The sequence below is a fragment of the Somniosus microcephalus genome, chromosome 1 (genome assembly GCF_052327205.1).
Source record: "Somniosus microcephalus isolate GS21.2 chromosome 1, FLI_Smic_1.0, whole genome shotgun sequence".
In the NCBI taxonomy this organism is placed as follows: Eukaryota; Metazoa; Chordata; class Chondrichthyes; order Squaliformes; family Somniosidae; genus Somniosus; species Somniosus microcephalus.
Genome location: NC_140987.1, coordinates 422,024,315 through 422,168,493, shown reverse-complemented (window position 1 = coordinate 422,168,493; position 144,179 = coordinate 422,024,315). Strand labels below are relative to the sequence as shown.

Sequence of the window (144,179 nt, the reverse complement as noted above, 5' to 3'; positions counted from 1 at the left end):
CAGTGCTGCGCCCGGATGCTAGGGGATTTGCGCCCCATTAGCGCCCCCCCGGGGGCGCTAATGAGAGGCACAAACCAATCCAATTTTTCCACCCAAGAGCTCAAATCCAGGAAGAACAGGATGCAGGAACACTGTTTCTTCCTGTTGTATTGTGACATACTCTTCCTTAATTATTTTCCTTCTTCAAGACTTTTCCTTTCCTGTTTCTGTTGCCTGCAACAAGAAATTGCTGAACAATTAATGTCGGGGGGGGCCATGTCTGGTCCTGGATGGTTATAAAGCAGCATGTTTGAGGACTGCTAACACACATGCATCGTGCCAAGCCTGTCACAATACCCACAGTAAATGTTTTAGGTCAGTGGCAGATTTATATAAGTGTGATTGTATTAAAAACCTGCTGCAGTAACTGTCTGAGACCTAACTGAGAGTTAATTAATTCACCCTTGCTGTTGATAACAATTAGGCTTCTTTTAGATTTAAGGTAGAAATTATCACTGCAGCCACTATTTGTAAATGGGCTATAAAATAAAACCGTCAGCTGAATATATGGTGATTTAATGCTACAGTAGTGAGACAAGGCTAGGCCAGCCAATTCAGGCATGTTCAGTCACCATGGCAACAGCATCCGAAGCAAACCACCCTGGGGAGCATTTAATCATTTGCACTGATCCCATTGCATGGTAGCTGCAGGTGTTGCTAACATTTTACAAAATAACACTGTTCAACTAATATTGAACAAGTGATCTTTTTTCAAAGCCTGATTAAAGGCATATTGAAACCTTGCAATGACCATATCCTTCTTTACTTATTGTGCATTAAATACCTCTCCCCTATTAATATTTTTTGTCAAATAATACATTTGAGATCTATTTCTAAGTTACAAAATAGATAGCCATGCATGTAGGTGCCAGGTTTGTTCACTCCAGGGAAGGGAGGGGTAAAAGCACCCTGGGTTTCAATTCCCGATCACTGTCCAGTGGCGCCTTTACGAAATGACATGTGTACATATCAGGTAAATACAGTTGAATAGCATGTCACTAGGCTCACGCATGAGGAAAGACCACTTCCACAAGTTACTGGAGGCTATCTGATGTCCTTGGACCTGTAATCCAGTAAGAATTAACACCTTCAGAAGGCGGAGGGGGTGGGCGGTTGGGCGGCTGGGGAACAGTGCAAAAAAAGTCTTTTAAAGTATTGCCTTGTAATGGCAGGTCACATCATCACACCCGTTATTTTTGCACGTTGATATTTTGATGAAAAGATTAATATTGTTCTTTCCCAAAGCTGTTTTTTTCTCTCCGCCTACCAGAAGTTGGCTTCCAGTGTCTATGCTATTCTGGATCACGACTGGTGATACTCAATCTGCAGTTGATTGGATTTGATGTTTCACACTTTATTACATTGGTATTTATACCGCTGGATTAATAAATGATGAGTATATATTGATCTATACCCTAACCATTGCTGAGCCAGCTAGCTCCACATCATGCAAAGGACAAGAACCGATTAAAAATTCTGAAGAGCTAACACCGTTTGCTTTTAAATGTAGCTGTGTGACACTGCTGGACTTTATATTTTTAATACCTACATTATACTCACATTTTTGATGATTTTCAACTTTGGAGCAATTTATAATTGACATATTTATCACAGTATTATTCTATTGCTTTTTTCTCTCCTTAAATAATGTGTTGATATTATAATAAAGATCTATTGTGATTCTGAAATGCATCTAGAAACACAGGAGCATAGGAACAGGAGTAGGCCATTCAGCCCCTCATGGCTGATCTGTACCTCAACTCTATTTATCTGCCTTTGCTCCATATTCCTTGACAGCATTGCTTTTTTTTAAAATTCATTCACGGGATGTGGGCATCGCTGGCAAAACCATCATTTATTGCCCATCCCTAATTGCCCTTGAGAAGGTGGTGGTGAGCCACCTTCTTGAACTGCTGCAGTCCATGTGGTGATGGTACTCCCACAGTGCTGTTAGGTAGGGTGTTCCAGGGTTTTGACCCAGCGACGATGAAGGAACAGCGATATATTTCCAGTCAGGATGGTGTGTTACTTAGAGGGGTACTTGCAGATGGTGGTGTTCCCATGCAGCTGCTGCCCTTGTCCTTCTAGGTGGTAGATGTTGCAGGTTTGGGAGGTGCTGTCAAAGAAGCTGCAGTGCATCTTTAGATGGTACACACTGCAGCCACTGGTGGAGGGAGTGAATGTTTAAGCTGGTGAATGGGGCGCCAATCAAGTGGGCTGCTTTACCCTCGATGATTTCGAGCTTCTTGAGTGTTGTTGGAGCTAACTCATCCAGGCAAGTGGAGAGTATTCCATCACACTCCTGACTTGTGCCTTGTAGATGGTGGAAAGGCTTTGGGGAGTCAGGAGGAGAATACCCAGCCTCTGACCTGCTCTTGTAGCCATAGTATTTATGTGGCTTGTCCAGTTAAGTTTCTGGTCAATAGTGACCCCCAGGATGTTGATGCTGGGGGATTCGATGATGGTAATGCCATTGAATGCCAAAGGGCAGTGGTTAGACTCTGTTGTTGATGGTCATTGCCTGGCACTTGTGTGGCACGAATTTTACTTGTCTCTTATCAATCCAAGACTGAATATTGTCCCAGTCTTGCTGCATTCGGGCACGGACTGCTTCATTATCTGAGGAGTTGCAAATGGAACTGAACACTGTGTAATCATTCACGAACATCCCCACTTCTGGCCTTATGATGGAGGGAAGGTCATTGATGAAGCAGTTGAAGATGATTGGGCCTAGGACACTGTTCTGAGGAACTCCTGCAGCGATGTCCTGGGGCTGAGCTGATTGGCCGCCAAGAACCACAACCATCTTCCTTTGTGTTAGGTATGAAACCAGCCAGTGGAGAGTTTTCCCACTGATTCCCATTGACTTCAGTTTTACTGGGGCTCCTTGATGCCACACTCGGTCAAATAATGCCTTGATGTCAAGGGCAGTCACTCTCACCTCACCTCTGGATTTCAGCTCTTTTGTCCATGTTTGGACCAAGGCTGTAATGAGGTCTGGAGCCGAGTGGTCCTGGTGGAACCCAAACTGAGGATCGGTGAGCAGGTTATTGGTGAGTAAGTGCCGCTTGATCGCACTGTCGATGACACCTTCTATCATTTTGCTGATGATTAACAGTAGGTTGATGGGGCGGTAATTGCCCAGACTGGATTTGTCCTGCTTTTTGTGGACAGGACATATTAGGCAATTTTCCACTTTTTGTTGTAGCTGTACTGGAACAACTTGGCTAGAGGCATGGATAGTTCTGAAGCACATGTCTTCAGCACTATGGCTGGTATGTTGTCAGGATCTATAGCCTTTGCTGTATCCAGTGGCTGAAGACTGGCTTCTGTGATGGCGGGGACCTCAGGAGGAGGCCGAGATGGATCATCCACTCAGCATATCTGGCTGAAGATGGTTGCAAACGCCTTAGCCTTGTCTTTTGCACTCATGTGCTGGACACCGCCATCATTGAAGATCGGGGTGTTCATGGAGCCTCCTCCTCCCGTTAGTTGTTCAATTGTCCACCACCATTGACAAATGGATGTGGCAGGCTGCAGAGCTTTGACCTGATATGTTGGTTGCTTCTTTTAAGCAGGGTCAAAAACCAGGGGGCACAGATTTAAAGTAATTGGTGGAAGGTTTAGAGGGGATTTGAGGGGAAATGTTTTCACCCAGAGGGTTGTGGGGGTCTGGAACTCACTGCCTGAAAGGGTGGTAGATGCAGGAACCCTAACCACATTTAAAATGTACTTGGATGTGCACTTGGGATGCTGTAACCTGCAGGGCTATGGACCAAGAGTTGGGAAGTGGGATTAGGCGGGATAGCTCTTTGTTGGCCAGCGTGGACACAATGGGCCGAAATGGCCTCCTTCTGTGCTGTAAATTTCTATGATTCTAAGAGAAAACTAGTTAAATATTTGAAGAAAAGAAAGATTCAAGTCCATGAGGAGAGACTGGGATTAGGTCTGGATTGCTCTAGCAAAGAGCTGACACAGTTATGATGGGCCAAATGGCCTCCTCTGTGCGATAGACGTCTATGGTACTATGGTTGTATGAGGTCAACAGAGATTACTTAATTCTCATAAGTCCAGTGCATCATTGACTGCATCTATTTCGCTGTGCATGCTCCTTCTCACAATGCTGCTGCTTTCATGAATCATAAGGAATAACACTCTATAAATATTCAACTATAATGGTGTGTTATAACCAGTAGCACAGCGTAAAGATCTGTGCCTGCTTTCTCGGCAGCTGCCATGCTACTCTCATATTGCATCAGTCAACCATTCCCCTCTGTGTGACCCTGCGTAGCAAGTTAAAGCCTAGCTCCTTGAAGACAAAGGCTTTCCCTTGCACACTTGACTTATGACACTCTTAGGAACTAACACTCAGCAGTGTAACTCCCTTACAATCGGATCCATACTGATTTACTCTAGTGCTTCTATGAGGTGCTCCCCCAGTGGCTGAAAGATGGGAGCCGGTAGGCTGCTTTGGCTCAATCAAAGGCTTATGCTTGGCAGCTCAGGAGTTCAGGTCTGAGAGGGCCCAACTGCAGACTGGAACAACTTGGCGCCTGCCGGCTGCTGGGACAGTCTGACCCAGCTTGCTTTCTGGCATTGAGGCAAGTATTGGTTAAGTGGTCGCAAGGGTGCAATCTCATTTTTCTGTTCTTATTTTAACTTTACATTTATTTCAACCTAATGCACTTTATTCTATTTATTCTAACCTATTTTCTTTTTGTAAAAAAAAGTTTGAATACTTTTCTTGCTATTTTTCTGTGTCGCCTTGTTGATTTTGGGGGCAGGAACATGATCCAAGTAATTTGCCTCAGATTGTTTGAAAACCACGTCCAAAGTCAGCTTTCAGCCACTCTAGTACCACAGATCTAATGTTGTCTTTGGTTTTTATGCTAATAATTATCTAGGACCAGGTAATTTCTCGGCACATTTTTTATACATCACAACGGGAAGGATTGCAATGGGATGAGATATTCACACCCAAAGTGCCGGATTGCGCCCGGGGGAAATAATTTGCATATGACCCAGTAAGAGGTAACAAGGAAGGGAGGAACAAGCTCAGATGGTACACAGTCCTAAGAACATACAAAAGCACAGAATGAGAAAAGACCATTTGACACGTACACTGAACCGCTGTGTATTTCAAGGATGTTGTGTTTTGATTAACTATCTAATCTTATATCTTTCGTTATACATCCTGGACAAGTTGCTTTCCTTGGCTTGAGATTTTCATGGCCCACGCAGCTCAGGAAGGATAATATTCCACAAAGCATCCGATTATCTCTATCTGGTAATATCTTTATAACCCTCAATCCTTCTGCTAACCTGATATGCTTCCAGTTCTATTTTACAGGTATTAAATGATACAGCAATATCTGTTTTACCTGGGAGCTCAATCTAAAGTCATACGTTCACAAATTCTACATTCATATTTACATAGATGATTAAGCTACATCTCCATCACAGCAGAATCTTTAGGTGAATGCCCTATCATACTACTACTAATTGTTTTGCCAAATGCTGCAGTCTCAAGAAGAATCAAGATAATGCCACTCTCAGGAATGTCCCAAGAGGCTGCACTGGAGGGTACTGAGATTTTGATTTGTGTTGATCGCTCATGTGGCGAGCTACTGATTTCAATCTGTTGTCTTTGGATTTTATGCTAATAATCTCCTTGGATTTCGCATCACTGGCCTCTCCCATAAGGAGACCCCTTATACCCAATGAAGCAGAGCGTACCTTTACCTTTACCTGCCCAATATCTAGGTAGCGAGTCCCAGGGGTTGACCAGAGAGTACTGTATTCCAGTTTACTGGATCTTCTCATCTTCAGTAGGTGGAAGAATATACACTATTAGATGTGATTCAGGTTATAAACCAACAGACACATTTATTTAACATTAAACAGTAAATGAACAGTACGTAGTACAAAGAGTGTATTTTCAATAGTTACAAACTTTACTTTCTCCTCCAAATAGCGAAACAACAGATGTTTCTCTTGCGCTATCTCTCAACATACAGTTGCTCACTTCTTACATGTCAATGTTACCACTGAGCCTCTGAACAACTTCGCACCTGTTGGTGAGCAAAGTGCAGCCAGACAAATATTAGCCTCCAATTGGAAGCTCCTGCCCACCAAGCTGTCCATCAAACAGACTTCACAGAACCATTTATTCTGTCCTTCTCAAAGACCCAACTCATGTCCTTACCCCAGACACAGCTGTCATTCAAACCTACCCTGTGGGTCTGATAGCTGTTACAGGACTAGTAATCCAGAGAACATGAGTTAAAATCCCACCATGGCAGTTTGAGAATTTAATTCAGTTTGAAAATTCTGTAAATAATGAGCAGGTTTCAGTAAAAAGAGACCATAATGTGGTCTTAAAAACCCAATGTGTTTGACTTTTAACTGCTTTCTGAATCAGTCCAGCAAGCCACTCAGTTGTATCAAACCGCTACAAAGAATGGACTGCAGCGATTCAAGAAGGTGGCCCGCCACCACCTTTTCAGGGTGACTAGGGATGGGCAATAAATGCCGGCCTTGCCAGAAACACACACACCCCGAGAATGAATTTTTTATAAAAGCCCAACAGATCCCCGGGATTTCAATGTCCCATCCAATTTGAATCATCTGTGATTCCTGGAAATTAACACATTTGTCCAGCCAGCTAGTTGACAAATTGAGACCAATGATTTTGCATTCAACAGACATTGGTGTATTAATCCCCTTGTGTTCAACAAGAACAAGTTACAGATGCAGATTTTTTGGATACTAAGAGAACCAAGGGATAGACTGAAACCTGGGATGGCAGGAATGACGTATGAGGAGAGATTGGGTCGATTGGGCTTATACTCGCTGGAGTTTAGAAGAATGAGAGGGGATCTCATTGAAACTTATAAAATTGTAACAGGACTAAGACTAGATGCAGGAAGGATGTTCCCGATGGCGGGGGAGTCCAGAACCAGGAGTCACAGTCTAAGGATAAGGGGTAAGCCATTTAGGACAGAGATGAGGAGGAATTTCTTCACCCAGAGAGTGGTGAACCTGTGGAATTCTCTACCACAGAAGGCAGTTGAGGCCAATTCATTCATTAAATATATTCAAGAAGGAGTTAGATATATTTCTTAAGGCTAAAGGGATCAAGGGATATGGCGAGAAAGCAGGGACAGGGTACTGAGTTTGGATGATCAGCCACAATCTCATTGAATGGCAGAGCAGGCTCGAGGGGCCGAATGGCCTACTCCTGCTCCTATCTTCTATGTTTCTATGTTTCTATATGGAGATACGGTGGGAAAGTGGAGTTGAGGTCGAAGATCAGCTATGATTTTATTGAATGGCGGAGCAGGCGCGAAGGGCTGAATGGCCTACTCCTGCTCCTATTTCTTATGTTCTTATTTTCTTATATTAATGCTATTGACACACCAGACTGTAACATGTATTCTCTGAAAAGTCAGCGGGCAGTATCCAATTTTAACTCAGTGAGTAACGTGGGCCAAGCAAGAGGAATACAGTAATGCACCAGAAACAGTACTTCATTTTTGTCACACCCTTATTATAGTGTTACTATTTTGTTGTCAAAAGTTACAATCTCATGGAGCAGCAAAAAAGCGACACTCTCAAGAGTGCTCCATGAGGCTGTACTGCAGGGTGCTGAGACTTTGGTTTACATTGATAATTCCTCACATGATGAGCTCCTGATTCAAATGTGTCACAGTGGGGAACTTCTGGGTGGTTCTTTGACTTGTTTTATGCATTTTAGCATGGCCCAGCCTCTTAATAACATTCCCTTGCTTTCTGTTATAGGAGAGCAAGAAGAGAGGGAACATTGCTGATCCTTAATAACAACAGAAAACGCCGGCCAGGCAACATCCGTGGAGAGAGAAACAGAGTTAACATTTCAGGTCGAAACCCTTCTTCAGAACTGAGAAAAAAAGGCCAGTTTGGGGGCTGGGAAATGGGGGAGGGGATGAAAGAACAAAAGGGGAGGTCTGGGAGGTGAAGAGACATTAAGAAATATTCAAGGCGAGATGAGATAGTAATAGGACAGGTAAAGAGACAAAAGATGGCTCTAGATGAAGTGTGAAATACGCTGGCAGAATGAGAGACAGCTGCCATGTGGGAGAGAAAAAAAGGAAAAGGCACAAACCAAAGGTGTGGATAAAAAATATATAAAAATATAATAGGGGCCGAGGTTATGATCTGAAATTGTTGAACTCGATATTGAGTCCAGAAAGCTGTAAAGTGCCTAATTGGAAGATGAGGTGCTGTTCTCTCGAGCTTACGCTGAGCTTATTACTATCTCGTCTCGTATTGAATATCTCTTAATGTCTCTTCACCTCCCAGACCTTCCCTTTTCTTCTTTCATCCCCTCCCCCATTTCCCAGCCCCCAAACTGGCCTTTTAATCTTTTTCATTTCCTGCCCCTTTTTTTTTCTCAGTTCTGAAGAAGGGTTTCGACCTGAAACGTTAACTCTGTTTCTCTCTCCGCGGATGTTGCCTGGCCTGCTGAGTTTTTCCAGCATTTTCTGTTGTTATTTCGGATTTCCAGCATCCGCAGTATTTTGCTATCGTATTGCTGATTCTTATCTCTGGAAACCGCCCTCACTAGGTTGTGAGGTTTGAAAACAAATCAAACAGCATGGCCCGGAATGTGCGGTCCCAATGACGGCGTATGTTTAGCGAATTCTGGGTTTCCGCATGTGCTGCGCATGCACGATAACCCAGAACTTGCGATCTGTTAAAGTACGCTTTGACAGATCTACCGAACCGACTGAGAAATCACTTTCGCTGGCGTAGAGCTGGGTTATTTGCCCAGTAAATGCCCACAAAACTCTTTTGCCAGCATAAGGGTTCATATAAATCTTAAATTAAAAAGTTAAAAATTAAAAATGATGCACGAACATCTAAAATTAGTTAATGCAAATATTGGCCCAGATTAAAATGTTTAAAATTATTTTTCAAAAAATTACATTTTTATTGTATTTGGTGTAATTAAGAGACTTTTAATTATATTTGAAAATGAGAACATTTATTTTTATTAGTGTTGTCTAAATTGTTTAATTATTTGGGGATTCCATGGCATGTCATTAGGGGATTCCGTTCGGAAATGACTGCAATTGAATCCTCCTTTCTCATTGGAGGACCTGGCCCACGTGAATTGCCTGCGTCCCTGTGATCCATGGTCCTTTACGCAGGCGTACGCTTGGTGGCCCAGGACCCGAACTCTCCGTAGCTGTGAAGCCAGGAGGTAAGTTCAGAACTATTTCGCGGGTCAATGGCGTACTCCGGAGGTACGCCTTCGACCGCAAATTCAGGGCCCATGTAAATTGAGAGCCTCAGACAATGAGGAGATTGACCCCAAGTGACTCAAGTGGCTTATTTTGAGATCCACAGGGGTCAATTTTAAATTGTTTCGCCTGGCGTTAACAGAGGCTTCAAAGTGGGTTTGGTAGGCTTAGCACCACGTTAACCCCAATGATGCAGTCAGCACCATTTTGAAAGGGGCCTACCACTGAATGCCTGGAGCACTTGCCTTTTTCTGGCAGTTGGCCCATTTCAATGTGCAAATCAGGATCCTAGGGCCACGATTACCATTTTAGATTGGAAATGGTTGGAATGTGCCTTTCCAACTCGCCGAACCTGTCAAACAGGCAGTCATACCCATCGGCCCAATGCGAGCAAGATCAGTTTCCGCAATTGTGACCCTCCCCCCCACTTAACTTTCTACCAGCTGGGTCAATCCCATATTGGTAGGCTTCAATCCGCCGAGCTGCATTGGGGATGGAGTGCCTGTTAGGCACTCCGCCAGCATTGACCCAATGTTAATGAGGACGCAGCTCAAAATCACTGCCACTTCTTCACTTTGAGGTGCAGGCGACTGGTTGTCGCCCCGCCAGTCGCTTTCCCAATGCTCGATATCGACCTCACTGTCCTATTATCACATCTGAGGAGAAAAGGGATTGTAACAAAGAAAACATAGAAGAGAGGAGAGGACAGGCATTTCTAGCACGATAAGTCCAAATGACAGGACATCCATGAAAGCGCTGACAGAAATTCAAGGACATATTAGCCACAGGGGTCAGAAATTGCTTTCTGAGACTAAAATCCTTCTGAGATTGCGTGATAACAAATGTTAATGATTTCTTCCATTGTATAAATCATAGCAGATTCTTATTTAGCCAATATGTTAATGATTTATGAACAGACGGTATGAAGAATTACTTTAAATGTGACATATAGCACACATGTTCAACACATGTATAAAATGGTAGCTGGCTTACTTTAGTCAGTTTCACCCCCCCCCACCCCCAGTAATTGATTTACATGCTGTTTCAGTCATTGTCTGCTATTGCGTGCATCAGGATTTAATTCAACATTGAAAAATATGGGCTTGTGGTAAGTAAGATAAAAGTAACTTTGCTGCCAATAGAATTGTACATCTGTAAATGGTAAACACATGGCAGCATTGCTGCAGACTACATGAATAGGTTGATGTAGTCTGTAAACTGTTGAAATATTTTTCATATTTTCCTTCATACTTTGTTTATAAATTCCATTTTAAGTACAGCACATAAATATAATCAGTTTATGACAGCAGTGACACACATCTCCACTAACAATGTTGACCATAATCCATTCATATACTTGCATTTATATAGCACCTAATGCCAAAATGTTTCAAATCACTTCACACAAATAATTACATTGAAATAGGTTATCTAAGTATACTGGACCTGTAGTTTTACTAAGGTAAAGATGTTGCATATTCAAATGGGGTGTGGACCCACATTCAATCTTATTTACTAAACTATGTAGAACTGCATAATGATACCTTGCTAAGAACTGAAATACAATAACTTTAATGTCTTGAGATTTACCTACAACTACTATATGTTCCATATGTGCAATTTCTATTTTTTTCCTAATTTTTCATGGATGCTAACAGCCCTCTGATACTTTTGTCAAAGTGACATTCTTCATATGTGAGTTTAGATGATGAATGTCATTCCTTTCCATTTTCCCCTCTTGCCTTGTCTGACCCAGTAAGTCACAAAACTTTTTCCAACACTGAGTTGCAATAAGTAGGGTCTTGGTATTGGATAGATAGATTTTTGGACTCTGGGGGAATCAAGGGACATGGGCATAGTGCAGGAAAGTGGAGTTGAGGTAGAAGATCAGCCATGATCTTATTGAATGGCGAAGCAGGCTTGAGGGGCCGTATGGCCTACTCCTGCTCCAATTTCTTATGTTCTTATGAACTGACAGCCTTGGTCAACTCCTTCCATTGCCTCTGAGCAGCTCTGTTTGGGGGCCTGTCTCACCCCATGCTGAACAGAGTGGTTTTATTTCATCCTTCAACAGTTCCTTCTGGTAATCTAAGGACTTTCTGCTCTCCTGCAGACCTTACAGACATTATTTTCCCAGTATCTTTCTTCTGTGCTTCTCAGCCATTTATTTGAATGATTACCTTTTTAAGCTGCCGCAGGCCTTTAAGTCCTGCAGCAGTGTACTAGTTTCCGCCACCCCACTCCCCACAATGAGCAAGTTCCAAATAAGCGGTGGACCTGGGTGTGGAGCGAGGAGCACGGTGACTATAAAGGAGCAGCGAGCAGCGAGGCCCGACCAGAGCGGCGGACCTGGATGTAGAGCGAGGAGTGCGGCGACTATAAAGGAGCAGCGAGCAGTGAGGCCCGACCAGAGCGGCGGACCTAGGTGTAGAGCGAGGAGCGCGGCGACTATAAAGGAGCAGCGAGCAGCGAGGCCCGACCAGAGCGGCGAGCCTGGGTGTGGAGCGAGGAGCGTGGCGACTATAAAGGAGCAGCGAGCAGCGAGGCCCGACCAGAGCGGCGGGCCTAGGTGTGGAGCAAGGAGCGTGGCGACTATAAAGGAGCAGCGAGCAGCGAGGCCCGACCAGAGCGGCGAGCCTGGGTGTGGAGCGAGGAGCACGGCGACTATAAAGGAGCAGCGAGCACCGACCAGAGCGGCGGGCCTAGGTGTGGAGCGAGGAGCGCGGCGATTATAAAGGAGCAGTGAGCAGCGAGGCTTACCAATTCAGCAGCGGGAGAGAGGTAAAAAGTAATCAAAGTGTAATGTCACCAGAAAGCAGGTAAGTGATTGGTTGGTGAGTATTTCTCTCTTCTTTAAACTTAAACTCTGTGGTTTATAGTTACTAAGGTCTCTCTGGTGTAGCGGGGACTGTTGGTAAACCATTTAACTGTAGTGTAATTAGTGGGATTGATTAATTTAATTTAAATTCAATTAATTAAAGGGTAAGTCATGGCAGGACAGCCTGGCCACGTGGTTTGCTCCTTCTGCGATATGTGGGAACTCAGGGACACTTCTGTGTCCCTAACAACTACGTGTGCAGGAAGTGCATCCAGCTGCAGCTACTGACAGGCCGCATTGCGGCACTGGAGCTGTGATTGGATGCATACTGGAGTGTTCGCGATGCTCAGGACGTCGTGAATAGCACGTTTACGGAGTTGGACACACCGCATGTAGAGGTTGGACAGGCAGAAAGGGAATGGGTGACCAACAGGCAGAGTACTAGGTGCAGGCAGGTAGTGCAGTGGTCCCCTGTGGACACCCCCTCTCAAACAGATACACCACTTTGAGTGCTGTTGGGGGGGATGGCTTATCAGAGGAAAACAGCAGCAGCCAACTTCCTGGCACCAGGGGTGGCTCTGCTGCACAGGACGGGAGGAAAAAGAGGGGTAGAGCTATAGTAATAGGGGATTCTATTGTAAGGGAATAGATAGGCGTTTCTGCGGCCGCAAACGAGACTCCAGGATGGTGTGTTGCCTCCCTGGTGCAAGGATCAAGGATGTCTCAGAGCGGCTGCAGAACATCTTGGAAGAGGAGGGTGAACAGCCAGTTGTCAAGGTGCATGTAGGCACCAACGATATAGGTAAAAAGTGGGATGAGGTCCTAAAAGCGAAATATAGGGAGTTAGGAGGTAAATTAAAAAATAGGACCTCAAAGGTAGTAATCTCAGGATTGCTACCAGTGCCACGTGCTAGTCAGAGTAGAAATAGAAGGATATTTCAGATGAATACGTGGCTAGAGGAATGGTGCAACGGGGAGGGATTCAAGTTCCTGGGACAGTGGAACCGGTTCTGGGGGAGGTGGGATCAGTTCAAACCGGACGGTTTGCACCTGGGCAGGGCTGGAAATGATGTCCTAGGGGTAGTGTTTGCTAGTGCTCTGGGGGAGGGTTTAAACTAAAATGGCAGGGGGTTGGGAACCTGAGCAGGGAGACAGAGGAAAGGGAAACAAGGATAAAAGCAAAAGATAGGAAGGAGAAAAACAAAAGTGACAGTCAGAGAAATCAACAGTTTAAATCAAACGTGGCCACAGTAAATAATAATTCTAATAGGTCTAAGAGCGTTAAAAAAACAAGCCTGAAGGCTTTGTGTCTTAATGCGAGGAGCATTCGTAATAAGGTGGATGAATTGGCTGCGCAAATAGAGGTAAATGAATATGATTTGGTTGGGATTACGGAAACATGGCTCAAGAATGGCCAAGGCTGGGAACTCTACATCCAGGGGTATTCGATATTCAGGAAAGATAGGCAAAAAGGAAAGGGAGGTGGGGTAGCATTACTGGTTAAAGAAGGGATTAACACAATTGTATGGAAGGATATTAGCTCTGATGATGTGGAATCTGTATGGGTAGAATTGAGAAATACTAAGGGGCAGAAAACATTAGTGGGAGTGGTATATAGACCTCCAAAGAGTAAGGCGGAGGTTGGGGATAGCATTAAAAGGGAAATTAAGGAAGCGTGCAATAAGGGCACAGCAGTCATCATGGGTGACTTTAATCTACATATAGATTGGGCTAACCAAATTAGTAACAATACTGTGGAGGAGGAATTCCTGGAGTGTTTACGGGATGATTTCCTGGACCAATATGTCGAGGAACCAATCAGACACCAGGCCAGCTTAGACTGGGTATCATGTAATGAGAAAGGATTAATTAGCAATCTTGTTGTACGAGACCCCTTGGGTCGGAGCGATCATAATATGATCGAATTCTTCATTAAGATGGAGAATGAAGTAGTTGACTCAGAGACTAGGGTCCAAATTTAAATAAAGGAAACTATGATGGTCTGAGGCACGAGTTGGGTAGGATTGATTGGGGAATGTCACTCAAAGGGTTGACGGTGGATAGGCAATGGCAAACATTCAAAGACCGAATGGATGAACTACAGAATTTGTTCATCCCAGATTGGCATAAAAATAAAACAAAAAAGGTGACTCAACCATGGCTAACAAGGGAAATTAGGGATAGCATAAGCTCCAAGGAGAGGACATATAAATTGGCCAGAAAAAGCAATAATCCTGAGGATTGGGAGCAGTTTAGGATTCAACAAAGGAGGACAAAGGGATTAATTAAGAAGGGGAAAATAGAATATGAGAGCAAGCTTGTAGGGAACATAAAACTGACTGTAAACGCTTTTATAGATATGTGAAGAGAAAAAGATTGGTGAAGTCAAGCGTAGGTCCCTTGCAGTCAGAATCAGGGGAATTTATAATGGGGAACAAAGAAATGGCAGACCAACTAAATACATATTTTGGTTCTGTCTTCACAAAGGAGGACACAAATAAACTCCCGGAGATGCCGGGGAACATAGGGTCTGATGAAAGGGTGGAACTGAAAGAAATCAGTATTTGTAGGGAAATGGTGTTAGGAAAATTGATGGGACTGAAGGCCGATAAATCCCCAGGGCCTGATAATCTACATCCTAGGGTACTTAAGGAAGTGGCCCTAGAAATAGTAGATGCATTGCTGGTCATCTTCCAGAACTCGATAGACTCTGGAACAGTACCCATGGATTGGAGGGTAGCTAATGTTACCCCACTATTCTAAAAAGGTGGTAGAGAAAAAGCAGGGAATTATAGACCGGTAAGCCTGACATCGGTAGTGGGGAAAATGCTAGAGTCCATTATAAAAGATGTAATAGCAGAGCACTTGGAAAGCAGCAACAGGACTGGACAAAGTCAACATGGATTTACAAAAGGTAAATCATGCTTGACTAATCTACTTGAATTTTTTGAGGATGTAACTGGTAAAATAGATAAGGGAGAACCAGTGGATGTGGTGTATTTGTACTTTCAGAAGGCTTTCGATAAGGTCCCGCATAAGAGATTAGCGTGCCAAATTAAGGCACATGGAATTGGGGGCAAGATATTGACTTGGATAGAGAACTGGTTGGCGGATAGAAAGCAAAGAGTTGGAATAAACGGGTCGTTTTCCGAGTGGCAGGCAGTGACTAGTGGGGTACCGCAAGGATCGGTCCTGGGACCCCAGCTGTTCACAATATATATTAATGATCTGGACGAGGGAATTGGATGTAATATCTCCAAATTTGCAGACGACACAAAGCTGGGTGGGAGGGTATGCTGTGAGGAGGATGTCGTGAAACTCCAGTACGATTTGGACAGGTTGGGTGATTGGGCAGAAACATGGCAAATGAACTATAATGTGGATAAATGTGAGGTTATCCACTTTGGTGGCAAAAACAGGAAGGCAGATTATTATTTGAATGGCAATAGATTGGGAGAAGGGGAAGTGCAAAGAGACCTGGGTGTTCTTGTGCACCAGTCGCTGAAGGTAAGCATGCAGGTGCAGCAGGCAGTTAAGAAGGCAACTGGTATGTTGGCCTTCGTAGCAAGAGGGTTCGAGTACAGGAACAAGGATGTCTTGCTGCAGTTGTACAGGGCCTTGGTGAGACCACACCTTGAGTATTGTGTGCAGTTTTGGTCGCCTTATCTGAGGAAGGACATTCTTGCCCTGGAAGGAGTGCAGCGAAGATTCACCAGGCTGATACCTGGGATGGCAGGAATGACGTATGAGGAGAGATTGTGTCGATTGGGCTTATACTCACTGGAGTTTAGAAGATTGAGAGGGGATCTCATCGAAACCTATAAAATTCTGTCAGGCCTGGACAGACTAGGTGCAGGAAGGATGTTTCCGATGGCCGGGGGGTCCAGAACCAGGGGTCATAGTATAAGGATAAGGGGTAAGCCATTTAGGACTGAGATGAGGAGGAATTTCTTCACCCAGAGAGTGGTGAACCTGTGGAATTCTCTGCCACAGAGGGCGGTGGAGGCCAGTTCATTAAATATATTCAAGAAGGAGTTGGATATATTTCTTAAGGCTAAAGGGATCAAGGGATATGGGGAGAAGGCAGGGACAGGGTACTGAGTTTGGATGATCAGCCATGATCTCATTGAATGGCGGAGCAGGCTCGAGGGGCCGAATGGCCTACTCCTGCTCCTATCTTCTATGTTTCTATGTTTCTAAATTGCATTCCTGATATCCAGAGCTCACCTCAATTACTTAAGTGACGCTGACCCTGGGAATTGTGTCAGGATCAGCCCACTTCACATTGAGTAGGGGTGAATCACTCAAAAGCGTTCCCAAACCTCCCGCTTTGTGTGGGAGTCCTTCTAGATCGGGCTGTTGCTGGCTACTGAGGAGAAACGGCCCTTGTATGCGCAGTTCATGCATGCATAGTACCCTGGCTGTCATGGTTTGCAGCCAATCCACGTTGTCTGGGCCCCGCTGGTCTCCCTGCTATTCAGAACGCACTGCTTCATTACCAGTTGTGAGGATGACGCCATCAGGGCTGACGAACATTGCCTGGTAACTCGGAGAGTCCTGATTATGGAGAGAGAGAGAGAGCAACACAAACTAGTGGGGAGAAGGCGGGAGGGAGGGGGAGGGAGAGAGAGCAACACAAACTGGGTTGGGGGGAGGGAGAGAGAGCAACACAAACTGGGGGGGGAGGGAGAGAGAGCAATACAAACTGGGGGGGGGAGGGAGAGAGAGCAATACAAACTGGGGGAGAGGGAGAGAGAGCAACACAAGCTGGAGGGGGAGGGAGAGAGAGCAACACAAACTGGAGGGGGAGGGAGAGAGAGCAACACAAACTGGGGGGGGAGGGAGAGAGAGCAATACAAACTGGGGGAGAGGGAGAGAGAGCAACACAAGCTGGAGGGGGAGGGAGAGAGAGCAACACAAACTGGAGGAGAGGGAGAGAGAGCAACACAAACTGGAGGGGGAGGGAGAGAGAGCAACACAAACTGGAGGGGGAGGGAGAGAGAGCAACACAAACTGGGGGGGGAGGGAGAGAGAGCAACACAAGCTGGAGGGGGAGGGAGAGAGAGCAACACAAACTGGAGGGGGAGGGAGAGAGAGCAACACAAACTGGAGGAGGGAGGAAGAAACATACTGGAGGGAGGGAGAAACAAACTGGAGGAAGAGAGAGCTCGTCAGCCTGTGATGTGCTCTCTTGTATAACGTGTTTTATTACAGTAGCCAGGCAGCTTTGGTGCTTCTCCCTGAGGGCTGAATCTCACCTCCCTGAAGCTGGGCTTCCGCGGTGGAGTGTTTGAGTCTGTGAATTGAATTAGGTTTGTTTTTTGTTTTATTTATTATTTTTATAACTTGCTGTGTGTTGTAAAAAATCATAAAATTGTTCCAATACTTTGGAAGTTATTTAAATTGATTGTTTTTTTTCTTGAATCAGTGGAATTTACTTGGTGTTTCTCATTCTACTCGGGGTTTGATGATGCTAAGGCCGGGATTTTGCTGGCACTCAGGGGGCAGGTTTGGAGGCGGGACATCTGGCAAAATTGCAAAGATTGACAGTGACTCCAATCATTCTTCCCAAGTGTCGGATCCCCGATTTGCGCATGGACCTGACACCTAGCGGCGGGAAGAGGACTATAGCCACTTAACTGCCTGTTAAAGGTTGTTAACAGGCAGTTAACTGGCTCTTTTTCAATTTTGACACTTCTACTTTGGGCTTCCCGACATCCGGACACCACGCCAGGCAAGTGTGGCATGTTGTGAGTCTGCTGTAATGTTTCTGCATTGATGACAGCTGTAATGTGGTGTGAAGGATCTAATGGTGCACTGGTGAGTTTCAGAGGTAAGAAAATGTTGGGAAATGCATTTTAAATGCACTTAGACTTTTCTGTAGGTAACAAGTTTTGAATTGGCTGTCTCATCCCACCTCATTGGGAGAACCTCTCTCACCAGTGACAGATCGCTTCTGTAACCTCACCTGCAGCTGCCATCTGTTCTAGCCTAAGGAGGGTGTCATTGGAGAGGCTGGGTGCAAGAGCTCACCTTTGTACAGTGATTGTCAGTGTTTGCAGCACCTCAATGCTGTCAAACACTGAAAAATCAGATGTCAAAAAACAAATTGTGCATGGTCCCTTTAAGAAAACCGGCATCATCAAATTACGTCATCTGACCGGTTTCGTCTTAATTGGCCGGCAGGGCGGGCTTAACAAGGCCAATTGACATAAAATCACGTCTGTGGGCCGGATGTAGTTGGGGCGGGACTGGAACCCGGAAGCCACCTGACCCGCATCGATCGAGAAAATCGCGGCCGAAGACACTCAACTAAGTAAATGCAATAACATTTGCAAACAGTGGGCAAATGTCATGTGATCAAACATCACATGAGCAGTGTCACGTGATCGAATGTCATGTGATGAAATGGCACATGATCAAATCTCCAGGAATAGTCAAACTAGAATTGGCAACCCGACACAACACTCTACTTCCAGTTGACATTTACCCAAGTGGTAAATCTAGGCTATTGCCTTCGGAGGTCGAGGGAAGAAAAGAGAAAGAAAATTAGAGAACAAATACTGCTGTTGTAAATAATTATTTACCAAGTTTAAAAATGAGCTATATTAGGATCAGCAAACAGGGCAATGCCAGATGTTATTATCATTCACTTCCAGACTAAAGCTGACCTCTCTGTTTGTGCACGTTCTGTTAGTTAAATAAAAGCATTATGCTTTCTTAACTGAAGATCACCCTTATTTCCTATGTTTTAAGCCCTTGAACTAATCTGGGTATGAATGCACAATTATTGTATAGAAATTGCTGGAAGATTTGATCTCTATAGCAACTGTCAAATTATCTATACAACAGTGATGCTTACACGTCAAAACATCACAACTGAACCACAGAGTAAACGTTCTAGATTTTTCAAGCCTCATACAAAATCAGCTACAATATTTAAGCTTGTGATAACCATTCCATCCATTTTAAATTTTCAAAATGCAGAATATTGGCAGGAGAAAGTGGAGAGAGGATAGGATAGTCCCATCCATATGCATTTGGACATGCTAGACAGGCACAGAGTTGTGCCATCTGCTGCTGGATGACTACAGACAACATCTGGAATAGGGATGGCTATATTTGCAAAGGGTAGTGCCTTCATCATTTTCCTGTTGGAAAGCAAGCATCAACTGCATGGGGTATAGAACTTTCACCAGGTGGCAGGATTCCCTCAAGTGAAAGGGGAGTTGATTATGGCACCCACATGGGTATTAGGGCTTCTTAAATCGGCACCATGTTTACATGAACAGAAATAGTTGCATTTAATTAATGTTTAGGTGGCATTTGATTATAAAGACATAATTACGACCACCAATGGACATTATCCAGGAAGCAGCCATGATGCCTTCATTATGTTGCATGGAGCCTGCACTTCAAAAAAAAAAAGAAACATTGAGGTTTGACTTTTAAGAGATGATGGATCTTGAATCCCACTGAGGAATTCCTGAAGAGCAGAGAACCATGGCTCGTTGAAAGCCTGAGCACTTGTTTTCTGTTCCTCAGTTCCCACCACCACCTGAGAGAAAAGTGTGCAGCTTTGGCAGACTTTGACAGTGTGCATAACGCTTTAAATGATCTGCTTCCTGTGGGAGTTATGTTCCCAACTTAGGTTTGCACCTTGTTTGATGGGCCCCACAAGATATATGTGCACACTTACCTTTGCCATCCTACTGATACCAGCAAACCTCTTCCTCATCTGCAGCCAGGTATGAGAGACCTGGGAGACAGCATTGGCACAGTCAGGTACTCCTTCTTTACATTTTCCACACTCCTTTTGTGCATTTCCTGCAGCAGGACATCCAACTCGTCGGCATTAAAGAAAGCATATCGCCATTTTCCTGCCACCACTACAACTTCCCCTTTAATGGAAGTTCCAGCTCTTGAGGATCTGCTACCTCGCATCCCAGCCAAGTGCTTTGGTGTAAAAACAGAAAATGCTGGAGACACTCAGTAGGTCAGGCAGCATCTGTGAAGAGAGAAACAGAGTTACCGTTTCAGGTCGATGACCTTTCGTCAGAACTGGAAAAAAGCAGGAAATGGAACAGATTTTAAAGCAAGTTTAGGGGCTGGGAAATGGGGGAGGGGATGAAAGAACAAAAGGGAAGGTCTGTGATAGGATAGAAGGCAGGAGAGGTTAAGAAACATTAAGAGATATTCAAGGCAAAAGGAGATGGTAATGGGACAGGTTAAGAAACAAAGGATGGCTCTAGATGGGAGTGTGAATTGCACTGGCAGAATGAAAGACAGCTGCCATGTGGGAGAGAAGAAAAAAAGGCACAAACAAAAAAGTGTGGATAAAAAATATATAAATGATAGAGGCCGAGGTTATGATCTGAAATTGTTTAACTCTATGTTGAGTCCAGAGGGTTGTAAAGTGCCTAATCGGAAGATGAGGTGTTGTTCCTCGAGCTTACGCTGAGCTTCTGTGGAACAATACAAGAGGCCGAGGACGGTGAGGTCTGAGTGGGAGTGAAGTGGAGAATTAAAGTGACAGGCGACCGGAAGCTCGGGGTCCCCCTTACGGACTGAACGGAGGTGTTCCGCAAAGCGGTCACCCAATCTGTGTTTGGTCTCCCCAATGTAGAGGAGACCACATCATGAGCAGCGAATACAGTATACTAGATTGCAAGAAGTACAAGTAAATCGCTGTTTCACCTGGAAGGGGGGTTTGGGGCCCTGGACAGTGGGAAGGGGAGAGGTATAAGGGCAGGTGTTGCATCTCCTGTGCTTGCATGGGAAGGTGCCGGGCGAAGGGGAAGGGGTGCTGGGGGTGATAGAGGAGTGGACTAGGGTGTCTCGGAGGGAGTGGTCCCTACGGAATGCTGCAAGGGGAGGTGAGAGGAAGGTGCGTTTGGTGGTGGGATCACGCTGGAGGTGGTGGAAATGGCGGAGGATGATCCGTTGAATGTGGAGGCCGGTGGGGTGAAAGGTGAAAACAAGGGGAACTCTATCGTGGTTCCGGGAGGGAGGGGCAGGGGTGAGGGCAGAAGTGCGGGAGATAGAACGGACCCGGTCGAGGGCCGTGTCAACCATTGTAGAGGGGAATCCTCAGTTGAGGAAAAAGGAAGACATGTCGGAAGCACTGGTATGGAAGGTGGCATCGTCAGAGCAGATGCGGCGGAGACAGAGAAACTGGGAGAATGGAATAGTGTCCTTACAGGAGGTGGGGTGGGAGGAAGTGTAGTCCAGGTAGCTGTGGGAGTCAGTGGGCTTGTAGTGAATGTTTGTCAATAACCTATCCCCAGAGATGGAGTCGGAGAAGTCGAGGAAGGGAAGGGAAAAGTCGGAGATGGACCATGTGAGGGTGAGGGAAGGGTGGAAATTGGAAGCAAAGTGAATGAAATTATCTAGTTCAGGGCGAGAGCAGGAAACGGCACCGATACTGTCATACTGTCCAGGGCCCCAAACACTCCTTCCAAGTGAAACAGCGATTTACTTGTACTTCTTCCAATTTAGTATACTGCATTCACTGCTCACGATGTGGTCTCATCTACATTGGGGAGACCAAACGCAAATTGGGTGACCGCTTTGCGGAACACCTCCGTTCAGTCCGTAAGGGGGACCCTGAGCTTCCAGTCTCCTGTCACTTTAATTCACCGCTCCATTCCCACTCAGACCTCACCGTCCTCAGCCTCTTGCATTGTTCCACGGAAGCTCAGCGTAAGCTCGAGGAACAGCACCTCATCTTTCGATTAGGCACTTTACAGCCCTGTGAACTCAACATAGAGTTCAAGAATTTGAGATCATAACCTCAGCCCCTATCACATATATGTTTTTTATCCACACTTTTTGTTTGTGCCTTTTTTTCTTCCCTCCCACATGGCAGCTGTCTTTCATTCTGCCAGCGCAATTCACACTTCATCGAGAACCATCCTTTGTTTCTTAACCTATCCCATTACCATCTCCTTTTGCCTTGAATATCTCTTAATACCTCTTTACTTCTCCTGCCTTCCATTTTGTTCTTTCATCCCCTCCCGCATTTCTCAGCTCCTAAACTTGCTTTATAATCTGTTCCATTTCCTGCTTTTTTCCAGTTCTGACGAAAGGTCATCGACCTGAAATGTTAACTCTGTTTCTCTCTTCACAGATGCTGCCTGACCTGCTGAGTGTCTGCAGCATTTTCTGTTTTTATTTCAGATTTCCAGCATCTGCAGTATTTTCTTTTTGTACAAATGCTTTGGTGGACAAGTTCTCTGGGCAAGCTTTTCATATGCCAGTAGCCTATTCACATTAGTGAGAGGAACGATCTCTGTTACAAAATTGAACATGGCCTACCTCTGAATGTAAGTGACCTTTCAACTTGGGCCAACTCAATCCCATTTTTCCATTCTCACAAAACTGAGATTGATAACTCAGCTTAACAGCAATGTGTGAGCAGTATGTAAACTTTCACTTACTTGGTCAAAACTATCACACAAATATTCAGATGGAGTCCTGCCCCATTAATAACATCCATAGGCAAATGGAGAACCCAAAGGACTGATTCAATGCCATTGTTTCCATGGTTGGGACTACTATTATTGTGGGGAAAATGGTTTGAGCTGGTTTGTCAATGATAATAAGAAAATGGCGGACATGTTGAATAATTACTTTGCGTTAGTATTAGCAGTAGAAGAGGATAGTATGCCAGAAATTCCAAGGAAACTAATAATGAATCAGGGACAGGGACTCAATAAAATTAACGTAAGTAAAATAACAGTAATGAAGAAAATAATGCCACCAAGAGTAGTGACAAATCCCCAGGACAAGATGGTTTCCATCCCAGGACTTTAAAGGAAGCAGGTGCACACATTACAGATGCCCTAACTATAGTCTTCCAAAGTTCTCTCGATTCAGGAACTGTTCCTTCAGATTGGAAAATTGCACGTCACTCTGCTATTTAAAAATGGTGAGAGGGGGAAACCAGGGAATTATAGACCAGTTCGCCTAACATCTATTTACCAGGAAATTGCTAAAGTCTATAATTAAGGATAGGGTTACTGAACACCTTAAAAATTTTCAGTTGATCAGAGAGAGCCAGCATGGATTTGTGAAAGGTAGGTCATGCCCGATTGAATTTTTTAAAGAGGTGACTAAAGTAATGCACAAGGGAATGTCTATGGATGTTATTTATGTGGACTTCCAGAAGGCATTTGATAAAGTCCCACATAGAGACTGTTAACTAAGGTAGAAGCCCACGATATTGAGGGTAAATTATTAACCTGGTTAGGAAATTGGCTGAGCGGCAGGAGACAGAGAGTAGGGATAATGGGTAGATAATCTAATTGGCAGGATATGACTAGTGGTGTCTTGCAGGGATCTGTGTTGGGGCCTCAACTATTCACAATATTTATTACCAACTTAGATAATGGCGTAAAAAGTCATATATCCAAATTTGCTGATGACACAAAGATAGGCGGCATTGTAGGCAGTGTAGATGAAAGCATAAAATTACAAAGGGATATCGATAGATTAAGTGAATGGGCAAAACTGTGGCAAATGGATTTCAATGTAAGCAAATGTGAGGTCATCCACTTTGGACCTAAAAGGGATAGAACAGGGTACTTTCTAAATGGTGAAAAGCTAAAAACAGTGGGTGCCCAAGTACATAGATTAAAATGTCATGAACAGGTACAGAAAGTAATCAAAAAGGCTAATGGAATGCTGGCCTTTATATCTAGAGGACTAGAATGCAAGGGGCTCGAAGTTATGCTGCAGCTATACAACACCCTGGTTAAAAAAAGAAATACTTGCATTTATATAGCGTCTTTCACGACCACCATTCGTCTCAAAGTGCTTTACAGCCGATTAAGTAATTTTTGAAGTGGAGTCACTGTTGTAATGTGGGAAACGCGGCAGCCAATTTGTGCACAGCAAGGTCCCACAAACAGCAATGTGATCATGACCAGGTAATCTGTTTTTGTTATGTTGGTTCAGGGATAAATATTGGCCAGGAACTCCCCTGCTCTTCTTCGAAATAGTGCCATGGGATCTTATGTCCACCTAAGAGAGCAGACGGGGCCTCAGTTTAACGTCTCATCTGACAGTGCAGCACTCCCTCAGTACTGCACTGGAGCGTCGGCCTAGCTTTATGTGCTCAAGTCCCTGGAGTGGGACTTGAACCCACAACCTTCTGGCTCAGAGGCAAGTGTGCTACCAATTGAGCCACAGCTGACACTGTAGTGTCAGTGCTGAGGGAGTGCTGCATTGTCGGAGGTGCCGTCATTGTGGTTAAACCACACCTGGAGTACGGTGAGCAGTTCTGGGCAGCACACCTTAGGAAGGCTATATTGGCCTTGGAGGGAGTGCAGCATTGGATTACCAGAAGGCTACCCGGACTTCAAAGGGTTACGTGGAGAGATTACACAAATTAGGGTTGTATTCCCTCGAATTTAGAAGGTTGCGGGCTGATCTGATCGAAGCTTTCAAGATATTAAGGGGAACAGATAGGGTAGACAGAGAGAAAATATTTCTGCTGGCTGGGGATTCTAGGACTAGGGGGTATAGTCTAAATATTAGAGCCAGACCTTTCAGGAGTGAAATTAGGAAAAACTTCTACACACAAAGGGTGGTAGAAGTTTGGAACTCTCTTCTGCAAATGGCAATTGATGCTAAACCAATTGTTAATTTTAAGTCTGAGATTGATAGCTTTTTGTTAACCAAAGATATTAAGGGATATGGGCCAATGACGAGTATATGGAGTTAGGTCGCAGATCAGTTATGATCTCATTGAATGGCGGAACAGGTTCGAAGGGCTGAATGGCCTCCTCCTGTTCCTATGTTCCTGTGAAGCAGGCCAGATAACCCTAAAAATAGACTTGGGCAAGTAACATTATGAGCTCCAGGAAAAGCCAAGTCAAAGTCCCATATAGATTATTATTCCAGTTTCAAAATGTACATTAGAATTTATTTTTCATTCTGCATGGTCACTCAGGTCAGGTGAGCAGGGGCCAGGAAATTGTGCAGAGACCTTTATTGTCAGATCCCGATTAGTTTTGTGTAGCTGACCTAACATGCTCTTGGATGAAGAGATTCATTTAAATCAACGGCAATAACAGTATGATGATAGCAAAAGCATAGAAACATAGAAGATAGGAGCAGGAGTAGGCCATTCGGCCCCTCGAGCTTGTTCCGCCATTCAATGCGATCATGGCTGATCATCCAATTTCAGTACCCAGTCCCTGCTTTCTCCCCATACCCCTTGATCCCTTTAGCCTTAAGAAATATATCCAACTCCTTCTTGAATATATTTAATGAATTGGCCTCGACTGCCTCAAACCCTCTCGCTACGAAGGCCAACATACCATTTGCCTTCTTAACCGCCTGCTGCACCTGCATGCTTACCTTCAGCGACTGGTGCACAAGGACACCCAGGTCTCGTTGCACTTCCCCTTCTCCCAATCTATTGCCATTCAGATAATAATCTGCCTTCCTGTTTTTGACACCAAAGTGGATAACCTCACATTTATCCCCATTATATTGCATCTGCCATGTTTTTGCCCAATCACCCAACCTATCGAAATCATCCTGGATTTTCTCAGCATCCTCCTCACAGCACACATGCCCACCCAGCTTTGTGTCGTCTGCAAATTTGGAGATATTACATCTAGTTCCCTTGTCTAGATCATTAATATATATTGTGAATAGCTGGGGTCCAAGGACCGATCCCTGCGATACCCCACTAGTCACTGCCTGCCACTCGGAAAAAGACCTGTTTATTCCAACTCTTTGCTTTCTGTCTGCCAACCAGTTCTCTATCCAAGTCAATACCTTGCCCCCAATCCCATGTGCCTTAGCTTTACACGCTAATCTCTTATGCGGGACCTTATCAAAAGCCTTCTGAAAGTCCAACTACACCACATCCACTGGTTCTCCCTTAACAATTTTTTTTTTTTAATTCATTGATGGCATGTGGGCGTCGCTGGCTAGGCCTGCATTTAGTGCCCATCCCTAATTGCCCTCTTGAACCGCTGCAGTCCATATGGTGTAGGTACACCCACAATGCTGTTAGGAAGGGAGTTCCAGGATTTTGGCCCAGCGACAGTGAAGGAACGGCGATACAGGTCCAAGTCAGGATGGTGTGTGGATTGGAGGGGAACTTGTAGGTGGTGATGTTCCCATGCGTCTGCTGCCCTTGTCCTTCTAAGTGGTAGAGGTCGCGGGTTTGGAAGGTGCTGTTGAAGGAGCTTTGGCGAGTTGCTACAGTGCATCTTGTAGATGGTACACACTGCAGCCACAGTGCGCCGGTGGTGGAGGGAGTGAATGTTGAAGGTGGTGGATGGAGTGCCAATCAAGCGGGCTGCTTTATCCTGAATGGTGTTGAGCTTCTTGAGTGTTGTTGGAACTCCACTCATCCAGGCAAGTGGAGAGTATTCCATCACACTCCTGACTTGTGCCTTGTAGATGGTGGAAAGGCTTTGGGGAGACAGGAGGTGAGACATTCGCCGCAGAATTCCCAGCCTCTGGCCTGCTCTTGTAGCCACAGTATTTATATGGCTGGTCCAGTTCAGTTTCTGATCAATGGTAACCCCCAGGATGTTGATAGTGGGGGATTCAGCGATGGTAATGCCATTGAATGTCAACGGGAGATGGTTAGAGTCTCACTTGTTGGAGATGGTCATTGCCTGGCACTTGTGTGGTGCGAATGTTACTTGCCATTTGTCAGCCCAAGTCTGAATGTTGTCCAGGTCTTGTTGCATATGGACACGGACTGCGTCAGTATCTGACGAGTCTCGAATGGTGCTGAACAGTGTGCAATCATCAGCGAACATCCCCACTTCTGACCTTATGATGGAGGGAAGGTCATTGATGAAACAGCTGAAGATGGTTGGGCCTAGGACACTGCCCTGCGGAACTCCTGCGGTGATGTCATGTGATTGAGATGAATGACCTCCAACAACCACAGCCAACTTCCTTTGTGCTAGGTATGATTCCAACTAATGGAGAGTTTTCCCCTCGATTCCCATTGACTTCAGTTTTGCTAGGGCTCCTTGATACCACACTCGATCAAATGCTGCCTTGATGTCAAGGGCAGTCACTCTCACCTCACCTCGAGTTCAGCTCTTTTGTCCATGTTTGGATCAAGGCTGTAATGAGGTCAGGAGCGGAGTGGCCCTGACAGAACCCAAACTGGGCGTCGGTTAGCAGGCTATTGCTGAGTAAGTGCCGCTTGATAGCACTGTCGATGACACCTTCCATCACTTTGCTGATGATTGAGAGTAGACTGATGGGACGGTAATTGGGCGGGTCGGATTTGTCCTGCTTTTTGTAGACAGGACATACTTGGGCAATTTTCCACATTGCCAGGTAGATGCCAGTGTTGTAACTGTACTGGAACAGCTTGGCTAGGGGCGCAGCTAGTTCTGGAGCACAAGTCTTCAGTACTATTGCCGGAATGTTGTCAGGGCCCATAGCCTTTGCAGTATCCAGTGCCTTCAGCCGTTTCTTGACATCACATGGAGTGAATTGAATGGGCTGAAGACTGGCATCTGTGATGCTGGGGACCTCGCCGAGATGGATCATCCACTCGGCCCTTCTGGCATACCAGTTACATCCCCACTCTTCTGATGGGGAATTCACCATATTGCTAATTTGTTTACATGAAATGGGGAATGAGGGTCAGCCCTGTTCTGGGCAGATAGCAAGTGACTACGTAAAGGGAGATCAGCTGCATTTTTCACATGATCATTTCTAAAAAATAGACTTCAATGGTATAGTTCCATAAGCTGGATTTCTAAGCATTCTTTTTTTTAAAACTGTTTTTTGCTTTTTCCCTATATTTTTGTTGCAATATTATGAATTGTTACAATCAAGAATATTGACATTTCTTTGGGTATTCCTCTCTTTCTGTATTATTCATGAATACATCAGAGGCGGCCTCCTCTTACTCTGCCTTCATAGGCTCTGCTTCATCAACTGTGCTGTTTGGTGGAATGTGACCTGGCCACCAGAGATTGCACTGCCAGCAGCAATCATCATCACCAAAGATTTGAACTTTTATGCTTCCGGCTCATTCCAAGCTATTGCTGGAAATTATCAACAACATCAGACAATCTGCAATGCACAGATGCATCAAGCAGGTCACTGACAGGTCATACATCTATCACTTTCCCCATCAAAAACTAGCAGCAGAGTGTGTCCTGCATATTTTCCACATCGCATGATTCCCTAAAGTCTAGGGGATTATTAATGACACATGTGTTTTCGTTTATGGGATGAGGACATCGCTGCAGGAGTTCCTCAGGGCAGTGTCCTAGGCCCAACCATCTTCAGCTGCTTCATCAATGACCTTCCCTCCAGCATAAGGTCAGAAATGAGGATGTTTGCTGATAACTGCACAGTGTCCAGTGCCATTCACAACTCCTCAGATAATGAAGCAGTCCATGCCCACGTGCAACAAGATCTGGACGATGTTCGGGCTTGGGCTGATAAGTGGCAGGTAACATTCGCGCCACAGAAGTGCAAGGCAATGACTATCTCCAACAAGCAAGAGTCTAAACACCACTCCTTGACAGTCAATGGCATTACCATCGCTGAATCCCACACCATCAACATCCTAGGGGTCACCATTGACCAGAAACTTAACTGGATCAGCCACATAAATACTGTGGCAACAAGAGCAGGTCAGAGGCTAGGTATTCTGCGGCGAGTGTTTCACCTCCTGACTCCCCAAAGCCTCTCCACCATCTACAAGGCACAAGTAAGGAGTGTGATGGAATACTCTCCACTTGCCTGGATAAGTGCAGCTCCAACAACACTCAAGAAGCTTGACACCATCCAGAACAAAGCAGCCCGCTTAATTGGCACCACCTCCACCACCAGCGTACCGTGGCTGCAGTGTGTACCATCTACAAAATGAACTGTAGCAACTCGCCAAGGCTTCTTTGACAGCACCTCCCAAACCCGTGACCTCTTCCACCTAGAAGGACAAGGGCAGCAATGCATGGGAACACCACCACCTCCAAGTTCCCCTCCAAGTCACACACCATCCTGACTTAGAAGTATATCGCCAATCCTTCATCGTTGCTGGGTCAAAATCCTAGAACTCCCTACCTAACAGCACTGTGGGAGTACCATCACCACACTGACTGCAGCAGTTCAAGAAGGTGACTCACCACCACCTTCTCAAGGGCAATTAGGGATGGGCAATAAATGCTGGCTTTGCCAGCAATGCCCACATCCCATAAATGAATTTTAAAAATGTGGGTCTCACCACAACCCATGGCCTTCTAAAACTCAAAAGTAGCTCCAGTCTAGCAATGAGTAAGGGGGGCAGGGGTCAGTGACCCATGCAAGTCAACATCTGTGAAGATGCCTTCATTTCATAACAATCCTAAATGCCTTCACCCTCTTCCATGCAGGATGCCATGGAGACCCAAATAAAGCAACTCTCCTTTCCTGCACTTGCTGCAAAGCACCTCCAGCCTCTGAAAAGGCAGATGTGATGTCCTCAAGCCATCTGTATTTTTATGCAGCAGAAGTTTCTGTCCAGCAATTTCATCAGACAAAAATAGCAACTGCAGCCCTGTGCACTATTTCCCAGCCCCCACTGATAATCAGTTATCCAGGGAGGGCCAATAGAGTCCAAGAGCTCATTTACAAATATTTAATTAGATTGACTTAGGGAAATCTCATGAGGTTGGCCAGGTAGCAATTTCAGTGAACATAAGGCTCACTGCATCCTAGATTTGGAAAATATACCCTATTGCTTCAAGGGTAAAAATGTTAACGACTCAGTTGAGATCTGATCAAACAATGATTTTAAAATACGTATAAAAGAACTTGACAAAATGGATAGTGCAAGTTTAACACTGATCTTTGATTTTTTTTTAGAAAGCTGGATTGGCTGTCTTACACATGAATTGCAACTTATATAAATGGCCAGACAGAAATACACAAAAGTAATAGTTCAACCTGAGTAGCAACATTACTTTTGACAGATTTCTGGCTGTGCTGACTCTTCATCATAGGCAATTGCCCAATTAAAAGTCAACCATGTGCACAACCAATAAAAACTATAACTTAACAAAAAAAGTTAAAGGAAACTTAACAAAATCAAATTAAAATTCCATTTCCAGTGGAGATGATGCACTCGAGTCCCTCCGGTGCCGTAACAGCTATGCTGTAGTCACAGGAAACTTCACTAACTGAAAACGTTAAATGGGTCTGAAGTGTGGAGAATAGGATAGTTTCATGGTAATAAATATATAATTTCAGTGAATTCATTAGTTACATAACCCCGTCCAAGTCCTGCAAAAATAGCCAACGGCAAAAGAGCTAAATCTATTCTATGACGACAATCAGGAACAGTAAAAAGACCCAAAATAGTGTTCAAACCGTTCTTTGTAGGTTGTGTGGGAGGCAGCAGGCACTGAAATATGGTGCCAAAGAACAGTCATGTCACCAAGCAGCATTGTATTCAACACTATGTTATCATCTTTTGTGACTTTCTAACAGCATTATGTAGTGTCCGTTTTACCAGGGAGAATGTTTACACAGACACGTTCTTGCCATGGAGGGAGTGCAGCGAAGATTCACCAGACTGATACCTGGGGTGGCAGGAATGACGTATGAGGAGAGATTGGGCTTATACTCGCTGGAGTTTAGAAGAATGAGGGGGGATCTCATTGAAACTTATAAAATTCTAACAGGACTAGACAGACTAGATGCAGGAAGGATGTTCCCGATGGCGGGGGAGTCCAGGACCAGGGGTCACAGTCTAAGGATAAGGGGTAAGCCATTTAGGACAGAGATGAGGAGGAATTTCTTCACCCAGAGAGTGGTGAACCTGTGGAATTCTCTACCACAGAAGGCAGTTGAGGCCAATTCACTAAACATATTCAAGAAGGAGTTAGATATATTTCTTAAGGCTAAAGGGATATGGGGAGAAGGCAGGGACAGGGTACTGAGTTTGGATGATCAGCCATGATCTCATTGAATGGCGGAGCAGGCTCGAGGGGCCGAATGGCCTACTCCTATCTTCTATGTTTCTGTGTAAACAATCCTGAATCTCGAGGTTTGGTCCTAGTCATCTGTTTACTTCTCTCCTTGTTTGAAGCCATCAATGGCAGAGTGCCTCAACACATGCAAGAACACAGGGCTTTTGGCTGATTCAGGACATCACTGGAAGCAGCTTAACCCAGATACACGAACACGCCTTAAGTACACGCTTGCATTTCCTGACTAAGTAGGAGAAAAGAATGGCAAAAATTGGGTTAAGCTGGTCCATGGAACAGTCACCTGTACCGGCAGCTCAGAGGGCAGGCTGTACCAGATTTTGCAACAAGTGTCCCTCTCCCTAATTTGAAGTTTATTGGCATGTTAAAAGCTTACCCAGGGAGCTTAGTCAGTAAAAGGAAAAAAGGACTTGCATTTATATAGCACCTTTCACAACCACCGGATGTCTTAAAGTGCTTTACAGCCAATGAAGTACTTTTGGAGTGTAGTCACTGTTGCAATGTGGGAAACACAGCAGCCAACTTGTACACAGCAATCTCCCACAAACAGCAATGTAATAATGACCAGATAATCTGTTTTTGCTATGTTGACTGAGGGATAAATATTGGCCAGGACACTGGGGGTAACTCCCCTGCTCTTCTTCGCAATAGTGCCATGGGATCTTTTACATCCACCCGAGCAGAGACCAGGCCTCAGTTTAACGTCTCATCCGAAAGACGCCACCTCCGACCGTGCAGCACTCCCTCAGCACTGCACTGGAGTGTCAGCCTAGATTTATGTGCTCAAGTCCCTGGAGTGGGACTTAAACCTACCACCTTCTGACTTGGGGCGTGAGTGTGCTACCCACTGAGCCACAGCTGACATTCAGTAATAGTACACTTAGCTGAGGAGAATAAAGTTCAGCATAGCAGCAGCTGCTAATGAGCTACAACTCTCCATTAAAGGTGAAGTTATGGTAGCAGAAAAGTCCTCAATGGCATAGCGGAAGCATGTGGGTAACAGTGTTACCCTTTCAAGCTGAAGTGTTAGAGTACCTATTGCGGGTCTATTGAAGGAGGGTAGCCCTACCAGAGTTGAGTACAAAAAAAATCTCAGATGCAAGCAGCATGGAGGGAGGTTGCCAACTGTGTTGATGCAGTCACCCAGTTCCCTCATACCTAGCTGCAAATGTAAGTTTGCAACTATCAGTAGGATGGTGAAGAGTATTCCTCATCAAACATGGCACAAATCTAAGTTGGGAACATCAATACCTCTAGTACTGATTAAAGTATTGTATACAGCTATTTCCCTTTTGCACACATCTATGCACACTCAGCAGCCAGGGTCAGAGGTTAAGCCCTGGTCTTGGAAGGATGTGGTAGCATGAAAGGTTACCTTCACTTCTACAAGAGTTGTACCTGTTCCAGAGGTTGTCTACAGGCCACCTTGTGACAGATGGTACAACTGTTAAACCTGCCTTAAGTAGCGAACGGACAATAGCAGGTCTCCTCGAACATGTTCAGGTACATGCCGAGGTAGTGACTGGTGCAAACAAAAACATCAGGTGTTATTGCACTGTACTTGTCGTCATCGTTCGTCCCCCCCCCCCATTAACTTATCATCCTCATCTAGTTCATGCAGCAGTATGGAAACCCCCCAAAGGAATCTTCAGCACTTTGTACAGCACTATTTAAATGGAAGCATTAACCACCAAGAATCAAGGAGCAAAGTATTAGTAAAGGAAAACCGACAGAAATGTAAAACAGCAAACTACCCAGCAAAATCAACTAACGTGAAACATTTTTAAATTTCAAATGCAAAGAAAACCCACTTTTACCAGCAACTCAACTTATGATCTTCCTTTAAGAAGCCTTCATGAGCAGGCCAGATCCTAGGACTCCTGAAGCATCTATTCGTATGTGCGAGGTGAGCACGGAGTGGAGCCTTGCCAGAAGTTTTGGCATCAGACCTCATTTTATTAATTATACTATTTAAATGAGGTTCTATCATGCCTGTAGTGCAACCTCATTACGCACTTCACAAAATACAGTATTCAGCAAATCGGGCATGCCTTTGCATGCCCAATTTTATGCTCTGGACCGCTGATGCAGCCTCACAAAATTCACCCTTCATAGTATGCTCTTGAAATAGATTTTAATTAAAAGACTGGGATGTCTTCTGAGGTTGTCAGTTAAGTTGGCAAAACTGAAAAAGCTTCCAACAACCTCCCAACCAGACCCTGTGTTCTAGCAGTGCTGTCACTAGATTTAGAGTGTATTAGTATCAATGTACGATAGGAAAAATTACATTTTAACATTGTGCCAATGTTTCTTGTATGATTCTTTTAATTTGTCCCCTCAAGTTGATCCCACTATTAAAGACACATAACAGCCAGTACTTCATGCTTGTGATACAAAGCTCAAAATGCTCTTTAGATACAATCCAAGTTTGGAAGGACACAATCTATACTTGACTGCTGAGCAGTTTCTATAGTTCAAGCAGATAAGCATAAAAATTTCACATGCCCAGAATTGTACTTCACTGAAATCTCAGAGGCAATACTGTGACTTATTCATACATTTACCATCATCTTAGGGCTAAATTACTGATTTACTGTAGGATAAAGATCAGTTACTCCTTGAACTGCTTTGGCCATACAGTAGATTTACTGCCATATAAATTATAATTATCAGGTTAAAATTTACAAAGTATCCCAAAACTCTAATAAATCACCTAATCAACTAAAAGAAAATGGTAGAACACACAAAATCTCTAAGAACAGGACCAGATTCTTGCTAATGATAGATGTAAACGGCTCAAAGCTTTTTAAAAAAAAAATTGACTGAGTTTAAACCATTTTTGATTGAGCTGGGGAAAAAAATCCAAAAATTCTGCTGCTATATTTTCTTCCGATTTCAGTTGATGTTGAGGTCTATTTAAAAAATTATTCAAATAATTTGCTGTTACATATTATTTTTATTAAAAATCTAGGACACTTGATGAGAGAAATCTGTACAAGCTGAACTTTCTGGCATAGAAATAGAAAGCCAGTGTACCTCTCTGCAACAAAAAAGGTCATTTCTCCTCAGTGTTGCCAAGGGTCTGTTATTTACTAATCCATTCTTTGAGTTTTTCCTCTAGGCTAAAGATTGCAAGATTCAAAATGATAGAATGTACTGTTTGTCAATCAATGAAGCATTTTTCAACATTTTATTTTTGAGAAAAACATGCATATAGCCAATTTTAGATTTATTCCTATTTGATACTTTTGGCAGTTAAAATATACTGGTATTGGTTTGTTATTTAATCTCATAACCTTGAACTGTAAACAATGCCTGCCATCTGGCCAGCAAACAACAAAAAGGTAGTGAAGCGCCCCTGAAGGAAATATGTGCTGGGAAAGCAATGTGCGGTTTCTCACATGGTCTTATTTCAGTGGCACACATGCAACTTACTATAGCTTAAAATCAGACTACATGATTTTTTTTGCGGCACTGGGATTTCTAGAATTCCCAGGAGTCATGACTGAGCAATTTACAGCATGCTGCACGTATGGACATTTACACATCTCAACACACCTAGACACACACATAGGTCTACTGCATTCAGAAAATATATACAAAAATGCCTCAGCTAGTTTTGTGAATAAAAAATCAATTTAAAGAGCATCCAACACCACAACAAAGAAAATAGCTACTGTGAGCTGCAGCTTTTCAAGGTAGTAAAGTCTTTCAACAGGCACAGTATTGATCTTTAACCTTGGAGGGAGAATGATGGAAAATGGGCAAACAAAACACTTCCCGAGCTTTGTGCGGCCATAAATAAATCAGAAAACCATTTCAAGAACTATAGCACTTGTATATGCAAAGATAAACTCTTTATTTATAGATATGATGATCTGGATGAGTGGAATCCAAGAACTTGGAATAGAAACATTTATATATACAGTATGTATTGTGGGAAAAGTAAATAAAGACATCCCACTATAGCGTAACAACCCTCCAGTGAAGACAGACAAGAGTGATCATATCAAGAAGTTTGTGGACAGTTGATTTAAATTGTACAATTGCATTTGATAGAATGAAGTTGCACATTTTAGTTTACCATGGACTCAGTACCAATATTAGATTTGGCTGTCATAGCACTGTAAAATGCCTAGTACATACTCAAAGTGAGATTGCCTGTAGGATCGAATTCAATTTTCAGCTGGAAGCATCTTCCACATACCTCAGGCCACCATGGGCAAGGATTGCAAATGCAATAGCCCCTTATGGGATTTTTAAGATTGACCAGTTGACTCTTCCTTCCATTACGTATATGGGCCCCAAGGCCATCAGTTGTTTCCCCAGTAGAGAAAAAAAAATTCTAATAGCATTAAAAACTTTTGTTATTAGAAAAAACAAATCAGAATTGTTGGTGTAGTGCTGGCCTTCTGCCTCTGGGAACTGGTTCAAATATAGTCTACTATGATGGAATGAAAGTCTCTTGTGTCTGCTTTAAACTAGTTTAGGCAATCTTATTCCAGCTCCCACTGAGGATGGGCCCACAGTACAAAACTGCCCATAATTGAGCACCAACTGGCAATCTGACGCAGAGAATACACAATGGCTGGTGTGAGAAAAAGAAAATATGTCACAATGAAGCACTAGTTTTTCTGTAGTTTTAATTGCTTTAAGTAACTCAGTTTAAATTTGTGTTCCCCAGCTACATCCCTGTGCATTCTCTTTTGTTCTGTGGTAAAGTTGGCTGTGGGTGACTAATCAAGGTGGTCATCGTTATTTAGATCAAGAACACTTTGTTCGGAGATGTCTGACAATTTAATTCAACTGGTGTGATGGGACAACCAGATGTCTAATTTCCTGAAGGGAAAATACTGAAAGCTAGAAATCTGGAAACAAAAGTAGAAAAGGCTGGGAAAACTCAGGTCAGGCAGCATCTGTGGAGAAACAGAAGTTGGTCAATCGATGTTTCAGGTCTAAATGCCCTTTCCCCTACTGCTATTCCCATCAAAATGAATTAACTGCCACACTAATAGCCTCTTGCTTTTTGCACATATGCTAGTCACATTAGCACTTCATTCATGCCATCTAAAGCATTCAGTCTGCTTCACTCTGTTATACCCAAGCTTGGGACTGCTTGATGTTGACATTGGGTATCAAGAGGCTGTAACCCCAATCATGAGATCCCTCACATTCAGGAGCCCAAATAAATAAATGGGGAGGTGATAAATTGCTGAAGAAATACACAACTGTACAACCAAACAAAATCTTAACCAAATCCGCCAGCTGCACTGCTTTCACTAGATCACACCCATTCTGTTAATCGATCTAAATGCCCAACCTTCCCAGAATCTCAACCAGGAGCCAACAAAATTGATCCTTAGATTTCCATCAACACATTATCCAAAACAACAATTAAGGTAGATGCGAGGACGCAGCCACTGCAAAATATGAGCAGCACTGCTCACAGAAATCCTGTTGGTGGTACGCTGACTGCAAGGATTTGGGAAAATCGCTGAAAAATGTGATAACAGAAAACACGGAAATGCACAGGTCATTGTGAACTTAGCAGAAAAATGTACTCCAAGATTTTGCATTCCATCTTTTGAAGTTAACCTTCAGGATCATACTACAGTTCAAAACTAGTTCACTAACTCAGCAATTTTGAAGTTTTCTAGCTGTTTCCAGTTCAAGTGATTGGGAGCTGTAGCTGCCACGTTTGCATTTGATAAAAGTATCTCAGTTTTCATGGATATAACAAAGAAGAGTAAGTTTGCAGCATAACTATTTTCAGAACAGCTCAAGACTGTGACAATAGGAAGCAATTGATCAAGATGATAAATCAGTATTTATTGATGTAGATATGATTACCACGCTGCTTATTTTGAGAACGAAATGGAGGAAGTGACTTATCAGTCTGGTAAAAATTCAATAAAACTTTAAGGTTACTGAGGTGGCAAATAATGTCCATACACTATTTAGAGATGCACTGTGGAAGAGTACATATTTTTTTTGAGGAATTGTTTATGCAATATTCTTAAATTTACTGAGGTATTTACAAAAGATCCAATGCAAGAACAAATTTTTGCAGACGTGCAAATTAGGGTTCTGAACGTGCCCATTTTCTAAACTGGGCCAGGATCTGATGAGAGGAAATCACTTAATTAGGTTATAATTAAAATTGTGGTGTCACCAATTATTACAGACCTAGCTAGGTGTTAAAAGCATAATATCCATTATCCAATGCCTGCTTAGATTTATTCATTCATTTTAGTGTATAAAAATAATGGAAGCTATTTCCCTCTGACAAAGAATGGTACGTTAAATGGCACAAATTTAATGTCATAGCTTTTAAATAGAGTCCTATGGTTAAGTTATCTTAATGTGCAGCTATTAATTGTATCAAAATTAATTTTCTTGATCAAGGACAAAAAATGGTTCAGGAAAAATATCCTAATTCCAATTCTTATCCCAGACCAATTTTTATCAAACATTTCCATATGTAGAACAGCATCACAGCAAATTTTATTAAACCTGCTGTACCCAGTACTGCAATATATTTGTTTCCATTATATGATGCAAGTAAGCTAAGATAAGCACAGTGCATTTTATCCTGCCTAGGTACAACTGGAAGCAGTCTTAGTCACTGAATGTTCATTCTTCATCAATCTGTTTTTTTCTTTGTTAGCACCATCACAATTGTTACTTGTTAGAGAAAGACACATTAAGAAACTATTCACATCAGTTCGGTGAACTGTACACTTCACAAGCTAACACAAGAATTTAACATTAAAATAATTCAGTGATACAGTGTGCTGGAGCTTCAATGGTCTGTACCACATAGTGGCAAGGTCAAGGTTTGCAACATGTTTCCCACATGACAAGTATCTGCTGTCAGCTGTGCCGACACGGGGAGGCAGCGAATGAAAGCCAGATCCATTGTGGGAAGGATACCCGTCAGTCTTTCAGAGCTGCTCCCTTACCCTTCCAAGAAACCAGTTCTCAAGTTACAGTGGTAGGTACTTGAGAGCCAGTTGGCTCTGATGATGGGCATGGTGCAAGGCACAGAAAGGCTAAAAGAATGAAACAGAAATAGGAAGATACAACATACAAACTGGTCATCAAATCATTACCCACAGCTAATTCAAGTTCACTCATTAAACTAGAGCCTTATTTGGCCAATTTTATACATTCTACTGCAACTCATAGAACCACTACAGCCATTTCTTTTGGACCACATGTTACCTTTATTCAACACAGGCAGGGTCCTTGGAATACAAGACTGTGTCAAAACACACCTCATAAGTTATGCCTGTTCAGATACTTATAAATCTGTATCAAAAGTGCACTTTGTAACAGGTTTTCAATCTATAGTACATCTCTCGCAATAGTATATCTTGTAAGTTTTCAAATCACACACTTTGTAAAAATGTTGAACCCAATATACAAAATACACGCCTCTGATGACCTGAATAACTTTCTATTACAGAAGCTGGAGTTTGCGTTCACAGTGCCATCATTAACACTGTGTTTGGCCCATTAGTCACCAATGAAGTGTTCATATACCAGTGTGTCGGGGAGGGGCATTGGGGGGGGGGGGGGGGGGTAAGGATTTAAGCTAGTTGGAGTCAAGGTGGGGTAAAATTAAAATTGAACTAATGAACACACCTTAAAATTGAAAGAAACACTCAGGTTTTAAATTTCCTTCCACTCCCATAACCTTCTACATATGCATAATTTTGTCTGGTTTGTTGCAAAAAAGTAAAGATTCAGCAGCACCTGTTGTCAAATATAGCCCTGATCACACTAGTTCTACTGCAAGCCAATATGCTTCATAAGCATAAAAATTTAACAGTAATCATAATTTAATTGAACCCCCATGATTTTGTAGGGGGGGGGGGGGGGGAAATAAAAGAATGTATTCTTTAAAAAGAAAATGATATCTTAAAAAAGCAGTCAGAAGTAGTTTAAAAAAAAAATCAATGTTCACCATATCAGAATGTTTTTAACACTGAAATCAATTGACTTAATACATTAATAAACTAAATAATTTACAGAGTAGTGTCAAATATGTTAAAACTTTAGAAAGTCAAATGATATTATTGAAAACCAGCTTTAAAAAGAAATTTATGTTACAAAAAAAAGCAGTTGGACAAACTTGTAAGTCTTTTTTTTTTCTTCCCCTAAATAGCGTACAATGATTTTGGAAGCTAGTACATAGCAACAGGAAGAATGTGATAAGTAACACAAATGTCTTGTGCCGTCATGCTGTCAGCATACATTCACACTCTCAGCCTGCATACCAAAAAAAACCCTTGCTGTTCATCGTTCTTTTCAGTCAAATCCTGTCCCACAGCCTCTGTGGGAAATGCCGCTGAGCACCAGCTTCCTTTAGGATGACAAGTAATTCCTACTTCAAATTTCTTAGTCCCTTGATTGGTAGAAAAGAATATAACCTGATTCAGAGTTTTTGGAGATGTCTGATGTTAACCCATAGAATTCTTCAATAGCTTGGGCATCTATTTTCTGCAATTGGAAAGAAACATTTAGCTTTAATATTAAACTTTTGTTCCACTGGTATTTTTGTTACAGTACTACAAAAATTAAAAATCATTTTTATTTTATGATATTCGGGGACAAAGAAATAGTGGAGAAAGAGCAGGAACAAACAACATACTCAGAAACCTTTCCAAATCAAAAAGGCAGATGATATGCTAACTCAATACAAGACACATACTAGACTTCAGGTAAATAAAGTAGATATCATTAAATTTATAGCAATTTATCCAATGTATTTTTTAAAATACACAGCTAAATTTGTGGATCTGGCACATTTTAGCAGGAACTAGAAGTTCAATATTATTACTACATTCTAAATGCAGCAAGATGGGATTTTTAAAGTTTTAAAATTGCTGACCATATGCAGGATTTCCAACTTTACATGTTGGAAATCTGAAATAAAAACAGAAAATGCTGGAAATACACAGCAGCTAAGAGTATCTGATATTGCAAGAGACACTGCAGAACTTCATTTGATGTTACAAACGGAAACTGCTCCTCAGCAAACCTCTTGACCTTTCAGATGCTGATGGACCTACTGTACATTTTCTGTATTATAGTATTAAATAGTAAATTTCCTATTTTTGTGTCATTTCTTTTGCAAAGCAGGTTATCAAATGGACTTGGAAGTAGCCCTCAATACTCTACAAGAGAAACATTGCTAAATGACAATGATGTTTTATAAACGGGATTATTAAACAATGTGTAATCGGTGTCAACCACATGTGCAGTGTATTGCTATCTGTTTTCTCTTAAATTTCATGAAACCTGAATGTGACTTTAATATTACCCTGTTAATCTAAAAACAAAGATTAATACAACTAGGAAATGACCACTGGGGAATGAGTTACCTTTTTCACAGAAACTTACAGAACAGGAGGCCGCCATTTGGCCCATCTGTGCTGCCTCTTTGAAAGAGCAGTCGTGCTTAATCCTACAGCCCCGCTTTTTGTCCGTAACCCTGCAAGTTCCTCATCCCGAGATACCTGCCCAACTCCCTTTTAAAATTATTTATGGAATCAGCTTCCACCACCTTTTCAGGCAGAGCCAGCCAAATCCTGACAACTCAGTGAAAACATGTCTTCTCATCTCCCTGCTAAATCTTTTGCCAATGTTTTTAAATCTATGACCGCTGGTTATTGACCCACTCAGAGGGAATAATTGTTCTCTATCTACTCTTTCAAAACTTATCTTGAAAACCTCCATTAGGTCACCTCTTAACCTTCTCTGTTCTAAGGAGAACAGTCCTAACTTTTCCAACCTCTCCTCATAACTGAAGTTCCTCAGTTCCTTGTTCAAAGAAAAAAGCTTTAAAAAAGTGAATCAGAGTTGTAAGTGGCAACAAGTAGGCACAGATACTGTTACACAAACAAATGTAGATCTTTTCCCCATAGAGGGCAATGACCCTGGAGCTTTCCTTTATTTATTTCCTTTACAGTGCAGATGGAACTCTTTTTTTAAACCATAAAACTGGCAGCAGCTGCTGAAACGATGGGATGACTTCTGCCAGTCAGTGGAATATTCACTGTCTCTTTAGTATTTTGGGATTTTTCCATACAAGGTTACAGCAGCAAAAAGAATCATTAAGGAGCCATGCAACAATGGGCTAAAGATCATAAGCAGAAGCAATTACCTCCACAATATCGTCATCAAAGAGCAACCAGAAACCATGGCTCTTTACAATGGTGATATAATGTCCACGATTAGGACCACTATAAGGAAAAGAAGTATACATTATTACTAGTGGACCTTCCATGCCGTTATTCATGGTAAGTCAGAGGATAAGTTATAAAATGTATAACATATGTAAGTTACTAATTTACAATAACTTAAGTCAAACTGTGTTATTACAAAGCATTGCAGAAGTGTTATTGATAACTCCTGGCTAGAATTCTAGGCTTATGTACCTGTTTGCATGGAAAAAAAAGAGTAAATCTGTGACCTTGATGGTATGCAAAGTTAGTTTAACTATGCAGTTAATTAGCCTTTTTCCTTTTTAAAAGCCGAGGATACAGGAAAAAAAAAAGGTAGGAAAGATTTTACAGATTAGAGAGAGGTAGGAGGTAAGTTGTTGAAACTCCCTATAGCAATACTGGGGACATGGGCTGTGGTGTACGGGTTAGCAGTGTTGCGAGAGTGATTCTGCAGTTTAGGAGCAGAGGTCTTGGGTGTGAGAGCACTGAGGGGGTTGCGTGAAAGGGTCTGAAAAAAAAGGGGAGTTGATCAAACACTGGGAGGGGTGGCTCATGGGATTCAGAGCTTTAGCAAAGCAGGATCTGGCAGGAGGAGGAACGAGGTGTCAGGTAATAGCAAAATTTGGGGAGAAGAGGGTGGGAGATGAATCCGGAGGTGTGAAACATGAAAGGGAGTGCTGGCTGTGACAGTAGTCGGAAGGTAGACTGGGTGTGGCGGTAGTGAGGTTTGGGAGCATTAGAAACAGGAGGTTGCATGGTATGGAGGTGGTTACAGGGCGCAACTAAAAATGAACTGTGATAGGGGATTTCCTGGTGGCCAGTTGGCAGTGGGGAGGGATCAGAGAAGGGTGAGACATCTAGTCATAACAGGTGGTGTGGTGGGCAATTTCATAAAAGGGTATCCTGACAAGTGATTTGGGGGAACTCAGCTGCACTCATTTGTCAAGAAATACTTAAGAAGCATTTTACCCATCATGACGGAGGGGTAAATCATGCCATTTCTCTTTCCCATTTTGACCTCAACACTGCCCCCCGCCCCGTCCCGCACCACTGAGTATTTAGTCTAAATAAAAAGATTGCCCACTGTTACAGAAACCCTTTGAAGAAATCCTACCCTCGCCATGACCTCCTTGCCAATACCAGGAACTGGTTTTTGAGTTCTTTAAGTCGATACGGATTTGAAAAGTATTGATGCACTTAGAAGCCAGCTCCCAGCAATGACTAGGAACATGTATTTTAACCATGTGGAAGTGTAGGTGAGTTTTTTCAGTGCCACATTGGGTTGGTGTTGTGGCAGTGGAGGGTAATGGGGGAGGGTTTGGGGAGGGGGGCAGCCAGTGGCAGTGGGTGGAGCCAGCATTAGGCCTGTGGAGTACAGCACAGATTGCAGTGAGCAACAGCACCACCTAACTTGTAAAATGAATGGTTGAAAAGTATGATAGATAGGCATGATGGAACTAGTATGTTAAAAAAGCATGATGGACATAGGTGTGATAGGAATACGCAAGGCTTTTAATATATACTGGCATATATAGTCAGAGAATATGCTGATTTAGAATACAGATGCTACAAACAAAGTGCGATAAAGAAGTGTTATAGGAAGCAAGTGTGATACTTACAGGAAGTGTGAGATATGTATCATATGTATGTACACACTATCTATATTTGTAATCTTTCAAACAAAAATGTATATAAAATATGGGATGCAACATTCTAAATATGTTAGAAAATATAGTCTACCTATTGTAATTAGGGAAATTGTAATTATATATAGGTGGCACAAGAGTTGGTACCTTTACTGGTGTCTTAAAATACTCTACAAATCTAGAAAACATGTTATTTTCCCTCCTCCTCTCTGGAAAGCAGCAACTCATGCTGAGGTATGGTTCCACTGATCATGCCTGAGGGGGAGGGAGAGACAGTCATGCTTGAGCCAATTCTACCCTAACCTGCGATCCACACATGCACTTTCCTACAAATGGAACTGGATAGTAATACATAGAAACATAGAAGATAGGAGCAGGAGTAGGCCATTCGGCCCTGCTCCGCCATTCAATGAGATCATGGCTGATCATCCAAATTCAGTACCCTGTCCCTGCCTTCTCCCCATATCCCTTGATCCCTATAGCCTTAAGAAATATATCCAACTCTTTTTTGAATATATTTAATGAACTGGCCTCCACCGCCCTCTGTGGCAGAGAATTCCACAGGTTCACCACTCTCTGGGTGAAGAAATTCCTCCTCATTTCAGTCCTAAATGGCTTACCCCTTATCCTTAGACTATGACCCCTGGTTCTGGACTCACCGGCCATCATAAACATCCTTCCTGCATCTAGTCTGTCCAGGCCTGACAGAATTTTATAGGCAAGAGAGCCCCAGTGGGCAGAGGAAACGCTTCAAGGACACCCTCAAGGCCTCCTTGAAAAAGTGCAACATCCCCACCGACACCTTGGAATCCCTGGCCCAAGCCTGCACAAAGTGGAGGAGAAGCATCCGGGAAGGCGCCGAACACCTCGAATCTCTTCGCCGGGAGCAAGCGGAAGCCAAGCGCAAACAGCGGAAGGAGCGCATGTCAACCCAAGCACCCCACACACCCGCCCCTTCAACCACCGTCTGCCCCACCTGTGACAGAAACTGTAGGTCCCGCATTGGACTCATCAGTCACCTGAGAACTCATTTTTAGTGTGGAAGCAAGATATATATATTACACACACACACACATTGGGCAATCTCAAATGAGTTCCAAGTGGGCATGGGTTCAAAGCACAAATTCCCCCAATTTAATGCTAAATTCGTTATCTCACTCAGAGGCCACAGGATGGTTGGAGATGAAGACAACTACAGCAAGGACCAATGTGTTATATAATGGGGAAAATGGTAAATGCCACACAGAGACTCTTTCTGAAGTTAGGGATGAGGCACTTTGTTGTGCAGTGTAGAAGGGGTTTTATTTATGCTATTTCTGGCCTTGGACTGCTTGATGTTGACTCTGTGGACTTGAAATATTCAATTTCCCACTACCACTTTGATGAACACAAAATTCAATTTTGTTTTTAAAAAAGTGGGTGATAATGTAGACATCTACAATGAGAAGCAATGTCTTGTAAAACTGACCCTGGTAGCTACGGAGAGCAGAGATAAATTGAAGAATTTATGCAGGAGTGACAAATGCACAACCTCAGAATCTTCCCACACTATAACAATGATTTAGCAAGTGCTAGTTAACACTGCATTTTATCATCTTCAATCATGATCTTGTGGAGAACCGACAGTCTAGCCATCTCTCTCTACTGATGTGGAGATTCTAGCAGATATTAGGCAGTCCTGTACCCTCCTTCATCTTGTCATTGTATCAAGCCCAGGAACAAGAGATGAGCTTCTCTGCAGTCCATTTGTTTTGTGCATTTTGTTTTTCTAGTTTTCCATTTCAACTACCTAAAGAATGTGATGATTTTTCTCAAATGGGAAACCTGGGACATCAACCCCGGAGCTTGTTTAGAGCCATCAATGACACTAGTGCAACTTCTAAACTCCTTTCTATCTGCATCAACCAGATGGAGATGACCATGACAGAGCGATACTAATTTGGGAATATATTCTACATTGATGAGCTAAAGAATCAACCAGCTTGCTGTACTGTACACATTTGGGATTTTGTTGCAAGGATTCAACTCTAACAATGCAAGATTAGATCATTAAAAATCTAACATATGCACTGACTGAATAATGTAATCTGTATTCACCCAGTACCACCCACATTAATATGCCAATGTATCGGCTCTACACTACAGGTTACCACTTAAATATGAAATGCTTTGCTACGGCAAAAAGAATACTTGAACTTCAAAAATATCATTTGCATGCAGAGTATCTCAGAAAAATACAACAACAGGCTTTCCGTTGATTCTGGAGAAAACACAGCAGTCAAATTACCTGCCGCAGTGAACAACTACAGCTACAAGATCATACATTCGGTCTGGATTGGTGGCATCCCCTGATGTGTTAAAGAGTCTCAACTCCAGGGGAAAAACCACCCTGTAAGAGAGTTTAGTGTATCGATGGAGCTGATCCATGTATTTGAACCTTTTCAAATGCAAAGCAAGAATCATTGGCAGTTTCTTCACCCTCATTCTGCAAAAGGAAGAGTGGAGAAGAAATAAAATAACGTTGTTTTACCAGTTTGTACACATTTCAATTCACAGTAGGATATGAAACAGATATACTTTGGAACTTCAGAATTTATGGTGTACAGGAAACTTTGTGCTATCCGGCACCGAGCTGTTGCCGTCCCATCAAAACTGCCGGACAAACCAGCGCTAATGCTGAAACATACGGAGATTTTGAGCTCTGTATCTGGCAACAAACCCTGTTGCTTAGCAACAGCTTCTAAACAGTCGGCCATACCTTGCAAGCGTCTCTGTAGCTTAGCAACAGCTTCAGCGAGACCTTGCAGAGCTTGACTGTTGAGAAAAAAGCAACGAAAAGAAAAAAAAAACAACGAAAAGAAAAAAAACCTAACGAAACAGCTCCTGATTTTTGCCGGTGCCTCCGGATAACAAAGTTTCCTGTACCTAAATCTATTTCAACAATAATCAGTCTCATTCATATGTTTTACATCACCAATTAAGCCATAACACTTTCATAATCATGTTACAGTATAATCAAGTTAGGTGTTATGGACACTATACAGTAAGGCCAGATGTATAAATCCTAAAGGAAGAAACTGAGGCAGAGTAGTGGATTTATCTAGCTACAGCATATACAAAAAAATCATATGCTTATTACTGTTCAAAGATAACTTTTTTCAAGCAGCTTTAAATTTGGTAAACCAAAACCATTATTTATTTGGTTTTACAAAATGGAAGTGCTCACCTCTTTTGTGCTTCCTGTTTACTGCGACATTGCTCACAGTAGTACTTGTATTCACTGCATAGTGTCTCAGTGTTACTGAATCCTCTATAGAATAAAAATGGTAAACTAGTCAAATATTAACAGATGCACACTCAGGATACATCAAAAGATTTTGAAAATTATTAAATATGCTTTAATGGTGAAACAAGAAAGAAATATAGTTATCACTTCAAAACTGTGAGCCTGGGTATATGTCTGGCTGCTGTAGTTGTTTCTCAGTCACTTAGCCCATTTTGTTAATGTTCTTTTTTCAGAAACCTAGATGAAAGATCAATCTTCTACAATGTGCCTGGATAGTAAGTGATGGCAACAGTAAGTATTGGCAGATTATTTGATTTTGGGATATATCACAACTAAGCCCAATCGTGGCCTTGCCTGATGTCCACATATCTGTGCACTTTCAACCTAAATTACTCTTAAAATAAATTTCATTTTTTCATTTTTCCAATCTATTTCCCTGAAGAGTTTGCAAATGTTGTTTTTGTGACCTAGACGAGTGGTCAAGGCCCATAGTACACATCACACTCGGGTTAAAAACAATAGCAAAGATATTTTAGTAAATCAAGAAGTAGTGTCTTGGTGATATCAAGCTTAGAATTTAAAAGCCCGGATAATGCTGGATGGAAAGATTGAGGGAAGTAGAGTTCCACAGTTCTCAGTTCCTGGAAGAGAATTAATTTGAGTAGAATGGGATGCCATAAGTCTTAACTTCAACATAATAGAGATGCGGGGAGTAGGAAGATCATGTGGGAGGAGTAGGAAGATCATGTGGGGGGGGGGGGGGGGAAAGAGTAGGAAGAGTATGTAGGATGGCATATCTTAAGGATAAAAGATTAGAGTAGCAATGACCATATTAGTACTGACAAAACAGAGAGAAAGATACATAAAAGATTAAAACAGGAAGAATGATTGAGGCGAGAGAAAAATTGCCCATCAGAGCCTAGGCTTTTCCTGTTTGTAGTGACAAATGGAGTGCTCAAAGAGCCTTTCCACATATAGGAACAGTATTCAAGTCTTGGACAGACTTTTCCTTTTCAGAGAAGTGAGTTGTTGAAGAGAAAAAGAGGAAATTGATCTTCTCGTAGGAAAATTTTGCAACGGAGATGTGAGTTCCAACTGAGCTCAGAAGAGATAGCAAATCTGAGGTCAATAAATGAAGGATAAAGAGTGGAGCCATAGAGGTGTTAGCATCTTCATCTAAAGCTATCTTGTGACCTTGTACTGGACTAATTTAAGAAAGTTAGATATTGTAATGGGTCAGCATTCTGGGAGGATGAGACTAAATGAATTAAGGGCGGTCTTCTGCCAAACCTATCAGGCAAGCTGTTGGTCGGACTTGCAAGAGATGTACATAAATAGTCTTCAAAAGATTGAATAAAACAATATTTTCACTGCCCCTTCAAAGGACATGGAAAATTTAACAATTGCACTGCAATAGGAATAATGGATGTGTACAATCTGAAGGAATTTATGAATGCAGTGAAATCATTAGCAAAACGAGTGCATAGGGTTAGATAATAAGTGGAGGTGGTATATAGCAAGACATAAAGCTTCTGACTGTTCCTGCTATGTAGAAAAATCCTAACTGCTGATTTTATAACTGGTGCAGGGGGTTTTACCCATTAGAGATTAAGATTAAGGAAAACCAATGAAAACTTTTCCCCACACTTAACTGTAACACCTGATTCAGATGTGTGGCACCGACAGTGAATGTAAAAAGTGGTAAAGCAATTCATTACCGAGCAGTGATGGTGCTCCCCTTAAGAATAAAGTTCATCCCTGCTACTCCCTCCTCCCAAAAAAACCTCTGCAGTCTTCATTCCTAGCTTTTTGCAGGTAACAGGGGAAGGGAAAGAATGAAAATATAGAAATAATCTTGCGGGCATTCTGATTCAGAACATGTCACATCAAAGATTTTCAGCTGCTTTAGAATTTTGCGCGGCTGTGTCACACAGATTACTGAAGGGATAGAAAAGCACTGGGGAACTTCAGTTTAATTGAAACTGAATTGCCATCATCTCAGTAATAAAAAGCTTACCTGATGTTGCTATCACAGGTATGCACCCAGCAGTGGAAAAACACAGAAAATGTCCTGTTTCCTAAAGTAAAATTAGATAAAGTAGCATTTACTTCGAAAAATTAAAACTTTGGAAATATTTTTGACACAATTACGTCTCCTTAGTCTCACTTCTTATCAAGAAACAAAGGTGAATGATCATGACCTCATCTTGAGCAGGGCTCATTTTTCCACAGATGAGCACATACCAAAAATTGCTTTAGTAGGTAAGCCTCCCATGACTATAATGGCAGTGATCCAGTTTCAGCAGAGGCCTTCCCATAGGCTGAGTAAAGGTTAGCACACGTTGGGCGAGGTAAAGTCCATAATAGGATCAATTGTGCACTCTGTGGAAGAAGCAGGATTGGTGGGCCAAAAGATTTTTCCTCATTCCATGCTTTCATGCTCATTTTACAGTGACTGAAAATGGGTACTTCTAAATTTTAAATCTAGTAAATTGATCTCACAGGCTGCATAATGATATTTTGTGAAGATGCTTAACCTCTCTTCAAAGAGGGTCTGAAAATGAAAAACTCAACTATTAATTTTTGCCCTTGCCCAAAAGCTTGCATTTTGGACTTCAGTAACTTTTAGAACCAGCTAGATATTTGGTGTTCTGCAAAACCATGTCAGCAGGGAAAAAAACATAACTGTCTTTTAAAGTGTGACAATAAGTAGCACTAAATACTGTACAGCCATGAAGAATAAAACTATAATATACTTAAGCAATGCCAGTCATCTGAAAACTCTACACTGCCACTATTTAATACTTGCCAGTTACAAAGTAATTTGTTTGTTGCAGATCCTTTATCTTTCTTTTGTAAAGATATTTAATTATATAGACTGTAACACCTTAAGAAACGTCTATAGTGCAGGTAATCATCTAGACTTGAACAGCACATCTTCAATCCTGCATCAACTTTTCTTCCTTTCTAAACTATTTACAATTTCGAATTCATTTGCTTATTAGAGCCACATTTTGCACCAGTTGAAATCAAGCGTGCTGTTTATTGTACCAACAAAAACATTAAAACATAACATGGTAGATCAAACAACATATGCTTGCGTGCAAATTGTTGCTGCACACCATGATTAATACACCGAGATATTGTTCCATGGTATCAATCTATCTAGTACACCAGCCAAGCAGCTATTCTTCATAAACAGATGATTCAACCTTAGACAGCATCAAAGCGGAGCCCAATCCTAGTTTCATCCAATATCCACACATAGAAGCAGAAATTACTGGATAGCAATTGAGAAAGGCCGATGGTTTTCCATCTCTGGTCTGGGATGGTCCTAACAGGCCAACTGTAGCACCCCAACCACCATCAGCTAAACTCAGCAAAGACTAATAATCAAATCCATAAAAATTCTGGTTTGTATAGTGTAGTACTACCTAGGTGCTGCCTTAATCCACGAAGCCAAATTGAGGAACTCCTTAGAGACAAATCTAAATAAAATGTAGAAAATCTCTCTAAATATCAGAAAAACTGCCCATTAAAACGACTGTTCAGACATCATGGACAGAATTCTCTGCCTACATTTCACAAATAACAAGCTAGCAAATGCACTTTCAAAAAAACTGCCAAACCACAATATTTAACTCTATGTAAAAGGGTTGTACTTGAAGATAGTGGGTCTCATAGCTTGACAGCAAATGTCTGCTGGTTGGACTCTGGCACATAAATCTCTCTCTAGGGAGATGGATTCCTCTGAATAGCCACAACAGATGGAAATCAAGGACTCAACCACACAGCCGCCCCGCTGGAGCTTGGAGCAGCCGGTAAGCTGCAGCTTGTTATCTTCGTGATAAATTCAGATGGAAAGCAATTGAGCAGTGTGTGCATGAGATGGAGAGGGAGTGTGTGTATGTGTGAGAGATAGAGGGGAGAGGAGGGAAGGGGAGAGGAGAAGTATGGGAGAGGGAAGAGACCCATAAAAGTCACAGTTGGAAAAGACAGCCAGTTTTGGCAGAAGAATTCCATGTGAGTAAAGAAGGGACGTGGGTGGAGAGAAAGTGGGTTCAGCATAAGGATACCCAATGTAAGATCACAGCCTGACCATAAAGTTGTACCATGGGGTTGGTCAGCCTCACAACCTAGAAAAAGCAGCAGAGCCCACATGGCTGGAACCAAGGTGTTTGGCAAGCAGCGAGGCAAGGAGGTGCAAGCAGGCATCTCAAGACTATAAGGGGAATGCATCTCAAGACTATAAGGGGAATTCAGAGAGTTGAGCTGCAATCCAAACAGGCAAGGAAAGATTCATAGGCAATAAGTGTACTTCCACTTATTCCAACCATCTATTGAAACTGTACTATCGATTGATAAACATTACCTTCATCTGTAACTCTGAATTGTCCCTCATACTTCTGTGCATAATGATCAGGATGGCCAATCACCAGTTAGCAAGAAAGAGCTTTTATTTACACCTTTACAAAATATGTAAATTTTTCTGTTTATAAACACCATCCCTAACATTTAACACTTTCAAATTTAAATCACCGAGAACCAACTCAGTTAGATAAAATCAGTTCAAAATGAGGATAATTTGAACAGTAACCAGGTCTCCATTTAGGCTCAAGGCGCACCACAATCAAATATTCCATTCTTAATAAGCACCGTTCTCTAATGAAATCACTTGTGTTATCCATAACCTCAATTCATATTACGTGGGGTTTATCTCGTTTGAATAAAAATAAAATCCCAATCTGGATTCATAGACCATTTTTACTCACTTCCAATTCAATCAAATTTATACTAAAGGTGACATGGACTCCAACTCAGAGGAAAAGTGAACAGTTTAGACTGATCTATTTTATACAGGAGGGTGGCGAGTGCATTGATCAAATGGCCCACAGAACCAGTGGAAATGGATACCAACAGAAAATTCAAAAGAATGAGGCAAGAACAAACTTGCATTTCTATAGTACCTTTCAAGACATCCCAAAGCACTTCACAGCCAATTGAGTGCTTTTGACATTTAGTCACTGTTGTAATGTATGGAAACACAGCAGCCAATTTGCGCACAGCAAGGTCCCACAAACAGCAATGAGATAAATGATTAGATAATCTATTTTAGTGATGTTATATATTTATTTATTTGTCTATAGAACACTTATTTCTTTTTATATTCCTTGATAAGTCGATTTTGGAATTTCTCTTTGCCTTCCTAATGGGTTTTTAATTTCTCTCCTAAGTTCTTCGTATTCGTTTTCATCCTTTAAGGTAAGCTAATGTTAAAATGCAACCTGATTTTAATGTGAACGGTTACTGCTATTACTAATGGAGCAGATGTGACAATGCCCACCTTCATTTGGTCACTATGCTATCTGCAGTTGGATCAGCTGCATTGACCAAACGCCCACACTCAAACCATTTGAGCTGAAACTAGACAACTCAAAAACGAGTTCAATCTGAATAGATAGATTTGCAATTTGAGAAACTAAATAGCACTTTAGGAACGTGGGTAAGATACCTTTCAGAAATATGTAAATAATTCTTCCGTATCTCTAGTCTTTCAGTATGAACGTGCGTCAAGCAGAATATATATTGTCTCTAATAATATATGTGCTTAGAAACCTTTACATACCTACCTTAAACAATGAGTTATTGAAGTATTTTGTTCTACATCAACTGAAAGATCCAAAAAATCTTCATCTTTGCTACTAACCTGTGGAGAAAGAAAACATGACATTTAACCACAAAATGTTAGTTAGAATTCTGTCATGACAGCTTTTTTTCTGCAGTTTATTTTATTTTGGGGAGTGGGGAGGAAAAGATGGTGATTCAGACAATATACAAAAGGCAAGCTTCCCAGACAGCCTAGAGGCTAAAGGTACTACCTGGTGCAGCACTACGTCAGATCATGCCCAGTATCAGGGGAAAGAGCGTTTGTGGCCCTGGACAGTGCTGTGCAGAGAGGTGAATGGACAGGTATTGAATCTCCCACACTTGAATAGGAAGGTGCCGGGGAAGGGCAGCAAGTGGTAGGGGTGATGGAAGAGTAAACCAGAGTGTCACAGAAGGAACGCACCTTTTGGAATGCTCATGGGGGGAGGCAGAGATAGGTTTGGTGGTGGGATCATTTGGGAGGTGGCAAAAATGGCAGATGATGATTTGTTGAATGCAGAGGCTGGAGGGGAAGATGATGAGGGCAGGGGAGCCCCTTTCATGGTTGATGGGGAGGGGGGGGGGGGGGGGAAGAGAACAGGTGAGGACAGAAGCATAGGACATGGGATGGATTCGGTCAAGGGTCCTATTAAACATGGTGAAGGGGAATACTTGGCTGAGAAAAAAGGAGGTAATTTCAGAAGCTCTGGTGTGGAAGATGGCATCATCAGAGTAGATGCGATACAGACAAAGAAACTGGGAGAAGAGAATGGCAGCCTTACAAGAGGTGGGGTGGGAAGAACTATAATCCAGGTAGTTGTGAGAGTTAGTGGGGTTGTAATAAAAGTCAGTGGACAGACTATCCCCATAGAGAGATATATATAGAGAGAGAAGTTCAAGAAGAGAAAGGAAGGGATGAGTCAGGAATGGACCATGTAAAGGTATGGGAGGGGTGGAAATTTAAAGCAAAATGAATTAAATTCTTGAGAGCAAGGCAAGCTGGAGGCAGCATTGCCACATTCAACTATGGAAAAAAAGAGCAGCGAGAGGACCCGAGTAGGACTAGATAAGAGTGTTCAACATATCTTACAAAAAAAGAGGCATAGCAGGTTCCAATTACAACATGTTTTATCTGGAATAAGTGATTGAACTATTTTTCCTTCACCTCCAATGTGAGAACATTAGGTCAATGGAGGAGGATTGGGGTGGATGGACAACATCAGAAGAGTTGCAAATATAGGCAGGTAGGGACTGGACATGAGGGAAAAATTGAAGTTGAGATAAGGAGAAATAGGTTTGGGTGGGACAGCAGCAGGCTGAAAGGATTGGTCTACTTGGGCAGTCCCATTTGTGGCTCTTGAAGAGGAGGCAACAGAAGTGGGCTGTGTGAGGTTGAGGAACAACAAGGTGGAGGCCATGATGATGTCAGTAACAGTCTGGGAAATGATGACTTAGTCTTCAGTAGTTGGGGCATGGTCTGGGGGAGATAGGAGGAATTGTCAGAGAGTCGCCATTCAGCCTCAGTAAGAGAGGTCTTTCTGCCATACAACAACAGTGCCCAACTTTGTCAGCAAGTTTAATAACTACGTCAGGATTGGACCGGAGAGAATAGTCCACTGCTAATTCAGAGGGCGATAGTTCTCTATAAAAAGATCAAGTGAGGTTAGGAGGTCTGATGGAGGAGTCCGAATGGCCTCCTTCTGTGCTGTAAGATTCTATGAAATGCTCAAACACAAGAGGAAAAAAGGTGTCGACTTACTTTCTTCTTCTACCAGGCTCCTGGGCCACTGGAGCCAGCTTTGCTTTACCAGTTTTTCATGCTTCCCTTTCTACCTCTCTACTCCCACCCTTTGATCGGTGTCCCATAAATATATTTTTATTTCTTTGGTTTCTTTCATTATGTCATCTACTGTCTCATACACATCATTTCTGCCATTTAAACAGCTCATGTTCTCCACTTAACCATGTTACAAGTAATTCTATTTCTTTTTCTGTGTGTGGTTATGCTTCCCCCCACTTTTCAAGCGATCATATCACATATAATGCTTTCAAACAAATTCCCTACTATAGAAATCCAACTCATGGACTTACAGTTTCCAAGGTCTGATTTTTACTCTTTCTTAAATACTATTTTTTCAATCGGAATACTACAATTAGGAGGGGTTATTCTGGCAATGTGAAAAACTAAGCTTTAATCAGTACAAAATCTCCAATGTAAACATAGCCCTCAAAGGGTTATATCCTGTTTATTTTAAAAAGGCATCCTCTAGTGGCTAAAGCGCCAATGGAAACAACCCTGCAACGTAAACAACTGTGTTTCGGTACTGCTGCAGGCATTGAAATCCTCCATAAAAGGGGCTTCACTGGGTGCCTCTGATGGTAAAGTCCCATCTGTGGCAGTGGTGATGGATTGCCCATCTTATCTCTGGCTGCTTTCACTAAAGCGCAGTTCTGCAGACTTTCGCTGGCATTCTGGAAAGCCCCAGCCAGAATGATAAAAGTTGCAAAAGCCCAGTATAATTGGGGCAGATTTGGCAACAACAGAACCAGCACAATTATGGAATATTCTGTAACAAACAGGGCATCAAAGGCCCTCTTCCTCAGCACCATTAACAAATGCAGTACACACTAACTTATAGATTTCAACACTTTCCTTTGAAACTCACAGTTTCACAGTTAAGACACCTCGTTTCATTTGTTAGTGTTCCTTGAAATATTTCGTGCACCCAGGTCGGTTCCGTTTTATCGCTTTCGTCACTTTCAACATTGCCGTTCTGCAGCTTGCCGTTCTGCTTCTCCTGTTTCCTTTCCTCTTGTAATAGATCAGCAATCGTGTTTAAAAGGTAGTTCAGGAACTCATGTGCATCTTGCTGCATATAATTATCAAACAATTCTGGATGTACCAAAAAACAGAGTCGTCAGTGACGCTGACCAAACTTGCATTATTAATCAGTACAGACTACATTTTGATTAGCGCCTAATTTACTCAATAACTTTCTAAGAATTTGCCGTTTTAGCTTCAGTAAGGAAAAGTGAAATTTTTCCCCCAAAATGGGTCTTTGTACCGAGTTCTTCAAAACCAGGTTTTCAATTAGCCAGCAATCATATGGTGTTGCAGTGCCACACAAGCCAGCATAATGAAGGCAGAAAGCCTGACTAAATAAATTGAGGAACTCTGTCACTTGGATTTAAATTGCATTGCCACTGTCTCATTAACTTTTTCAGATGGTGCTATACACGGTCAGAAAGAGAGTTCACAAGACCCAGGAAAAAGTAGGTTTGTGCATCCACTAGAACAAGGTAAGTTGGGCCATTTATATTTCCAAGTGCAGCTTTTGGAAAGCTTTATTAACCAACTTCTGTCTCATTAGCAATCCCCTTTCCATCCATTCTAATTGACAATCACTATTATGGAAATCATGCAAAATTAAAATAGGCGGAGCTGAGCGGCAGAGCGACTACAAGAGGCTCCAGAGGCCCAGGTAGGCCCCAGTGCGGCATCGGCAGCGGGTGGAGGCGGAGCTGAGCGGCAGAGCGACTACAAGAGGCTCCAGAGGCCCAGGTAGGCCCCAGTGCGGCATCGGCAGCGGGTGGAGGCGGAGCTGAGCGGCAGAGCGACTACAAGAGGCTCCAGAGGCCCAGGTAGGCCCCAGTGCGGCATCGGCAGCGGGTGGAGGCGGAGCTGAGCGGCAGAGCGACTACAAGAGGCTCCAGAGGCCCAGGTAGGCCCCAGTGCGGCATCGGCAGCGGGTGGAGGCGGAGCTGAGCGGCAGAGCGACTACAAGAGGCTCCAGAGGCCCAGGTAGGCCCCAGTGCGGCATCGGCAGCGGGTGGAGGCGGAGCTGAGCGGCAGAGCGACTACAAGAGGCTCCAGAGGCCCAGGTAGGCCCCAGTGCGGCATCGGCAGCGGGTGGAGGCGGAGCTGAGCGGCAGAGCGACTACAAGAGGCTCCAGAGGCCCAGGTAGGCCCCAGTGCGGCATCGGCAGCGGGTGGAGGCGGAGCTGAGCGGCAGAGCGACTACAAGAGGCTCCAGAGGCCCAGGTAGGCCCCAGTGCGGCATCGGCAGCGGGTGGAGGCGGAGCTGAGCGGCAGAGCGACTACAAGAGGCTCCAGAGGCCCAGGTAGGCCCCAGTGCGGCATCGGCAGCGGGTGGAGGCGGAGCTGAGCGGCAGAGCGACTACAAGAGGCTCCAGAGGCCCAGGTAGGCCTCACCAATCTCCAATCTCAGGGAAGGAGAGAGTTAAAAAGCCATTTAAAAAAACAGCTGAGGCGGAAGTCCAGCTCGTGAGTTTTTTTTTCAGAAGCGGACCTGGTGGGAAGCACCCAGGTGAAAGGTATTTAAGGAGGGTGGTGGCTTAAACCCGAGTTCCTACAGAGTAGGAAACCCCACCCACCCTCCTCCTCTAACCTAGTAGTCTTTTAGCAGCTGTCTAAAAACAGAGGTCACAAATTTTTTGGTCTCAGTTTCTTTTCAGCAGGGCAGGAACCGGGAGGAGCGGGAAGTCGGCGTAGGACCAAGGGGACACAAGACCGGGAAGTCAGCGAAAGACCAGGGAGGTAAGACTAACTGGTAAGTACTTTCCTCAAACCTTCCTAGAAAGTAAAACCAAAACTAGTGGGATTTGGTTAGTTTAAAAAGGAATAAGTAAGCTTCGGGAAAACAAAAGTCGATAAATAAACTAAAACTAGAAAATTAAAAAGTAATATAAGGGTTAAGTCATGGCAGTAGAGCTCGGACCTGTGTCATGCTCCTCCTGTAACATGTGGGAAATCAGGGACGCTTCCTGTGTCCCTGACGACTATGTGTGCGGGAAGTGTGTCCAGCTGCAGCTCATGTGGGACCGCATGACGGCCCTTGAGCTGCAGATGGACTCACTTTGGAGCATCCACGATTCTGAGAGGGGTGTGGATAGCACATTTAGTGAGTTGGTCACACCGCAGGTTAAGGCCAGCGTAGACAGTACATGGGTGACCAAAAGGCAGAGCAAGGGCAGGAAGGTAGTGCAGAAATCCCCTGGGGTTGTCTCCCTTAGCAACAGGTTCACCGTCTTAGGTACTGTTGTCGGGGGGGGTGACGCATCGGGGGAAGGCACCAGCAGCCAGGCTCATGGCACCATGACTGGCTCTGTTGCAAAGAAGGGAGGGAAAAAGAGTGGCAGGGCTATAGTAATAGGGGATTCGATTGTAAGGGGAATAGATAGGGGTTTCTGTGGTCGCGACCGAGACTCCAGGATGGTATGTTGCCTCCCTGGTGCAAGGGTCAAGGATGTCTCGGCGCGGGTGCAGAACATTCTGGAGGGGGAGGGGGAACAGCCAGTTGTCGTGATACATGTTGGTACCAACGACGTAGCTAAAAAAAGGGAAGAGGTCCTACAAGTAGAATTTAGGGAGTTAGGAGCCAAGCTAAAAAGTAGGACCTCGAAGGTAGTAATCTCTGGATTACTACCAGTGCCACGTGCTAGTAAGAGTACAGAGAACAGGATAGTTAGGCTAAATACGTGGCTTGAGCAGTGGTGTAAGAGGGAGGGTTTTAAATTTTTGAGGCATTGGAACCAGTTTTGTGGTAGGTGTGACCTATACAAAAGGGACGGTCTACACCTGTGCAGAGATGGAACTGATGTTCTCGGGGTAATTTTTGATAAAGCAGTTCGGGAGCATTTAAACTAGTATGGCAGGGGGCTAGAAACCGATGTAGTGAAATAGAGGAAAGTGAAAGGCAGACAGAAATAAATGGTAAAAGGGTGAGGAACAAAAAACAAAGGGCCAAACTAATTCATAAAAAATGTGAGCATAAAAAAAGCCTGAGGGTTTTATACCTTAATGCGAGAAGCATCAGGAACAAGGTAGATGAATTAGCTGTGGAAATAGAGGTTAATAATTATGATCTAATTGGGATTACGGAAACATGGTTGCAGGGTGAGCAGGGCTGGGAGCTTAACATACAGGGGTATTCAGTATTTAGGAAGGATCGACAAAAAAGAAAGGGAGGAGGGGTAGCATTGCTAGTAAGAGGGGATAAATGCAATTGAAAGGAAGGATATTAACTCAGTTAATACAGAATCTATATGGGTGGAGCTAAGAAATAGCGAGGGGCGAAAAACATTAATAGGAGTGGTATATAGGCCTCCAAATAGTAAAATAGAGGTTAGGGAGGGCATCACGAGGGAAATTAGAGAAGCGTGCAATAAGAGCACAGCTGTCATCATAGGTGACTTTAACTTACATATAGATTGGACTAGCCTAATCAGTAAAAATAATGAGGAGGAGGAATTCCTTGAGTGTTTAAGGGATGGTTATCTGGATCAATATGTCGAGGAACCAACTCGGGAACAGGCTATATTGGACTGGGTACTGTGCAATGAGAAGGGACTAATCAGTAATCTTGTTGTACGGGGACCCTTGGGTCAGAGCGATCATAACATGATCGATTTCTCACTCGAAATGGAGAGCGAAGAAATTGACTCAGAGACTAAGGTCCTGAATTTAAACAAGGGGAATTATGATGCCATGAGACGGGAACTGAGTAGGTCTGATTGGACAACGTTCCTGAGAGGACTGGAGGTAGATAAACAATGGCAAACATTTAAAGATAGAATGACAAAATTGCAAAAATTGTTTATACCAATCTGGCATAAAAGGAAATCTAAAAAGGTGACTCAACCGTGGATAACAGGGGAAATTAGAGACAGCATAAAATCCAAAGATAGGGCGTATAAAATAGCCAAAAAAAGCGCCAGAGCGGAAGATTGGGAACAGTTTAAGATAGAGCAAAGGAGGGCAAAGGGCATGATCAAGAGGGGCAAAATAGCTTACGAAAACAAGCTGGCGGAAAATATAAAAACTAACTCCAAAAGCTTTTATAAATATATCAAAAGGAAAAGACTGGTGAAAACCAAAGTTGGTCCATTGCAGTCAGATACGGGGGAATATATAATGGGAAATAAGGAAATGGCAGATCAACTAAATGCATACTTTGGGTCAGTCTTTACGAAGGAAGACACAAAAAACCTCCCTGGGATATCGGGAAAAATAGGGACATTGGCAAAGGAGGAACTGACGCAAATCAATATCTCTAAGGATATGGTGTTAAGGAAGCTAAAGGGATTGAAGGTGGACAAATCCCCAGGGCCTGATAACATGCATCCTAGGGTACTGAAGGAGGTGGCCCTAGAGATAGCGGATGCACTAAGGATGATTTTTCAGAATTCATTGGACTCGGGAACAGTGCCGATGGATTGGAGGGTAGCTAACGTTACCCCACTATTCAAAAAGGGGGGTAGGGAAAAAGCAGGTAATTACAGACCTGTAAGCCTTACATCAGTTGTGGGCAAAATGCTGGAGTCCATCATTAAGGATGAAATAGCGGAGCACTTAGCAAATGGGGACAGGATAGGACAGAGTCAACATGGATTTACAAAGGGTAAATCGTGCTTGACTAATCTATTGGAATTTTTTGAGGGAGTAACTGGTAGAATAGATGGGGGAGAGCCAGTAGATGTGGTGTACCTGGACTTCCAAAAGGCCTTCGATAAGGTCCCACATAAAAGATTAGCATGGAAAATTGAGGCTCATGGGATAAAGGGGAAAGTTTTGGCGTGGATAGGGAACTGGCTGTCAGATAGAAAACAGAGAGTTGGAATAAACGGCTCATTTTCTGAATGGCAGGCAGTAACAAGTGGGGTACCACAGGGATCTGTCCTGGGCCCCCAGCTGTTCACAATTTACATTAATGACCTGGATCAGGGAGTCGGATGCAGCATTTCCAAATTTGCAGACGACACTAAACTAGGAGGTGGGGTGGGCTCAGAGGAAGAGACCAGGAAGCTCCAGAGCGATTTGGACAGACTGGGCGATTGGGCGGATAAATGGCAGATGCACTATAATGTGGACAAGTGCGAAGTTATCCACCTTGGGTGCAGGAACGGGAGGGCAAATTATTATTTAAATGGCAATAGATTGGGAGAGGGGGAAGTACAGAGAGACCTGGGTGTTCTTGTACACCAGTCACTGAAGGCGAGCATGCAGGTGCAACAGGCGGTCAAGAAGGCAAACGGTATGCTGGCCTTCATAGCAAAAGGGTTAGAATACAGGAACAGGGATACCTTGCTGCAGCTGTACAGGGCACTGGTGAGACCACACCTCGAGTACTGTGTACAGTTTTGGTCGCCTCATCTGAGGAAGGATGTTCTTGCCATGGAGGGGGTGCAGCGGCGATTCACCAGGCTGATACCAGGAATGGCGGGAATGACCTATGAGGAGAGACTATGTAGTTTAGGGATGTACACACTGGAGTTTAGAAGATTGAGAGGGGACCTCATAGAAGTGTATAAAATTCTGACAGGTCTAGACAGACTGGATGCAGAAGGAATGTTTCCCTTGGCGGGTGAGAACAGAACTAGAGGACATAATTTAAGGATAAGGGCTAAACCATTTAGGACAGAGATGAGGGGGAATTTCTTCACTCAGAGAGTGGTGAACCTGTGGAACTCATTGCCACAGAGGGCAGTGTACGCCAGCTCATTAAATATATTTAAGAGGGAATTAGATATATTTCTACGGGCAAAAGGGGTTAAGGGTTACGGAGAGAAGGCGGGGACGGGATACTGAATTAAAGGATCAGCCATGATCTCATTAAATGGCGGAGCAGGCACGAAGGGCCGAATGGCCTACTCCTGCTCCTATCTTCTATGTATCTATGTATCTATGTATTATAGTTTCAAACCTGCCTCAATATTCTAAAAAATTTAAGAGAAATTTTGAAATACACAAATCACTAAAAGTAGCGACGCAGGTCAATAAGGCCATAAAAAAAGGCAAACCAAGCACTAGGGTTTATTTCTAGAGGGACAGAATTGAAAAGCGGACAAGTTATGCTAAACTTGTATCGATCCTTGCTTAGACCACACTTGGAGTACTGTGTACAATTCTGATTGCCATATTATAAAAAGGAACTTAAAGAAATTATTAGTAAAAAAACAGTACTAGCAAAATTAATGGGACTAAAAGTCGATAAATCCCAAGGACCGGATGACCTACATCCTAGGGTTTTGAAAGAGGTGGCCGTTGGGATAGTGGATGCATTTGGTTGTCACCTTCCAAAATTCTATAGATTCTAGAACAGTTCCTGCAGATTGGAGGATAGCAAATGTAACCCCGCTATTTAAGAAAGGAGGGAAGAGAGAAAACGGGGAACTACAGACCTGTTAGCCTCACATCAGTAGTTGGGAAAATGCTGGAATCTATTATAAAGGATGCAATAACTGGGCACTTAGAAACTAAAAGTAAGATTGGGCAGAGTCAACATGGATTTATGAAAGGGAAATCCTGTTTAACAAACCTATTGGAGTTCTTTGAAGATGTAACTAGTGGAGTAGACAAAGGGGAATCGGTAGATGTGGTGTATCTGGATTTTCAGAAGGCCTTCAATAAGGTCCCACACAAGAGGTTGGTGAACAAAATTAGGGCACATAGAATTGGGGGTAATGTACTAGCATGGATTGAGAATTGGTTAACAGACAGAAAACAAAAAGAGTAGGGATAAACGGCTCTTTTTCAGGATGGCAGGCTGTGACTAGTGGGGTACCGCAAGGATCGGTGCTTGGGCCCCAGCTATTCACAATCTAGATCAATGATTTGGATGAGGGGACTAAATGTAACATTTCCAAATTTGCTGATGATACAAAGCTAGGTGGCAGTGTCAGTTGTGAAGAGGCTTCAAGGGGATCTCGACAGGCTCAGTGAGTGGGCGAGAACATGGCAGATGGAATATAATGTGGATAAATGTGAAGTTATCTACTTTGGTAGAAAAAAAAACAGAAAGGCAGAGTATTTCCTAAATGGTGAAAGATTGGGGAAATCAGATACTCATAGGGGCCTGGGTGTCCTTGTACAGGAGTCACTGAAAGTGAATGTGCAGATGCAGCAAGCCAGTAGGAAGGGCAAATGGTATGCTGGCCTTCATTACAAAAGGATTTGAGTACAGGAGTAAAGAAGTCTTACTCCAATTATATAGGACCTTGGTTAGACCACACCTGGGGTACTGTGTACAATTTTGGTCTCCTTACCTAAGGAAGGATATACTTGCCATAGAGGGAGTGCAACGAAGGTTCACGAGATTGATTCCTGGGATGGCGTGACTGTCGTATGAGGAGATTGAGTAAACTAGGCCTGTATTCTCTTGAATTCAGAAGAATGAGAAGGGATCTCATTGAAGCATACAAAATTATTACAGGGCTTGATAGGATGGATGCTGGGAGAATGTTTCCCTTAGCTGGGGAGTCTAGAACCAGGGGCCACAGCCTCAGGATAAAGGGTAGGCCAATCAGGGCTGAGAGGAGAAGAAATTTCTTCACACAGAGGGTGGTGAATCTTTGGAATTCTCTACCCCAGAGGGCTGTGGAGGCTCAGTCATTGGGTATATTCAAAACAGAAGTCGATAGATTTCTGACTAGTAAGGGATATGGCGATAGGGCCGGTGAATGGAGTTGAGGCAGAAGATCAGCCATGATTTCATTGAATGGTAGAGCAGGCTCAAAGGGCCGAATGGCCTACTCCAGTTCCTATTTCTTATGTTCTTATATAGAGGCATTGGAGAAGGTGCAAAAAAGATTTACAGGAAACTGTGCGCTATCCGGCACCGACGGGACCGAGCTGTTGCCGTTCCCTCAAAACTGCTGGACACTCCAGCGCTAATGTTGAAAGATACAGAAGCTTTTGAGCTCCGTATCTGTCAACAAACCCTGTTGCTTAGCAACAGCTTCTAAACAGTCCAAGCGTCTCTGTAGCTTGGCAACAGCTTCAGCAGGCCTTGCAGAGCTTGACTGTTGAGGAAAAAAGCAACGAGAAGAAAAAAAAACGAACGAAAACGGCTCCTGATTTTTGCCGGTGGCTCGAGCATTCCGGACAGTTAGCCTCCGGATAACACAAAGTTTCCTGTACAAGGATGATACCAGAAATGCGAGGATATACCAATCAGGAAAGGATGAACAGGCTGGGTCTCTTTTCTCTTGAAAAGAGAAGGCTATGGGGTGACCTAATAGAGGTCTTTAAAATTATGAAAGGTTTTGATAGAATGGATACAGAGAGAGTGTTTCCACTTGTGGGGTAGAGCAAAACTAGAGGTCATCAATATTAGATAGTCACCAAGAAATCAAATAGGGAATTCAGAAGAAACTTCTTTACCCAGAGAGTGGCGAGAATGTGGAACTCGCTACCACAGGGAGTGGTTGAAGCAAAGAGTATAGATGTATTTAAGGGGAGGCTAGATAAGCATATGAGGGAGCAGGGAATAGAGGGTTATGCGGATAGAATTAGATGAGGAAAGACGGGAAGAGGCTAGAGTATAAACGCCAGCATGGACTGTTTCCGTGCTGTATATCCTACATAATCCTATGTAAAACAAACCAGGATTGCTACTCCTGATCACTATCCAGTCCAAATTCAAATTTGAAGCAAAATATTTTTACAATTATTTCCACTGTACTCTCAAATTCACTTCAACTTAACAGGAGTATAATTTTAAACTAGCCTGTAATAAAGTCAACATTTAGTTGCAACCAATGTTTCCCCATAAGCTGAGCGGCAATCGGGAGGTTCTGCACAGTCTGTTCACCTGTAATGCTGGAAAAAGATACAGCACAGCAAGTTTAAAGGGACCACGCACCTAAAATAAAAATTAGAGGGAACATTGTAATTCAAAGCCTGTGTTGCAACCAAACACAAATAGTAGAAAATGTCCACATTACCATTTTCTTTTCTTAATCTTGATATGAATTTCTTGGGTGGTATCACACCAACTTTCTTTTTCTGTGTTGCTATACTATTAAAGAGGTCAGATAGGCACGTGAGCAGACTTTCCTTCTTCTTGGGCTGCACCTTGTAAGCCAGAACCTTTTCCCGAAATGGCCGACAGAAGTAAAGTGCTTGTAAAACGGAATTGCAATAACAAGTATTGCCGAACTATCAAGATAAAAAGTGTCAAAGATGCACAGTAAGTAATAGGAAATAAGTAATAGGAAATAACGTCTGTCTTTGTTACTGCTAGCGAGTTAATGACTCTTTCAGATTATATTAAATCAGCTGGTTCACACTACTGAGCTCAAGAACACTAGAGCCCGAAAGAGATCAGTAGCATTTGCTGTTTAAACAAAAATGTACATTTTTAATTCAACAGAAACACCGAGATTAACATCTTTAACTAAAGTCACCAGTTTGAATTTTAAAACAACGTATGGCAAACAATACTGGAATATCATTCTTAATGAGCCTTAGTTGTCTATATAAAAAAAATTAAGTGCAGTTTTGTTAAAACTCTTATTACACTGGAATTGTGCCCATCATGAACTCTGACTGTTTAAAGTTCTCCTGTGGCCATAAATGGCTAGTTTGAAAAGCCATCCCTTGCATCCAGGGCACATAGGTCGAGGAGTTGCCCCTCTCCCATGGGCTACATGGATTCAAACAAGGCGTAAGATCAATGCAAAAAGAGTAAATTATATACTTATTCTGTCTTAATCTGGACAAGCTCTCTAAGGTTTGATTTCTGCTTTCTAGCATATTGCCCCAGGAAGGTTGGCAGATTACTACATTCTTACAAGGGGTCTCTAAGGCCTCGAACAGTCTGTGGACGACAGCATTATAGGTTTCTGTTTCTCCAATCTCTTTGCTCTTAATAGCCAGATAGAGAGAACTGGTCAACTGCTTCTACACATTTCTAAGTGGATCAGTCAACACTTTATTGAGTTCCTTTCTTGAAAACTGCGCTGGTCGGGCGGAACGCCCTGTCCCTGTGCTGCATGGATGTTATATATTCAATCAACAAAGGGGTTTCTGCCACTGGCAGGTTTACGTGCTTGATTTTCCATATTTGGAGTTTTTACTACTTTACCAGTTTGCTTCCACTCTTGTGAAGTAGGCACTGCCTGTTCCAATATAATTCCAATGCTTTAAAAGGAAAAATACTCCTGAAAAAAGGCCTGGAACTCATTTTGAAACGGATAAAGGAGAAGCTAGTCTCAAGACTGCCCCAGAAGATATTAGCAGAAACTCACATTGACCAAGCCAAAGTAATGTTCATTTACGGGAAACTGTTCCGGCCCAATCTCTTTCTCCAAAGCAGAGGCATTGGTGCCCTAAAAACACAAGACAAAGGAGGTCATCTACAGTAGTCACAAAGCAAAGAACTACGTTCTTGGATAACATTCACACAATACTTCTGAAATTAGCTGAGAAGTTTTCACGTTAAAAAAAAAGCTTCCTATCCACATTATAGGACAGTACAACATCTGAGAGAAAGAATTAAAGAAATTAGTCAGTCATGTTCTTGCTGCAGCAAATGCAGACAATTTTGTATTAAAAAATGTCATGTAGACAGGAGTAATGGAACAACTCCTAGTCACTGCCAGGACCAATTTCAGAATGAAAAATGGAGGTAAGGGAACTTTCACAACTTCCATCATCCCTGTAAGGCATGCTAGGTCTATTGATGCAGCCGTACTGCACACAACAATGAGAGAGCAGATTCTTCAAGTGCACAGCAGTCACTAAAGCTCAAGATATACTCTCACTCTGCCATCTTATTTTTATTTTAAGATTCCAAAGCCAGCTCTTAATCCCAGGATGCACACTTATGCAGTATGTTCAACAGACATCCTATAGTGCTGCCCTTGTCCTGCTTGGTGGTAGAGGTCACAGGTTTGGAAGGTCCTGTCGAAGAAACCGTGGCAAGTTGCTGCAGTGCATCTTGTAGATGCTACACACTGCTGCCACAGTCCGCTGGTGGTGGAGGGAGTGAATGTTGAAGGTGGTGGATGGGGTGCCAATCAAGTGGGCTGCTTTCTCCTGGATGATGTCGAGCTTCTCAAGCTGCACTCATCCTGGCAAGTGGAGAGTATTCTATCACACTCCTGACTTGTGCTTTGTAGATGGTGGAAAGGCTTTGGGGAGTCAGGAGGCAAGTCACTCACTGCAAAATACCCAGCCTCTGACCTGCTCTTGTAGCCACAGTATTTATGTGGCTGGTCTAGTTAAGTTTCAGGTTAATGGTGACCACCACCCACCCCCCCCCGCCACCCATGATGTTGATGGTGGGGGATTCGGCGATGAGAATGCTGTTGAATGTCATGGGGCAGTGGTTAGACTCTCACTTGTTGGAGGTAAGTCATTGCCTGGCATTTGTGTGTCACGAATGTTACATGCCACTTACTAGGCCAAGCCTGAAGGTCGTCCAGGTCTTGCTGCATGCAGGCATGGACTGCTTCATTAGCTGAGGAGTTACGAATGGAACTGAATACTGTGCAATCATCAGTGAACATCTTCACTTCTGACCTTATGATGGAGGGAAGGTCATTGATGAAGCAGCTGAAGATGGTTGGGCCGAGGACACTGCCCTGAGGAACTCCTGCAGCTGTCCTAGAGCCGAGATGATTGACCTCCAAAAACCACAACCATCTTCCTCAGTGTTAGGTATGACTCCAGCCAGTGGAGAGTTTTCGCCCCGATTCCCATTAACTTCAATTTTATTTGGGCTCCTTGATGCCACATTCGGTCAAATGCTGCCTTGATGTCAAGGGCAGTCACTCTCGCCTCACCTCTGGAATTCAGCTCTTTTGTCCATGTTTGGACCAAGGTTGTAATGAGGTCTGGAGCCGAGTGGTCCTGGTGGAACCGAAACTGAGCATCGGTGAGCAGGTTATTGGTGAGTAAGTGCCGCTTGATAGCACTGTCGCCGACACCTTCCATCACTTTGCTGACGGGGCAGCAATTGGCTGGATTGGATTTGTCCTTAATGCATGTATTGTACGGCGGTGCCACGATGGAATGCTATATTTGTGCACCACAAATTTGACAGAGAAATTACCACGAGAATCATAGTTTGAAGATTATTGAATTTATTTGCAGCATAGAATAATGTGTTTAAATTAGCAGAAAGTCATGGAAGCTTACAAAATTATTTAGTTCTAAGTTGGTATATTGTGGTTAGGATCCCAGCAATTTTTTTTTTTTTTTTTTTTTACTTTACCCATTTTAAAATATGAAAGGGGAAGAAAGAAATTGGCTTTAGGATACAGCAAGCAGGAAACAGAGTTTCGGCGGGGTGGGGTAGCCTGCAAGGAAGATTGTTATGGAGCGGAGGGGCAGTAGGAGCAGCAGGACCTGGGAGCAGGGTAGGCTGATGGAAAGAGGAGTACTGTAGATAGGCAGTAAAAACAGAGGAAGAAGGGGGGAGAAACCTGTGGGGCAGAAAGGATTGACCTATTAGGCTACTGAGAGTTAAGGAGAAATGAGGGCAGATGACCAAAAGCTTGGTCAAAGAGGTAGGTTTTCAGGAGCGTCTTAAAAGGAGGAAAGAGAGGTAGAGAGGCGAAGAGGTTTCTTGGAGAAAGTTCCTGCTTGTCCAGTACTGGATGTCGGACAAGCAGTCTGACAATTTAGAGGGGTCGAGAGAAGTGGTGGTGAGGTAGAACTGGGGGTCGTCAGCATACATGTGGAAACTGACACTGTGTTTTCGGATGATGTCGCTGAGGGGCAGCATGTAGATGAGAAATAGGAGGGGCCAAGAACAGATCCATGGGGGACACCAAAGGTAATGATGCAGGAGCGGGAAGAGAAGCCATTGCAGGTGGATTCTCTGCCTACGATTAGATAGAGAAGAATGGAACCAGGCGAGTGCAGTCCCATTCAGCTGGACGACAGTGAAGAGCCATTGGAGGAGGATGGAGTGGTCAACCGTGTCAAAGGCTGCAGATCAGTCAAGAAGGACAAGGAGGGATAGTTTACCTTTGTCACAGTCACAGAGGATGTCGTTAGTGACTTTGATGAGAGCCATTTCGGTACTGTGGTGGGGTGGAAGCCTGATAGGAGGGATTCAACATGGAGTTGCGGAAAAGATGGGCTCGGATTTGGGAGGCGACAACACGTTCAAGGACGTTGGAGAGGAAAGGGAGGTTGGAGATGTGTTTTTGTGGGGGGGGGGGGGGGGGGGGGGGAAGGTAGTTTTGCAAGGATGTAGGGGTCAAGGGTTGGCCTTTTCAGGAGAACTGTTAACAATATCAGCTAACATGGGAGCCAGAAAAGAAAGTTGGGTGGTCAGCAGTTTGGTGGGAATAGGGTCAAGGCAGCAGGAAGTGGGTCTCATAGACAAGATGAGCGTGGAAAGGCCATGAGGGGAGATTGGAGAGAAACTGAAGAAAGATGCGAGTTCAGGGCTAGGGCAGGGGGGAACCTTAGAGGAAGTTTGGCTCAGTGGGCTAGGGGAAGGAAGGGAAGTGGCAGCGGCAGCTGAACGGATGGTCTCAATGTTAGAGACAAAGAAGTCCATGAGCTCCTCACACACTTGTTGTCGGAGGGGAAGGTGACGGAGACAGGGGAGGAGTTTATGAAGACGGCTAGCAGTAGGGGATAGAAGCTGGGGTTTAGCTTAGCATTTCAGAATGATTCTGGAATAGTGAGCAATTTTGGCAGACGAGAGCAGGGCCAGATTGTGCTTTATGTGGTCCAGCCAAATCTGGCGGTGAATGGCTAAACCAGCTGTTCGCCATATACGTTCAAGTCTGCGTCCCTTGGACTTAAGGGAGCAAAGATGAGGGCCATACCAGGGCGAACGGCCAGGTGAGAGGGGGTAATTGTTTTAATAGGAACTAGGGCATCAAAGGTGGTGGTGAGGGTGTGGTTGAGCAGATCGGTAGCTGCAGAAATGTCATGGTGAATGGAGGGCCAAAGGCTGGACAGTTAGGATTTTGTAAGTGCAGTTGAGAGATGGGAGAGTTTTTTTTTCCCAGGGGTGGACACAGAAGGAAGTAGGGTTGGGTGGGGGGGGGGGGAAGGAGGGGAGAGGAGAGGAGAAGGGAGATGTGGGTGGAGAGCGATACGAGGAAGTGGTCAGAGATGGCCTTATCTGCGATTGACACGATGGGAGTAGCGAGCCCACAAGAGATGGCAAGGTCGAGGGGGTGGCCGTGAATATGGGTTGGGGCGTTTACATGGAGGGAGAGGTTAAGGGAGGATAGGAGGGTAGTGAACTCAGAGGATGATAAATTGAGTTGGAGGTTGAAATCACTGATGATGGGAAGTCACTCGGTGCAGAGGCTGAGGGAGGAAAGCAGTGAAGGTATCTCGGTAATAACATTTTTATGGTACTTGGGTGGGCGGTAGAGAACAAGAATTTTAAATGAGGTGAGAGGGGTGGAAGAAGGAGAGATGCTCAAATATATAATTATAGCTTTATTTCTGAAGGATGAAGATTCCTTTAATGCTCTGTTCGTTTTTTCAAAAGGCTACAGCATTTCCCAATTAAAATTCAACCATGTAACCTACTCTGGCAAAGATTTTCAAACTCAGGCTCTCAGATGACAAGATCACCTGGAATCTCTGTGGTTAACACATTTCTGTTCATGGGCTAACAGGTTTCTGTATTTGTTGACTTACTAGCTCATCATTGTTGTCGCACACCAATAAAAATGCTTTCGAACCAGTAACACTGTTTCCCTCGGAATAGCTGATATATTTAAGTATGTCAATATTTGCAGGGATCCTCCACAGAGACTGAAATCCACTGAAATAGGATTAAGATTATTTTGAAACCGTCAGTAACAAATACTCAAATAAGGGGTCAAGTCCCCACAAAAAGCTAGTAGAGTAGGGGAATTTACTTTAATAATGTGTGAAATATACAGTTCTTTGTCGTAAAAAAAAGTTTGACAAGAGTATTTTTGAGACTGCCACCACATCGTACAAATAGTAGCCAATATGAAAACTGGATTCAATTGCACACGCAAGTATATACTGCTATTTTGGCAGCTGTGCATTAAACATGACAACCAACAACTGAGACCCAGTCACCAGATGATGATCAAAATCTTAAAACAGTGTTGATGAGTAAAATTCTCACATAAGTAACTTGGTGGCACAGTATATTTGTGCACCAATGCACTGTGCCAGAGTGGGAGGTGCAGGTTCACTCCCACACAATTAGTTTCCAACCTCAATCAGGCTGTTTGTGGACAGAGACAAAGAATGGCTAGAAGATGCTTCCTATAACAGGAGGGGACAGAATCCAGAGGGCAACTTGCCTGTTCATTGCCCTAGTTGACAATGTAATGCTCTTCAAAAAGGTGCCTTACAAAATAAAGATGTAATTATTATTTAAAATGGGAAGCAACAGAAAAAGGAAAGAGGAAAGAAAATTGATGCATACAATTTCATTACAGCACTCAAAACTATCCTAAATATATATTGCAACTTTAACACCGAACACGTCTCAGCAGTGTCAGGATGGTGGCGGGATAGCTGGTTGCCGCTCTGTCAAAGGGATTTTCTCTTGATTGGCCTGGTTAAGCCCGCGCTGCGGGCTTCCCAGCCAATTAACAGGAAGGGGGTCTGATGACATCATTTGATGACGTGTCATCAGCCGGTTTCCTTAAAGGGACCATACCACATAGAGTTTGACAGTTGTTCTGTCAGTGTTTGACAGCATTGAGGTGCTGCAAACACTGACATGCACTACACAAAGGTGGACGCTTGCACCCAGACTTTCCAATGACTCCCTCCATATGCTTATGCAGGGTGTCACAGCATGCAGGGAGGTTCTCTTCCCTTCCAAGGGCGGAAGAGACCGCCCCAGGCCACCAACGCAGCCTGGCTGCACATTGCACAGGAGGGCAAAAGCAGGGATGTCGTCAGGGGTCCCTGGCTGCAGTGGCAGCAACCTTGCAATGATCTCAGTGGATCATGAAATGTTATTGCAAAGCCACACTCAAACTCATCCTGCCGTGCCACTCAACACATCCCCATCACTCTGCCTTCCCTACCCCACTCCTGCACATCCTTACTCACACCAACTTACCTTGCACCTCCACCCAACCCTCTCTATCTACTTTATCAGTTCCCCATCTCACTAGCCACCCCTCACACTCACCCTCCTCCTACTGCAAGCATACCAACTAACAACACACAAGGGTAGGCACTTGAGAGGTTTAGCCAATGTCCATGTGACGTTTCGGGTAATGTGTCATCATAGAGTGAAATCTATATTTTCAACACTGCCCCTTATTGGACAGATCTGTGCGCACCTTGAGAAGTGTCTTACTGAGTTCCAGTGAATGTTGAGACATAACTTCCTCCCCCCCCCCCAAACTATAGTGATGGGTGTGCATGGAATGGCTTGGACATTAAAGGGATGCTTTATGGTGCTGGTGTGGGATGGTGTCAACCTGGCGCATCATGTGGCAGCCAGGTTTACAGAGTCAAGTGAAGTAAATCTGGCCATGGTGATGTCATTGCTGGCCTCCCGGGCAGCAATGTTGTCAGGGGCTGTGTCCTGTGCAGCATCAGGTGATGGCGGAGAAGGTTGGTGATGTTGGTGTGCCAGGTAATGTTGGTGTTGGGGCTGATCATGGAAGGATTCAGAGGACCAAGGTCTGATTTTTTTCCAAGGGCACCGATGTTGCTGCAATAGATGGCAGCTGCAGGTGAGATGACAGAAGTGATCTATCAATGGTGAGAGAGGTTGCTCCAATGAGGTGGCACTGGACATACAGTTGCCTCTAAACACTTGCAAGCTAAAGAAATCTCTATATGTATTAAAAATGCATTAAGCAACAGTTTCTGTGCTCTGAAATTCACCATCTGCAACATGGCATCCTTTACATTACTTCTGCAGCTGTCAGCTTATCAGATACATCAGAGCAGACTCATCTCATGCCAGGGTGAGCAGCGGGTAACCCGTGAGGGAGCATGTAAAATTGGAAGGAAGTCTCAAAATAGCATTAAATTGGCTCATAACAAGCCATGAGCTCAACTGTCTCCCCCGCTGTTTGGTGTTGGGTCAGTTCACTGCTGACAGACCTGACGCCTGGGAGACTCGCGTGGCGATGGGTTGAGAGCGGGTTTCCTACCCGGTCAATCTTTGCTATTTGGACAGCGGACCCACCTCCAAACGCACCCTCTGAGCGCTGGCAAAATTCCGGCCTTAGAAACAGTCACCTTAGACAACTACCAGACAGGAATGTCGCATTCCCTTTTTATACAGTACTGCTGTTCTCAAATACTACAAATATACAAATTTTCTCATCTACGTGCACATCCCAAAGGACTTGGTTTCAATAGTTCTTTAACACTTCGATCAGTGAGGAGGCAATAATTGAGCTGGAGCACAGTGAAATCAATAAATGAAACCAAAAATGACAAGGGCTCTGCAATGATGGAATTGCACACTGCATCAAGAGACATATGCGCATTTTGTAGGTCTATTCAGCTGCATTGGAACTATTGGAAATAGTCACTCCAAGCAACTCACGATAAACCGCACACTGTGCGAGAACAAAGACTTCAAGCAAGGAACTGAAACTTTTCACAGTATTTGGAAGTAAATTCCTTTTTTTTTACACTATAAACTGAGAGGCACTTCTGAAACCAGGCAGGTAATATGAAATAACAACAGAAAATGCTGGAAAAACTCAGCAAGTCAGGCAACATCCGTGGAGAGAAATTTGAGTTGACGTTTCGGGTTTGACCCTTCTTCAAAACTGGAGAGAAAAGGAACTAGATCACTTAACTGTCCACAGAAACAAAAGTGTTCAATACTCCAACAAGTAAAAAGAATGATATGTGGCCTTCACTGATGTGACCAACCTCAAAAGAGTGGCTCCAAGTAGGATGGGTAAACAAAATAAAGTTCTCCCCAATCAGGCAACCAACCATTGGAAAAATTAGTACAAAAAATTTAAAAAGAGAGCTAAAGGCTTAGAAATAGGACCAAAGAAAGGCAAAAATTACCACAAAGAATGTGTATTGTTAACTGGAGGATAGAAAAGATTAATGCACAGAATAATTCAAACATTCTCAATATACAAACAATACATCTCGGTGTTGGAATGAATTAATACAGTTTCTATATTTAGAATATATGCTTCCTCAATTTTTCCTGATGTAGCTATCAACAAGAAAACTAGTAACTACTTATTAGTATTTATAAAATAATTTTACAGGTTTACTTTTGTAGTACGAGTCGTTTGGTTGTAATATCTAGGGCTTGTTTCAACATCATGGTTCATGGGTTGAAAACCTAAACAATAGGTAGCTCAGTGAGCCTGGAACTCCTTGCAGCAGCTAGCAGTATAAGGCTTAAGCATTCACCTAGCATTTGAGCGCTCCAGTTTTTTAAAATCACGCAGACAATTGGTGCCATATTCAATTTAAAAAAAAAAAACTAGATTTGCATCAGTGATTCAAACAGTATTGAAGCATTATAACGGAGAAATATGAATACGATTAAACGTTACTGCTTTCAGAGCTCCAATAAGAAACAATATGATTTAAAACATTGAAATTAGACAAACCATCAAGCATTAGTTTGCTGGGTTACAGATTTGTGGCAACCCAAATCAAATTCCATTTATATTAGTGGAGATATGGGATTTTACCAATGTTTTAGGGATTGTATTCCATGATTCCACCTATTTGTAATTAGGATCACTGGTTTACAGTGACAGAATAAATTAGATTCTGTTCATCATGTGTTTCCAGGATTTTAATTTACCAATGTTTTGGGGATCAAATGAGCACACAGAGCCAATAGAATCCCATAACAGAAAGCTCCTGGCCACAGATGTATGTCAAAGGGACAACAAAAATATAATTTTTCCTTCCCCATAAAGCAGTCTACCAAAATCACTATCCCAGCAGATCCCAGGATCCACGTTTTTGGATTTTTTTAATCATTTTTTCTCAGAAAGGAATGGAGGGAGGGGAGGGAGAAATTACATTTAAGATTGTATTTTAAAACAAAGTGCATTCATACAGGTTTATTCCAACAAAGAGAGACCAAAAATGGTTAAAAGGTTAATGAGCTAAGCTCTGATGATGTTTTCCCAAAGACTTAACAATAAGCAATTCGTTAGCCTGTCTCCGCAACTGATAAACACCTCACACCATTGTGATGGAAGGCCCGTGATTCTGGGTACTTGGCAAGAATTATTTGATATAGACATTCCTCTCAGGTTGTGAACACAGAGATTTTTTTAAAAAGAGTCAGATTTTTAGCTAGAAATCCACATGGGCAAGCATTCACTCAGCTCAGGAGAGTGCAAGAGGGCAGTTAGGTGTCATTTTGTTTAAGTCAAGCAAGGTGACCGAACTACTGATATGGCAAACTGTAGTATGATTATTATTTTGTATTATTATGCACTTACAAGTTGTACTAATTGAACTAAGTGAGTCCATTCATAACTGTCATTCCATAAGAGATGTTTACACTCGCTCCACTAGGTCACTGTACTGGTCTGCTAAAGCATTCACAACTGGCAGCAGCCCCTTGACAGCAGTCACAATCTGAATGCCCAGCATGCTTTAAGAGGAGGAGGAGGTTCCAAGAACGTTTTATAAAAACTTTTGTAGCAGTTTCCCCTGGGTATTTGCGCTACCTGAACCACAGTCCTCTGTCTGCACCCGACCTGCTGTGGCTCTCCCTCTTTTTCTTGACCATCATCATTGATTTTTGATTTTGATGGAGTAAACAATATTTTGGAAAATATACAAAATTGATGGATAGGAAAAGACCAGCTGGTCCATCAAGTCTACATATACAGTCATGTTGCAATTAAGCATTATGACCCTAATGCTCCCATCCACCAACAGCAAAAAAAAAACCCTAGGCAGATTCACGGAAAAAAAATTCTTGGAAATTCCTAACTCCTGAATGTGATCAATAAGAGCTCAGAAGACCACAGTGACCATAAAGCACATCACCCAACATTCCATCTACCTTAGGTATGCAATGATATCAGCCTCAGTCAGGAACACATCCAACTCCCTTTTGAATGTTTACAACAAATCCGCACTCGTTGCAAAAGCAAGGCAACTTGTCCCAAATGTCAATGACCCACTGTGAAAAGAAAAACTTCCTGACATCTAATGTAGTTCTAGGTTTACATTTCTTATACTCATGTCCCCTGGTTCTTGAACTATTTATTGTAATTTAAATAGTCCTTCATTATTGTAAATACGTCAATCAAATCTCCTTGAAGTCTACGCAATTCTAGAGTAAAAAGACCCAGCTCTCCAAGCCCATCATAACCAAGGGCTTTTAAACCAAGTATCAGTCTAGTGGCCCTCCTCTGAACTTTCACCAGGACCTCTATATCTCCCTCAGATGAGGATCAAAACTGTATTCTAGATATTGTCAAACCAAGATGCGGATCTATTCCCCATCCCATCTAAACCTGATGGTAGTTTTTTTCCTCGTCCAGTTTTAATACCAGCACAAATCTTTGTGTCATCTGCAAACTTAATTGCAGTCCCTCCAATGTTTTCATCCAGATCATTAATATAGCTTGTGATGAATAATGGTCCTAACACGTTTCCACCTGTCTCCACACAGAACCATTACCATTATTAACAGCCCCCTCCCTACAAGAATGCAACCAATTCCTTATCCACCCAAGGATCCGCCCTCCAATCCCACAAGTCTCTATCTTATAAATTGGCCTATTGGGTTTCACCTGGTCAATAGTTTGATGAAAATCCAAATATACTATGTCTACCAGGCTAACTTCATCCATCAACCTAGCAATCTCCTTAAAAAAAAATTCAAACAAGTTGGTGAGATACAACATGATTTCTAGAAAAGAAGGTTGAGAGTCTCTAATAACCCCTTCGCCAGCCAAGTGGTCATACATTAGTATCCTTAATGATCTCTTCGAGCAACTTGCATATAACTGAAGTCAACTTAATTGCCTAGAATTTCCCGGTTCTGACTTGTCCTTTTTGAATATTACATTAGCCTCCCTCCAGTACATGGGAACAATCCTGACTCTGGCAAGTGGTTAATTTTTTTAAGCAAAGGGCTCCCTTAGCACAGCTCCCATCTCTTTGAGCACCAGGCCTAGTAGCCTAATCTGATTTAAGACACTCTTATTCTTTCTAGGGTTACATTTGCAACTTTAGTGTCAACTGTACATTGCATTAATGTCAACTGAGCATAGTCTACTAGAATGAAGACCAAGGCGAAAAATAAAAAGCTATTTTGATACACTCAACCAAATTTAAAACACTTACCATGCGATTTTGTAAAGAGCAATTGCAAAGGGAACAAATAACATGAGGATCAAAAAGAACATATTTCAAATTACAGATTCAGCCAGATCAATCAATAATAAAGACCTGAAATTTAAAAAATGATGTTTGAAAAATCATCACAGAATCCCCTTTGGGTACAGAACCAGAGTTATCATTCATTTACAGGGCAACAGAATCACTGGTTTAGGCAGCCAGCATAAAAAATATTGAACATTCCTCTACATTTGTTTTGCTATTTCTCATTATGCAACAGTATACAGCTCTGTAACACGTCACTAAAAGGTGCACAAAAGCAAGCTGGGTTGTCGATTTGTCCACATCACTATGGGAAAGCATCTCTGCTCTAGTCAGCAGGGAGAAGCGAGATGGAGAAGAGATCACGGGGATAGGGTGGGATATGTGTTATGTAGGGGTTACGGGGATCGGGTGGGATATGTGTCGGTGCAGGCTCGATGGGCCGAAATGGCCTCTATCTGCACCGTGGGGTTTCTGTGATTCTGTGAAACGGAGTAATTGCCTGGTATGACTGCAGCCTCAAAATACCATTAAAAACTATACTCAAATATAAATACCTGCTGATTGTATCTGACTTGTGTTGCAATAATTCTGTGCAAAGGTGAATATTTATGGCAGCATGGAGGGCGACAGCAGGAAGTTCAGGGACTTGAGATCTTATTGGAAAGAGTAATTAACGATTCTTTCATGAGTAATGAGATTTCTCAACACAATGAGTCCAGGAAAAGACGGAATCAAAATGAAAGGAAGCATAAGGACTCAAAGTAAAAAGAGACTGTTCTGACAAAAACTTACTGAAGCTCATTTAATACATACATTTTGAGGAGCAGAGGAGATAGAATGATTTTTTTTTAAAAAGGGATTGAGGATCCAATCGGATTTTATTTTTGAGACAGGGAGAAAATGGATATATTAAATATAAGTGTAAATAATCCCAGGTGATTAACAGCAGCTCTAGTGGAATTTAATTGATTCTACTAGTACTGTAAGATTCCTCTCTTACTTAAAACTTTTGAATGATCTAAATTATACTTTAGCTGGTCCTTTTTATTATATTTTTGGTTTAGACCTTTATCCCTTTTCTCTTCCACTAGGAAGTGCACAAGGACTGGCACAGCTATGTGACCCTTGCAGTAGGTCAACATTCACTGTCTATGCGTATAATGAATAGCAGCGGAGTTAAAGTAAGGGAATGCTGATAACACAGCAAAGGTCAAGTCTTTTCAGGAGATTTTTAAAAATTGAACGGACGTTAGATCATGCAATCCAAGCCTGTGAAATGCTTTTCAAAAGCCATCACAATGCAATTATGTATCAAAAATAACCTTATTCAGGTTTTCAAATCTCAGGAGTAAACTTGTATCAGTGCTAATCTTATACTTGTATAATCAGCAATGGCAAAAAATTGATTTTTGAAAAAGTACGTGGCTTTTTTTTTGGTGACAAACACATGGCAATGGAGTCTTTTTCAAAGGCAGCTGGGAGTGAGGAAGGCAAACGTGCTCAGCGCAGTGGGGAGTGGCGAGAGGCGGCACAGGACAATGGAGAAGAGGGGAAGGTTCAGGTGTTCAAGGTGGCAGTGGGGGTAGTAGGGAGAGGGGAGGAAGGTACAGGCACTTGAAAGGAGGAGTGAGGAGATGAATGGGGGTGGAATTAATTTCCACTTCCATTCAGTGACCTAAATAAAAACTGGTATTAATTAAAATATAGTTACACTGCTACATATTTATTTTAAAATAGCACAGGCTTCGCCAGGTCAAGGTTCGGGAAATTAAGAAATTCTACCTCCCACTTGCTGTCATTCGCACTACGTATATACTCCAGCATCACAATTCCTCTGCTCATCTATTCTTCCCTTTGAATACCACTTGATATCCCACAAGTCAGGACTTTGTCACTATTGTGCATACCTATCTGTGATGAAGTATTGTTTAAGTAGGCAAATAAAACACAGATGAAGCCTGTCATTTACATGGCTGCATAACCATCTGTAATGAATCACTGACATAATGCTTTTTTCCCAAACCACATTACAGGATATTTATAGATGCTCCAACAGCCCCTTTCATTCAGGCCAATAGCCATGAATTTCTTTTATGAACCATACAGAAGAGAGGATTCCAGGTTAGATCCCAAGTCTGTGCTGAGAAACCAGATCTGTGACAGTGTTAGTGCCCTGAACTGTCAAAGGAAAAATTCCTGCTCCCGATTACTGTCCAGTGATCCCTTAGTGGAATGTGGCCACCAGGTGAAGGAAGGCTCGGGCTAACTGTGATGTAACTGTCTAGACTCACATGAAGAATGGCTATTTGGGCTAGTTAGGAGAGGACAATAATTGCTCAGGGGCTGCACCCCAGCAATCGATGGTTCCAGGAAATTAGAAAAAAAGAAAATTGGCAACAAAAAGATAAACTGCCTTTTCATGATGGCCAATGAATTCACCTGACTGCTAACCTTCAGCCTATAAACACATGAACCCCAAAGTTAACAAGTCTCGAGCCCCTTTATGCATTGCTGTTTTTTGCATTTTCTGATAGACCCTACCAGACTGAACAAAGAATTCATCCTCCAATGACAAATATTCATAAGTTAGAGCCTTTTCTTGTTTCTGGAGGTATTGAGCAATGAAATCACAACAGAATGAATCACAAGACTTTTAAGAAACAGGATAAGGCCACACTAGGTCCAGCAAATCTGGCCCTTTTCAAAAGGTTAGCCTCAGTTATCCATTTTCTCATCATATGCCTTGATCCTGTCTCTCAAGAATCACATCTCCAGTTACGTTAACCATTTCAATGATCTTCCCTGGTAGCTTATTCTACAAATCTATTACCCACTGGGTCAGAAATGTCCAAGCTATTTGTTGTGCAGCATAATTGCATTCCATGATGCTACACGGGGAACTTATAAAGTTGAAATCAATGTTACCATTAATTTGCATATATTTCATGTTGCTAATACCATGTTTTGATTTTGGATTTATCCACCAAGGAGACAACAGCACTATGCAAAGCCTTTGCCAAACCTTCAGGCCCACAATATTCAAACAGCACAAGGCAGAGTAAGAAATATAAACCCAAATGACCGAGTTGCTTGGGGTTCAAAGACCAGATTACCATTCCACTAGCAAAAGCACACAACACAAATACTGCATTTATGCAAATGTTACACCTGTAAAAATGAATGAATGAACGAAAGAAGAATTCCTGGTGGCTTTCTAATTAGTGCTAGTATTATTGATCATATGCTTAGTAATAACCAAATTACAAAACCAAAAAAGGAGCCATTATATTTACTGGCACTGTCTCATTGAAAGAGATAATTTAAGTTAACTCAGAATAGAAGTTCTGATTGGATATGCACAACAGCACTAATGGAGGCCTCACACACACCCGCTGAAATGGTCAAGAGAGAATTCTGTCCATTCCTTTACCTTATTCCTTAATGGCAGACTAGCTGTTTCAACCAGCAAATCTTCCCGAATTGCTTGTTGAGCATGACTGAAACTTCCCATTGGTAATGTCAGGACAGGACAGGCTTGATGGGCTAGCAGGTCTTTTCCTGTCCATCTTTTCATGTGTTTGTATGTTCATTGAGCTACGGTTCTTTAAAGTGTGTGTGTGTACACAGAATGGTTTTTTCTTACACTACTCCATCTGGAAATCCATTTGAAGTATCACTCTTTGTGTGAAGAACTTCCTAATATAAGTCTTAAATTTATCTTTTACTAGTTTGAACCAGTTTCCTTGTCCTACTCTTCCAATTTAAAGTAGTTTTTGATTTACCGTTTCCATTCCCTTAAGTGTGTTATATACGTTTGAGATCAACTCTCAGGACACCTCTTTCCTAAGGTTAAAAAGCCCAAGTTTCTTCAACTTTTCCTCAGATCTCAAACCCGACACTATAGGCCAACCTCATGGCTTTTCTCTACGCTGGCTCCAGCACTTGAATGGCTCACTTAATTCCCTGAACTGGACATAGTTGTCAAGGTGTGGTCTAACCAAAGCACTTTACAGTTTGATCATGACTTCTTCTGATTTCTATTCCATTCTATCATGAAAATAAGCAGGAAGGAACAATAGGTGGCACTATAAGAAAAATCCAGCGTGAGCAACCCTTTAACAAGCTTGGTTGGTAAGTAGTTATAAACTTTTTTTTTTAAGTCTTCCTCCATTTAATGAATGTGTCAGGATTGTACTATAAATATAAATCAAGTACTGCAACAATTGCATGCAAATCTATGGGTGGAAAGCTGTGAGTGAAACGGCCATAATTTACCTAAGGAATTTGAAGGATGCTATTAGCCAATAAAACGCAAAGTTCAAATGGTTTATGAGCATCATTTGAACCCCAAAATTAAATTAAAGCCTTGCGCTCACTCTTTAGCATCTACAAGTTGTTTGCTAAAAATAAGAGAAACATGTACTTTGCTATCGATAAAAAAAGTTAATGACAGTTAAAATATTGAAAATAAGACTTAGAAATTCCTGTGATGCCGCCACTGTAGAATAATACTGCCATATGATTCACAGGAGGGTATAAGAGAATATAATTCTGTTTCAAAGCAAAATTTAAGAAAATTAAAAGTCAAAAAAATCTTTCATTTACATTAACAAAAATAATCAGCATATTGCTCAGAGATTGAATTAAAGCCTTTTGCCAATTGTATTCAAGCCTTTTGCCAATTGTATTCAGTGCAGTAATAGCTTACCAGTCAACCACTAGCCCTTTCTATTCAAAACACATGGATGCAGTTCAATGCAACTCTCCAGTACAGTCAGTCACAAAATGAAGGGAATTACAGATAAAAGGATTTTCACAAACTTTTCACCTTGCTGTCAAATTCAAGCTTGCAACCCTTCCTGTGACAAAGAGCTCTGCCACTGGTTAAACAAAGTATCTATAGGAGTTTATCCATCTTAAACTGTGACAGTGAAACTCAAATAATGTATAACCATTTTCTTTATGCAGGATTAAAAATTAAGTCTCATAGCCACTCCCAGTACAGTGTTATAGCCAGGAATCCTTTGTATGCCCAATACTTGGACACCTTTTATCCATCCTATGGTATCTAATAACGAGAGCCATCCAATGAACATTTACACAAGTGGCTAGATCCAATGGTATGTTATTTAGAATATGCATAAGTGCCAATTTTATGTGGGCTTGTATTATATTTTTGTGCAACTTGCAACAATCCTGGTTGCTAATCAGCAGGTTTCATATATCTTTGGGCCAAGATCCCATTTTGACAAAATTTATGCCGTCATTACTGCAAGTTTGTCAAGAAATAATCTGAAGCTCATTGCTGGCCAAGAATCAAACTTTTCATTGCACTATTGTATTTAGAATTAAGAAAAGAAACTTAACATACAATTCTATGTACACAGAAATCAGAAACCTCACACACTTGCCTTTAGACATTTTCTATGTTAAAGATGTTGTTGTGGATAAGAATTAATATTGTAAAGATGTTTCAGTTGAAAGACCCTGCGGTGGCCTATTTATCACAATTTACTATGCTGGATGAGTCCCATTTATTTGAATGGGAAACAGCAGAAATGTTATTTTAGAATGCAGCTAATTATGCTTTGGTTTTGCTATACACATGCCCTTGGGATCTCAAGAACATACAAATCAGAGCTTAAAAACAAGCAAATATGAACTGGATTTGCTCCTTTTTAAAAAAAACTAAAATCAACCCAACAGCAATTTGCTGCTAAAGTGAGATCTGCAGCGTGTCCCAGCATAAATCCTAGGCACAAAAAGAACGTAATTACATTAAAAATATTATTCTAGAACTACTAAGCCAGTACCACTTTTAGAACGTCATTGAGAAACAGATGCTACAACTACGAAAGATTGCAACCCATTGCTTTCACAGTAGGCAATTACTGAAGCAACACAATCAATCATTCTTCAACCAAAACTACAACCAAAGTTACATCATTTCAAGTTAATGTGGGAGAATTGTATGGTTGAATATTGAAAATTGTGTATCTAATTTGTCAAAAACCTATCTTCAGATAAAAGTTCCTAACATTAATGTCAGGTGGTAAATGTATTTCATAAAATTGCAATTGTCATTTACACACATCACAGCTCTGGCTGGATCAACTACCAATATCCATTTATTCAAATTCCTGAATAATCGTACTATACAATGTACAGGTGCAAACACTGTTGAGCACAGAAATATTTTGAATACTTGCATTCATTCATTGTGACTGGCTCATTGTTTTCCTTCCAGGTTTGCAGCATACGTCCTTGAAGTATTTCGTAAAGCTATACATGACCTCCATTTAACCAAAAGAGAAAGAGGGAAGGGGGAAGAAGTGGCAAATTATTCCCCTGGAATGAACGAATACAAAAAAAAACTGGGAGATTCAACCTGCAGGACCAATTTAAACAAGCTAACCCCAAATAAGGGCCCATTTTATACAGACAAATAACACTTAGGATTTCAAATTCGGTCAGTCTAACAAATGATTAGAATATTTCATATATAAATATTAAAAAGTTTTGTAATGAGCATAGCAGAAACGCTGGAATCGTTATAAACACAGACCCGTTATTGTTGCAGGTCAGAGACTGAGCCTTTATCGATCGTTTTATCGCAGATTTTTTCCCATTTACAAATGTTTGAAACATTTTCTGTTAAAATATTTATTGGTTTCATTGCCAGCAAATGACGAGATGTCCCCGGCGCTGGGCTGGAGGCTGTACTGAGTTACTCTGACCCTGAGGGCCGGGAGGGCGGGGGAAGTCTCCGCCGCATCCCCGAGGCCCAGTTCACCGGACAGCGAGCGGGCCGAGGCTGCAGAGGATCAGGGGGGTGGGAGAGAGGAGGAGACGCGGGGGCCGCTCGCACTCACCATCGTACAAATCGAGGCGATTTTTCTGACAGTCATCAGTATTTCCATCCGTCCGCCGCCATGTTGCACCGAACCGAACCGGCTCCGCAGCCGCGTCACACCCGCAACCGTCCCGTCCCCCCTCCCCGAACCCCCGGCTCCTCCGCACAGGCTGCACACCACGTGCCCGCCACAGCCGTTCCTCTGCTGCTGTAGTGCGCTGGACAGGCTCTCTATCTATCGTTGGAGCCGCTGAGAGGGAGGAGATTTACTCTTCACCAACTGAAAATACATCACCAGCACTGCGAACGGCTGGTTATTCTGGTCGTGTCCAAATATTTACATATTCAGGGCCCTCTCAACATCCAGGGGAAAAAATGTATTAAAAATATGATCCGAGTACCTTTGATTGCAAAACCATTTGAACAAAGGAAACTATTTATTAAGTAAGAGTGATTTCATCAAAATAAGTCACGTTTTAAAATCAAACTATATCAGTCCTAAACAGTGAGATTTGACAGGTTTGGGAATGGAAGTCGTACTTAAATTCATATAAGTACACACAATTGTTTTTTTTATTGAAATACCTACATATGTATGATTATTGTAGTAATAATAGAATAATCCATTTAACCATTTTAATTTATTTGTTCGGAATTCACAATAAGAATTGTATATGGCACAATTCCTAGCACAATTTCTAGCATACTACTGCAACCACTCCAATATACCACTTGCTTTTTACTGTTAATTTCAATTTGCTGCAATTTAGTAGACTGTAGAAATAACTAGTTTGTCATAAGTTACACAGAGCCAAATTAGGTGTAATCTATGTTCCAACGTATTCCCCGAACACAAAACTGCATTATGCAAACCTTTGGAAATTGAAGGGTTGCCAGGTGAATCTGGATTTCTGTCGATGCACCTGCAATTTCAACACTGGTACCAATCAGTTTCAATATCAATAAAAACATTTTTTGCAGCACTAACACACGCTGTCTTTGGGCTGCTGAAACTCTCAGCAGTTTTAAGACAAGGGCTCCGCAGAAGTCTCAATCCTTGCAGTTAAAATTATTGAATTAACTGATAGTGCTATAAAGGAGATGGATTTGGATTTTACGGTTCTATTCACTGAACAGAACTATTCTGTAGGTATTCACATCTGTGCAGTTGGTGTGTGTATATGTTACATAGATTAGTCATGAGTTAACACCCATCAGATACAAGTTTCTCTGACTAATTTATAGATAATGCATCATCTGCTATGACATCATAACATCAATAACTGTCACACTCCCCTGTCTCAGGGTAAATGCCTGATTTTTAAAAGATTTATTTTAAGAACTTTTTTCTGCCAATTTCATCCCATTTGCTGCCCTCTTTGTCTCCTGAAATGACTAACTTTTGCCGGGACACAAGAGAATACAGTTGCATAGATACTGGGCACTCTCTAGAGCCTATGAGAGCCTTGGCTGGATTATCCACACGGGTGCGACCCTTGCTGGAAGTTTGGCAGGGCAGGATTTCCACCTTCCCAATGGCATTAATGCTGACCTGATCACAGTTTCTGGGATCAGCATCATTTGTCTCTTACTGGGGCCTTATCCATTTGGGGGTGAGAATTAGTATGGTGCTGAAGTTGTATGGGCCTACAGCAGTTTACAGTTTAGTTTTGGAGACAGAGCAGAAATTGCTTAATCTGGCAATGTTGGAGAAGCCAGCAGCAGGAAATAGCACCCCCAGATTTGCAGATTGGAGGGCCCCAAAGAGAGTGGCTCAGGGCCAGTGGTGGGAAATGGCCAAGACAGTCATTGTCAACTCAACCACCACACATATTTCCACTTGGTGTAGGAAGAAGTGTATTGGCCCCAACAGGTCAGCAAATTAAAAGAAGTCAACCACATCTTCTAAGAATGTACTATAGTAAGCATATCTGCCTATTACAATGATCTTCCCTTAAAAAGCATTGACGTGCTTTGGTGACTTTTCATCAATGTCCAGGAGGCAGCACAGTGCCTTTTACAAACCCAGCTTTCACCTGGAAATTTTGCTTCACTCAAATCCTTACATGCAATCACCCTTTAGCTGCAATTATAGCTGCATTCAAATACCTGGATTTTAGTGTATGTTTTGGCATCCAGAGGTAATTCTCACTTTTTATATTCTTTTTAAAGGAGAAAACTGCCCATAACTGCTAGCAGAGAAATAGCTTTCCCATTTGAGAAGGAACCTTTATAGATCCTTTTTTAAAATTTGTATTTATGGGATGTGGGCGTCGCTGGCAAGGCCAGCATTTATTGCCCATCCCTAATTGCCCTTGAGAAGGTGGTGGTGAGCCGCCTCTTGAACCGCTGCAGTCCATGTGGTGAAGGTACACCCACAGTGCTGCTAGGGAGGGAGTTCCAGGATTTTGACCCAGCGACGATGAAGGATTGGCGATATAGTTCTAAGTCAGGATGGTGTATGACTTGGAGGGGAACTTGGAGGTGGTGGTGTTCCCATGCACCTGCTGCCCTTGTCCTTCTAGGTGGAATCAAATCAAAAATCAAATCAAATCAACTTTTATTGTCATTGTTAGTGCACAAGTGCAGTACAACGAAATGTAGGCTTGCGGCTTCCGAGAGTGTACATTTAGATTGAGACATTTAAATATTCATCATACATTTGGCTTGTAATACATTAACATAAACATAACCATAATAAAGTGCATTGGCAGATGTGCAGACTTTAGAGTTTATTTGTGGAGTTCAGTAGGATGACAGCCCTGGGAAAGAAGCTGTTCCTAAATCTGGTCGTACGGGTGCGAATGCGTCTGTAGCGTCTCCCAGATGGCAGGAGGGCAAACAGACTGTGGCTGGGGTGGGTAGGGTCTTTGATGATGGACCGTGACCTCCGTAAACAGCGTTTCTGGTATATGTGCTCTATGGTCGGTAGCCGGGTGCCAGTAATGCGTTGGGCAATTTTGACTACCCGCTGCAGGGCTTTCCGGTCATAGTAGCTACAGCTGCCATACCATACTGTGATACAGTTTGTCAGGATTCTCTCTATTGTGCAGCGGTAAAAGTTAGAGAGGATCAGGGGTGACAGGTTACATCCCTTCAGCCTCCTTAGGAAATATAGGCGCTGCTGGGCCTTCTTCACCAGAGAGGAGGTATTGAGGGACCAGGAGAGGTCTTCCGTGATGTGGACTCCGAGGAACTTAAAGCTGTCCACCCTTTCCACCACAGCCCCATTGATGTGGATGGGGGTGTGACTTCCGCCTTTAGACTTCCTGAAGTCCACAATGATTTCTTTGGTTTTCTTGATGTTAAGGGCCAGGTTGTTATCGGCGCACCACTTCACGAGATGCTGGACCTCGTTTGGGTTTGGGAGGTGCTGCCAAAGAAGCCTTGGTGAGTTGGTGCAGTGCATCTTGTAGATGGACCATGTACAGCAGGCACCTCAAAGCACTGAAGAGGTACCACTAATGCTGCCTCTGCAAGATCCTGCAAATCCATTGGCAGGATAGGCACACCAATGTCAGTGTTCTTGCTCAGGCCAACATCCCCAGCATCGAAGCTTTGACCATGCTCAATCAGCTCCGATGGATGGGTCACATTGTCAGCATGCCCGATACAAGACTCCCAAAACAAGCGCTCTACTCGGAGGTCCGGCATGGCAAGAGAGCCCCAAGTGGGCAGAGGAAACACTTCAAGGACACCCTCAAAGCCTCCTTGAAAAAGTGTAACATCCCCATCGACACCTGGGACTCCCTGGCCCAAGACCGCACAAAATGGAGGAGAAGCATCCGGGAAGGCGCTGAACACCTCGAGTCTCTTCGCCGGGAGCAAGTGGAAGCCAAGCGCAGGCAGCGCAAGGAGCGCACGTCAACCCAAGCACCCCACCCACCCGCCCCTTCAACCACCGTCTGCCCCACCTGTAACAGAGACTGTAGGTCCCGCATTGGACTCATCAGTCACCTGCGAACTCATTTTTAATGTGGAAGCAAGTCATCCTCGGTTCCGAAGGACTGCCTAAGAAGGAAGAAGACACACTGCAGCTACGGTATGCCGGTGGTGGAGGGAGTACATGTTTAAGGTGGTAGATGGGGTGCCAATCAAGCGAGCTGCTTTGTCCTGTATGGTGTCGAGCTTTTGAGTGTTGTTGGAGCTGCACTCATCCAGGCAAGTGGAGAGTATTCCATCACACTCCTTACTTCTGCCTTGTAGATGGCAGAAAGGCTTTGTGGAGTCAGGAGGTGAGACATTCGCCACAGAATACCCAGCCTCTGACCTGCTCTTGTTGCCACAGCATTTATATGACTGGTCCAGTTAAGTTTCTGGTCAATGGTGACCTCCAGGATGTTGATGGTGGTGGATTCGGTGATGGTAATGCCGTTGAATGTCAAGGGGCGGTGGTTAGACTCTCGCTTGTTGGAGATGGTCATTGCCTGGCACTTCTGTGGCACGAATGTTACCTGCCACTTATCAGCCCAAGCCTGAACATCATCCAGGTCTTGTTGCATGCGGGCATGGACTGCTTTATTATCTGAGGAGTTGTGAATGGCACTGAACACTGTGCAGTCATCAGTGAAAATCCCCATTTCTGACCTTATGTTGGAGGGAAGGACATTGATGAAGCAGCTGAAGATGGATGGGCCTAGGACACTGTCCTGAGGAACTCCTGAAGCGATGTCCTGTGGGTGTGATGATTGACCTTCAATCACCACAACCATCTTCCTTTGTGTTAGGTATGACTCCAGCCAGGGGAGAGTTTTCCCCCGGATTCCCATTGACTTCAGTTTTAGTAGGGCTCCTTCTTGCCACACTCGGTCAAATACTGCCTTGATGTCAAGGGCAGTCACTCTCACTTCTCCTCTGGAATTCAGCTCATTTGTCCATTTTTTGACGAAGGCTGTAATGAGGTCGGAAGCCAAGTGGTCTTGGCAGAACCCAAACTGGGCATCAGTGAGCAGATTATTGGTGAGTAACTGCCGCTTGATAGCACTGTCGATCACACCTTCTATCACTTTGCTGATGATTGAGAGTAGACTGATGAGGTGGTAATTGGCCGGATTGGATTTGTCCTACTTTTTGTGGACAGGACATACCTGGGCAGTTTTCCACATTGTCGGATAGATCCCAGTGTTGTAGCTGTACTGGAAGAGCTTGGCTAGGGGCGCGGCGAGTTCTGGAGCACAAGTCTTCAGCACGATAACCGGGATGTTGTCAGGGCCCATAGCCTTTGCTGTATCCAGTGCGCTCAGATGTTTCTTGATATCAAGTGGAGTGAATCGAACTGGCTGAAGACTGGTTTCTGTGATGGTGGAGGCCGATATGGATCATCCACTCGGCACTTCTGGCTGAAGATGGTTGCAAACGCTTCAGCCTTGTCTTTTGCACTCACATGCTGGGCTGCACCATCATTGAGAATGGGGATATTCATGGAGCCTCCTCCTCCCATTAGTTGTTTAATGGTCCACCACCATTCACGACTGGATGTGGCAGGACTGCAGAGCTTTGATCTAATCCGTTGATTGTGGGATCGCTTAGCCCTGTCTATAGCATGCTGCTTCTGCTTTTTAGCATGCATGTGTTGCAGTTTCCCCAGGTTGGCACCTCATTTTTAGGTATGCCTGGTGCTGCTCCTGGCATGCTCTTCTACACTCCTTATTGATCCAGGGTTGATCCTCTGGCTTGATGGTAATGGTAGAGTGAGGGATATGCTGGGCCAGGAGATTACAGATTGTGGTGGAATACTATTCTGCTGTTGCTGATGGCCCACAGCAACTGTTGGATGCCCAGTTTTGAGCTGCTAGATCTGTTCTGAATCTATCCCATTTAGCATGGTGGTAGTGCCACACAACACCATGGAGGATGTCCTCAGTGTGGAGACGGGACTTCATCTCCACAATGACTGTGCAGTGGTCACTGCTACCAATACTGTCATGGACAGATGCATCTGCGACAGGTAGATTGGTGAGGATGAAGCCAAGTAGGTTTTTCCCTCTTGTTGGCTCTCTCACCACCTGTCGCAGGCTGTGGACTCACACCTTTAGGACTCGGCCAGCTCGGTCAGTAGTGATACTACCAAGCCACTCTTTGTGATGGACATTGAAGTCCCCCACCCAGAGTACATTCTGTGCCCTTGCTACTTTCAGTGCTTCTTCCAAGTGGTGTTCAACATGGCGGAGTACTGATTCATCAGCTATGGGAGGGCGGTAGTTGGTTATCAGCAGGAGGTTTCCTTGCCCATGCTTGACCTGAAGCCATGAGGCTTCATGGGGTCTGGAGTCAATGTTGAGGACTCCCAGGGCCACTCCTTCCTGACTGTATACTACTGTGCCACCACCCCTGGTGGACATACCCATGGTGATGGAGGAGTTTGTGACAGCTTTCCCAATGTTGGCACAAGTCCCCAGATGTTGGTGAGGAGAGCTTTGCAGGGTTGACTGGGCTGGGTGTGCCATTGCCTTGTCCGTAGCCGGTGCCAAGGTCGATGACAGGGGGGTTCGGCCGCTTTCATTTTTATTATTTTGTTTCGTAGTGGCTTGTTACAACTGAGTGGCTTGCTAGGCCATTTCAGAGGGCAGTTAAGTGTCAACCATGTTGCTGTGGGTCTGGAGCCACATATAGGCCTGATGATTTCCTTCCCTAAAGGACATTAGTGAACCAGATGGGCTTTTATGACAATCCAGTAGTTTCATGGTTACCATTACTGATACTAGCTTTTTTTTTATTTGCGTCGCTGGCAAAGCCAGCATTTATTGCCCATTGAGAAGGTGCTCTTTTGGTTAGAACTAATTAACTGTAAATTAAATAGAACTTTAAATAAAACTTATCAAATCAAATTAAAATTACATTGGCCAGGGTGATGATGCAGTCCAGTCCCCGCGGCGCCCACCGGTCTTAGAAAGCCTCAAGTGTGCCGGCAGACACTGCGTGCTCCATCTCCAGGGCCACTTGGGCGCGAACATAGCCGCGGAAGAGAGGCAGGCAATCGGGCCGAACGACCCCCTCGACCGCCCGCTGCCTGGACCTGTTAATGGCCACTTTGGCCAGGCCCAGGAGCAGTCCTACGAGGAGGTCCTCCGACCTGCCCGCTCCCCTCCGCACCGGGTGACTGAAGATCAGGAGCGTGGGACTGCAGTGCAACCAAAAATCAAGGAGCAGCCCCTTCAAGTAATGGAACAGGGGCTACAACCTTCACATTGAATATAAACATGAAACGCGGACTCCTCTAGGCCGCAAAAAAGGCAGGTGGCCTGGGAGTCCGTAAACCTACTTAACATTTGCCCATTGAGAAGGTGGTGGTGAGCCGCCTTCTTGAACCGCTGCAGTCCATGTGGTGAAGGTACTCCCACAGTGCTGTTAGGGAGGGAGTTCCAGGATTTTGACCCAGCGACGATGAAGAATCGGCGATGTACTTCTAAGTCAGGATGATGTGTGAGATGGAGGGGAACATGGAGGTGGTGGTGTTCCTATGCATCTGCTACCCTTGTCCTTCTCGGTGGAAGAGGTCGCGGGTTTGGGAAGTGCTGCCGAAGAAGCCTCGGTGAGTTGCTGCAGTGCATCTTATAAAAGGTAAACACTGCAGCCACGGTGCATATCAATTTATTTAACTGAATTTTAATTCCCCAGCCGTGGTGGGATTTGAACTCATGTCTCTTAGATCATTAGTCCAGGCCTTTGGATTACTACCCCAGTGACATTACCACTATGCTACTGTTCCCCTGTGGAGAAAATCCATGGGGGGAGGAGGAGATGGGACGTATGAGGGTATGTGCCAACTGAGGGTTTGTCAGGATATCCTGCTTCTCCTTTTATTATATCTTCTATTAATTAACAGTGAACAATATCATGAAACCCTCTTCACTCCGTTGAATGAAAATGCCATGAGCTGCAATCCAACCAATCTAATCTTTCTTCTTATTTCCTCCCCTCTAGATATGCTACAATATAAGGAAGACACAGACCCCTTAGCATCCAGCAATGGCAACACTTCACAGCATGCACCCTCACTTACTCTATCCCTCCCAAGCACCAGCCCAGACATTCACTCCAGGGAAGGGGAAGTTAGGTAATGAGGAAGATTTGCATATACTGGGTAACACACAGGGCGCAAGTGGGCAGAAGTAAAAGGTGTTGACCACCTGACTTTTTGTTAAATATTACATTTGCAATTCTTGTAATTTTCTTTTAAAATAATGGTTAATCAAGAGCTGTTAACCCTAATGAGCTCTTGGTTAGCCATCATCTGATGGAATAGACTGGAATGTACTGATTCAGCCCAAGCACTCAAAAGGGAATTGATCAGATGTTTGAATCAGTAGGAAATTGAAGGATGTAGGCAAGAAAAGGGTGAAAATAGTCAGCTCAGATGTTGAATGACAGAACAGCTGGATGGGCTGAATGATCTTTTCTAATTGCTTTCCTGGACTCACAGAATCATACAGCACAGAGGGAGGCCATTTGGCCCATTGTGCATGTACTGACTCTTTGAAAGAGCGACCCAGTTAGTCCCACTCCACTGCGCTTTCCCCATAGCCCTGCAAATGTTTCCTTTTCAAGTATATATATGAAAGTTACTATTGAATCTGCTTCCTCCACCCTTTCAGGCAGTGCATTCCAGCTCATAACAACTCACTGCATTAAAAACAATTCTCTTCATCTCCCCTCTTGTTCTTTTGCCTCTTACTTTAAATTTGTGCCCTCTGGTTCCGACCCCTCCTGCAAGTAAAAACAGTTCCTCACTATTTATTCTATCAAAACCCTTTATTATTAAACTCTTGAAATGTAATTGTCCAGAGTTACAATACTTTGTTTTACCTCCAGTACTGCTGTTAGATATTTCAAGGAAATAAAATTGATGGAATGAAAATCTGCTTTTGCAAAATGTCACAGATGTAAAGTGCATTAGCCTAACTGAGACTATTGATTTATATTAAAAAAGAAAGAAATAATTGATGAATAAGTCAAATTCAATTTTTATTCCTTGGGATTCCATGATGTTTAATGGTGTATTGGGAATTGCATTTAGTGATAGAATTCCCTTTTCTCTGAAAGCCATGTCCATGGCCCATTTGTGAGGAAGGGTGTCCACCCCAAATTTTAACCTGTCTTTTCCCTTTGCAGATGCGAGTTAACTTGCTTTGCGTTCCCAGTCTGGATTTTACCTCACTGACCATAACTCACTTATCTCAATTAGATAATCTCCTAGCCTTCAGTACAAATCCATTGGCATTGGTAAAGCACATCAATGTGCACAGGCTGGGATTGTATTCCACTGATTCTTGTTTCAAAAAGGACATAATTTGTTGAATATGTTCATAGAATCATAGAGTGATACAGCACAGAAGGAGGCCATTCGGTCCAACATGCCTGTGCCGGCTCTTTAAAAGAGCTATCCAATTAGTCCCACTCCCCTGCCCTTTCCCCATAGTCCTGCAATTTTTTCACCCTTCAAACTGGACCAGCCACATAAATACTGTGGCAACAAGAGCAGGTCAGAGGCTAGGTATTCTGCAGCAAGTGTCTCACCTCCTGACTCCCCAAAGCCTTTCCACCATCTACAAGGCATATGTCAGGAGTGTGATGGAATACTCTCCACTTGCCTGGATGAGTGCAGCTCCGACAACATTCAAGAAGCTCGACTCCATCCAGGACAAAACAGCCTGCTTGATTGGCACCCCATCCACCACCATAAACATTCACTCCCTCCACCACTGGCGTATCGTGGCTGCAGTGTGTACCATCTACAAGATGCACTGCAGCAACTCACCAAGCCTTCTTCGGCAGCACTTCCCAAACCCGCGACCTCTTCCACCCAGAAGGACAAGGGCAGCAGGCGCGCGGAAACACCACCACCTCCAGGTTCCCCTCCAAGTCACACACCATCTTGACTTATCCGATCCTTCATCATCGCTGGGTCAACATCCTGGAACTCCCTCCCTAACAGCACTGTGGGAGTACCTTCACCACACGGACTGCAGCACTTCAAGAAGGTGGCTCCCCACCACCTTCTCAAGGGCAATTAGGGATGGGCAATAAATGCTGGCCTTGCCAGCGACGCCCACATCCCATATAGGAATAAAAAAAAGTATTTATCCAATTCCCTTTTGAAGGTTACTATTGTATCTACTTCCACCACCCATTCAGGCAGTGCATTCCTGATCACAACTCCTGTCCTAGGAGTCCAAATGACTACGTGATTGGCAGTTGTGGAGGTTGTTTCAATTTCTCATTGGCCGCTGCAGCCAGAATATTTGCTCTAAGTTTGGGGGGAGGGAGTTTCATACTTGATGGAAATTGGGAAAGTACCACTTCGATCGTGGCTCAGGGCATGGGAGGCGCCCGTCAAAGTAACCGGGAGCGATCTGAGTCTAGATACAATCAGAAGGGGTCAAATCTACACAAAGCCGTACAGCAGGGGGATCAGGGCAGTTCCCAAAGTTTCTTTTTGCCAGTTTTTTTTCCTCTCGCTCGTCTTTAGGGGATTGTGTGCAGTTTCATAAATGCGTCTCCTCCAGAACACCATGTCAAACAATTCAAGTAACTTCCTGCTGGTTCCCATCCCGGAGGGAGTCCCGGTGCTTGACTGCCTGCATAACAAAAACGTGAAGATCGTGGTGCTGGGAACAAGGAGCGTTGGAAAGACTGGTAAGAAAGAAAAGGGGGACATCGGGGAGATTGTGTTTTTTTTAAAAACGGGATAGTTCATTTCAAGCGCCACTCGGAAATTCATATTCGTACTCGCAAATATAGTCTTGGGAGTATAGACCAGACGACCCATTCCACTAGTTTGGCAGTGATGTGTTCACAGAACAAGCTACTGATCCTGAACCGGGAACAAGGGAGCATTTTTTGTTGTTGCAAACTTTCCTCAATCCCAGCATTGATTGTAAAGCTGCTAACCTCTTCTGTCCCGATACTAACAGTAAACCTGGCGTTAGCTTGAACCCCGAACCACAGTGGTAAAATTATCATCTCCCCAACCCTTGAACTGCCGATGTAGCGAACCCGAACAAATCAAGCGGCTATTTCCTCAAACCCTAACCGCTAACTAAACTGCCCATTTCCCCCAAACGTAGAGGGTTGTTTCACTATAAACACTCTCCCCAACAGCTGATCTGCTGTTTCTCCAAACCATAAAGTCAATCTATAGTTTACCTTAACCTCATTAAAACTTTGTTTGCACCTCCAAGTTCCCCTCCAAGTCACACACCATCCTGGCTTGGAAATATATCGCCGTTCCTTCATCGTGCTGGGTCAAAATCCTGGAACTCCCTCCCTAACAGCACCATGAGAGTACCTTCACCACACGGACTGCAGCGGTTCAAGAAGACAGCTCCCCACCACCTTCTCAAGGGCAATTAGGGATGGGCAATAAATGCTGGCCTTGCCAGCGACGCCCACATCCCATAAACGAATTTTAAAAACTTTGCGATGTCACTGAAGCAGCAGCTGTACTGATACCCACTTTGAGAACTGATACAAAAACCTGCATTTCAATTTTAAAATGGATTTTCTTAGCTTTAGCACAAATATGTTGTCACAGGAGGAGCTCTGTGTGATCGCCATTGACTTTGTGACAGTGAAATTGATGGGGACATAAACCTGAAGTTAGATGATTAGATAAGAACATACGGTGGGCTTTACATTTCTGTTCAAATTCAATCTTTTCACCAGAAAGAGCAAAACAGTAACTGGGCATTGTCACCATTTAATTTGCCAATAACATATTTTTGATAAATATGTACTGTGGCTCAATAGTAGGGTTGTGATGTTTAGCTTCTAACCTGGCCTGTTCATGTAAGGCCCCTTTTCAAAGCCCTCCCTGTGGGAATCCAGGTAATTGTTGCAGCTTGTAAATTCCAGAAGTAAATTGGAGGTCAGTAAATTGCGTGTATATTTCAGATAAGAAGAACCCAGGATGAAATGCCTGGCTTTATTTCTCATTTGTTGAGATTGTTTTGCATCTGTAGCAGAGTATGATGCCAGAAGTGTGATGGTTATAATGTGGCATATGCTTACTAGGAGCAAGGCATATTGATCTCGTGGCAAGGTGAGGCAGAGAAGATGGTATTTTAGCCATCAAAGAGTTTGCACCATGATCAGCATTAGACCCCATTCCTATTATCCCTATCCCCACATTGATAGCTCCTTCCTCTATATGTGCTAGAAGCAAGACATATTGATCTCACAAGTCACCCCACACATTGTACGGTCCTTGTAGTGTCAGCTGTAGCTCAGTTGGTAGCACACTTGCCTCTATGAGGCAGAAGGTTGTGGGTTCGAGTGCATAAAGCTACGTTGACACTCCAGTGCAGTGCTGAGGGACTGCTGCACTGTCAGAGGTGCCATCTTTCGGATGAAACGTTAAACTGAGGCCCCATCTGCTCTCTCAGGTGGATGTAAAAGATCCTATGGCACTATTTCGAAGAAGAGCTGGGAAGTTATTCCTGGTGTGCTGACCAATATTTATCCCTCAATCCACAAAACAAAAACAGATGACCTGGTCATTGCTGTTTGTGGGAGCTTGCTGTGTGCAAATTAGCTGCCACATTACAACAGTGACTACACGTCAAAAGTACTTCATTGTAAGGTGCTTTGAGATGTCCGGTGGTCGTGAATGGCGCTATATAAATGCAAGTCTTTCTTTCTTTTTCCCTGCTCCGTCTCTTCTCTTGTCACCTTTATCCGTTTTTTCTCTGCTTTCCATTCCTATTGTACTGACCTCTCTTACACCTACACCTACCCGTATCATCACCTTCACGCTCCTCACCTCACAGATTGTGCTGTGTCCTCTGCACACTTTCCCTGCCTGAACGTTGTAGCTTTAAAAAAAAATGAAAGCTTCTTTCCCAGCGCTGATTTGGATTACAGGCATTTAGGTTTTTTTTAAGAATTTAAAGAGTTAATACTGTATTGAGTCACTTACCTTGCACATCCCCTCAAAGCATACCATCTTTCTTAGTCCCCTATGTCATCCATGAGCAATGCAGAGTATGTTCTGGTGCATGCTCATTGTCTATGAGCCATACAGTCTTACACATTTTGTACACTGTTGCCTCCTCCCTCATGATCAAATGCACAATCTCCCTGTGTCGGATATTGTTGCACCATCTGAAAGTTTCAGATTGAATACACTAAAAGCCATTTCCCAACACTGAGCTAGAAAACATGCTTTTTGTTTGTTAAAGTACTTGCAGTTAATACTATATATTTGTATGGTATAACTACTTTACATTTTTGATAATTGTTAGTTGCGGTTTCTCAGCTTCATGATCCGAGGTTCAAGTTTCAGGCCACAGCTCTGGGAGTTATATTGGAGAGAGAACATGGAGAGAGTGGCACTGTGGTGCATAGTTCTACTTTAGGGAGTACTGAAGTGTAAGTCTAACAGGATAACGGAGAGGTAAATAAATGGTAAACCATGACATCCAAGCATACCATCCAAAATCGTGACACAGGAAATGTGGCATAAATAGGAAGACTCAAACCTTTTTATAGATAGATAGTATTAAGTAGCTATAAATAGACATAGGGACAAATCTGAGGTATAAACTTGTGAATGTTGAGCAGAAAAGCCTACTGTTTTCATAAACTCGATTGAAAAGTTGCCTTTCACATTTTTCTAAATTTCTTGCAGCTTTGATTGTACGGTTTCTCACAAAACGATTCATTGGGGATTATGAGCCAAACACAGGTATGTGTTACACCCAGTGCTTTCTAATTGTCCAATCAAAGCGATGGTCGCTGTTTTTTAGTACTTACTTGAACATATTCTTTGAATTTCAGGAGCTCTATACTCAAGACAGATTAGCATCGATGGAGATCAAATTTCACTGCAAGTGCAAGACACTTCCTATGCTAATCAGGTAAAATCCATATCTGTATTTTCCCCTTTGTTGTGAATTTTGCACTCATCAAGATGCAGGTTATTATTACTGGAAATGTTGCACCATTACAGTCAAGTATAGCAAGATTAGATGCAGAGTAAAACTCCCTCTACTTTGCCCCTACAATGTACCTCAGCCCCAACCTCAAAAGAGGACCCCCTACAACACAGGCATGATATTTTTTCCATTTCACATATCAGCCAATCTGTGGCCTTCTTTAATGAGAGCCCCATTTACTGATGAATTGAGGCAGTTTTGTGGCCCATACCCACTAGATTGAAATCATTCAAACAGTTTATATGGAGCCCTCACAGCGAACATGGGAAACCTTTTTCCATCAACTAGATTTGAACCATTATCAGAGGAGAAAATTCATATCAGGCTTTATATAAACAAAGGCACAAAGCATTGAGGTGCATTGAAATAATGATGAAAGAAAAGGCAGTGTGATATTCTTTCTGTGAGCTTTTGTGTGTTTCATTCAGAACTACTTGATTTGTAATAAATTTATTACGAATAGCTTGTTTAAAGATGGAGTGGGCTATTTTGGTGAAAGAGTGAAAACAGGCTCTAAATGGGTGCTGTGCTAATAAGACACGCCTGTTTGAAAGTCTGGGGGGGAAAATTCGTGCACGCCGTGAGAATTGCCGGTGTCACCGGCAACTCGAGTTAACGGCCGCTGAAAATGGCCACAGCGCTACCGTTGAAAAATTCGCGCTGGAGGTTGGCAATGTGGAGCGCAGCGCTAACTTACCATGCAACGCCCTCCTGGTGGCGTTAATGGAGGCCCCCGACCCGAAGTTCCCGTCCACAGTCGGGGTTGCTGCTTCTTACAGCCTGTGGGAGTGAGGCTGTGGAGTTTTGCAAGGCATTGTGGGCAATTAACGGGGCTATGAATTAAAGGGGCAATGCATTCAAAACTAATAAAAATTAAATTCAAGTGAAAAAAATGCATTTTTCAGCCCTTACTGCCTTTCAAACAAAACATAAACATTAAAAATAATTCCCAAATGGCAGTCTTCAGCTCTTAAAGCTGAATTGTCTTCCACACCTAAAAAAATGGCAAAAGTGCTTCAGCACTAATACAAATGGCTCAGCAAGCCTGGTAAGGGCACCCAGGGTCTGGCATGCCGCACTCCAGCTTTGTGCAGGGGTTCAACACTGCAAGAGAGGTCCTCTACCCACAGGGGCCAGGTGGCCCTCCAGAAATAATGATGTGGGAACAGATCACTGAGGCCGTCACTGCCAGCAGTGTCGCCCCCACAACTTGGCTCCAGTGCCCAAAGAAATTTCATGACCTCAGGCCACTGGTCAAGGTCAGTGAATGCATTTTCAAGAGCTGTCTCCTACCAATTGCACCACTAGCTTCACACACTGCTCCAGCACGGTGGGGCAGCATGGTGGCATAGTGGTTAGCACTGTTGCCTCACAGCGCCAGGGACCCGGGTTCAAATCCGGCCTCGGGTGACTGTGTGGAGTTTACACATTCTCCCCATGTTTGCGTGGGTTTTCTGTGGGAGCTCCGGTTTCCTCCCACAGTCCAAAGATGTGCAGGTTAGGTTGATTGGCCATGATAAAAATTGGCCCTTAGTGTTAGGGGGGGATTAAATACGTGCGGTTATGGGGTTACGGGGATAGGGTTTGGGTGGGATGGCTGTTGGTGTAGGGACCAGGTGCTAGGGTTTGGATGATCAGCCATGATCTCGTTGAATGGCGGAGCAGGCTCGAAGGGCCAAATGGCCTACTCCTGCTCCTAGTTTCTATGTTTCTAATCCATGACCTCCCCCACCCCAGCCATACAATCACTCATCTACCAACAGTCTGCACTAAGCACATTTCCGATTCCTAGCCTCACCTCACCCCCTTGGAGGAGACGGCGCAGGCCATTTTTGGCAGGGGTATGGCTGAGCCCTTGGCCAGCGGCGGGGCAGAAAGGATACAAGATGCTGGTATCCTCCTTCTGGCACGCACCTCTTGCTTTCCCGCCCTCCCCTCACCACAACTCCATACTTGCGCCTTCCTCATTTCACTCACCCAAGAAATGCAGCCTGCCCAGTCAGTGGGTGACCAAGAAGAGGGAGAGGAGAGTGAAGAAGAAAAAGAAGAAGATTGATTTGCCACTCCCAGCCACCAGCTCCTCAAGGTCGACCAGCAAGGCCATTTGCAGTGTCCCCCACTGAAAGTCAGCAGCCTTCCACCAGCCATACTGCAACCACTGGTGTAGCACTGTGTGACATCAGTAGAATAGGCAAAGGCGTACACAAGACAGTCACTAGGGTAATGCATAAGGGTGATGAGTTGATTTCTTGATGTCATATTGGATGGATAGCTGTATAAAGATGGATTGGAAAGTTTGCTTTGTGCTGGCTTTTAGTTCAGCATTGTGGCCAATAGGACACTGTGATCATCAGTAACAGAGCGAGGGTAAGGTGTGAGACTAATGTTGAAAGGAGAATTGGGGTTGTGGTCACTGGGACCGCAGGTGGATGATTCCATCCTGGATATCCCAGCCAGAAAGGGGCTGTCTAGGTTGCATCCTTCCTTCTGCTTCCTCCTCTTCGGCTTTCTCCTCTTCTGTTTCTTCCTCATCCCTCTGCGAGTGGATGCTGTAAATCTGAAATGACAGCATAAAATGCTGGAAATACTCAGCTGGGAATACTCAGCAGGTCAGGCAGCATTTCGACCTGAGACGCGAACTCTCTTTTTCTCTCCATGGATGTTGCCTGAACTGCTGATTATTTGCAGCATTTTCTGTCTTCTCAGAGGCCTTCCTTTACTATCCAAAGCCTTGCAAGTGTCCAGCAGCACTTCCTACACACTTAAAAACTCTTACCATCTATTGCAGCAACCCACTACTTCAATAAAAAATTTTAAAAGTCCAAAAGCTTAAATGCAAACTTACCTGAAAGATGTGTGTGCCCCTTTAAGAGGTGCTGACAGTGCCTCTGTCAGTCTGCTTGCATGCTAGGTTTACCTGGCGTGCTTAGGACCCAGCGCTGAACTCAGCACTAGGGTCGAAGTTTGCAGTGGTGGCGTTAAGTCGGCGTTGCACGCCGACTGATGTCACCACTCCATTTTTTTTCAGGGTGCTACTTTGGAACGGTAGCGCTTCCGGGAGGTCGAAAATGGCGGACGCCGCGGGACCCACCACCAGCTGGCGGAAGTGCGGCAGCCGCCGCTTTCTCCATTTAACGCTAACGGGCGCTAAGGTAAGGAATTTCTCCCCCTTTGTTTTAGCACACAATTTTGTCCTAATTGCTGATTACCATAATTTGAACTTGCCTGGACATGCTAATACAGACATCTGTAGGTTTAGCATTCAAGCACTGATTGGACGCAATTTTTGTGGAGCTGTATATGTGGGCTCCACGAACCCACTTCCACTGAAGGTGTGGATTGCGCTGACTGACACACAGCAGCAGGTTTCAGGATGGCTCAGGGACCGAGTGAAAGGGCGCACAGGTTCTCGGACGTGGCACTGGAGTTCCTGGTGGAGGAGGTCCAGAGGAGGAGGGATGTCTTGTACACTCACAGGGGAAGGAGTCCACCTCGACCTCCTGTCCCTTCTGTCCCACTCTCCTGCAGCAGATAGAGCTGCTCTGCCTGGCCTCATGTCCTCCTCCTATACCTCCTGCAGACCAAGGGGGACCCCTAGCAAGATGCCTAGGACCAAGCATCCCCTTTCTCCTGGTGACTCCTGTAAGGTGTCCTATAACGTAGAGTCACTCACTCTTTTTTATTGAAGTCCTCAGAGAATTTCTGGAATAAATGTTGATAGAGTGTTGGTGAAGTCTTGACAAAGTGTCCCAGCAGGTCTCCCGATGTGTTTCAAAAGTCCGCTTCAAACCTCCAGCAGCAAGTGGACAGTAAAGGTGATACACCTTTAAGTAGCACCCAAAATCCTCTGCAATGACTTGTTTACTCCCAATCAGCTGGTCGCTCAGGAGAGGGCGATAGGTCAAGCGCTATTCACCAAAATGGCTCCTTAAAGAGCACTAGCAGGCAATTTAAGTGATAATCAGCCCCTTAACGATTCTCCGGGTGGCCATTCCTAGCGCAAGCTTCAAATCCTTTACCAAGATCACGTCTTGCTCTAAACGCAGGCTAAACCAGCGTTTCAGCTCAAGACCCCATCTTGGCCACCTCGGAGGCTCTTTAGCGCCTGAAAGAGCAGTCAAAAATCACAGCCGGAGTCTCATCATTAATAATCCTTAAAGAAGATCAAATAAGTTCAAAGAATTGTGATTAATGTTAAAGGCCATTGTTTTGCTCAACTTGCTGAAGGATGTCATTATTTGGGGGCAAACTACTTTTCTTATTTCTGTTATCCATTATCAGCATTGAACATTCCAAAGCCAGAAATAGATGCCAAATTATGTCTCATTCGTTCTACCCGGGCAATGTGCTTTACTCCAACCCCCAGCAAGCACCCCGCTAATAGACCAGTTGCCATAGGAGAGCAGCTGGTGGATGTCTCCAGTATTTCTTGTGGAAAAGTGCCTGATATTCCTTCATGAATCCATCATGTGTGGGATTATTCAAGTAGTACCATCAATCTGTGTGCAGTGGTATCATAGAATAATAGAATGGTTACAGCACGGAAGAAGAGCACTTCAGCTAGTCCCACTCCTCCAGTTAAGGCCGAACCAGTGTTTTATACAGGTTCATCATAATTTCCACACTTCTATATCTCTATTTATGAAGCCCAGGATCCTGTAAACCTTTTTAACTGCTTTCTCAACCTGCCCTGCCACCTTCAACGATTTGTGCGCACATACCCCCAGGTCTCTCTGCACCCCCTTTAGGATTGTACCATTTAGTTTATATGTCCTCTCCTCATTCGTTCTACCAAAATGTATCACTTCCCCATAGCCCTGCAAATCTCTTTCCTTCAGATACTTATCCAACTCCCTTTTGAAAGCCGTGATTGAATCTGCCTCCACCACCTTTTCAGGAAGTGCATTCCAGATCTTAACCAATCGCTGCGTAAAAAAGTTTTTCTTACGTCGCCTTTGGTTCTTTTGCCAATCACCTTAAATCTGTGTCCTCTGGTTCTCGACCCTTCTGCCAATAGGAACAGTTTCTCTCTATCTACTCTGTCCAGACCACTCATGATTTTGAACACCTCTATCAAATCTCCTCTCAATCTTCTCTGCTCCAAGGAGAACAACCCCAGCTTCTCCCATCTATCAACGTAACTGAAGTTCCTCATTCCTGGAATCATTCGCGTAAATCTTTTCTGCACCCTCTCAAAGGCCTTCACATCCTTCCTAAAGTGCGGTGCCCAGAATTGGACACAATACTCCAGTTAAGGCCGAACCAGTGTTTTATACAGGTTCATCATAATTTCCACACTTCTATATCTCTATTCATGAAGCCCAGGATCCTGTAAACCTTTTTAACTGCTTTCTCAACCTGCCCTGCCACCTTCAACGATTTGTGCGCACATACCCCCAGGTCTCTCTGTTCATGCACCCCCTTTAGGATTGTACCATTTAGTTTATATGTCCTCTCATTCTTTCTACTAAAATGTATCACTTCACACTTTTCTGCATTAAATTTCATCTGACACCCATTTCACCAACCTGTCTGTGTCCTCCTGAAGTCTATCACTCTCCTCCTCACTGTTGTCTGCAAATTTTGAAATTGCACTCTGTACACCATGTCCAAGTCACTAATATATATCAAGAAAAGCAGTGGTCCTAGAACCGACCCCTGGGGAACACCACTGTATACCTTCCTCCAGTCGGAAAAACAGCCATTCACCACTACTCTCTGTTTCCTGTCACTTAGCCAATTCCGTATCCATGCTGCCACTCTCCCTTTTATTCCATGGGCTTCAACTTTGCTGGCAAGCCTATTATGTGGCACATTGTCGAACGCCTTTTGGAAATCCATGTACACCACATCAACCGTATTACCCTCATCAATGCTCTCTGTTACCTCATCAAAGAACTCATTCAAGTACTGGATTGCTGCACCAACCATTTGGGGGGCTGGGTGAAAGAGTTAGATATGTAGCAGATTAGGTGGATGTTACAGTGCATCCTTTCAATGCAGTTCCCCAATGATGTGATCAACACTCACTCTTTAAGCATAAATACATTTAAGTTCAATTGGTTTCTGTCACAAGAACCCAGAGATTAAATTACAGTTTGAAGATCACGATCCACACCTTTGGTTTGTGCCTTTTCTCTTTTTTTTCTCTCCCACATGGCAGCTGTCTCTCATTCTGCAAACGTATTTCACACTTCATCTCGAGCCATCTTTTGTTTCTTAATCGGTCCTATTACCATCTCGTCTCACCTTGAATATTTCTTAATGTCTCTTTACTTCCCACAAACCTTCCCTTTTGTTCTTTCATCCCCTCCCCCATTTCCCAACCCCCCCAACTTACTTTTTCATCTGTTTCATTTCCTGCTTTTTTTTCTCAGTTCTGACGAAGGGTTTCGACCTGAAACGTTAACTCTGTTTCTCTCTCCACGGATGTTGCCTGGCCTGCTGAGTTTTTCCAGCTTTTTCTGTTGTTATTTCACTCTGTGAATTCTGTTGCTTTTTCCTTGCAACATAAACCATTTCAGTCTTGTGTGTTTTTTGTTTTTATTAGTCAGGTTTGTGCAAGCAACGATGATGTTATAGATGCTGACTGTGAGCGTGCTCCCTGTCTATCATGTGTGATGATTGCCCATGTATACTGATGACTCATGATGATTTTACTGCAGGTTTTATTGAGTCTGTTTACCAGGAATTCCTGCATCCAGTGCTTTGAGGATCTGATAAATTGTTGAGTGAATGTAAATTGCTAATGAGAATCAACAAAAATGAGTCAAAACATGAGAGCAAAAATGCTGTAGAATAAACATAAATGCTTTGCTGCAAATTCCATTCACATTTCAATTAATATTCTGTTTTGAAAGAAAAGTGATAGATAGGGTTGAATTTGATCCTGTGGGAGTAAAAATATAGAAAAAGAAGAACTGGAGAGCAATGCCTTAGGAGGCTGAGGCTAAACAAAGAGGTTGCGACCTAGCTATGCCATTTCCTCAATGGAGATCTGCAGCATGATCAAACATCCGTACGGCATTGCCTGTGATCCTGAAAGACACCATAAGGAGAATTACTCTCCGTGATTCCACCAGGAAATTGGCAATTTCTAATATGTCTCTGAATATACCCTTGTCCCCATGAAAACCATGGCCGTAATTTTCCTAAAAAAACAGGAGGGTTTAGAGCGTGGGGGCAGTTAAATTGTTCAAAATGGGATTCCCGACCTGATCCCGCCTCCAACCCGCCCACTTAATGGAGGCGGGATGGGCGGTGGGCGACTGACCCACTCCCAGGGGGCAGAATGTCAATTTAAATATTATAATGAGGTTGGAAGCCTCTTTTTTAACCTCCATTTTGAATTTAACTCCATGTGGACGGGTTTCACACCATTCGTGAAACCCGGCAGTTAAAGCGAGGTGGGCCTGCTGCATCCAGGAGGTAAGTGACTTTATACCTACCTCCTAGATGAAGGGTCTCTGTCTAACCTGCGATCGGAGACCCCCTCATGAGGCCTCTGATCACCTTCCCAGGCCTGCAATCCCCATCATGAGGCCTCCCCCCGCCCCCCCCCCCCACTCCACTGATGATGCTGAGGCCGACCCTGATCCTCTCTCCTCCCCCGCCGATCTATGGTCCTCCAGCCGACCCCCCACACAACCCCATGCCGATCCCTGGCCATGCCTTCCCCCCATTCCCAAACCCCCCCATCCCCAATCCCCAACCAACTCCCCCCGTGATCCCAAACTGACACCACCCCACCGCCCAACCTTCCCCCAGGACCGAACCCTCCCTCCCTCCCTGCAGCTGCAGGCCTACCCGCCCACAGCCAGCCAGCATCTTCATCAGATGGGAAACCGAGGCCTCACACGCAAATCAGGTCCTGCCGTTAAAGTCGGCAGAGCTTGCGGGAAGCCTGGCTTCCAACCAGCCTACCTCCAGAAAATTCTGGCCCATTAGTCTCTCTCACCCTGATTGAGCACCCTGGCACAGCCCTCATCTCTGCTCCCTTAAGTCCAGTGGATGCAGACTTGAATGGTTATAAGGACAACTGGTTTAGCCATTCATCACCAGATCTGGCTGGACCACATAAAGCACTATCGGGTCCTGCTCTCCTCTGCCAAAACTGCTCACTATTCCAGGATCATTCTGGAATGCAAAGTTAACACCCGGCTTCATTTTTCACTACAAACTGTCTTCTTAAACCCCTCTCCTCATCCTCCTCCACTCTCCAACCTCCCCTCCAACAACAAGTGCGAGGAGCTCATGGACTTCTTTGTCACCAAGATTGAGACCATCCATTCAACTGCCTCTGCCACTTCCCTCCCTTCCCTTAGCCCACCAGGCCAAACTTCCTCTAAGGTTCCCACCTGCCCTAGCATCTTCCTCTACTTTCTCTCCTATCTCCCTTCATGCCCTCTTCAAGCTCATCTTGTCCATGTGACCCACCTCCTGCTCCCTTAACCCTATTCCCACCAAACTGCTGACCACCCAACTTCCCTTCCTGGCTCCCATGTTAGCTGATATTGTTAGCGGTTCTCTCTCCTCAGGTATTGTCCCCCTCCCCTTCAAATCTGCCGTTGTCCCCCTCCCCTTCAAATCTGCCGTCATCACCCCTCTCCTTAATAAAACCAACCTTGACCCCACCACCCTTGCAAACTACTGTCCCATCTTCAACCTCCCTTTCCTCTCCAAAGTCCTTGAATGTGCTGTCACCTCCCAAATCCGAGCCCATCTTTCCTGGAACTCCATGTTTGAATCCCTTCAATCAGGTTTCCACCCCTGCCACAGTACTGAAACGGCCCTCATCAAAGTCACAAATGACATCCTATGTGACTGTGAACATGGTAAACTATCCCTCCTCGTCCTTCTCAACCTGCCTGCAGCCTTTGACATGGGTGACCACACCATCCTCCGACAACGCCTCTCCACCGTCATCCAGCTGGGTGGGACTGCACTCACCTGGTTCCATTCTTATCAGTCCGGTCATAGCCAGTGAATCACCTGCTTCTCTTCCCACTCCTGCAGCATTACCTCTGGAGATCCCAAGGATCTATCCTTGGTCCCTACCTATTTTTCATCTACATACTGCCCCTCGGCAACATCATCTGAAAACACAACATCAGGTTCCACATGTATGCTGATGACACCCAACTCTACCTCACCATGACCTCTCTCAACCCCTCCACTGTCTCTAAATTGTTAGACTGTTTGTCTGACATCTAGTATTGGATGAGCAGAAATTTCCTCCAACTAAATATTGGGAAGACTGAAGCCGTTGTCTTCGGTCCCCGCCACAAACTCCGTTCCCTCGCCACCGAATCCACCCTCTGCCTGCCAATTGTCTGAGACTGGACCAGACTGTTCACAACCTTGGTGTCATATTTCACCCCGAGATGAGCTTCTGACCACAAATCCACGCTATCACCAAGACCGCCTACTTCCACTTCCGTAACATTGCATGACTCCGCCCCTGCCTCAACTCATCTGTTGCTGAAACCCTCAACCATGCCTTTGTTACCTCTGACCTTTCGCTGACCTACATTGGCTCCCGGACCGGCAACAACTCGATTTTAAAATTCTCGTCCTTGTTTTCGAATCCCTCCATGGACTCACCCCTCCCTATCTCTGTAACCTTCTCTCGCCCTACAACCCTCCAAGATCCCTGTGCTCCTCCAATTCTGCCTTCAGCTGCCTAGGCCCTAAACTCTGTAAATCTCTCCCTAAACCTCTCTGTTTCTATACCTCTCTCTCCACCTTTAAGCCGCTCCTTAAAACCTACCTCTTTGACCAAGCTTTAGGTCATCTGTCCTAATATCACCTTATGTGGCTCAGTGTCAAATACTGTTTGTTAATGCTCCTGTGAAGCGCCTTGGGCCATTTTACTACATTAAATGCGCTATATAAAAGCAAGTTGTTGTAGGACAGTCAATGGCTTGTTTTTTTTGCCCGCAGACATCAGGCCCTAATATGAGATTATAAGAATGTCTGTATTTAGCATTTCATAGACTTGTAATAATGGGAACACTAGAAGCCTACGATTAATATTAATTACTTCTATCACATGAGTGGGTTTTCTAATACTTGTTAAGCAATACAAATAGTGACCATATGCATCTGAGGAATTAATCAAACCACTTTTGACCTAATGATGGACTATTTACAGATAAAGTCATAAGCAAAGGAGTATCTGACATGAATCTTGTCATTCATGTGGAAATGACTTATGAAATGATACTGGGCGGCCTGCTGATGGCGCTGTCCAGGGAGAGTATAAATACTCGGGCATGGGCCCAGCTTGCTCAGGACCTTCTTTAACAGGAACTAGTGAAGGACACAACTAGATCTCCATGTTGAAAAACAGTTGATTAAAGCTTTGTTTAATACTCAGACCAAGTGCCTAGTAGTTTTCTTACGTCAGTATCATTCTTGGAATATTGAAATCCCCTCCAGACAGGCAAGTGTAGATTAAATTACACACGGGCCTTGACATCAAAGCAAAGCAATACTTAACAGGTACAGAAGCAGCTATGGCTTCCATTTTTAAAATCCCAGCACCTCAGCCCCAGCTACAGAATTCATCTAAAGATATACAATATAAAAACTCTTATGACTTGAAACTGGACAGATCCTGTTTCTTCACAGCACCATTATGTGCTCATTATAGTGCACGCCATGTTGTGGACAAGTTCGCAGTAAAACTGTGAGTTCATGACATGCTTAATTACAGTGGAAAAGCTTAAGCAATGCTTCAGCAGTCATTTCTGGCCTCGTCTGTCAAAGCTCACGCATGAAGAATGGCCACCTGGGTTAGTTACTAAAGGGCTGCCGGCTCCTGCGGATCATATGCCGGATCCGACGAGTTAGCATTTTCAAGAAAGAAAGGGGAAAAGAACTGTCCAAAAAAGCTGGCATCATCTCTCACTTTGTTATAGCAGTTCATTTTCACTTTTGTTTTAGTTTTAATTTTTAGTTACACGTTCCATTCATATTTTCTACTTTCAACCAATTTTTATTCAGTAAGGTACCTTTCCTTATAGTGTGGGGGGGCGGTGATGCGCACAAGGGTACACTCAAGCAGAGCTATTTAGGCACTCGAGTGCAACTGGAGCTGCAGTCTATCAATTTATTTAGAATTGCATTTAATTCTATTAAAATTAATAGCTGTAAATATAAGCAAGAGTCCATGAAACCAATCTGTTTGCCTGTATGTCTGCCTGATTGCGATCTCAGCATCAAGTCTGTCTTACTGATTGTAGCTTTTGTTACTATTTTTTTTTGCAATCCCTGATTTGAATTCCAATATGGTCCATTCGGCATTTGATTCTTCTAAATTGGATAAAATGAGTACCATAATATAGCCTGTAGGGAGAAAGCAGAAGACTGTGGATGGTGCTTAACATACTGTTGTCCAATAACTCTGGCTTTTCAGCAAATGAAAGCAGTGGTACTTCACTCAAAGAGAGATTCATTTCCCTCAGACTTTGATGTGTATTTTCTCGCTCTAAACATCCGTCATCTTCATGAAAAGGCCTAGAAATTCATTTGGGCTAGTTTTCGGCTAAATGGTGCAGGGATTGTTCGAAGATGGAGGCCCGATGATTACGAGAAATTCAACCCCATGTCCTTATCAACATAATCGCGCCGAGCTGCTGGCTCCTGTCGCACCTCCACAGGCAGCTCGCCCGACTGAAGAAGTAAATTTCAGACCAGCTGCCTCGCCAGCAGCAGCCCTCGGGTAAGTCCTGGGGTGGGGGATGGGAATAGTAGAACAGCGAGAAGGGGGCCGATTGCGCTGGCAGCAGCTTCACATGAATTGTAAAAACAAAATGTAAACTTACCTTTTTCAGGGGAAGCCACTTGCTGAGCTGCATCCACGCCTGGAAAAGCCCAGGGCAGCCCAATTTCCCATAAACAGGCATTAAGCCTTTCATTAGATACCTGACATTTGCTTTAGCCAGTCGCCTCAGACATTTGAAAAATGCCCCGCCCCAATTTCAGGTTGAATGTTTATCAGGCGTCCTTGGGCGCAGTATATTGGTCCCCGAAATTGTTGCGCCCGTTTTATGCCCGTGACAGGGTCCAATTTCTACCCCAAAGAGTTTGGTAAACTTTAGTTTTGCTTGGGGAGTGAGAAGAACGATGCTTCCTTTTCACCACTGAGAGTGACATGATATTGGCCCAGATTTGCAGTTAGTGGCGAAGGAATGGCGCTTGCCGTTCACTTCACTGACAATTGTCCACAGAGCTTTTGTGGGCTTTTGAGTGGAGACTTGGGGCTGGATTTTCATTCAGAAGTGGGGAAGGAGGCGGGACTACAACTTTCGGGTTTTAGTCCCGCCTCCATCAACGTCCGGCCAATCCACGCGATTTTCCCTTGATTGACCTTGTTGAGCCCGCTGGGCGGGCTCAGCAGGCCAATTAAGGGCCACCCGGCAACAGGTGATGTCACAGACTGAAATGTCATCTGTCAAGACGTGTTGACAGATGAAATATCAGTGTTTCACAGCTGTTTGAAGCTGTCAAACACTGACAGTCTGACTTCTAGCCTGAGTCCTTCTACGCAGACTCAGTTAGAACTCTCGCCGGCACTGAAAGCTGCAGGCTGTCACTTTTGACAGCTCGCGGCCATTCTGCTTTCAGTGCCGGCTGAATGATGGACTCCAAAACCTACAGGAAGAAAGGCTGTAAAGGTAAGTACAGGTCATTTAAACTTCTTTACACACTTTAGACACACCAAACACACTTATCTTTGCACTCATGCACCCATTACTCACCTGAACACTGACATCTCGACCCCTCCAAGTCCTGCAACCTGACGGCCCACCTGCTCTAACCTGGTGTGGTTTGGAGCCATCGGGAATCCCACATGACACCCTTCAAAATAGGGATTAGGCTAAAAACTGCCTGTTAACTACTTGTTAACAGGCAGTTAATTGGCACTAATCCCTTCCCGCCTTGGGTCGGCAGGTCCCAGTGCGGGGCGGGTACCCGCCTCCTTTGAAATTTACGTGGAGGCGGGTTTTGGGCGGGATGGTGTCGGGACCCCTGAATTCGGGATTTTAGCCCCCCGCACGCCTAAAAGCCCGCCTCATGGCACACTGAAAATCTAGGCCTTGCTGTCATCCGGCGTCTGATCCAGCACGGCGCCCTCTGCAGGGCATCTGTGGTGTGTGTGAGCAGGGCAGAAAATAGCGAGACTCTTCCACCAGTCAGATTGAAGAATCCTCACTGAGCCATGCAGAGTTGTTGTTGTTGTTTCATGTGACGGGAAAAGCCTATAATGGGATGTCTGCTTTGGCTCTCCATTCGATGGCCTCCTGAGATGCTGAGTGGAGAAATGAGGTGCTTCCCGCGACAGATCTTAGTGGGCAGGTTGATGTGATGTGTTCCGTGGTCTGGGACTCATGCCCACAGTCACACTTCGGGTCATCCCTCATCTTCCACTTGTGGAGCAGGTGGCCACATCGTCCATGCCCTGTGCAGATTGGGTTGAGCGCTGTCCACTGTCTTCAAGGGAAGCCGAAGCCAGGGACCTCTGCAGTTGGGTCAGTGATGAGGCGTTGGTTCTTTATGTTGCATGCGTCCCACAATTCCGTCCATCTGGATAGTGGGTCGATACCAGCTGCATGAATATTGGCTGCTGTTTCCCAGAATGGCCGGTGCGATTTTAAGTGCTTTCGTGGTGGGTTGTTCAAGTCTTCGCGAATGGGAAGATCGCTGTTGCTCATGATTTTTTCTATCTCACGGAGCGCGGTGGCATCACGGCGAATGGCAGGCAGGGCAATGTGGGACAGCACTGGGGGGCACTCAGGTGGAGTGGACTTGAGCATCCCTGACACCATCCTCACGGCGCTGTTTAGCTGCACGTCCACGATCTTTGTGTGGTGGCTGCAAGATCATGAGGCAGAGCAGTATTTTGCAGCAGAGTAGACTAGGGCCACTGTTGCGGTACGAAGTGTTCTGGCTGTGCTCCCCCATGACGTTCCAGTGAGTTTGCGGTCCAGGTTCACCGTGCTTTTTACTTTTACTTGTCCTACAGAGTCTAAACTAGGAAGTAAACATAGAAACATAGAAACATAGAAGATAGGAGCAGGAGTAGGCCATTCGGCCCTTCGGGCCTGCTCCGCCATTCAACGAGATCATGGCTGATCATCCAAACCCTAGCACCCGGTCCCTACACCGACAACCATCCCACCCAAGCCCTATCCCCGTAACCCTGTAACCCCACGTATTTAATCCCCCCTAACACTAAGGGTCAATTTTTTATCATGGCCAATCAACCTAACCCGCACATCTTTGGACTGTGGGAGGAAACCGGAGCACCCGGAGGAAACCCACGCAAACACGGGGAGAATGTGCAAACTCCACACAGACAGTCACCCGAGGCCGGATTTGAACCCAGGTCCCTGGCGCTGTGAGGCAACAGTGCTAACCACTATGCCACCGTGCTGCCGTACAAGCCAGGAAATATAAATGATATTTAAATCATATACAGAAAGCAAAATCAAGATAGGGAACAAAAGATAGGTTTAAGAGAGAGATAAAAGAGACAGGCAGAAAAGGTAAAACAAATTTTAAAAAAAATCTCCAACACTAATTAAATTCTGAAGTAATGAGACTCCACACTTGTAAAATAAAATTTTCAGTGCCAGAGAGATTGTTTGGCAGTAATTATGACTTATCACCATTGTTCCCTTTAAGCTATGCAGCCATGTGGCCGCACAGCGCTCCAGTGATCCTGCGCAGCGGCTTTTCAATGCAAAAATCACACATGGGCAGTATTTTGAATGGCCCGCACAACCCCTTAAAGGGGCCGCACGGCGCCAAAAGAAATTAGAGGGAACATTGCTTATCAAGCCGTTAAAAACTCGCTTATGCCTGAATGCACCAGCCCTAACTTTTTCTGCTGTATTTAGTGGGTAACTAGTGGGTAAGTAGCACAATTTCATGCCCTTACATGGATTTCAATGCCAAGTCTATCGGCGAGGTACTGTTATAGTGCAGCCTGTGGAGGAGCAGGGTAACTTGGACCGGAACTTCCGGATATCTGTGTTTAACTGCGCATGTGCGTACTCTGGAAGTTGCTGTCTGATTTACTCCATAATAATGGTGAGTACTATTAGCCACACCGTTATTGTTAATGCAAAATCCAGGCCAATATATTTTAACAACATCTGGAGGGAGGGGGTGGCATTCTCCTCTTGGGGGCAGAGTTCCATTGGCAAGATACTGGAGAGCTGGTGCTTATGGAATCATATCAGTGTGAGTCTGTGCTTTCAGAAAAAGAGAGTTGATTAAAAAAATTATAAAATAACCATACAAAGAAAATATCATATCTCATGGTTACAAGTTTTAGTTTTCTAATATTAATTGTTAGAGATTTACAGTAATGGTATAGGATAGAAAACCTGCCAATACGAGAGGTACAAAAGAATTCAGTACCCAAAGGGTTACATTTGGAGAAAGAAAACAATTTGGAAGCTTTTACTGAAAGCAGAAATGAGTTCAAAGACATGCTGTGCAGAGTTGATTTGACACAAGAATTGCAATATGAATTTAATTAAGCGAGAACAAGAGGGCTGCCTTTAAATGATATCCTTGTGTTCCTGTGACAGGGAGATGGAGACGATCCTCGCAGCCAAGATGTTATAACCCGTTCACTTCACTGGGCAGATGGTTTTGTTTTCGTCTTTTCACTTACGGACCCAGAAAGCTGGAAAGCTATCCGTCCACTCCATCAGCAAATCAGGAAAATCTATCCCAACACCAGGCTTCCATTTGTGCTAATAGGAAACAAGGCTGATTTACCCCATGCACGGCAAGTGGAAACCAATGAAGGGATCCAGTTGGCAAATGAGATAGGGGGGACTTATTTTGAAGTTTCTGCCAGGGAAAATTATAATGAGGTCTATGACGCTTTCCAGCAAGTCTGCCAAGAAGCCAGTAAAGTGATTGGAAGCAGCAATGGAGAGAAGAGAAGATGTCTGCTTTTAGCCAGGCCCAAATCACCGAACATGCAAGATCTTGGAAGACGATTAAAACAGGCTCTTTCATCTAAAGTAAAATCCACTGCTTCTGTTTAAGATCAGTTTTTTGGGCAGGTTTCAAGCTTCAAGTCCAACATTTCTTGCTTATTTTAGCGATGAATGAGAATTGAGTTCAGAGGACCGTAATGTAGTGAATACTCGGAGATGTTTTAAGGACGAGCACATGTAAATAGAAAATAATTTGGGATTTTCAGTTTCTATCCCCACCTTACTCTTAATTACATAATGTTAGCTGTAATTATTGTTAAGTGAGTACTTTTTCTCCCCCAGATTATGAGTAATAGTGTTTACATGTGTTGTGATGTTTACGGTACAAACTGCACACAGTCATTTGCAGTAGGAGCATGTTTTGTGTCACTAATCGACCAAATTACATCAAGTTAAAATCACTCACAGCCTGAAACAACTTAAAATTGCGGAATGTTTTTTACATTATTGTTAAAAGTGGGGGGAGGGGGGCGGCGTGCTCCCCTGATTGCTTAGATGATTAACACACTGCCAAGTGTGAAATTGAACCATTCAGATCAGAAACGTTTCTGGTCCTACTGCTCTTTCAAAGAGCTAGCACAGGCACACCGGGCCGAATGGCCTCCTTCCGTGCTGTAAGTTTCTATGATTCTATTTGTGCCGATTTAGCTGATTGCAGCTGGAGTGGCCGTACAGCTTCTACAATTGGACTCAGTGCTCCTGTGCTCGGAAAAGGAAAATTTAGCTAGGTTCCCCCCTCCTGATCACTATCCAGTGACTCCTGCTGAAAAGTATGCATGTGTGTATGTCTGATCGCGACAGGACTGTGCTTGGCTGTGATGCCCTGGTGACTGAACACCTTGCTGTCACTCACTGCCCAGCCTCACTCATGAATAACATCCACTTGGAAGCAGAGAAAATTGCCCAACAGAAACTGTTTATTCATATTTCATTGCGAGCAGCTGATAAGTACAATGTTATCAAGAAAAGATTATTTATGGAAAAAAAGGAATGACTATTTGTAAAAACTAAAATTTAAACTCTTTTAACGCCAAGTTATAGCAGATCTGAACCCAACTAATAAAATAGAATGGTGCAATATTTTTTTAAAAATTAGAGACAAAAAAAATTGGACTGGATAACCCAGTGTGTATGAATATTGTTTTAATTTAAATAATTGCCTTCACCTAGGACCCAGGATTAAATGTGCTCCAGGATTAGGAGATGGAAAATGTCTCCTAGTGATGCCTGTTCACCACGGTATTGTATGTGCAAAATTATTATAGTAGACAGGCCGTTATTGAATCATAAAGTTTAACGTTACATATTTGTTTTACATGCAAAAGAATGTTGGCTATCTTATCCAGAAGCTTTGCTATTTTATTTGAATTTGCCCTGAAAGAATACTGAGTCAATCATTTATTTGGTTTGTTTACATCAAGATTAAATGTCGCATGGCATATTTAGCATATTGATAAGAAAAACGAGACTTAAGCCACTATAGCTTGTTCTAGTTCCTCTCTTACATGATGCTTATTAATTCATCACCTCAAATTATTCCCACCGTTACCATCACCAGGGACAGACCTGTAACCACCGGTACTAATAGGATATGGTAGCTCAGTGGTTATGGTATTTGATTAACAGCTGAAAACCCACCATGGCAAGTTGTAGGTCTTCATCAGAGAAGTTGCAGGTCCTCCTAGCTGCCTTAGTTTTCTGCCCAGTCGGCACAGATGGCACTAGGGCAATGGGACAGAGAAGCTGCGATTTCCCTCTTGCGACCCTACTGTGACTCTGATCAGCCTGTCAGAAGCATACCCTGCTGCATTTAAACGAAGCATGGGGGCGTGTTCAAGTACTGCCCGAGATTTCCGCCCCTGAAACTCACCACCATTGTAAAGGTGGAGATGCTGAATCTGTATGGTGGCCCACAGGTAGGAAGAGATTGAGAAGGTGAAAGATCACACAGGACTATGATTCTGCAATGCTGTTTGGGCTGGATGTCACTTCCATTACTTTGCAGCTGCATTTTATGAGCATTTAAAGATACTTTGTGAAACTCGTTGAGAATTATAGGGACCTCTGCATAGGGAAATAATGGATTTCCCTCTGGGGATTCCATTGTTCTTGTGCTTTGAGGAGGAAGATGATGAGGACATGGAGGAGGAAAGGACGAAAACCAGGAAAGTGCAGCAGGATGCAGGCAGGCAACACCCGACATGCAGGTATCTGTGCCACAGGGTCTACAGACCACAGAGGACCTATCTGAATAGGCAGTATCTGAGAAGGCTGCACAAGTGTGGCCCTGGGGGAACCTGCTTACACCAAATAATTACCTTCCAAACTATGAATTCCAAATTTAGGTTTAAATCCTGTAAAACATGGTAATGCAACATTATCATACTGCAGTTCTGATGTGACGCTTGCAGCCACTTTCCTTGTTTGACTTAGGGAGCACTTTATCTCTCGTACCAACAGGCCTAGGGCAATATCTTTGGTCACCTATGTCATGTACAGATAGCTGAACAAAGTTCTGTGGGGGAGAAGGTGCTGAGAATGTAGTCAATGGTGTACATTAGTTACTTTTAGCACTATACTTAAGACAGTTGCAAGTGTTTATTATTAAAGTGTTTTATTTGTTCCTTCATCTTACCGATGCAAATCTAAAGCTTTGTGATTGCAAACGTTCATTTTTATTTCATGCACTGAAAATATCACAGCCAGTCTCACCCAATTTTTCACCGAATTCTGGAAAAAAAATCAGTGAGCTTAATTATTGCAGACCATCAAAAGAACTTGAGTTAGAATTTATACCAATTCCATAGCTTACTGTTGTGCTCTGTAGTGCTGAGACTAGCAAAATACAGCCACAGCAACAAATTTAATTCCCCCAGTTCATGGTGGTTCAGAAGTTTCATGCTGTACTCCTCTGGAGAGGACGGGAGCAGCGGTTTCCTACACTGTTCTGCCATCCAATATACAAAAAAAAAGTCCAACGCAGGCAAATCCTTAGTCAGCTCCATGTAATTTTTAGGCTTCATTTCCACATCTTCTCCTGAAGGCACTTACACATGCTCAGTGACGTAAGAAAACTACTAATCACTTGGTCTGAGTATATAACAAGGCTTTAATCAACTGTTTCACAACCATGAGCTCTAGTTACATCTCTAGTTCCTGGTTACAAAAACGTCCTGAGCAAGCTGGGCCCACGCCCGAGTATTTATACTGTCCTTGGACGGCGCCACCAGCTGGCCGCCCAGTGTTATCTCATGAGTCATTTCTACATGAATGGTAAGATTCATGACACTCAGTATGAAACTATGTGCGCTAGCAGTCCTCTGGGTCAGTGGCCATTATTAATGTGTGAACCTAAAGGGTAAGTCTGAAGCATCACTGATCCAGCCCTCACATAACATCCTCACACAAGCCTTTTCGAGTAGGATTCACTGCATAGCAGTTAAGAGTGAAAACTCTGGCTGATTTTTCCTCTCCTTAGTTGAGAAAGACGAATTGCAGTGCTGCAGTACTATCCTGGCTGATGTGTGCTAACTCAGCACACACCAGGGATCCTAGTCTGTACCACTCGATACTTCATGATGCAGCGTTTTTATCTACCACCTAATCTCTAAACAAATTAAATCAGAAACAGGAAAGCTTTGAAATGAGAAAATGATCCTAATCTGCACAAATCTTTAAAAAATAATCAATGTTTATGAGTAAAAATCTCAGTAACATTGATATTTTTTACATTGATCACAATGTCATCAGAGCCTCTAAAGTGAGTTATACTCTTAAAACATCCCCCTCCCCACCACAGACATTCCTTGTTCTCTGTTTCACAAGGTCACAAGATAGATATGGATTTGGAACACCGCCTGGCTCGCTTAGTTGTTAGTTTCTGATAGATCAAGAATGCTCAGCCATAATGCATGGCACAGGCAGATCCCAGAGTGAAACAGAAGCATCAGCTAGTTGCTGGAGCAAGTCAGGCAGTAAGGAATGCCTTTGTGAAGGTCGGGAAAGGGAATATTGTCTCTGTGAAGGATGGAGAGAATGCCTTGGTGATGGGGGAAGAGTGATTATGAGGTAGCTTTTGGAGAATTGATGATCTAGTTAGTGTCTTTAATAACATCCGCTCCATGGACACGCTCTATGGGGGGGTAGTAGTGAATCTCCGGTCATGGTGCCTCAAGTGATGCGTCTGCTCCCTCTGCTCCTCCTCCAGTTCATCCATAATAACAGGAGAAGAACAGGGGAATGCCTCAGTGCAAGCACAAAAATATGTGGGGACCCCTGAAAGTAATTGCCTTCAGACACTAACATGACTTGGCTGGCAAGAGTAATCTGCCAAAAATGAGAGATTTAGGAAAAAAGTACTCAGAACAATTTCCAGACTGCTGGGGTGAGGCTCCACAGCTGTAATGGTCCTTTTGTTGGCCTCCCAGGCTGAGAGTTATGTGTTGGCCATAAATCATGTCATTAACAGGCCACCCACGCCATTATTTTCAGTCTTAGTGGCTGTAGGCCAAATAATGGCGTAAATCCAGTAAATTGGCAATCATCATTGACTACAATGGAGGGCTGAGCGGCGAGAACAGACTTTTAATGTCTTTGAGGCTAATGGCGGAGTGTCGCAAATGTGGCCGCAAACAATGGCGCAACGCAACTCATCGCGTAACTTACTCCTTTACTTCCTGGAACTTTTCAGTATTAACAATGGCACACGCTATTAATAATTACTATGGCGCAGCAAATTCAGGCCCAATAAAAGGATTTGATTTTTTAAAAATACAGTATCTAAGGAAAAATTAACCGTAGAGTGGTTTTTGAGGCAGTAATTTAAACTGTGGTTTAGTTTGACAGTTCCAACCTCCTCACACTTCTCTCTTGCAGACCATGAACTTTTGGGAATTCTCCCAGGGATCTATTGGCAATGCCCTATTGGTCTGCTTGGCATCTTTCCCAGTTTCCACGCAGGACGGATTCTCGCACCATTGAAACTCCCTCTTACAACGGATGTTTGCATCTGAGAAAAACCCAATGCAGATTTTCAATTCTCCTGTGTAAATCCTGCCAAAAATAAAATATTCTGTTGCAAAATCTATACAGAAACTGAGTTTAATACTGGTTTTAATAGCAGTGTAGAGATAGTCTAAGCTCACTTCCATTGCAAGAGTGGAATAACTATCAGTGCCAGTGAACATGAAAAGAAAAAGTACAACTGCCGGGAATCCAAAAAAATAGAAAAAGATGGAAATTCACAGCAGGTCGGTTGGTATCTGTAAAGAGACGGGTGGGTTAATTTTAGATGGGAACCTTCATTTTAACCACACATTTAGGGTGCCACTTCTTGTGTTGATGTGAAATGGTTTTGAATGTGCAGTGATGCAAACATGGCAGTATAATTTAAATGCCGGGTCCTGATCCGACTTGAGCATACTTAATCTGGAGGTGACATCTCCTCCAGTAGTCAGTCCCAGACCATCAGTTCGCATCAGGTGTAGGACAATATTAGACTAGTGCAAAGCTGCATGTTAGAAGTGTGCAGGCTTCCCTAACATTAACAATTAAGCACCCAGGTAGCAAAACTGAGTCCATGTGTTGGAAGCATATGTGAAGAGTGCTCCTTGACCCCAGCATCCTTGCAAATTACCGCCCCATCTCCAACCTCCCTTTCCTCTACAAAGTCCTTGAACGTGTTGTCGCCTCCCAAATCCGTATCCATCTTTCCCGGAACTCCATGTTTGAATCGCTCCAATTAGCTTTCCGCCCTTGCCACAGTACTGAAACAGCTCTTATCAAAGTCGCAAATGACATCCTATGTGACTGTAACAAAGATAAGCTATCCCTCCTTGTCCTTCTTGACCTGCCTGCAGCCTTTGACACTGTTGACCACTCCATCCTCCTCCAACGCCTCTCCAACGTCATCCAGCTGAGTGGGACTGAAATCACCTGGTTCCATTCTTATCTATCTAATCATAGCCAGAGAATCACCTGCAATGGCTTCTCTTCCCATTCCTGCATTGTTACCTCTGGTGTCCCCCAATGATCTATCCTTGGCCCCTCCTATTTCTCATCTACTTGCTGCCCCTCGGTGACATCATCCGAAAACACAGCGTCAGTTTCCACATGTATGCTGACGACACCCAACTCTACTTGTCCGACTGGATGAGCAGAAATTTCCTCCAACTAAATATTGGGAAGACTGAAACCATTGTCTTCGGTCCCCGCCACAAACTCCGTTCCCCGCCACTGAGTCCCTCCCTCTCCCTAGCATCTGTCTGAGGCTGAAACAGACTGTTCGCAACTTTGGTGCCATATTTGACCCTGAAATGAGCTTCCAACCACATATCATAACTAAGACCGCCTAGTTCCACCTCCATAACATCATCCGTCTCCGCCCCTGCATTAGCTCATCTACGACTGAACCCTCTCATCCATGCCTTTGTTACCTCTAGACTTGACTATTCCAATGCACTCCTGGCTGGCCTCCCATGTTCTACCCTACGTAAACTTGAGGTCATCCAAAACTCTGCTATCCGTGTCCTAACTTGCACTGTCCCATTCATCCATCACCCCTGTGCTAACTGACCTACATTGGCTCCTGGTTAAGCAAAGCCTCGATTTTAAAATTCTCATCCTTGTTTTCAAATCCCTCCATTACCTCACACATCCCTATCTCTGTAATCTCCTCCAACCCGTCGAAATATCTGCGCTCCTCTATGTTGTGTCTGTGTAAAATAAGACACAGACTGCGGAGAACGGTACAACAGGTGTTTACTCAACGTGGCTCACAGTGGAACTGACTGTACAGATTACTACTCAGTGCTATATACAGGTGTGGTCACTGCCGGTACTACAGTATACATGAGCTGTAAAAAGTAGTTCCCCCCTTAAAGGTATATACATTACAATTCCTCCCCTTTTAGATTAACAGTACCATAACACTCATTTAACAATTAAATATCAAACTAATTACAATTAACACTTTTAACATGCAACATTAGCTGAAAATAGTCTATTTATATATTCAGTCTTTGGGGAGGCTTCCTGATCCTTTCTGGATAGCACCTTTCCCGAGTGTCTTGCTCTTGGTGCGGAGGCGATTCTGGCCCCCTGTCGTCGGTTGGTTCATCAGCTTCCGATGCTACTGTTTCTGGGGTAGATGCGACCTGTACGTCGGGTTCATCACCAGGTACGTATGGGCGAGGCATGGGGTTGACTTGTTCCTGTGACTCTAGGATCTGGTCAGCATGGCGTCTCACGATGCTCTCCCCAACGTCCACTGTGTACATTAGTGGGCCCTGCCGTGTGCATATCGTTCCTGGCTGCCATTTTTCTGTTCGGTAGTCGCGGGCCAAGACTGGTTGCCCTACATTGAAGCTCCTTGTTGGCTTCTCATGGATGTGCTGGAATTGCTTACTCTCAACATCTCTTCGTACGTTTGGTCTGAGCAAATCCAGGCGAGATCTTAACCTTCGGTTAAAGAACATCATGGCTGGGGCCTGGTTGGTGACTGCATGTGTCGCATTCCGGTAGGCGAACAGGAAATTGTCCACCTTGTGCTGCAGCGGAATGTTGTCATTGTACATAGCCTTTATTGCCTTCTTAAAAGTTTGTACGAACCTCTCAGCCAATCCATTTGTGGCTGGATGATACAGGGCGGATGTGTAATGCCTTACCCCATTCTTTTTCAAGAACCTCCGGAACTCTTCGGACACAAACTGTGGTCCGTTGTCGGAGCAAATCTGTTCTGGCAAGCCATTCCTGGCAAAAATGGTCCGTAGGACTGCAATAGTTTTCTCCGTGGTGGTGGAGGACATTTTGATGACCTCAGGCCATTTCGAGTGCGCATCCACGACTATTAAAAACATTGAGTCCATAAATGGACCAGCAAAATCAATATGCACCCGTTGCCATGGAGATGAGGGCCACTCCCATGGGTGTAGAGGGGCCTGTGGTGGTGCATTTTGGACTTTCTGGCATCCTGAGCAGCTCTTGGTCAGGTCCTCGATTTGTTTATCGATTCCCGGCCACCACACATAAGCCCTGGCTAGGCTTTTCATTTTTACCCCTCCCAGATGACCCTCATGAAGCTCATTGAGCACTCTATCCCTTAACTTGGGTGGAATTACCACTCGGGATCCACACATCAAGGTCCCCCGGCACACTGACAGCTGTTCTCTCCTTGTCGAGAATGCTGGCAACAGTGAGTCGCCATGTGCTGACCATCCCTTCACCGTCAAATCATATACCCGAGACAGTGTCGGGTCATTTCGGGTTTCCTTTTCGATACAAGCGTTAGTTACCGGTAGGTATTCAACTATAGTCGAATGGAATATTTCGACAGGATCCACTGCTGGTGCTTCCTCCGCAGTAGGCAGTGGCAGGCGTGATAGCCGATCAGCATTTCCATGCTGTTTCGTGCCCTTATAGTCAATCTCATAGTGGTGCACCCCTAGAAAAAGTGACCATCTTTGTAGTCGTTGCGCAGTCATCACCGGAACGCCCTTCTTCGGATTAAAAATGGAGACAAGAGGCTGGTGATCAGTCAGCAAGGTGAATTTCTGCCCGTGCAGATAGTGATTGAACTTTTTCACTCCCCACACTAGGCTGAGGGCCTCCCTGTCAATCTGGGCGTAGTTACACTCGGCTGAGGTTAGTGATCGTGACGCAAAGGCTATTGGCCTCTCTGAGCCGTCCGAAAATTTGTGCGACAGCACCGCTCCAATGCCGTAGGGTGACGCATCACATGCCAACCGAATTGGTAATGCTGGGTTGTAATGGGCCAATACCTCTTTCGATGTGATTAGTGTTTTGCTCTTCTGGAAAGCTCGCCTACATTCGTCACTCCACTTCCATGGCACCCCAGTTTGCAGTAGGGTGTTCAGTGGGTGTAGTATTGTAGACAAATTTGGCAAGAACTTATGGTGGTAGTTTACCAGCCCAAGGAACGACCTCAGTTGTGACAAATTTTCCGGTGCTGGAGCCTTGACGACTGCCTTAATCTTCTCTGGGGACTGATGTAACCCCTCTTTATCGATAACGTGGCCACAATACGAGATCTGTTTTCTAAAAAACTCGCATTTGGGGCGGTTAGTTTGGAGCCCATATTCCTGCAATCTAGTGAGCACCTGCTCCAGGTTGGCAAGGTGATCACTGTCATTTTCGCCCGTGACCAGGATGTCGTCCAAATAACACTGGGTCCCTGGGATCCCTTGCAGGACTTGTTCCATTGCCCTCTGCCAAATAGCCGGAGCTGATGCTACCCCGAATACCAGCCAGTTGAATTGGTAGAGACCTTTATGGGTGTTGATTGTGAGGTATTTTTTTGATGCTTCTTCTACCTCCATTTGCAGATACACCTGGGCCAGATCAATCTTAGTGAAGTGTTTCCCTCCAGATAGCGAGGCGAAAATATCTTCAATCCGCAGAAGTGGATATTGTACGGTGTGAAGGACTGGGTTCACTGTTACCTTAAAGTCCCCACAGATGCGAACCTTCCTTGGTTCCCCAGGCGTGCTGCTCAATGACTTTTTCATCACAGGGACCATGGGTGCAGCCCACTCGCTCCAGTCTACCTTGGACAGTACACCTGAACGTTCCAGACTCTCCAGCTCTGCTTTGATGGTTGGGCGGATCGCATAAGGACTGGCCTTAAAAAAATTTGGACTTGCGTTTTCTTCAATTTTAATCATCGCTGTCATGCCTTTTAGTGTTCCGAGTCCTTGCTGGAACACTTCTTTCACGTCAGTTAGCATCTTTGACAGTCGCCCAGGTGTGACGTCGTCATCCTTTTTGTCAGCCACAGTCAGTGCCTGTATGGAATGCCAATCCAGTTGTATTTTCTGGATCCATTCACGTCCCAGTAATGGTGGTCCTCCATCTTGCAATACATACAGGTCTAGTTTTGGTGTTTCCTTACCGTTATATATAACGGTCACCCTTATTTTTCCTTTGGGGTAGACTTTTTGCCCCGTGTACGTCTTCAAAATAATTTTTGTGTCTCTCAAGGGTATGTGTGAGAATAGCTGCTCGTAGTCCCGTCGGTTTATGACTGTTAGGGCTGATCCTGTGTCCAATTCCATCTTTACCTGGACTCCTGCTATCTTGAGAGTGACCCAAATGGTTCGGTGATCCTCCGTTGTGATCACATTATGTAGTTTCAGACAACTCAGTTCCCTGCTTTTGGAGTCGTTATCACTCTTTTGTTCGTCTGAACTATTCTCCGTCATCTTATGCACCTTCTTGTACTTTCCTTTGGTAGGTTTCTTATTGCTGGTTTTCTTTCCCGACCTGCAGACTCATGCTATGTGTCCTACTTTTCCACACTGTCTGCACACTTTGTCTTTGAACCAGCAATCATTCTGGTCGTGTGTTGTTCTGCCGCAGCGATAGCAGTTCTCTGTTCCATATGACATTTCGTTTGTGCCATATTCTTGCGGTCTCTGTTGTATCTCTGCAGCGCCCCGTGCTGCTGCTTCATATGATACCGCAATGCTGAAAGCCTTTTTCAGCGTAAGGTCCTTTTCAGGTAAAAGCCGTTTCTGGGTTCCTTCACTTTGAAGCCCACACACAAACTTGTCCCTTAAGGTATCTGCCAGTCCCGCTCCAAACTGGCAGTGTTTCGATAGTTTGCGCAGTTCTGTTAAATAATCAGCATTGCTTTCATCCTTATGCTGGTTCCGTTTGTGAAACTGGAATCTTTCTGCTATCAGCAGCAGTGTGGGGTTTATATGTCCCTGTAGTATTGTTACTATGTCTTCAAAACTCTTTTCCATTGGCTTCGTTGGGGTTACTAGATTTCGTAATAAACCATACGTCTTTGCACCCATTAAATTTAACAATACTGATGCTTTCTTGTCATCTGACACCTCATTTGCCTTGCAGTACACCTCTATTCGTTCGACATATGTAGTCCAATCTTCGACTTCATTGTCAAATGCGGTGATACTGCCACTCTTCGGCATTTTGGGTGTGGTTTAAAATGGCGTCTCCCAATGGCTTAAAATGGCATCTCCCGCGCTTTCCTTCCTCCCCCGCTGCTGCCAACGCCGCTCCCGGCGGTTCTCGTGGCAATGGCGGCGCCCTGTAGGTTTTGCGCGCTTCTCCTGCGCTGCTGCCAACACCGCTCTCGGCGGTCCTCGTGGCAATGGCGGCGCCTCATGGGTTTCTGTGCGTCTCTCTCTCCCTCTCTCCGACGCTGCTCGGCCCCTGAACACCGGCTGCGCCCTGTGCGCTCTGCCCTCTCTCTCCCTCGTCGATGCTGCTCGGCCCTTTGCTGTGCCGCTCGGTCGGGCTCTAGCCCGCCGCTGTCCGGGAAGGGTCTGCGCACTAGCTGTTGCCAGCCCGTTTCGCTGGACCACCTCGACTGGAAAGCCAAGCCTGGCTCTCGACAGCCTCCCACGCAATTCTCGAGTCTCTGCTGGATGACTGGGCGGTTGCCCGTTGTCAACGCCCGAGTCTCTGGCCTTGACCTCCAATCCACTGATCTCCAGGAACGAATCCCCGGGAGGTGATGCAGAGTTGCAGGTAGGTTCGAACTTGCCTTGTCGCCAATGTTGTGTCTGTGTATAATAAGACACAGACTGCAGGAGAAACGGTACAACAGGTGTTTACTCAACGTGGCTCACAGTGGAACTGACTATACAGATTACTACTCAGTGCTATATACAGGTGTGGTCACTGCCGGTACTACAGCATACATGAGCTGTAAAAAGTAGTTCCCCCCTTAAAGGTATATACATTACACTCTAATTCTGACCTCTTGGGCATTCCCGATTTTAATCGCTCAACCATTGGTCACCATGTCTTCTGTTGCCTAGGCCCTAAGCTCTGGAATTCCCTCCCTAAACCTCTCCGCTTCTCTACCTCTCTTTCCTCCTTTAAGATGCTCCTTAAAACCTACCTCTTTGACCAGGCTTTTGGTCATCTGCCCTAATTTCTCCTTATGTGGCTCGGTGTCAATATTTGTTTTATAACGCTCCTGTGAAATACCTTGGGATGTTTTACTATGTTAAAGGCACTATATAAATACAAGTTGTTGTTTGTCATTGGCCTCCGTGCAATATATAGTAAGGTGTCTCAGGAAGAAAAACTGGAGTTTGCCTCATTGAAGGTCACACTCCATAGTTCTAAGATCATGCTACTGAAAACATCCATTGCAACTGTACCTCAGCAAGAGACAGCATCTTGTAGATAGATAAGAAGACACGAGGGGGAATTTTATTTTGTAAAATTAAACCAATCTAGAAAATAAATTAGGAAAAAAATGGGGAAAAGTTTGTAATGATGCAACTCTTTCAGAGCAAACTTCCTCTGGCATCCTACACAGCAGCATTCCGACAGCACTTTTAGGGCAGACTGTTCCTCAATTCCAAGAGTATCCCAACCAGCTCAGCTGTTAAGTGTCAGCATAGTTCCTTTTGTGGCACTCTCACCTCTGAGTCGACCTGTGGGTTCAAGTCCCACTCCAGAATTTGAGTACATAGGATTAAACTAACACTCCAGTAAAGTATTGAAGAAAACGCTGCATTATTGCAGGTGTCCTTCTGTTAAAATACTAAACTGAGATCCTGTCTGCACGTTCCTCTGGTTCAGGTAGACATTAAAGATCCCATGACACTAGTTGAAGAAGAGCATGGAGATGTCCTAAACAACATTTCACTTTCTACCAAAAACAGATTTCGGGGGTAACCTTAACTTTTGGCGATAGTGTGAAACAGGCGATATAGGATATCAGATCAGCTACCCATTATAGATCTCTCTGGAAACAAAAATCGAGAGAGATGTATAACCAGCGGTCGATCCAACGCCGCCTGTTTTACACTATTGCCAAAAGTTAAAATGACCCCCACGAACTGCTCATTCATCCAACTGCTGTTTGTCAGATTTTGCTGCATGAAAACTGATGTTACCATTGTCTAGATAAAAACAAAAGTAATGTCATTGCAGGTAAAGCACTTTGAGGTTGTTTCTGAGAGACAAAATAATTCACCCCAGAAGGAGAAGGTTTCCTATAAAATAATTTCCTTTAGTCTCTCATCTTAGCCAAGTACAGTAAAAGAATTCCACTTATTAACAGCACAAACTTCTAAAACATTTTTTCAACAGTGCCTCCAATAGTTTATCAAACTTGCACAGTTCCCATTTCAACCTTTCAACTGAAGGCCTCTGATATTTCAGACTTTTCACAATTATTAAGAAGCAAATAGTTTTGAAATAAAAACCACCTGCAAAACTGTTTGAACACGGAGTTCCTTCAGGGTCCAAAGTCAACAGGTCAGGTGATTCTTGTAAACGCACACAACTGCAATTGGCAGGTCTTCCTCAACTTTAAAGAGATATAAATCAACCAGTGCGCTGAATAAAATCAGAGCCTAAATATTTAAGCTCTTCACCAGACACTGTACTTATTATAACTACCAAGTAATCCAATTTTTGGGGAGCAGCTCTTGAATTTTTGACCTGCCTCTTGAGGCTCTCTGCCCATTACAGAAAGTCCCCAATTTTGATTTTGTTTTTGAAACTTTAAAATGGTGACAGTCAAATTCTCAAAAACGCTTTGAGAAAATATGGGCCTAGAAATTCAGTTTGGGGCGGCCAGCTCGCTCGCGCCCAGAAAGTACCGCTGCGCGCGGAGCCACTTGCGCCCGCCGGAAATTCAGTTTCAGCGCCCCAACTCGAAGGCGGCCGCTATTCAAGGGTTTCGGCGCCCCCGCTTGGGGCGCTGAAACTGAATATCGGCGCGCTAGGTGCCGCAGCGCCACCCACTGCGGAGCGGCAGGCTGCGGTACTGCAGGCCTTCCTCCCTCTCTTAAGGGGGAGGTGCCTGCAACAGCGAGATCGCCGCTCGCTAGTGCCGGCAAATGAGCCCGGCACCATGGAGAAGTGCCGGGCTCCCGGAAAACAGCCGGCAATGCCGGGGGGGGGGGTGGAGGAGGCCGGGGAAGGAGGTGCGGGCAGGCGGCCGCTGAAAAAGCAGCCGACCGCACCTCCGCCTTAACTCGCCCCACTAACGCTACAGGACGGCCCCGTTTTCTGATCGCTGTTTGCGGCCGCTGCGGAAGAGGCGGCCGCAACTAAATATGGCGGTCGGGCCGGTAGCGGGGCGGTAGCGGGGCACTGCGCACACCGATGACGTCATCGGTGGCGGCGCAGCGCTACTGGCTAACGCCGCCATTACCGCAGCGCTGAATATCGGCGAAAGCTCAGCAAGTGGCGCAAAAGCCCTCTTTGGGCGAAAACTGGGCGCAAAGCCTACTGAATTTCTAGCCCATGAGCTGTCATGGGCTAATTGGCCAATAAAGCACATCCCACGAGATCGTCAACCAGAAATATGGGTGTGAAGTCATTCCCTACCACACCATAGCATGCCCAGTTCCAGAATTTTCATCCTAAAAAGTTTCAGGAAACTTTTCCTATTTGGTCTCTAGGAGCACGATGGGTCCTGAGGTGCTGGACCAAGGATAAATGACGTAGGTTGTAAGATTAGATAGATATATTGTGGAGTTTTCTTCAATTTATCTTTGACTTGCAGAACTTTTTCTCTGGAAAATTGGGGGATTGAGTAGAGTCCTTGATAGTGTCAGTTATACATCATTTGTGAGGACACAAGTTTGTCGACTGAATGGCCTTTTCTCCTTTCACACTATCTTATACTCTGAGGAATTTTTTGTTTGGGTCGGGCAATTGGCTGACATGTGAAAATACACTTGGGGAAGAGCAAAACTAGAGGCCATCAACATAAGACAGTCACCAAGAAATCAAACAGGGAATTCAGCAGAAACCTCTTTACCCAGAGAGTGGTGAGAATGTGGAACTCGCTACCACAGCAAGTGGTTGAAGCAAATAGTATAGATGCATTTAAGGGGAGGCTAGATAAGCATATGAGGGAGAAGGGAATAGAGGGGTGTACTGATAGAGTTAGATGAGGAAAGACAGGAGAAGGCTCGAGTGGAGCATAAACGCCAGCATGGGCTGGTTGGGCCGAATGGCCTATTTCTGTGCCGTATATTCTATGTAATGTTTAAGTGTCACCAAGCCAAATTACTGAAAAATCCACAAAAGTAGAATTTTCATTTGCCTGATAGGAAGTGCACATAGACCCAAGTGTGTATCAGATTACTGTCACAGTTTAACTGGCTAAAACTGTCTTATTAGCACTGAAAGCTGGTAAGCATCCTACCACTTGCCCAGCTAGAATCATCCACCAGTTAGGGAATTGGTTTGTACAGTTACCTGGAGCTGAGTGGGAAGGATCCCCAGTAATAAATCTGTTCCTCCAGATCCCATCAATAAGCTGGGCTGTTTGCCCGATCAACAGTGCCCTGGAGTACTATGGGGGTTCTTATGACATCCATGAGGATTTTGTCTGAATTTTATTTTTATTATTTTTTGTATGAATTTAAATGATTCAGGGTTTGTTTAAAGGATTGTTTATAAGATCTATCCTTGGTCCCTTCCTGTTTCTCATCTACATGCTGCCCCTCGGCCACATCATCCAAAAACGCACCATCAGGTTCCACATGTACGCTGACGACATCCAGTTCTACCTCACCAGCACCTCTCTCGACCCCTCCACTGTCTCGGATTTGTCATGCTGCTTGTCTGACATCCAGTACTGGATGAGCAGAAATTTTGTGCAACTAAATATTGGGAAGACCGAAGCCATTGCCTTCGGTCTCCGCCACAAACTATTTTCCCTAGCCACTGACTTCACCCTTCTCCCTGCCAACTGCCTGAGACTGAACCAGATGGTTCGCCACCTTGATGTCCTATTTGACCCTGAGATGAGCTTCATATCTGCTCCATCACCAAAACTGCCTACTTCCACTTATGTAACATCAATGTCTCGATCCTGCATCAGCTCATCTGCGGCTGAAACCTTCACCCACGCCTTTGTTATCTCTAGACTTGACTATTCCAATGCTCCCTGGCTGGCCTACCATTTTTCACCATTCATAAATTTGAACTGATCCAAAATTCTGCTGCCCGTATCCTAACTCGCACCAAGTCCTGTTCACCCATCACCCCTATGCTCGCTGACCTACATTGGCTCCCGATCCGGCAACACCTCAATTTAAAAATTCTCATCCTTGTTTTCAAATCCCTCCATGGCCTCGTCCCTCCCTATCTCTGCAACCTCCTCCAGCACTACAAGCCTTCAAGATTTCTGCGTTTCTCCAATTCTGGCCTCTTGTGCATCCCTGATTTTAATCGCTGCACCATTGGTGGCCGTGCCTTCAGCTGCCTAGGCCCTAAGCTCTGGAATTCCCTCCTTAAACCTCTTCACGTCTCTACCTCTCCTCCTTTAAGATGCTCCTTAAAACCTACCTCTTTGAGCAAGCTTTTGGTCACCTGTCCTAATATCTCTTTACGTGGCCCCATGTCAAACTTTGTTTGTTAACATTCCTTTGAAGCACCTTGGGATGTTTTACTACGCTAAAGGCGCTATATAAATGCAAGTTATTGTTGTAGATGTTCATAGGCAGCTTCAGATTATCACTATATATATTTGGTATTAGTAAAAGTGACCATGAAGCTGTCAGATTATTGTAAAAACCCAATTGGTTCACTAATGTTCTTTAGAGAAGGAAACCTGATGTCCTTACCTAGTGTGGCCTATATGTAACTCCCATATGGCTAAGTCTTAATTGCGCACTGAAGTGGCCTAGCAAGCTCCTCAGTTGTATGAAATAGAAGAAGGCCCACCATCATATTCTCAAGGCAATTAGGGATGGGCAATAAATGACACCTCAATCCCAAGAATGAAAAAAAAATTATAGAATAATAATTTTTTACTGATTGAACAGGGATCAATTTTTGTCCAAATTCTTAAACTTGCTCCTGACAGTAAATATTTCCAATGTATGTTAATACGTGGACTTTGTGTTAGTGGTTTGTTTTTGCTTTTTATTGTTTGTGATGGAATAAATAACATGAATCAAGCTGGACCTTTTAAGTTTTGAATAGTAGTAAATAGCTGTAACGAATCACATTTGCACACTCATACCGGTATCTCAATGTCGTGCCACACGTGCCATCCGATACAAGCCTTTCTTGGGCTTTCAGGTGATCTTATCAAAAGATTGTCTGGAGCTCTTTGTTCATCTTTCACCGCATGGGCCCGATGTCTTGGATAGTGGCCAGACTATCAAATTCAGTTTTCTTAAAAAGTTCATTATAGGCAGGGACACAAATGTCTCCAAGCGAAAGCTATCAATTTACTATTCTTAACTACGCTTTCCTGACTTTCACGAGAAAGTTTGGAAAATTCCCAATTGGTGGTGTAATTCTCCTGTTTCTATCTCACACCCTCAATCACTTCCTCTCTCCATTTTACACATCCTATTAATTACCATTCATATCTCATTCATGAGCCCTGGAGGAACTTTATTGTCCAGTACAATATTTAAGATTGAAAACATAGATCAAACATTCTCACTTGGTCCAAGTTAGTAACACTTTTTATTATCATTATTTTAGAGGATCTTTTATTTTCCCAAAAGTAACCCAATATATAGTGCCTGAGTCCATTTTATTATTACAAAATTATCCCAAAAATCCAAACAGCAGTATTGTTGAACTGACAGGTTTTGTCAATGTTCAATTTCATTTCTATCAATTTATCTTCCAATTCCAATTTCAGAAACAAGTGATTCTCAGGCTCGGTGGCTTACACAGTGTTTTAACATTAGAGACAGAAGTGCTGCAATTAGTTTACATTACAAGGTAACTTTCATATAACAAAATAAGAATATAAGAACATAAGAACATAAGAAATAGGAGCAGGAGTAGGCCATACGGCCCCTCGGGCCTGCTCCGCCATTCAATAGGATCATGACTGATCTGAATCTAGACTCACGTCCACTTCCCTGCCCTCTCCCCGTAACCCCTAATTCCCTTATCTGCTAGGACAATGTCTATCTCCATTTTTAATTTATTTAATGTTGCAGCTTCCACAGCTCTCTGGGGTAGCAAATTCCATAGATTTACTACCCTCTGAGTGAAGAAGTTTCTCCTCATCTCAGTTTTGAAAGGGCAGCCCCTTATTCTAAGATTATGCCCCCTAGTTCTAGTCTCACCCATCAGTGGAAACATCCTCACCGCATCCACCCGATAAAGCCCCCTCACAATCTTATATGTTTCGATAAGATCACCTCTCATTCTTCTGAACTCCAATGAGTAGAGTCCCAACCTATTCAACCTTTCCTCATACGTCAACCCCCTCATCTCTGGAATCAACCGAGTGAAACTTTCTCTGAACCGCCTCGAGAGCAAGTATATCTTTTCTTAAATATGGAAACCAAAACTGCACGCAGTATTCCAGGTGTGGCCTCACCAATACCCTGTATAACTGCAGCAAGACTTCCCTGTTTTTATACTCCATCCCCCTTGCAATAAAAGCTAAGATTCCATTGGCCTTCCTGATCACCTGCTGCACCTGCATACTAACTTTTTGTGTTTCATGTACCAGGACCCCCAGATCCCTTTGTACTGTAGCACTTTGCAGTTTCTCTCCATTTAGATAATAACTTGCTCTTTGATTTTTTCTGCCAAAGTGCATAACCTCACACTTTCCAACATTATATTGCATCTGCCAAATCTCTGCCCACTCACTTAGCCTGTCTAAGTCCTTTTGCAGGTTTTTAATGTCCTCCTCACTCACTGCTTTCCCTCCCATCTTTGTATCGTCGGCAAACTTGGATATGTTGCACTCGGTCCCTTCTTCCAAATCATTAATATAGATTGTAAAGAGTTGGGGTCCCAGCACTGATCCCTGTGGGACACCACTAGTCACTGATTGCCAGCCCGAGAACGAACCATTTATCCCAACTCTTTGTTTTCTGTTAGATAGCCAATCTTCCACCCATGCCAGTATATTACCCCCAATCCCGTGATTTTTTATCTTGAAAGAAAGAAGATAATCCATTGTGACTCTGCTTAGAGCCCAAGGGGTTAATTTATCAAATCATAATTTTCCTTCTGTCACTTTGGGGAAATATTAACTTAAAATTGAGAAACTTAAATTTAATAATGTCCAATATCTTTAAATTTCATACTAAAGTTATTGCTTGGTTAACTTAAACAGCTTTGAGTGGAAAGGGTTAACTCCTTTGCAGGTTTTTAAGAAGATGGAGCAAAACATTGTCATGCGCATGCAATTGCGTCACTTCACGTAAAGTTTTAAAAAACTTTCCCAATCAAAAAAGACAGTTGTGTTTTCACACTTTAACTAAACATGAACAGAACAGATAAAACAAAACAAAATAGCACATGCTTGCAGGAAACAGTAAATTACGTCATATTTCTTATTGCCCTTTCTTCAGATGCCTGTCCAAAATACTGTAAAAACATTGAAAATAACTGGAGAAAAATTAATTTATCACATTTAAACAAATCAAACCAAACTGCTTTGGAAAATTTTACCATAGCAACCTTGACTCCAAGGTTAAATCTTAGACTGAAACTTAATCTTTTGTTAAACTTTTTGTTGTTCTTCTCAGTTTTTCCACACCAGCTTAACTTAAATTGTAGTTCAAAGTTTTTTTTTCCAATTCTTGGGGCACAATCTTATTTGCACATTCTTAAAACTTCCAAAATTCAAGACAAGACAAAAGTTTTAAATGCTTTTAACACAGAGAAGTGGGTGGAGCCAAAACACACATAACAGAATCTTTCTTTTAAAGACAGACTTTTCAGACAAAAGAAATACTGTAACTTCATAAACATTCAGTCAGGAAAACGTTCACACTTTAACACACATTTTCATACAAACTGAAACTCCAGCTTTCCTTAACATTCCTTTCACTCAACAAATCTTGCGTTTTATTTGTCTCGACGCAGACATTAATAACTTCCATATCAGTAAAACTTTAAATTTCTCTTTTTTTCCCCTCTTTTTAAATCGGCGTCTCTGCAGCTTTTCCTGGCTTTCCAAATGACTGTTTATTTCCTTTCTTTGCTGAGTTCTCAGATTGGTTAGCCTGCAAATTAGATCTTTTTCCTCTCTATCTCCCCCCTCTCTCTCCTGCACTTTATGCTTCACCTCCTTCAGGCTATCTATCAACTGTTCCTGGTGATATGCCAACGCCATTGTATTTCTGGTTTTACCTTTCAACGCGCGCTTTACCGCTCCCTTCTTTCAGAGTGAAAAAAAAACTATACTCAGTCTAAGCAACGATCACGTGCGTTTGACCGAGTCCTTCCGGTCCACCTGACCGGAACCTTACAACTCCTAACTCTGTGATCCCACTTCTGACACCACTGTAAGATTAGGATCACAGGCCACACACAGATTACCCAAAGGGTTTTAGCAGTTGCAAGGCTTTTTATTAAAGAGCTACAGTTTTAAAGCATAATCAGATATTACATATGGTTTAAGCTGAGTATACTAGACATACAACCCATGACAGTAGAGAGCGATCTATGACTCCCGAATCGGAATGCCACGACCGGACGGACAGGGAGGCAGTACGGTGGTCTCGGATTGGGTGGATTTCTGCAGTCTGCTGCAGTGGTCACTTCTGTTGGGTCATCTCTCAAGCTGTTGGAGGTGTTAGGCCGTCAGCCACCTCAGAGGCTAAACTTGACCAAGGTGTTAGGCCGTAGCCACCTCGGGGAAGATTCGCCCCTGACTGCCTGATTTCCTCTCTCGGTCGTCTATATTTATAGTTATTTCGGTGGGCTGGTAATCACCTGGTGTCAATCATTTGATCCCCATCCTATTGTCCAATTGTGAAGCAGGAAGGCACCCCTCGCCGTCCCTTTCTGCATGACTGACGAGACCTCCCTCTTATCTTTCTGAGGAATGTTTTGTTAAGTTTCTTTAAGGACATTTTATTACTTTTCGGCTCCATTTTTGTCTATTATCTCACCACCCTGTGTTGTTTTGCATTTTACAATTCCCTTATCACTTCTATTTGTCTTTTGATGCTTGATATTCGGCCTTGCTGCCATTTCTGCTCTCTGTTCCTGATTGCATGTTGTCAGTCTCTGTTCTAACAATTAAAACCCATCTTTGAATCTAACAGCTATTTCTTACAGCTGGTAGGACAGTGGGCTCATTATTAACACTAAAAATATCACAATTTGACTGGATTTACAATGCCAGCAGCCCCAAATGACTAGTTCTCTAATGTCCCTTTGCTCCCTACAGAGTGTCACTTGGACTCTGCCTCCCATTACAGCACAGCTAAAGTCAGGAACTCAGTGTGTGAGAAATTATAGGCAAGATTTCAAATTCTACCCTTGGCCATGCCACTAACATACAATCTCTTGTACTTCTGCTTACAAACTGACATATCAGTGAATATTTAAGGAATAGACAATCATAAGATAAAAGTGCGATTAATTCATGGATATTTATGGTGAATGTGGATTGAATCCATAGAGCACTAATAGACAGGACACCCCTGTCCCTCAACCCAACTGAACCCAAGGAGCAGGAAATAACAAACTACTTCAACCCAAACTCCATTACAACCAGGCCCCCCAAAAAATAACATATCAATGTAATCCTCCTGTAAAAAATAAGCAAGCAACACGTACAATAGCTTCATACAATATATTTAGGGAAATAAATGATTTAAAAAATCAAGAAGCAATGAAAGATGACATTCCAGTGTGCGCTACTGGTATAAATGAACCGTTAGTAGAAACAGTCAACAGACAAGCAGGACGTAGAATGGGTCAAAGTTTGGGGGGATGGGAGAACATCCAATGCAAGTTGCTGGATGTTGAGTCGGAAAACCCAAACATAAGATGAGCATTCCAAGACAATGGAATTCCAAAACCCGACAGCACCTTGATCAAAATCTTCTAATGATTCTGGCAACAAGCACGGAGCAAACAATGGACCGAATTTTGCGACCCCTACAGGTGCGTATGAGGTGTGTACGCTCCCGTAGGAGCCACGTAAGTGCTGGGTTGAGGCATGCAAAGCGCATGCGCTAAAACCCGGCACTTGCGATCTGTCAAGAATCTTCTTGACAGATCAAACGCATCCTCAGCAGAAGTGCCACTGCGGGTGGAGAGTTGCAATTTTTGCACAACTTCCACTCGCTGAAAGGCCATAGAATTTCTTACGCCTGGTAAAAGCACGCGTAAGGCCTGCTTTTACCAGCATAAGAGTTTAAAATAACATAAAAATAAAAACATTTCAATCATTTAAACGTTAAAAAAACTGCAATAAGGTAATTTTTAGCCCCTTTAAAACATTTAAATTTATTTTTCAAAAAATTAAATTTTTGTTTAAAATATTTAATTCCCTGTAAATGGCATTTTAATTAATTTTATATAATTTTAATGGTTTTTATTTATTTATTTCAGTGTGTTGGTGCATTTCTGTGCGTACGGAACTGTCAAAAGTGTGAAGGGGGATTCCCTTCTTCCATTGGTTCTTCTGGCCCACGTGATCCCAGGGGTGCTTGCAAACCGCATGCACCCCTGGGATACGTGGGCCTCTGCGCATTTCGAAGAGGAGAGGCCTAGGATTGCAAGCCTCGGTATTTACGGAACCAGCAGGTAAGTTTGTAGATTTTTTTTCGATTGGAGGCATCTGCCCGCAGGAAGCCTCCGATCGGAAATTCAGGGCCATTATTGAACAGGTCAGGCAGCATCTGGGGAGAGAGAAACTGTAAAGTCTGTGGGTTGTGCAGTTAATAAATACACAGACTTCAGAAGTAACAAACAAACAGGTCTTTACTATTCGAAGGTCCGGGCGAATCTGCCCCAGCAATCTGGCCACAACACTTATATACTGGTGTGGTCACTATCGGTATTACAGTATACAGAAGCCAAACAAATAGTGCCACACCTAAAGTAGTTCTCTTAAAGGTGAACGGTTACATTCAATAGTTCCCTTAAAGGTAGACGGGTACATACACTACAATCCTCCCTTTTTAGCTTATTACTTACAGAGTCCCCGTTAAACATACATATCTTCAACTTCCTATAAAACAAATTACAGATATAATCTCGGTGGAGTCAATGTCATATAAAACAATTTACAGATATAATCTCGGTGGGAACAGTTCCCAGGTTCAGTCTCTGCGGAAACAGTTCATAGATTCAGTCTCTGATCTTGACTCGTTCCGAACAACATTTCTTTGGTGTAGCCGGTTCACCTGGCTAGCGTGACTCCTCCATAGCCTTTTTCTTGACGTAACAGCTTGAACTTTCGTCCTGTTGAACCAGCAGTGCGGACTTTTACAACCAACTGGCTGTCTTGACATTTCCCAGTTTTTCAACTAATTTAGCTCCTTTCGTAGTGTCCCGCCTGAGATGGTAGAAGTGCTAATATTTTAGACAGTTATTATCTTCTGCTTCTTCTTTTTCTTTTCTGCCTTTTTGAAACTCTCGGAGCTCCTTTCTCGGCTGCCAGCAGTAGCGCCACCAACTCTCTATGTTCCTTAGACCTTAAGTGCTTCATCCAGATTTCAGCACTTTGGGAGTTTTCATCACAAGCTGGGCAGACCACATCCTCGTAATATTCAGTGTCACTCAACAGGTCATGGTAATATTCGGGTTTGTCCTGAGTTAGGCCAGCGAGAGAGCCTTCTTCTTCCTCCTCACCCGTCTGGACGTTAGCTGACGGTGGTTCCTTCCCTAGACATCTTTCTTGAAAAGACTTCTTCATGCATTCATATTCATCCCGCTCTTCCTGGGTTATCTGCCATTCCTTCACGACGGACCTCATTTGTGAGTTCAATACCTTCCCTTCCATCGGGAATTGCGTTATCAGGCTATTTAATACTTCTACTGAAGTAACGGTTTCCACATTCTTCTGTTCACCTTGACGTGATTCAACGTACTTTTGGCATCCTTGTAAAATTTGTGTTGCCACCTCAGCTATCTCCGTGACTTTTGAGAGCTCCGAACTCGTTCCCCCTGAAGATTGAAGCTCGTGTTCAGATTGTTCCCCTTGCAGAGTCTTGTCTTTCAGCATATGAAGGAGTTGGCTGACCGTTAACTCTTCCCTGGGAACACGGTGGATCAGAGTCTTCTCCATTTCATCCACCTTTTCCTCCAATACTTCCACCTTCTGTTCCTCTTGAACTTTGGCTTTCAGCGCTCGGAAAAGTTGCGCCCTGATGCTCTCTAGTTTATGTTCAGGGACCATTCTTACAGTCTCTGAGTTTCTTACAGTTTCCTTTTCTTCCACTGAAAGGATTCCCAGTTGAATCTGTTCTTCAAGTTGTTGAACCTCGGTCATTGCCGCCTCATATTTGTCTTGGGTGTCCTTCAATGTTTTTATGAGTTCTTGGACATCCTGTCTTTCATGCTCTGCCATGTTTTTCACCTCTAATTTCTCATCTACGGATGGAACTTCTACCGATGAGTCTGTCTTGGCCTTGAGCTCATCAAGAATTTCCTGCAGCCTTTGGACTTCTTGCTCATGTTCAACCTTTAGTTGTTCATATGCTTCTACTGAAACTAGCTTTTCGGAGGTTGCCGAGTTAACCCCCTCCAGAATTGTAGCCTGGGCCTGTTCATACTGTTCTTTCAACTTCTCACACTCTGCTTGTAAGGAGTCGTAGAGAAGAACTGGAATAAAATCCTGGCTTCCTGAAGATTCCTCTTCCTTTGGTTCGTTCTGTAAATATTCTAGTTCCTGAACAGCATCAGGGGAATGTGATTGGTATTTGGCCACGATGGCTCTATGGTCGCTCTCTGCTTGAGCTAGCTGTCTCTGTTGTCTTTCCAGGTTCTCCCATTCGGTGTCCCAGAACTTTCGCATATTTTTCATCTCTTGTACGAGACGGTCACTCAACTGTTCTAATTGTTGTCGTACTTTGACGTAAGTTTGCGTCCGAGCTCGGTGTTCTTCCGTCGTGGATGAATCCTTTGCTTGAACAGGCTCAGAATTCCCTGTCAACCTGGAGTTCTGCTCTGCAGCTTTATTCTTCTTGGTACCATAAGTCCTTCTGCATGTCTTCGTTTTCTTCCCCATCGTCGGCAAGTCCCTTTTAGCCTTGTCTTCCATATTCGAATTGGTCTTATCATCATCCATTTCAGAATCTGAGCTAATAGCTTGCACCGAGTCCTCCCTCATTATGGCTTTTAGGTAATGCCATTCCATGTCTATTTTCGTAATCCACTCCCGTCCTAGAAGTGGTGGTCCTCCCTCAGGTAATACGTACAAGTTCATTCTTGGGTGTTCTTTACCCCTATCTCTCACCTTGACTCTTATTTTCCCCACGGGGTATACGTTATGCCCCGTGTATGTCTGTAATACGAACTTGGTATTTCTTAAAGGTATGTGAGAGAATAGCCGGTGGTAGTCCCTTCGGTTGATGACTGGTAGAGCTGATCCAGTGTCCAGCTCCATTCTTACTTGGACTCCAGCTATTTTTAGTATGACCCAGATGGTCTGTAGATCCATTTCTTTACCCACATTGTGGATTCTCAGACTACCCAGCTCCTGGTTGTTTGGGTCTGAGTCTGAATTCTGTTCGTCTGAACTCTTCTCAGCCACCTTGTGTACCTTGTTGTACTTTTCTTGTGGTGGCTTCCTTTGATTGTTGGTCTTTTTCCCGGACCGGCATACCTTCGCGATGTGACCCAGTTTGCCACATTTCCTACACTCTTGGTTCTTAAACCAGCATTGATTCTGGTCATGCGTTGTCTTCCCACAACGGTAGCATTTTGTTGTGCTTGAAGTAATTTGGTCCACCCCGAGTGCCGCCGCCTTTAGTTGCATTTCCGCCGTTCCTTTCGCTGCGGCTTCGTGCGATGCAGCTATAAGGACAGCCCTGTCCAGTGTGAGGTCGTTCTCTTCCAGTAGTCGCTTCTGCATCCCTTCTTTGGACAATCCGCATACGAACTTGTCCCGCAGCGCTTCTGTCAGATTCCCTCCGAACTGGCAGTATTTCGCTAGCCTACGCAGTTCGACCAAGTATTCCGCATTGCTTTCGTCTTTCCTCTGCGTTCTTGCGTAGAACTTGAATCGTTCAGCCAGCATCAACGGTGTGGGGTTCAAGTGGTCCTTCAGCACAGCCACAATCTCTTCGAAGGTCTGATCCGTTGGTTTATTTGGTGCTATTAGATGCTTCAAGAGCCCGTATGTTTTTGCCCCCATCGAGTTTAGCAATGTTATCGCCTTGTCGTCTTCCTCTATTTTGTTGGCTTCGCAATAGATCTCTATGCGCTCCACGTACGTGGCCCAGTCTTCTATTTCAGAATTAAAATCGTTAATATTCCCTCTCTTAGGCATCTTTCTTCCCTTGGGAGCAGCACCAGTATTTCTTTAAGTATTCTTATTTATTTGTTTATTTCTAAGATGGCGGTTTACCCGCGAAAATGGCGGTTTCCCGCTCTTTCCTTCTCTCCCCGCCCACTTCACTGGCGGTATGTCAGTTAAGATGGCGGTTTTCCCGCGAAAATGGCGGTTTCCCGCTCTTCCTTTCTCTCCCCGCCCCCTTCAATGGCGGTTTCCCGCTTCTGTCGTCTCCTCCGCCTAATGGCGGCTTCCCGCGTTTCTTCCTGGTGGAAGGGGTACGCTTTCCCCACAGTGGACAGGTTCAGCCGCTGGGCTGGCTCTCGCACAGCTCCCCTTACTCGGCTCTGTCTTTTCCTCCCGCCCGCACGGCTCTACCGGCGCTGGGTACACCCCGTTAACGGAGGACAGTTCAGCCGCTGGACTGGCTCTCGCACAGTCTCTCTCTCCGTACCCGGCTCTGTCGCTCTCTCTCCCGCACGTTCGGTTCTACCGGTGCTGGGTGCCCCGTTGGTGAAGAACAGTTCAGCCGCTGGACTGGCTCTCGCACAGTCTCTCTCCCCTTGCTCGGCTCTGTGTCTCCCACTCCCGCACGTTCGGTTCTACCGGCTCTGGTTACCCCGTTGGTGGAGGACAGCTCAGCCGCTGGACTGGCTCTCGCGCAGTCTCTCTCCCCTTGCTCGGCTCTGTCTCTCTCTCCCACCCGCACGGTTCCTGTTCGCCTCCCAGCCCTCTCGCAGACTGGTGTTTCCCTCCCCGGCTGCGGCTGGGTTTCTCTTCCCGCGCCTACTCCCAGTCTCAGCGCTTCGTGGCTGCGGTCGCTGCCCGGCTTTTCCCGCCGATCGAGGTCCGACTGTCTCACGACGCCGTTGGACCCGACTTTCTGACCGGCTCCGTTCCCCCCTCGACCGTGGTCGAGTGCACAGCCCTTATCCTCCGGATATTCTCTACACCTTCCCCTACTCACAGTCTCCGCGGCCGCCTTGTTTCCTGCTGATCGGCTCACTCCGCACCGTGGTAGAAGGGTAGTCAGTGCCTGTTGCAGATGGAAGCTTTTATTGCTAAGTCTTCCTCCGTCCTCCTGCTGCAGCCTCGTGTTTCCTTTCAGCAGCACGACGAGGGCGGTTGCCTCTCTTCGACGCTCTTTGTTGCTTTGGTAGTCTTGCCGCAGGGTACGATCGGACTCGTCGCCACTGTAAAGTCTGTGGGTTGTGCAGTTAATAAATACACAGACTTCAGAAGTAACAAACAAACAGGTCTTTACTATTCGAAGGTCCGGGCGAATCTGCCCCAGCAATCTGGCCACAACACTTATATACTGGTGTGGTCACTATCGGTATTACAGTATACAGAAGCCAAACAAATAGTGCCACACCTAAAGTAGTTCTCTTAAAGGTGAACGGTTACATTCAATAGTTCCCTTAAAGGTAGACGGGTACATACACTACAGAAACAGAGTTAATATTTCAGGTCCAGTCCCTTTCATCAGGATGACATCCAGCTTTACCTCACCACCACCTCTCTCAACCCTTCCACTGTCTCGGATTTGTCATGCTGCTGGTCCAACATATTCAGTACTGGATAAGCAGAAATCTCCTGCAACGAAATATTGGGAAGACCGAAGCCATTGCCTTATCCCAGGGGTGCATGCGGTTCGCAAGTACCCCTGGGATCACGTGGGCCAGGCGAACCAATGGAAGAAGGGAATCCCCCTTCATACTTTTGACAGTTCCGTACGCACAGAACTGGCAAAAGTATAAATGGGGATGCCTGCAAACATGTGGAACCTCTAACACTGCTTCTTGTTCCATAGATGCTGCCTGACCTGCTGAGCATTTCCAGCATTTTATGGTTTTGTTTCAGATTTCCAGCATCTTCTGTATTTTGCTTTTGAAATAATACTGAGGCTGATTTTCAACAATGGTGCAAATTGAGCAGGCAGTGGGCTATGTCCACTCAATGGCACAAATGAGAAGCCAGAAGCATTTTCATGGTTGGGCCTCATTTTAACTCGATCAGCAAGCTGCTAGCACTCAACGAGCGCCGACAGGCAGCTCGCCTACCGGGGAGGTGGGAAATCCGATGGCTCCTCCACACGGGGGGGGGGGGGGGTCAATCCCAGGAGGAGCACTGACTAACTGGCAGTGGGTGGGCAGGTTTATATGGAGCTAAGAAGAGCATCATGGTCTTCTTGGCCCCACAAAAATCAGTGCTGGACCTTTTTTGGGGGCCATTTTGGAGCGCCTCGCAGTGATTCCTTTAAGGACCACTAGTTCAGCTGCTCAACACTATTCTACTGGGAAAAGCAGCTCTCTGCCCAGTGGAACGCCAAAATTGTATTGCGAACCTACAAATGGCACAGGGTCCTGATTTCAATATTTTAATAAGGCTCCTGTCTGTTTCAGGTGAGAGCACTGGTTGCTCATTTCGAGGCCTACTTGAAAGTTGAGTCAGGCAGGCATTAGGCAGCTAGTGGGCCTTGGGCAGCTAGTGGGCAGTAGTTTTTTTTTAGTTGTCTACCTACTGCTCCATTTTTAAGCATGAAGGAAGCAGTAAGCAGATGAAAATCGGCCATATTTTGCTTCGTGGCTTAAAAAAAGGAAGCAATTTTTTTTTGCAAGGCATGGAGGGATTGAGGGTGGGTTTTTAGAGGAGTGGCAGTTTTGAAAGGGGGAGGGTCAGGACCTGAGGAGATGAAATCATTTACCTCTCCACAATATCTACCGAGCGCTATTTTAGACTCTGTCAGTTTCTTATCATTGAGCTATGCTTTTCATTTTATGTCTTATTTCCCCCATAAATTACAGTGTTATGATAGCAATCTTAGGGCTTTGTACCAGAGCCATATCTGACTCTCCATCCTGTGTGAGAGTCCTAATGAAATTAGTTTCCAAGATTGCAATCACTTTTGTCCTAATTAACAATTTACTTGTATACACACACATGTTGAGTAGATTGGGCTTATATTCTCTGGGGTTTAGAAGAATGAGAGGTGAACTCATTGAAATTTATAAAATTCTCAGAGGGCTCAACGGTAGATGCTGAGAGGCTGTTTCCCCTGGCTGGAGAGTCTAGAACTAGAGGTCACAGTCTCAGGATAAGATAAAGGGTCGGCCATTTAGGACTGAGAAGAGGAGAAATTTCTTCACTTAGAGGCTTGTGAATCTTTGGAATTCTCTATCCCAGAGGGCTGTGGATCCTCAGTCATTGAGTATATTCAAGACTTAGAGTGATAGATTTTTGGACGCTAAGGGAATCAAGGGATATGGGGATAGTGCAGGAAAGTAGAGTTGATGTAGAAGATTGAATGGTGGAGCAGGCGCATGTTATGTTCATTAATAACTAGACATTCTTATTATGAACACAGCTAGCTTTTGCTAGTTACTTTATTGAGCCATGTGGACTTGGTACAGTATCTGTAGAGATGCAGCATTGTGCTCCTGTGTGCAGGCTGCCATCTTGACTGTTGCCTTCTGGGTAGCCTAGCCTCATGGGTAATGTAGTCTTAATATATATAGCTGGGTAGTGTAGTTTTATACATACAGCTCATTAATAACTAGACATTCTTATTATGAACACAGCTAGCTTTTGCTAGTTACTTTATTGAGCCATGTGGACTTGGTACAGTATCTGTAGAGATGCAGCATTGTGCTCCTGTGTGCAGGCTGCCATCTTGACTGTTGCCTTCTGGGTAGCCTAGCCTCATGGGTAATGTAGTCTTAATATATATATAGCTGGGTAGTGTAGTTTTATACATACAGCTCTATACAGCTCCACTGCTCCACCTAGTGTCCACCACAGAATGACATGTTATTGATCACTACATCCCCCTTTCTTTGGAGGTTTAACAAAATCAATATCAATCAACTTTCAAGAAAACAATAAAGATAATATCAGTAACACTTTTGTTAGTGCTCTATAAACATAAACATTTTCAAAACAGTCAACACATTTTCAAAGCTTTACATTGTACTCAAAGATTAAGTCTATCAGGCTTTTTTACTTCACGTGTGGATCTTCTCAACACGGGTAAATCTGATGTGTCTTCATGAGATTGTTCTGGCGGTGAATGACAAGATGCAGTTGCGGCATTGTCATCAATCTGCTCTTGTATAGATCGAGGTCTCCTTGCGATCTTTGCTTGGAGAGGGTTTCAGTGTTTCCTTCACTCTTCATGCCATAACTCTCAATGTAGTCAATGCACTCTCGAAAAACTGCTGGCAGCTGGATCCCATCATACAGCATAGTCCTCTCAGCAGCCTCGGCTAATGGAACACCAAAGATTGGCCTGAGGGAAGAAGGAGTATCCACCGGAACTGCTTCCTGCTCTGGTGCAGGCTTCTTCTTTTTCTTTTTCTCTTTCCACTGCTTAACAACATCTGCTGCGGTTATATCTTTGGACTTTTCCTCCTTGTGTTTTTCCTCTTTGTGCTTTTCTTCCTTTGGCTTCTCTTTGACCTTAAAGTCTTTTTCTTTCTTCTTGGAGAAACTAGGCTTTTTGAAGACATGGATACCCTTTGGCCTTTTCATCCTTGATGGGCTCTCTGCTTCATCACCTGAGTCATCTGGTCTGCTTATGGCACAGTTTATACGGTAGACTCTCTTGACCAGTTCTAAGTCTTCACAAGCTTTGTCACCCAGTAGTGAATCAAGCCTTTCAGCCACAACAGAAAACATGAGATGATGCACTTTGTCTTTGACTGTCACTTTAAGTCTGCATACACCTAAGCTATCTATTTTCTGTCCATTATAGTCCTTCGGTAGTACTGACTTTTCTGTATTTTGGGCTTTTCTTTCATATTGTTAATGTCACTCATACTGATTAAGTTTGCTTTTGCCCCAGTGTCCAGTTTCAATGTAACTAATGCTCCATTTATCTGCAGTGGGATCATCCATTTGTCCTCTTTTACTGCATTAACTTTATGTTCAGCATTGTCTATTTCTGAGGGCTGCAAATTTTCTGTATCTTTTTTGATATCGTCACATGACACCATTCCTACAAAAAATGTCTCACTTCCATCAGTGTCCTCAATCACATTAACTCGTTGCCCTTTCGTCGTTTTTACTTTTGAAAAGCATTGTTTGGCAAAGTGATTCTTTCCATTACACTTTGTGCACATTTTTCCAAACGCTAGGCATTGTCTT

General features: G+C 43.9%; 2 protein-coding genes across 4 annotated transcripts; one reads left to right on the top strand and one right to left on the bottom strand.

Annotated features, from left to right (window-relative positions):
• Positions 1-34,942: 34,942 nt before the first annotated feature.
• Positions 34,943-83,169, bottom strand: LOC147125232 (ubiquitin carboxyl-terminal hydrolase 12). 3 transcript variants are annotated; one of them, XM_085999652.1, is made up of 10 exons: positions 82,892-83,169; positions 82,229-82,312; positions 64,979-65,059; positions 63,674-63,887; positions 54,595-54,821; positions 51,913-51,989; positions 46,223-46,306; positions 45,284-45,481; positions 41,290-41,368; positions 34,943-39,623 (listed from the first exon to the last, which is right to left on the bottom strand). In XM_085999652.1, exons 2-10 carry the CDS (start codon positions 82,232-82,234, stop codon positions 39,522-39,524), a joined length of 1,068 nt encoding a protein of 355 aa, XP_085855778.1. In that variant the 5' UTR covers positions 82,235-82,312; positions 82,892-83,169; the 3' UTR covers positions 34,943-39,521. The 3 variants fall into 3 exon arrangements, with proteins under 3 accessions (XP_085855778.1, XP_085855768.1, XP_085855757.1); XM_085999642.1 differs by having other exon boundaries at positions 82,229-82,301; positions 82,892-83,168; XM_085999631.1 differs by lacking the exon at positions 82,229-82,312.
• Positions 83,170-93,151: 9,982 nt separating this feature from the next.
• LOC147125231 (ras-like protein family member 11A-like) lies at positions 93,152-115,465 on the top strand. Its single transcript, XM_085999616.1, has 4 exons — positions 93,152-93,507; positions 96,500-96,556; positions 96,649-96,728; positions 112,412-115,465. The coding sequence occupies exons 1-4, from the start codon at positions 93,363-93,365 to the stop codon at positions 112,877-112,879; spliced, it is 750 nt and encodes a 249-aa protein (XP_085855742.1). The 5' UTR covers positions 93,152-93,362; the 3' UTR covers positions 112,880-115,465.
• Positions 115,466-144,179: the final 28,714 nt, after the last annotated feature.

Excerpts from the sequence above, each read along its gene's own strand:
- LOC147125232 (XM_085999631.1), bottom strand. The coding sequence starts at position 82,939 with ATGGAAATACTGATGACTGTCAGAAAAATCGCCTCGATTTGTACGATG. Across the intron at positions 45,482-46,222 it reads AAACAGGAAGCACAAAAGAG|AATGAGGGTGAAGAAACTGC; the intron begins GTGAGCACTTCC and ends TTCCTTTTGCAG. Across the intron at positions 39,624-41,289 it reads TTGATGACGATATTGTGGAG|AAAATAGATGCCCAAGCTAT; the intron begins GTAATTGCTTCT and ends TTCCAATTGCAG.
- LOC147125231 (XM_085999616.1), top strand. The coding sequence starts at position 93,363 with ATGCGTCTCCTCCAGAACACCATGTCAAACAATTCAAGTAACTTCCTG. Across the intron at positions 96,557-96,648 it reads GGATTATGAGCCAAACACAG|GAGCTCTATACTCAAGACAG; the intron begins GTATGTGTTACA and ends TTTGAATTTCAG. Across the intron at positions 96,729-112,411 it reads ACACTTCCTATGCTAATCAG|GGAGATGGAGACGATCCTCG; the intron begins GTAAAATCCATA and ends TTCCTGTGACAG.